This window comes from Grampus griseus (genome assembly GCF_964374135.1).
Source record: "Grampus griseus genome assembly, chromosome: 9".
Classification (NCBI taxonomy): domain Eukaryota; kingdom Metazoa; phylum Chordata; class Mammalia; order Artiodactyla; family Delphinidae; genus Grampus; species Grampus griseus.
The window spans coordinates 36,635,864-36,776,466 of NC_139003.1; the positions used below are offsets into that span (position 1 = coordinate 36,635,864).

Genomic DNA, 140,603 nt, shown 5'->3' on the forward strand with positions numbered 1-140,603 from the left:
TCTTGAACCTTTTAAAAAAAAATAAATTTATTTATTTATGCTAGGTCTTAGTTATGGCTCCAGGGCTCCTTAGTTGCAGCATGTGAACTCTTAGTTGTGGGATCATAGTTTCCTGACCAGGGATTGAACCCGGACCCCTGCATAGGGAGCACGGAGTCTTAGCCACTGTGCCATCAGGGAAGTCCCTCTCCCAGCTTGAATATTAAATGCCTCTTAACTTCCATTTCCCCTTTGAGCCCCCTGTCTCCAACATTCCCTGATCCATGGAACCTGGGCTCTAAATAATGACACAGTGGCTCCTGCTGTTGCCTTTTGTTGTGAAATTGCTAGGGCATGTGAAGCCTGCCATGCAAGGTGAGTTTCTCCTTCATTTCCTTATTTGTTTCAGCTGGAAAACATCCTCAGCAGATTCCTGAACTAAAGCTGTTGTTGACATTTCTGCAGCTTGAATCTCTATGCGTGTTAGGATTAGTTTTGGATATGAATGACAGAAAACCCAAAATAACAGGGGGAAGGTTGAAGTTTATTCTGCTCACATAAATGTCTAGGTCAGCATTCCAGTGCTGGTGTACCCTTCCATAGTGTCACGGATCCAGATTCCGTTGACACTGTTGCCCCACCATGCGTGGCTTGGACCTCATTGTCTCATATGCAGAATATCTACATCCTAAGTGAAATAAGGTAGGAAAGGATGTAAGTAAAGCAAATGGTGCTTGTGTCGTTTCTTAAAGAAGACACACGAGTTCAGGCATACCTTGGAGATACTGCAGGCTTGGTTCCAGACTACTGCAACAAGGCAAGTATCTCAACAAAGCAAGTCACACAAACTTTTTGATTTCCCAGTGCATATAAAAGTTATGCTTACACTATACTGTAGTGTATTAAGTGTGCAATAGTGTTATATCTAAAAAAACAATGTACATACCTTAATTAAAAAACACTTTATTGCTAAAAAATGCTCACCATCATTTGAGCCTTCAGTGAACTGTAATCTTTCTGCTGGTGGAGGGTCTTGCCTTGATGTTGATGGTGCTGCCTGGTCAGGGTGGCTGCTGAAGGCTGGGGTGGCCATGGCAGTTTCTTAAAATAAGACAACAATGAAGTCTGACTCATTGATTGACTCTTCCTTTTGTGAATGATTTCTCTGCAGCACGCATGCTGTTCGACAGCATTTTATCCACAGAACTTCTTTCAAAATTGGAGTCAGGGGCTTCCCTGGTGGCGCAGTGGTTAAGAATCCGCCTGCCAAGGCAGGGGAGCTGGGTTCGAGCCCTGGTCTGGGAAGATCCCACATGTCGCGGAGCAACTAAGCCCGTGCACCACAACTACTGAGCCTGCGCTCTAGAGCCTGCAAGCCACAACTACTGAGCCCATGTGCCACAACTACTGAAGCCCACATGCCTAGAGCCTGTGCTCCGCACCAAGAGAAGCCACCGCAATGAGAAGCCCACGCACCACAACGAAGGGCAGTCCCTGCTCACAATTAGAGAAGGCCTGCGTGCAGCAACCAAGGCCCAATGCAGCCATAAATAAATAAATAAATTTATTAAAAAAAAATTGGAGTCAATCCTCTCAAACCCTGCTGCTGCTTTATGAACTAAGTTTATGTAATATTCTAAATCCTTTATCAACCTTGCTGCTTTATCAACTAAGTTTATGTAATCTAAATCCTTTGTTGTCATTTCAACCATCTTCACAGCATCTTCACCGGGAGTAGACTCCATCTCAAGAAACCACTTTCATTGCTCATCCTTAAGAAGTAACTCTGCATCCATTCAAGGTTTATAGGAGATTGTGGCAATTCAGTCACATCTTCAGGCTCCACTTCTAGTTCTAGTTGTCTTGCTATTTCCACCACATCTGCAGTTACTTCCTCCGCTGAAGTCCCGAACTCCTCAAACTCATCCTTGAGGACTGGAGTCAACTTCTTTCAGTCTCCTGTTAATGCTGATATTTTGACCTCTTCCCGTAAATCACAAATATTCTTAGTGGTGTCTAGAATGCTGAATCCTTTCCAGAAGGTTTTCAATTGGCTTTGCCCAGATACATTATTAGAATCACCATCTATGACTGCTATAGCCTTAGAAAGTGTATTTCTTAATAGTAAGACTTAAAAGTTGAAATGACTCTTTGATCCATGGGCTGCAGAATGGATGTTGTATTAGCAGGCATGAAAACATTAATCTGATTGCACATTTCCATCAGAGATATTGGGTGAACAGGTGCACTGTCAACAAACAGTAATTTTATATATATATATATATATATATATATATATATATATATATATATATATATATATTTGCGGTACACGGGCCTCTCACTGTTGTGGCCTCTCCCGTTGAGGAGCACAGGCTCCGGATGCACAGGCTCAGCGGCCATGGCTCACAGGCCTAGCCGCTCTGCGGCATGTGGGATCTTCCCGGACCGGGGCATGAACCCGTATTCCCTGCATCAGCAGGCGGACTCTCAACCACTGTGCCACCAGGGAAGCCCAACAGTAATATTTTGAAAGGAATCTTTTTTTCTGAGCAGATCTAAACAGTGGGCTTAAAATACTCAGTAAACCATGTTGTAAACAGATGTGCTGTCATCCAGGCTTTGTTGTTCCATTTACAGAGCACAGGCAGAGTAGACTTAGCATAATTTTTTTTTTTAAAATAAGTTTATTTATTTTTGGCTGCATTGGGTCTTTGTTGCTGCATGTGGGCTTTCGCTAGTTGCGGCAAGCAGGGGCTACTCTTCGTTGCGGTGTGCGGGCTTCTCATTGAGGTGGCTTCTCTTGTTGTAGAGCACAGGCCCTAGGTGCGCGGGTTTCAGTAGTTGTGGCACGTGGGCTCAGGAGTTGTGGCTCACGGGTCCAGCTGCTCCGCGGCATGTGCGATCTTCCCGGACCAGGGCTCAAACCCATGTCCCCTGCATTGGCAGGCAGATTCTTAACCACTGAGCCAGCAGAGAAGCCCAGACTTAGCATAATTCTTAAGGGCCCTAAAATTTTGGGAATGGTAAATGAGCAATGGCTTCAACTTAAAGTCACCTGCTGCATTAAGCCCTAACAGGAGAGTCGGCCTGTCCTTTGGAGCTTTGAAGCCGGGCATTAACTTCTATGAAAGTCCTAGATGGCATCTTCTTCCAATAGAAGGCTGCTTTGTCTACATTGAAAATCTGTTGTTTGGTATAGCCACCTTCATAAATTATCTTAGCTAGATCTCCTGGATAACTTGCTGCAGCTTCTCTATTACCACTTGCTGCTTCACCTTGTACTTTTATGTTATGAAGATGGCTTCTTTCCTTAAACTTCATGAACCAACTTCTGCTAGCTTCAAACTTTTCTCCTGCAGCTTCCTGAAGGAAGAGTTAGGGCCTTGCTGTGGATCAGGCTTTGGCTTAAAGGAATGTTGTGGCTTATTTGATCTTCTATCCGGACCATTAAAACTTTCTCCATATCAGCAATAAGGCTGTTTTGCTTTATTATGCATGTGTTCACTGGATTAGCACTTTTAATTTCCTTGAAGAACTATCCCTTTGCAGTCACAGCTTGACTGTTTGGTATAAGAGGTCTAGCTTTTGGTCTCTCTCACCTTCCAACATGCCTTCCTCATTAAGCTTAATCATTTCTACCTTTTGATTTAAAGCGACAAATGTGTGACCCTTCCTTTCACTTGAACACTCAGAGGCCATTGTAGGGCTCTTCACTGGCCTAAGTTCAATATTGTTGTGTTTTAGGGAATAGGGAGGGCTGAAGAGAGGGAGAGAGATGGGCTGGTTTGGGGTGCTCATGACACCCCAAAACAATGACAATAGTAACATCAAAGATCAATGATCACAGATCACCATAACATATATAGTAATAATGAAAAAGTTTGAAATACTGTGAGAATTACCAAAACGTGAGGGACACGAAGTGAGCAAATGCTGGTGGAGAAACGGCGCGGATAAACTTGCTTGACGCTGGATTGCCATGAACCTTCAGTTTGTAAAAAACACAGCATCTGAAAAATGCAATACAGTAAAGTGCCAATAAAACAAGCCTATACCCTGAACTACCAGAGAGGCTGAGAAATGCAGTCTTCATTCTAGGCAGCCATATACCCAACTAGACTTATTATTATTAAAGACATATATAAGTACTGGGGGCAACTGGACTACCAGACTAATTGCACTGGTGAGGACACATACGTCTGGAGAGCCCTCCTCAGCACACCACCTTCTCCTGCTTTGGACTGGTCCAGCCTCCAGCAGTATTTCTCTTGGCTCTGCCTTTTCCAGCAATAGTGGATATGTCCTAGGGCTCGATTTCCCTCTGCACCTTTCTGGGAGGAGCAGCTGAGTTTGTCACAGTATAATTTATTTCTTAAGTTATTCCCTTTCCTTCCCTAACACATATAGGCCTAACAGTATTTGTAGGATCTGATGCTTCCTTCCTTCTTTTTTTTTCTTAAACTTTCTCTCCTTTCTGGCCCAGATAATGCTACCTTTCTCATCTAGATTTTGTCTAACAGGGTCTTCTGTTCTGAGAGATGAGTCACTAGGTTCCGGTCTGTCAAAGGCAACTACTGTCCAAAAAAAATCTTGAGCACTCTCAGTTTTCCGAGTGAGATAATCAGCACGTATTTTCTGACTGGGCCGACAGCCAATCCAGGGCTGGATTCCATTTATCACTGCCCTGCTCACTCTCTTCTATTATGCTTCATCTTTCTTGCTGCCCTCCTTTAGAGTCTTAATGCTCAGAATTTCTCAGGTGTGCCCACTCTGGGCACAGGCAGCACTTACGTCCTTACCTACAATCACAGCAACATCTGGACACTCATTCAATACCCCCCGAACAGTCTACTTGCATTTGACTGCTATTCCCCTCTCAAATGGTCCAGACTTTCAGGTACACTTGGCACCACTGTCCCAGTCTTTAAGGTGCAATCCACCAGTGGTTCTTCCCAAGGAGTCTCTGCGTGGCTCTAAGAGAGCACTTTGCCAGTAGTGGCCTGTATCCGTGCTCCCTTTGGGACAGTCAGTACAGTTTGCTGAGACTTTGCTTATACTCTTGTTCAATTTCTTTGGAACTAAGTTATTATTTCTGTCCTTATGTTCCAGATGATCCCCCCCAAATATCTACCAACCTAAGAAAAAAACCTCTTAAATGAATGAAACTCCAAGTACAGTATCCTGTCCCTTTTATCTTGTCTTTCAATTTCATTTTTCCTTTAATATCTGTTGGATCTGTTCTCTAAAATCTCAACTTTATCTCCAAAAACGCTTTCTCCTTCTCAAGCTTAATTACTCTTCATTTATTTTGTTCTCATCCTGTCATTGCTCCTGTTCTAAGACTGAAGCACATTCTAGAAACACCCCAGATATTCCTTGATTTTCTGAACAAATCTGATTCCTAGAGACACAAGTTTCTAGGCACAGGACTAACTTCCTTCTTGATCTTTGGTTTTAAAACAACGGTAGGTTTTTCATTAAATAAAGGCTCCTATTTATTGTTTGCTGGTTTTCAATGAAAAGAATTGTATGGGTGTCTGCACAGCTCGAGGCTTGGATTCTAAAGCGTTGGCCACAGCTCATATAATTTACAAATCCAGTCAATTGTGGATCACATGGTGGGAGATTACTCTTGAGATTCTGGACAGGCTGTACCACATGACTTCAAGATTAGTCTTGGTGCACTGCCTATACAGGCTTGCATTAACAGTTGAAAACTAGAACTTCAGACTCCAGTGCTCTCTAGTACACATGCTGTGTAAAGTACCCATTGGTAAAGAAATCATAGAATTAGAAGATCACCATTTTGCAAGCCCTAAAAAAAATTCTAGATAACATAAACCAGAGGATATTAAAATGGTTTGATGGGGAACTTTATAATGATGCACCAGACTGACAGCACATGAACGCACTGATCAATTGTCACATCTCTATAAGTGGCACATCAGATATCATGTGCCTGATGTGATGTGGGAGAAAGCACACATCTCTTACGAATTATTTTTGTAAAAATTTTTTTGAACACAAATTTTTTTTTTTTTTTTTTTGTGGTATGCGGGCCTCTCACTGTTGTGGCCTCTCCCGTTGTGCAGCACAGGCTCCGGATGCGCAGGCTCAGTGGCCATGGCTCACGGGCCTAGCTGCTCTGCGGCATGTGGGATCCTCCCGGACTGGGGCACGAACCCATGTCCCCTGCATCAGCAGGTGGACTCTCAACCACTGCACCACCAGGGAAGCCCGAACACAAATTTTTAATGGAGCTTCTAGATATACCAGTTTGCAGGAAAAACTGGTGATAGAGGAACATGTTAAATGACACAAAGAGGATACGCTATCCAAATTCAGAAAGTGAGAAAGATGACCTAATCTCTTTAACAAGTAAGTGGCAGTTAAAATGAAAGAGTTTAACAGCATAAACTGTTATACATAAGACCCTTAAGGACCACACCAACCAAATGCAAAGTATGTGTCTCACTAGAATCCTGATTTAAGCAAACCAAGTAAAAAGACATCTTGAAAAGTTTTTTAAAATCTATTTTTACTTATAGAAAAGTTGCCATAGTACAAAGAATTCCCACATACCCTTCACTTAGATTTCCCCAAATGTTAACATCTTATTGCATCTACTTTATCATTCTCTCTCTATATACATACCCATATTAGGGGTGTGTGTGTGTGTGTGTGTGTGTGTGTGTGTGTGTGTGTGTGTGTGTGTGTGTGTGTGTGTGTGTGTGTGTGTGTGTGTGTGTGTGTGTGTGTGTGTGTGTGTGTGTGTGTGTGTGTGTGTGTGTGTTTTCTTTTTTTTTTTTGGGCTGCACTGCATGGCATGCAGGATCTTAGTTCCCTGACCAGGGATCAAAGCCGGGCCCCTGGGTTTCCCTGGTGGCACAGTGGTTAAGAATCTGCCTGCCAATCCAGGCGACACGGGTTTGAGCCCTGCTCCGGGAAGATCTCCCATGCTGCGGAGCAACTAAGCCCATACGCCACAACTACTGAGCCTGCACTCTAGAGTCTGTGAGCCACAACTACTGAGCCCACGTGCCACAACTACTGAAGCCTGCGTGCCTAGAGCCCGTGCTCTGCAACAAGAGTAGACACCACAATGAGAAGCCTGCACACCACAACAAAGAGTAGCCCTCCGCTCGCCACAACTAGAGAAAGCCCATGCACAGCAACAAAGATCCACTGCAGCCAAAAAAAAAACCCAGGGCCCTTGCAGTGGAAGCCTGGAATCCTAACCACTGGACGGCCAGGGAATTCCCCATATTAGTTTTTTATTGCCAACAAAGTGCTCTTTTACCCTTAACAACTTCAGTGTGTATTTTCTAAAGACAAGAACATTCTTACACATACTACAGTACAATTGCTGAAATCTGGAAATTAATATGAATACCATAACATTTACTACAGACCTTACTCAAATTTTGCTAATTGTCCCACTAATATCTTTTACAGCAGAAGAAAACCATATTTTCTTGGTCCGGGATCCAATCCAGGATTACACAATGTGATATCTCTCTAGTCTTCTTTAATTTGGTACAGTTACTTCAGTCTTTGTTTTTCATGACCTTGATTTTTTGAAGAGTAAAGGCCAATTATTTGTAGATTGTCCCTCACTTGGGTTTAGTTGATGTTTCTTCAGTATATTCACATTATACATTTTGGGGAAGAACCCTGAAAAGGGATGTTTTGTCTTCCTCATTGCATATTATCAGGAGGCATACAATATTTGTCCTGTAACTGGTAATGTTGTAAAAAGACATTTTTGGGACAACTAAGGAAAACTGAAAACATATGATATTAAGAAGTTATTGTTAATTTTGTTAGATGTCATAATGGTATTGTGGTTGTTTTTAAAAAAGTACTCATCTGTTAGCCATATATACACTGTAGGGGAAAGTGAAGTTATTTGGCTTGATGTCCATTTCTAGGGAGTTTAATAACTCCAGGTGGAAAGCAATAATAATACCATAGTCAGATTTTGATTTTTCCGAAATAGTGTTCGATTTGTGCATCATCCAGGACTTTGACCACTGTTCCTCTCTTCTGTGGCTCCTCTTTTGGTCACTACATTCAGAGCTGACCCAGTGTAGTACAGAAAGCACACGTCTGTCAAATTTTGTGACTTGCTGGATGACGAAAGCCTGTGGGGAAGAGACTGAAACTACTGGTTGAAATTAGGTTTATAAATAATTTGAACATTTCACTTCTTTGTGATTGGCACGTCTTCCTTATTATAGATAAATATGAGTCTAATGAAATGAGATCATTTACAATGATTACATAACAAAACTTCAGAGCCCATATACAAAAAGTCTTCATTTTATTTAGTTTCTACTTTATTTTTGGGAAAAAAATTAGTTTTTTAAAAGTTTATTTTGGACTTCCCTGGTGATGCAGCGGCTAAGAATCCGCCTGCCAAAGCAGGTGACACGGGTTCAATCCCTGGTCCGGGAAAATCCCACCTGCTGCAGAGCAACTAGGACTGTGTGCCACAACTACTGAGCCCACGCTCTAGAGCCCACGAGCCACAACTACTGAAGCCTGCGAGCCTAGAGCCTGTGCTCCGCAACAAGGGAAGCCACTGCAATGAGAAGCCCGCGCACCGCAATGAAGACCCAAGATAGCCAATTAAAAAAAAAAAAAAAATTTTACCAAAGACTAATCCTTTGCTGATGTTCAAATTTAAAGTATTCTTTTGCATCTGTCTCATTGGAGAAAACATGAAACATTGCTTATGTGGCAGTTTCTTCTAGTTTTTCAAGGACTCATGTAGTAGCAACTGGTTCAAAATACTGCTTTGTTTCAAAGCATGCAGTTTAGATGTATCTTCACTAATGATGGCGATATTTCCATTTTGTTCCTGAGCTGTCAGGTCACTTTCACTGTCAGACAGGGTACATAGCAGAGTGTCATTTTCATAGGTTGGAAAATAATACCTGAAAACAACCACAGATATACTGAATAACCAAAACTATATATTATCCAGAAAATTTCTAGGCAGCTGAATGTACACATCACTATAATTTTGCTAGGTTTCTTGCCAACAATTTCAACTGCATTTTGCAAAGGCTGTAAGGGAGAGAACTCCTGAATTACTTTTACTTTGACCTTTACTGGCTGACATCAGTCTTACTATATCCTTGGTAGTTGGCAATTCAGCCTTGGCTTGATATCTACCATAACAAGACACTCACTATCTTAAAAGGCAGCCTACTCCACTATCAGGCAACTCTAGCTATTAAATAATACCTCCTCGATAAAGCTAAAGATGACATCTCTCTCATTTCTACTCAAAGGGCCCGGTTCTTCCCTAAGGTTAACAAAGTTCAAATACAGTTACTCTTTCATACACTGCTCCTTTTATCAGTTGTATCTGATAAAAACAACTGCTTCTGCTTGTGAGGTTTTTTTTTTCCCACCCCCAACCTAATCATCACTATTTCCTTCATTATAAATTATCAAACATTAAAATATCTAAAGAATTTTAAGTCTATTACTCTGGTTCCTTCTCTGGACACACTTTGTAGTTAGTTCTGAAATCTAAAGGTTTCGACCTGAATGAGAATTATAGGAACAGGGTCTCAGGTCAATCCAGGGCTGACCTTGCCTCTCATAAATCTGGGATTTTCTAAAGAGGAATTAAATAAAGGGATGAAATAATGGAGAAGGAGCAAAGACATGTATGTCTCGTTGAGCAGTACTCACTGTGGTTGATCCCATGTCTGTCTTTCAGGAAGCAGTGAAGTATGTTTAGCTTCCTCCATGTGAGTCCTTAAGTCTGCTTTGGACTTGAACTTCTCATGGCAGCCATAACATCTACATTGGTGAATTTGCCTCCGAATGAAATTGACTAGTTTCACTTGCTCATAGAAGTTCAGTCCTGAAAATGACAGTACATAGAACCATCAGACAACTGGTCAGACCCATTTTTGCATTTTTATAATTTTTTAAAAGAACCGTTTCTCTTTATTAACCAACCTGAAGAGGCAGTGCAGTTTTAAAGCATATTAATAGATATCAAATAATAACAGCCAATACTTATATAGGGTTTATGTGCTAGGCACTGTTCTAATCACTTTCCATGCATTAATGCGTTTAATCCTCGCAATACCCTATCATATAGGTGGTGTTACCGTATCCACATTATACATTAGGAAACTGTCCAGAATTGCACAGCCAGTAGGTGTAGAGCCAGGATTTGACACCAGGCTTTTGGCTCCACAGCCCATGTTCTTGACTATTAATCTATTACATATATAACATATACACATGCCTATAAGAGCGGTAAAGTAAAGTAACATGTCCAAGAGTCTAGGAAAGTAGTCGGTGAGTTGAGGTGTGGGAAGTGAGCTTTTTATGGTCTTGGATACATTAGCAAGTCAGTACTTTATGTCTTCATGACCCTAATCCTTCTATCATAGTGATCCAATTGGGTACATCTATAATAAATAATCTAGCTACACTACCAAGCAGCGCAGTAGGTGTTTTACACACTCTTATCCACTCTCTGTAACATTCTGCTGACCCGAGGCCCAATGTCACACAGCCAGTAAGTGCTAGAGCTGGAATATGAACTCTAGTGTGACTTCAAAATCCACGTTTTTTCCACTAGTCCCCACCACATTATGATATTAACCATTAACCTGTATTTTATTTGAAGCAATCATATATGTAGAAAAGAAGAAAGACTATATGAAATCAAAACCATATGTGAATATTATAGTTCAAAATGGTTGTGAATCACGGTTTCAGGCAGTTCTGTTGAGACCATCTGTGGAGAGACACATTTTGGCTGTGCACTCTCCAATCACAACTGTGCAACGCAGGCATCGTTTACGGGATGGTGTATAAAAAAATGCAGCATCATGGAAAACAACTTCCGAATCAAACTTACCAAGTTCTGACTTTATTTTGAGGAGATCAAATTCATGTGCATCCTAAAAAAAGGAATGAATATATCTGTGAGCATATAAATTATTTAATCTTTCAGGCTGAAGTTATAAACAGACAGCTTATTCACAGGAGTTTGAACACTGTAGAAACTCAGTCTCGGTTCATCATCTGCTTTTGAAGTCTTCGAAATCTAACTGCTTCCCCCCACATCCAACTGCTTTATAAAGCACAGTCCAAACAAGTCATGTCAATCAGTTAAAACATTTAATTGTTCACAGCTTGTATCTCCAGTCTTTACAAATTTACTCTGTATGCATTCTGCAGTCTGACAGAAGTGTCCTCAGTCGCTAGGTAAGATGTGGCCCTACTGTACTGTGTGTCTGGACTAGAATTATGAATATAGGTCTTTTGCTCCACAAGCAGATAGGTAATTTAAAAAATTCTGCTCTTCGTTTTATGCTGTCAAATACAGTGTTTAAATCTGCAAGTTTCTCTTCACTCATACCTTCCCACAAATTACATGTCTTGATTTTCACGATGCATAGACTTATTTTTATTCTGTTCCATCCCTGCAATCGCCCATCTGGGTAAATGCTTCAACTTATAAGCTCACAGAGAATAAAGACCGTCTAACTCCCCGTGAAGGTATTCAGTGTAGTATCACAGTCAGGATAATTAAGAATTCCATGATATGTTACCACTGAAAGTAACTGAGCAGAGGTTGAGGACACTAGTCAAGGATACTGCAAAGGGAATTCTTATACAGGATAGGGGGACCAAGGCTCCTTTCAATTCAAAGATACTAGGATATTATGAGTTACATTTAAACACTGGAAACTATACACACATACTAGTGGCAACCTGTTTCAGACAAAATGACTCTGTTTTCACTTGAGTAAATACCCATAGCCTTTTGAACACCTTGTCCTTGTTTTTATGAATGAGAATGGAATGAACATGGGTGAAAAAGGAGAGTCTGCTCCACTATGACAGAGCTGAGTGGCGAGAGGGGAGGGAGGGGACATCAGAATAATACAGTAATATTTTTCTATTACACTCAACTCTCTACTCCCAATATAACATAAAGATGGCCTCCAGAAAGGAAAGCGCAAACTGGAAATGTCCTCAAATTTCTTCTCTCCAAATACTTTTAACTGAAGGAGCTGCAAGACCACACCCTGTGCCCTCTCCACCTCCATGGCTCCCCCACCCCCATTTCCCCCAAGGGCTCTGTAAACGGCATCTTTTTCTCTTTCTGCTCTCCTTGTTCACCAGCATGGGAAGCACTGGAAAAAGACTCAGAACCTGTCCGTATCCTGGGTATTGTTAATCGTGGTTGCAGATCCCACAGTCTAGGCCAGAACTATCTCATAAGCATCTCAGAGGTGGGATGGCATCAGTGGTCTGTGAAATCCCAAACTAACAGTTCACCCAGGTCCAGTCAGTTGTATTTAACCGCCCTGAGTTCTAGTTCTCCTCCATGGACCTGCCCTGTCTCTTCTGTTTTGCTTATAGCACTTTTAGGAAGGGGAAAATAATTGAGAAACTAAAGGTGTAAGATGATGAGGCTGCAGTTATCATCAGCTTCTCCCTGTTGGAACAACGAAACAAAATTCAAATGAATAAAAGCGTCTCACCTCCATGTGGACACATAATTTCTCAATTGTTTCTGCTTGCTTTTCACAAAATAGGCAGACAGCAGAGAGAGGGTGTTCTTCCCAATCAGACCAGTCACTGTGTTAGAAAGAAAACAGCAAACATGGAGATTCTCTTCATTAAGAGGGCGTCCTGCACAGTGACTTGGTATTACTTTCTGCTCCCTAGGAAACCCTGCCATTCTCTTTCAACTCTGACATTTCTGTAAAGACTGTCATATCATATTATGACTTTTTGATACAGTTTTTGAAATTCAAAGTAGCACCATGAAATTAATATAAATAGCAAACAGGTGCTGCTCTATTTTCTTACATTTGCCTCTCCGAGCAGCTATTTCACTACGAGATCAGTGCAATGTCTTTCTGAGAAAACCAGCTTTAATTTGCAGAGAAGATATATCAGGAAACGTATGCTCTCTCTCATTAACCATGACCACTAAGTGCGCATGCTGTGAGGTGCAGTGCTGGGAGTGTGTTTCTGCATGATAAATGGCGTATTTTAAAAAGGCAAACCCTTATCTATCATGTGGGAAATACTGATCATTTTAAATGGGGCAAAGTGTTAAATTTGATGGCAAATAGAGAAATCAAAAGGCATACAGGGCCCTTTTTACCATTTTCTCCCCTCATTGCATTTATTTTTTGAGATACTGTCAACTTTTTGTCATTCCTAAACCAGGAGAACCAAAATCCTGGGAGAGACAAAAGGCTGAACAGCTTTGAACGAAAAGAGAATGAATAACAGGGAATCCTTTTAGGTTGAAAAGAATACTTCTCAAGCTTATAATTTCAAACAAAGAAGCTGTGATTGTTTTACATTAGTCATCAACGGGATGAACACAGAACAAGGTTAACCTCCATTGAGTTATATTCACTACTCCAATGGCAAGCAGCATGGAGAGAGAGTTCAAAGATCATATCACTTTAAGGTCTAGGGACCAATGGACTAATAAGCAAAGCACTTTGGAATATATTTTTCTCTGAATTATATACTACCTGTGCGTTCAATGAATAGCTTTAGTAGCAAAACACCTATTTAGTTGGAATAACAGGTGCTTTAGTGATTCTTATGTCCAAGTTATTTTGGTATTATGATTATTATTTTTTATTGAAGTATAGTTGATTTAAAATGTGTTAGTTTCAGGTATACAGCAAAGTGATTCAGTTTTTTATATACATATGTATAAAATCTTTTTATATACATACATATATACATATTCTTTTATATACATATATATTTATATACATATACATTCTTCATCAGATTCTTTTCCATTATAGGTTATTACAAGATACTGAATAGAATTCCCTGTGTTATACAGTACGGCCTTGTTGTTTAGCAATTTTATATATAGGACTGTGTATCTGTTAATGCTGAACCCCTAATTTACCCCCCCTTCCCCCTTTGGTAAACATAAATTTGTTTTTTATGTCTGTGAGTCTATTTCTGTTTCCTAAGTAAGTTCATTTGTATCATTTTATTTATTTATTTATTTTTTCATTTGTATCATTTTATTAGATTCCACATACAAGTGATATCATATGATATTTGTCTTTCTCTGTCTGACTTACTTTACTTAGTACGATAATCTCTAGGTCCATCTATATGGCTGCAAATGGTATTATATCATTCTTTTTTTTGGCTGAGTAATATTCCATTGTTTGTATACCACAAACAGTTTTTCCATTCAACTGTCCATGGACATTTAGGTTGCTTCCATGTCTTGGCTACTGTGAACAGCGCTGCTGTGAACATTGGGATGCATGTATCTTTTCTTTTTCTTTCTTTTTCTGTTTTGTTTTTGGCCACACCTCACGGCACGTGGAACTTCCCCGACCAGGAATCTTAACCACTGGACCACCAGGGAAGTCCCATTTATCTTTTCAAATTAGAGTTTTCATCTTTTCCAGATATATGCCCAGGAGGGTGATCGTTGGATCATATGCTAACTCTATTTTTAGTTTTTTAAGGAACCTCTATACTGTTCTCCACAGTGGCTGCACCAAGTTACATGCCCATCAAAACTGTAGGAGGGTTCCCTTTTCTTCACACCGTCTCCAGCATTTATTATTTGCAGACTTTTTGATGATGGCCATTCTGACTGGTATGAGAAGTTATTCTGAATTCAAGTTTTTACTATATTACATGAAATGATGCATGGCTTAGAGAGAGGGTTCTCTTTCGTTTTACTCTGTCTTTTCAGAATGGTAATTTTAAATCAAACTAAGGAACTGTTTTCCTTCTCTTAAACCACTGTAATTAAGTAGCATCAATAATAAGTCTTACTCTTCCTGATGATCTAGCAACTCCCGATCATCTTCTAGTTGAACTTCTTCCCAGGATTTTCCAAGTTCCTTTGTAGGAAGAACAGAAGGATTAGAGATAAACAGGAGGGGTGAAGAAGGAAGAGGCGAAAGGAGAAAGTAGACACAGAACTCAAAAACAAAACAAGACAGAACCCAAACGCAAATGGTTTTAAAATAATACAAGCAGAATATATTAAAGCTGTTATTTCACGGATAAGAAATGATAATCGAATTTTAGGATTTAGGATATATCCTAAATGGTTAGGATTTGGGATATATCCTAAATCAAACATTTTAAAAATATGCAAAAATGTTTAATAATATTTTCATATGTTTTTCTTTTTGAAGAAGCAGTAATAAGCTTTCAGTGAAATTCTTTTCTCTTAAATGTTAATCAGCATTTCTCAACCCTAGATCCACATAAGAATCTCTTGGGGATCTTTTAAAAAAAACCACTAATGGGCTTCCCTGGTGGCGCAGTGGTTGAGAGTCCGCCTGCTGATGCAGGGGACACGGGTTCGTGCCCCGGTCCGGGAAGATCCCACATGCCACGGAGCGGCTGGGCCCGTGAGCCATGGCCGCTAAGCCTGTGCGTCCGGAGCCTGTGCTCCGCAACGGGAGAGGCCACAACAGTGAGAGGCCTGTGTACCGCAAAAAACAAACAAACAAACAAAACCCCACTAATATCTTTTGACAGAGACTCTGAAACATCCTCCTAGCTGGACTCTGTTTCTATTTGAGGTCCCCTACAGTCTATTTCCCAGACAGCAGCCACAGTGAGCTTTCTAAAGGGTACCTCCCTGTTTGTATGACCCCTCCCAGGGCTTCTCACACACTCAGAACAAAATTCAGAGGCCTTACCATGGCTTATAAGGCCTCCATGTTCTGCCCTGGCTCCCTCTCCATCACTATGTCCCACCACTTTTTCTCTTGCTCAGCTGGCTCCAGCCAGACTGCTCTTTTGCTATTGCTTGAACACAGCAAGCTGACTTCCACCCAGCTACTTCTGTACTTGTCGCATCGTCTGCCTGAAACACTGCTCCCTCACATATCCTAACATGGCTCAGTCATCCTGGTCTCTGCTTAAACGCTACTACCTCTTTTTCTGACTACTCTGTCTAAAACACCCCTCCTTCAAGTTACTTTTTATTCCTCTAGGATGTTTTATTTTTCTTCAAAGCATTGATCACACCCTGAAATCATTTTGTGTATCTATTTGTTTTCTTATTTGCTCTCTGTCTTTTCCACTAGAATGTCTGTTTGGACATGGCCTTTGTTCATTGTTACATTTCCAGAGCCGGGCACACAGTGGGTACTAGAAGTATATTTTGAATTGAATTTTAACTGAAAACATCTAAAAAATATGATGTCAATTTAGATCCTACCTCAAAAGGTTTCGTAATGTGGTTAAATAGTTAATGTATAAAAAGCACATGGTACATGGTACCAGGTAATAGTAGGTACTCAAATATCTACTCAAATCCCTTTTATCTCTTACAGTTCATGGAGGAGTTCCACCCTTTTAGGGCTATGTCTGGAAAATTTAGTCATAGTTTCAGCAAAACTTTATGTAGTGATGAGAAGGAATGATTTCTTTTGGCCCAACCATGTCTCTTTTATCCCTTGAGTCCTTTCTTTCTTTCTCTTGTCCTTTCTTTTCTCTCCACTCAATCTTCCCACCATGCCATGCAAAAGCAGACAGTGCATTAAAGAAGGATGTAGAAATACTAGTGGGCACTTTTTCAAGCAGTTAAACTATGGCAACTGTCAAGTCCAACCTCACCTGATATAATACAGATATCCTTCTTTTGGAAAAACATTACCAGAATTCACCTCATGAACATTTGTTTTTTTCTAAAAAGGTATTCATTTAACTAAAAACAAAGAACTACAAGAGTCATTATGATTTAGAGAAAAGCTATCATTCATCAACTTAATGAGAGGTTTTGAAGCTGTCATTACCTATCAGCTAAATGACGCATAAACTCAGACATGCAGAGATTTACCATAACGTCATTAGAGATAGTTAATTTGGACTCTATAATGTACTTCCCAGAGTAGTCATGAAGTGTCTAAGCATCATTATGAACATCAAGAATGGCCTCACCATTGCCAACAGGATCCTTGTTAGATGGAATTTTTGGTGATGAATTAAATCTTTTATGTCTCTCTGGACTTGGACTAATACCCTGATGGGCCATTTGGGGTACTATCATTCTCAACAATACAGGCAAATGTTACTTATCAATAAATGTTTTGAGCCCCAAATGATGAAAAATATCTTTCACTGTCAAACTTGCAGTGTCAAAGCATTACTTTGCAGTTTTCTCAGTATTAAGTACAACACGGGGATTTATCTAGGCAATACAGCACTAACCATTTACCATTTGAGAGAAAAATGGAACTCTGTGTTCATTAGAATAGGAAACAAGTGATTTGCATGCGACAGCGGCTGAGACTTTCCTAGAGTGCATATAAGATCATGCAACCCGCGCAGCGTGGGCAAAAAAGAAAAAACAAATCTTATTGTTGGCCTCAATGGGAAAGCATATAGCTAAGATGGCTAAGGTTGTGGGTTAGAGCCCTTAAGGAGCTGATTAGTTTTACCTTGACCTTGCTTCACTTTCTAGTTTGGTGTAAAAGACAATAGGCAAAAGTGTGTGTGTGTGTGTGTGTGTGTGTGTGTGTGTGTGTGTGTGTGTGTGTGTGTGTGTGTGTGTGTGTGTGTGTGTGTGTAGATCATTATGAATTTATCAACATTAATTGACCAAAAAACCCAATCCAAAGTATAAGAGGTAGGTACTACTATTATTTCAATTGTAAAAACTGAGGAAAAATTGAAGGAAACTGATGCAGAAAGCTCCAGCTATGTGACCCTGGGAAAATTACTGAACTTCTCTGTGCTGTAGTTGCCTAATCTATAAATGAGGATAATGACAAAACCTGTGTCATAAGGCTGTGGTTAAGAGTAAAAGACTTAATTTAAATACCAAAGACAGTACCTGGCACATATCAGGTACTCAAATGCTCCTAGTTAAAACCAAACCAAAAACTTCTAACGATATTACCCTAAAATGATTTAATTTTCATTTTATATGTTACTGAAGCCTTTACATTCTCTTGAAGCACTTCTCTCAAGTCATGATTCATCCCACATGAAATCTGGGCACTCTGTGGGCAGTATAATCTAGCACACTCATCTAGAGACAGCTGGTCCCAACGGATAATTTCAGTTTTCACAGTCACACTACTTGATGCCCAGGGAATGAAGTATCAAACTTTTCTAAAAGTGACAGAAGAATTTGAGTGAGCAGTTTCTTTGAAGTCTCCTCTAAAAGATAAACACCTCCGGCTATACACAATGTTCTGCTAGCCCCAAGCTCTTGACTATTAGTTTAAAAGAGCCCCAGAAGTGCTATTAAATTGCTTCCACAGCTTTCGGCAGTAGCTCAATATTTCTTAGAGTTAACACTGAAGTCCACCCCCTGTAGGATTGGGCTGGGCCCTGAAGCAGCGTTTGCTCTAGGAATTAACGACTGAGTGATTTCAAGAGAAGACTGAAAGACTCAAAGGGTGCCTTTGCCTGTAGCTAGTTGTAAAACATGTGTAGCAAACCATGGCGACCTCTCAGAGCCAATCTTCAGACACCCTTATTCCACTTGTTTCTCAAGGGGAATTTTCTTTTAATATGCTAAGGATTAGTTAGAACAGGCAAAAATTCTATCCTAAAGCAGAGATTTCCAATATAATTCAGAATATGCTTGTTTCTGTCCAATACATAAAATGGCTCATTATTATCAATTATGCTTTTCGTGGCCAATGGGTTCGGATTAAAATTCAAATTTCAGAGCAAAAAACAATTTCCATTTGCTTTAGAAAAGTGTCAGAACCAGAATTCCCCATCTTTTTTTTGAGCCTTAATTTTAAAAAAATATTTAAAATTTAATTTATTTTTTTACACTGCAGGTTCTTATTGGTTATCCATTTTATACACATCAGTGTATACATGTCAATCCCAATTGCCCAATTCATCACACCCCCACCCCCCAGCCACTTTCCCCACTTGGTGTCCATACGTTTGTTCTCTACATCTGTGTCTCTATTTCTGCCCTGCAAACTGGTTCATCTGTACCATTTTTCTAGATTCCACATATATGCATTAATATACAATATTTGTTTTTCTCTTTCTGACTTCCTTTCCTCTGTATGACACTCTCTAGGTCCATCCATGTCTCAACAAATGACCCAATTTCGTTCTGTTTTATGGCTGAGTAATATTCCATTGTATGTATGTACCACATCTTCTTTATCCATTCGTCTGTTGATGGGCATTTAGGTTGCTTCCATGACCTGGCTATTGTAAATAGTGCTGCAATGAACATTGGGATGTAGGTGTCTTTTTGAATTATGGTTTTCTCTGGGTATATGCCCAGTAGTGGGATTGCTGGTTCATATGGTAACTCCATTTTTAGTTTTTTAAGGAACCTCCATACTGTTCTCCATAGTGGCTGTATCAATTTACATTCCCACCAACAGTGCAAGAGGGTTCCCTTTTCTCCACACTCTCTCCAGCATTTGTCGTTTGAAGATTTTCTGATGATGCCCATTCTAACTGGTGGGAGGTGATACCTCATTGTGGTTTTGATTTGCATTTCTCTAATAATTAGTGATGGTGAGCAGCTTTTCATGTGCTTCTTGGCCATCTATATGTGTTCTTTGGAGAAATGTCTATTTAGGTCTTCTATCCATTTTTGGACTGGGGTGTTTGTTTTATTAATATTGAGCTGCATGAGCTGTTTATATATATTGGAGATTAATCCTTTGTCCAGTGATTCGTTTGCAAATATTTTCTCCCATTCTGAGGGTTGTCTTTACATCTTGTTTATGGTTTCCTTTGCTGTGCAAAAGCTCTGAAGTTTCATTAGGTCCGATTTGTTTATTTTTGTTTTTATTTCCATTACTCTATGAGGTGGATCAAAAAAGATCTTGCTGTGATTTATGTCAAAGAGTGTTCTTCCTATGTTTTCCTCTAAGAGTTTTATAGTGTCCGGTCTTACATTTAGGTCCCTAATCCATTTTGAGTTTATTTTTGTGTATGCTATTAGGGAGTGTCCTAATTTCATTCTTTTACATGTAGCTGTCCAGTTTTCCCAGCACCACTTATTGAAGAGACTGTCTTTTCTCCATTGGATATCCTTGCCTCCTTTGTCATAGATTAATTGACCATAGGTGTGAGGCTTTATCTCTGGGCTTTCTATCCCGTTCCATTGATCTATGTTTCTGTTTTTGTGCCAGTACCATATTGTCTTGATTACTGTAGCTTTGTAGTATAGTCTGAAGTGAGAGAGTCTGATTCCTCCAGCTCTGTTTTTTTCCCTCAAGACTGCTTTGGCTATTTGGGGTCCTTTGTGTCTCCATACAAATTTTAAGATTTTTTGTTCTAGTTCCGTAAAAAATGCCATTTGTAATTAGATAGGGATTGCATTGAATCTGTAGATTGCTTTGGGAAGTACAGTCATTTTCAGAATATTGATTCTTCCAATCCAAGAACATGGTATATCTCTCCACCTGTTGGTATCCTCTTTAATTTCTTTCACCAGTGTCTTATAAGTTTCTGCATACAGGTCTTTTGTCTCCCTAGGTAGGTTTATTCCTAGGTATTTTATTCTTTTTGTTGCAATGGTAAATGGGAGTGTTTTCTTAATTTCTCTTTCAGATTTTTCATCATTAGTGTATATGAATGCAAGAGATTTCTGTGCATTAATTTTGTATCCTGCAACTTTACCAAATTCATTGATTGGCTCTAGTAGTTTTCTGGTGGCATGTTTAGGAATCTCTATGTATAGTATCATGTCATCCGCAAACAGTGACAGTTTTACTTCTTCTTTTCCAATTTGTATTCCTTTTATTCTTTTTCCTCTTTGATTGCCATAGCTAGGACTTCCAAAACTATGTTGAATAATAGTGGCGAGAGTGGACATCCTTGTCTCGTTCCTGATCTTAGAGGAAATGCTTTCACTTTTTCACCATTGAGAATGATGTTTGCTGTGGGTTTGTCGTATATGGCCTTTATTATGTTGAGGTAGGTTCCCTCTATGCCCACTTTCTGGAGAGTTTTTATCATAAATCGGTGTTGAATTTTGTCAAAAGCTTCTTCTGCATCTATTGAGATGATCATATGATTTTTTTTTGATCATATGATTTTTATTCATCATTTTGTTAATATGGTGTATCACACTAATTGATTTGCGTATATTGAAGAATCCTTGCATCCCTGGGATAAATCCCACTTGATCATGGTGTATGATCCTTTCAATGTGTTGTTGGATTCTGTGTGCTAGTATTTTGTTGAGGATTTTTGCATCTATATTCATCAGTGATATTGGTCTGTAATTTTCTTTTTTTGTAGTATCTTTGTCGGGTTTTGGTATCAGGGTGATGGTGGCCTCACAGAATGAGTTTGGGAGTGTTCCTTCCTCTGCAATTTTTTTGGAAGAGTTTGAGAAGGATGGGTGTTAGCTCTTCTCTAAGTGTTTGATAGAATTCATCTGCAAAGCCATCTGGTCCGGACTTTTGTTTGTTGGAAGATTTTTAATCACAGTTTCAATTTCATTACTTATGACTGGTCTGTTCATATTTTCTATTTCTTCCTGGTTCAGTCTTGGAAGGTTATATCTTTCTAGGAATTTGTCCATTTCTTCCAGGTTGTCCATTTTATTGGCATAGAGTTGCTTGTAGTAGTCTCTTAGGATGCTTTGTATTTCTGAGGTGTCTGTTGTAATTTCTTTTTCATTTCTAATTTTATCGATTTGAGTCCTCTCCCTCTTTTTCTTGATCAGTGTGGCTAATGGTTGATCAATTTTGTTTATCTTCTCAAAGATCCAGCTTTCAGTTTTATTGATCTTTGCTACTGTTTTCTTTGTTTCTATTTCATTTATTTCTGCTCTGATCTTTATGATTTCTTTCCTTCTGCTAACTTTGGTTTTTGTTCTTCTTCCTCAAGTTCCTTTAGGTGTAAGGTTAGACTGTTTATTTGAGATTTTTCTTGTTTCTTGAGGTAGGCTTGTATAGCTATAAACTTCTTTCTTAGAACTGCTTTTGCTGCATCCCATAGGTTTTGGATCGTCCTGTTTTCATTGTCATTTGTCTCTAGGTATTTTTTGATTTCCTCTTTGATTTCTTCAGTGATCTCTTGGTTATTTAGTAACATATTGTTTAGCCTCCATGTGTCTGTGTTTTTTACGTTTTTTTCCCTGTTCTAATCTCATAGCATTGTGGTCCAAAACGATGCTTGATAGGATTTAATTTTCTTAAATTTACTGAGGCTTGATTTGTAACCCAAGATGTGATCTATCCTGCAGAATGTTCCGTGCGCACTTGAGAAGAAAGTGTAATCTGCTGTTTTTGGATGGAATGTCCTATAAATATCAATTAAATTTATCTGGTCTGTTGTGTCATTTAAAGCTTCTGTTTCCTTATTTATTTTCATTTTGGATGATCTGTCCATTGGTGTAAGTGACGTGTTAAAGTTCCCCACTATTATTGTGTTACTGTCGATTTCCTCTTTTATAGCTGTTAGCAGTTGCCTTATGTATTGAGGTGCTCCTATGTTGGGTGCATATATATTTATAATTGTTATGTCTTCTTCCTGGATTGATCCCTTGATCATTATGTAGTGTCCTTCCTTGTCTCTAACATTAACACTCTTTATTTTAAAGTCTATTTTATCTGATATGAGTACTGCTACTCCAGCTTTCTTCTGATTTCCATTTGCACGGAATATCTTTTTCCATCTCCTCACTTTCAGTCTGTATGTGCCCTTAGGTCTGAAGTGGGTCTCTTGTAGACAGCATATAGATGGGTCTTGTTTTTGTATCCATTCAGCAAGCTTCTGTCTTTTGGTTGGAGCATTTAATCGATTTATGTTTTTTTTTTGTTTTTTGTTTTGCGGTATGTAGGCCTCTCACTGTTATGGCCTCTCCCGTTGAGGAGCACAGGCTCTGGACGCGCAGGCTCAGCGGCCGTGGCTCACGGGCCTAGCTGCTCCATGGCATGTGGGATCTTCCCGGACCAGGGCACGAACCCGTGTCCCCTGCATTGGCAGGCGGACTCTCAACCACTGCGCCACCAGGGAAGCCCTAATCCATTCATGTTTAAGCTAATTATCGATATGTATGTTCCTATGACCATTTTCTTAATTGTTTTGGGTTCGTTTTTGTAGGTCCTTTTCTTCTCTTGTGTTTCCCACTCAGAGAAGTTCCTTTAGTATTTGTGGTAGAGCTGGTTTGGTGGGGCTGAATTCTCTTAGCTTTTGCTTGTCTGTAACGCTGTTGATTTCTCCATCAAATCTGAATAAGATCCTTGCTGGGTAGAGTAATCTTGGTTGTAGGTTCTTCCCTTTCATCACTTTAAGTATATCATGCCACTCCCTTCTGGCCTGTAGAGTTTCTGCTGAGAAATCAGCTGTTAACCTTATGCTAGCTCCCTTGTATGTTATCTGTCATTTTTACCTTGCTGCTTTCAATAATTTTTCTTTGTGTTTAATTTTTGCCAATTTGATTACTATGTGTCTCGGTGTGTTTCTCCTTGGGTTTATCCTGTATGGGACTTGCTGCACTTCCTGGACTTGGCTGGCTATTTCCTTTCCCACGTTAGGGAAGTTTTCAACAATAATCTCTTCAAATTTTTTCTGTGGTCCTTTCTGTCTGTCTTCTCCTTCTGGGACCCCTATAATGCGAACGCTGTTGCGTTTAACGTTGTCTCAGAGGCCTCTTAGGCTGTCTTCATTTCTTTTCATTCTTTTTTCTGTATTCTGTTCTGCAGCAGTGAATTCCACCATTCTGTCTTCCAGGTCAGTTATCCTTTATTCTTCCTCAGTTATTCTGCTATTGATTCCTTCTAGTGTAGTTTTCATTTCAGTTATTGTATTGTTCATCTCTGTTTGTTTGTTCTTTAATTCTTCTAGGTCTTTGTTAAACATTTCTTGCATCTTCTCAATATTTGCCTCCATTCTTTTTCCAAGGTCCTGGATCATCTTCACTATCATTATTCTGAATTCTTTTTCTGGAAAGTTGCCTATCTCCACTTCATTTAGTTGTTTTTCTGGGGTTTTATCTTGTTCCTTCATCTGGTACAGAGCCCTCTGCCTTTTCATCTTGCCTATCTTTCTGTGAATGTGGTTTTTGTTCCACAGGCTGCAGGATTGTTGTTCTTCTTGCCTTTGTCGTGTGCCCTCTGGCGGATGAGGCTATCTAAGAGGCTTGTACAAGTTTCCTGATGCGAGGGACTGGTGATGGGTAGAGCTGACTGTTGCTCTGGTCAGCAGAGCTGAGTAAAACTTTAATCCGCTTGACTGGTGATGGCTGGGGCCGGGTTCCCTCCCTGTTGGTTGTTTGGCTTGAGGCAACCCAACACTGGAGCCTACCTAGGCTCTTTGGTGGGGCTAATGGCAGACTCTGGGAGGGCTCACACTCAGAACTTCTGCTGCTAGTGTCCTTGTTCCCACAGTGAGCTACAGCCACCCCCCGCCTCTGCTGGAGACGCTCCAACCCTAGCAGGTTGGTCTGGTTCAGTCTCCTATGGGGTCACTGCTGCTTCCCCTGGGTCCCGATGTGCACACTACTTTGTGTGTGCCCTCCAAGAGTGGAGTCTCTGTTTCCCCCAGTCCTGTCGAAGTCCTGCAATCAAATCTCACTGGACTTCAAAGTCTGATTCTCTAGGAATTCCTCCTTCCGTTGCCGGACTCCCAGTTGGGAAGCCTGACATGGGGCTCAGAACCTTCACTCCAGTGGGTGGACTTCTGTGGTATAGTGTTCTCCAGTCTGTGAGTCACCCACCCAGCAGTTATGGGATTTGATTTTATTGTGATTGTGCCCCTCGTACCATCTCATTGTGGCTTCTCTTTTGTCTTTGGATGTAGGGTATCTTTTTTGGTGAGTTCCAGTGTCTTCCCATCAATGACTGTCCATCAGCTAGTTTTGATTCTGGTGTTCTCACGAGAGGGAGTGAGAGCACATCCCTCTACTCCGCCATCTTGGTTCAGGGCCGATCTTTATTTCAATTCTACTGGAGAACTACTTAACTCCCTCTGTTTTCATGAGTAGTTTTGTTAGGGAACCACTGACTGAAACTGCCCACACTGGATAGGCACGATAACCACTTGCATGACTTATTGTACAATAGGAGATCCTGGTAAGGAACATGGAACTAACAAAGTACCACCAATTGGAAGAATCTGAGAAAGGTCAAAAGGAGAGAGGAGATGCCAGTCCATATGTCCTACCAACCTCCCAGAATCATTCTTGCTGGAATCCATCTTGGCTGAGAGATGTGCACGCCACCAGGAAGAACCATGAGTCAGAATGATTGGCTAGAGACAACCTGGAAACTACCACATCACCATAAAACCTGAGACTGTGAGCCACGTGGCAGAGTACTCCTCCTGGGTTCCCTCTGCTGCTCTCCACCCAGGTGCCTCTTCCCACTAAAGTCTCTTGCTTTGTCAGCACGTGTGTCTCCTTGGACAATACATTTCTGAGTGTTAGATAAGAGCCCACTCTCGGCCCTGGAAGGGGTGTCCCTTCCTGCAACAGTTGCCGTCCTTTGTTATGTATACCTAAAAAAATCAGCAGACTGGGGGCACTCTCCAGTCATTGTGTTAATCAAAATTCCCTTCTCAAATTTCCAAATGCCCCTGTAGAGATGGACATTTGTCTCCAACTGAATACGTCTTCTTAAATAAAAGTGACTGTAATCTATAGAGGCCAGCAAATGGTACTGAGGTTTCTGGGCTAGGAGAGCTTTGAAAGTATTTAAAATCTTTGACATGGTATCCCCATTAGTCCATCCTACTAGTCCAAAAAATGAAAGTCCTCTTGCTGAGTGAAATCACTTGGTTTCTCTAAAATTTCCATTAGAAATAAGCTGGCCCAAGAGAATGACAAAGACAAATTTTTATTATTTATTTATTTATTTGATGGGAAACGGGAAGATATTTTAATGCGGGAAAAAGGAATAAGTGAAGAGACTGCCTGTAAACATTTATCTAGCATAGCATCTAGCACATCCAGAAGTCAACAACGTTTTCTGAGTAGAGTACAGAAGTCCCTGTACTCATGGTAATGGACAATCAATGGGGGGCAATGCATGGCTATCCAGATATGTATGGTTATTTATTTATTTATTTTATCACGATCACTATGAGTTGTAGAGACATGACCTTTTTACTATATAAACATCTGGCAAATCAAAGACAAATCAAATCAACTTACGCTTTGTAAACTAACCATTTTAAAGATAATCATTGCTTGAAAGAATCCCTCAATTACATTTTGATGTTTGTAGATATGCAATCAAATTGTAACTTATGAAGAGAAAAGAAAGCCTTACCAAATAATTGATGACATAAAATCGGTCATATTCTCTGTTCTTAGGATTGATCCTACGATGCTGTTTTTTCCTCATGTGATCTTTAAGTGTATTTTTGTCCCTGAAGGTCTTTTCACAGTACAAGCACTGCAAGCTACAAGAAAGACACAAATGCTGAGATTAAATAAGTCTCTGAAATAGTTGTTGCATAGCCCTTTATTATTATTATTATTGGGTCTTATAATTTATTCATTTTAGGACTCACAGAATCTTCAAATGGCATATGATACCCTTCTGGAATCCCTTTCATTTTATTCATTTGGCTTTAGACGATGCATGCTGTGGTTTATTTTGTAGTCGGCTAACTTGGCCAACTTGGCTATTTAGTTAAAACTGTGATATAGATAGCAATTATCCAAAAATGATTTTGGTGCTTTACTAATCGAATTACCTATTCTAAAAATGAAAATGTAGGTATGTTCTTCAAATAAATATATGATAACTAGCTTTGGTTGCCTCCATTGAGTATAACAATTAGTCCATGGTTTGATATATCCTGTGACCTAATTTGCAGGTCTGATTCCTAGCGCCAGCTGTGGGACGTGGTCAAGTTACTTGACGCCTCTGATATCGCTCATTTTCTGCTAACCTGATGATAAAACATACATTTTAGAGAATTTTTACGATAATGTATACATATATGTGCACATAAATTCATAATCATGATAACAATTCACACAAAATATAAATGTATGTATACATGTTTAATTTATTGATATATATACGAATAAAATACCTAGCACATTCATAGCATACAGTAAGTGCTATTTTTACTATCTTATCATTCGCATGTATCTTCTGCTAGAATATTTCCACTGACTGGGAATTCATTACCTAATGAGGCAGTAATGACCAGTTTTGAACAGATTACTAACAAAATGTCTTTCTCATACTAAGCTTGACAGTTGATACTGCCTGGATTACCCAACAGCCATTAGAGTTCTACTTTCTGGAGTAACACAGAATAAGTATACATGAAAACTTATTCAAAAACCAAAACTCTGATGTTTTGGTTTGTTTGGCCTCACTGTGTGTTGGGCACTGAACTTGGGTTCGACAACAAAATGACTGAAATCAGTTGTTGTTTCTATTCTGAATTCTTTTTCATCTTTACTAAACACCCTTTCAATTATTTCTTATGCCACAGAAGTAACTATATTCTTTTATAGTAAACAATTTATGGGCAATAAGTTGATTAGGGATATCATTACTGCTAATCTTGCTAGAAAGCACACCTGGTATTATTTTATAAATGAATGGTCATTCAATAAAAGAGTAAAGAGACTTGTTTTAATGTACTGTTGATACCAGAATTTGAATTCAGAACTTTTTATAATGGGTATTTCTTTCTCAATGTTATTGCTCCAAATGTTGTGGTCTGAGATACCACATTCATTAGTATTATATTAAATGAATAAAACTAGGTTTTGAGAGTAAAATCTTGGGCCCTTTCCTAGAAAGAAAAGAGGATAGATTTTTGAAAGCCATTTTGGTGATGTAGAGAATTTCCTTCCCTATTTCTACAAGCTAAACTCTAGATACTCACGGTTGCCAGAATATGACCTTGAGAAAAGTGGAGTGTTATGATATATAAATGTGAATAAATACTAAAAGGTAAAAGAATGCAATTAGTATGTTATGTTTCACATAAAACTGAATAACATCTAGCAATGTGACAATATATTTACTTTACTAAATGTGTAGAAAAATTATAGAGAAAAGTAAAGAAATTATGAATCTGAAATGAAGAATAGTGGTTTCTGGGGGAGATACTAATGAGGAAGGGCACACAGCGAGATTCAAAGGAAATAATAACATTCTCTTTCTTAGGCTGGTTAAGTGTATTTTTCATATCCTATATAATAACATACCTTATAATGGCATATACATTGTTTGGTATATATGACATTTATATTTTAAAACTACTAAAAGGCAATATGATCTACAAAAAATAAGGATTGTCATACAAAATGTGAACTCCTCCAACACGAGAAATGAGAAAATTCCATTTCTTGAGTTACTTCTGACTATTAAATTAATTTTTAAAAATTCAAAACAGAATCCAAGATTGAGACAGCTTCAGGTCGTGTTTCATAAAAAAGTACTTACTTGTCAAGCTTTTTCTGTAATGTACACAGAAATTCATTGCAGTTTACAATGTTGTCTGGCAACCCAATGTTGAAAGTGTGTTCTCTGGCCATATGGTTCAAAAGGACAGATCTAGGAAGAAATTTGAGCAATTTGCATTATTTACAACTTATCTAGGAACAAATCAGGTCATGAGTAGTGTTTGTATAATGATAACAACACTAATTAGAAGTACAAGCAAAGGTTAATAAACACTGAAACACACATTTGGGCTATGAAAGAGTGACATGTTATAAAAAAAAGTATGCACATAAGCACTATCATATGAAAAGAAAGTCAACAGAAACTGTTGCTGAGGAAGCCCAAATATTGGACTTGTCAGACAAAGACTTTAAATCAGACAATAAGAATATGTGTAAAGAATTAAGGAAAACCATGTCTAAAGAATCAAAAAAAGGTATGAGAATAATATCTTATAAAAAAGAGGATACTAATAAAAAAACAGAAATTAAAAAAAAACATACAAATCTGGAGATGAAATGTACAGTAACTGAAATGAAAAATTCACTAGAAGGTCTCAAAAGAAAAACTGAACTGGCAGAACAAAGAACCAATGAACTTGAGGATAAATTTAGATTTTCTAGTCTGTGGAACAGAAGAAAAAAGAATGAAGAAAAATAAATTGAGCCTCAGACACCATCCCATCTACCAACATCTGTATAATAGGATTCCCAAAAGGCAAAGAAAGATAGGGGAAGAAAGAATATTTGAAGAAATAATGGCCAAAAACTTCCCAAATTTGATGGAAAACATTAATCCAAACAGAAGAAGCCCAATAAACTTCAAGTATAATAAATCAGAGAGACCCATACCAAGAAAAAATATGAAGATGAAATCAAGACAGGTCCCAGATAACAAAACCTGAGAAAATTCACTGCTAACAGACCTGCCCAACAAGAAACTAAAAGAAGTCCTTTGGGCTAAAATGAAAGGATGCTAGATAGTAACTCAAACATACATAAAGAAGTAAAAAGCTCCAGTAAATGTAATTACACAGTCAAATATAAAAGGCAGTATTAAATGAATTATTGTTTACAAATCTTTTCTTCCCATATCTGATGTAAAAATAACTGCATGAAGTAACGATTTTAAAGACATGTTAATGAGCTTATAATGTATAAAGATGTAGTTTGTATGAATAGCACAAAGGAGTGGGGAAAGAGCTAGCTACGTTGGAGCAAAGTTTTTGTATACTGTTGAAATTACGTTGGTATTAATCTGAACTCAATTGTTTTAAGTTAAAATGTTAGGGGCTTCCCTGGTGGCACAGTGGTTGGGAGTCCGCCTGCCAATGCAGGGGACATGGGTTTGGGCCCTGGTCTGGGAGAATCCCACATGCCATGGAGCAGCTAGGTCCGTGAGCCACAACTGCTGAGCCTGCGTTCTAGAGCTTGCGAGCCACAACTACTGAGCCCTTGTGCCACAGCTACTGAGGCTGCATGCCTAGAGCCCGTGCTCCACAACAAGAGGCCACCGCAATAAGAGGCCTGCATACCACAATGAAGAGTAGCCCCTGCTCGCTGCAACTAGAGAAAGCCCATGCGCAGCAACGAAGGCCCAGTGCAGCCAAAAATAAATAAATTTATAAAAAAATAAATAAAATGTTAATTGTAATCTCCAGTGAATTGTAGTGGATAGTGAATGGGCCACTAACAAAATAACTCAAAAAATATAGTAAAAGAAACAAAGGAATAAAAATGGTACACTAGAAAATATCTATTTAACAAAAAAGAAGGCAGTAATGGAGGGAGAAATAAAAAAAAGAAACTTAAAACATAAAACAAACAGCAAACTGGTCTAAGTAATCCCATCTCATCAGTAATTACATTAAACATAAATTAGACACTCCAACCAAAAAGCAGAGATTAGCAGAATGGATTAAAAAACATGATCCAACTATATGCTGTTTACAGGAGACACATTTTAGATTAAGATTGAAAGAAATAGCTTCATATATTCCAGAGTCAAAAGTGTATAGGAGAGGGGAGATAGATGTAGGATAGCAAGAAAGTACTTATTCTTCTATCCTTATCATTAACCCATGTCCTTTGTCTTTCTATTCTTTTTATGTCCCTAGGCTGGGAGGACACAAATATAATCCCTAAGTATTGCTAATAACGTACATAGCTGGAATCAGGTTATATCTTTAATCTTTTATTATAAACTGACCTTTTCATAAACAAGAACTGCAGAAGGGGACATTTTATAAAAATGAGATGCTGCTTATCTTTGTCATTGGTTAATTTCTTAAAAATTTCGTTTATTAGAGAACAATGACATAGTCAATCAAAACTACTGAGGAGTTCACTTAATTCCCATGTCACCCCAGTCAACAGAGAATACAGATACAGGTAGAAAATAACAGGAAGATTATATTAGGAATTATAGGAGCACCAATATTCAGTAAGTTGAAATACCAATATTATCATAATTTCATATCATATGGACATATACTTCAAATCACATCAGTCCCTACATTTATCATAAAAACTTAAGCTTTATATAAATATAAAATATTTTTATAAAATAAACTTTATATAAATATAAAAATATTTATAGCTTTTTAATACTAGAGATTCCTAATAATAATCACACGTCTCCTCACTAGGTTAATAATAGTTTTAACATAAAATCAGAAACAATATGCTAAAAAGAAGTAGCAATGCTTGGTAAACTTTTTGATAGTGAGGTGGTCCTCACTGCCATCCTCATAAAGCCCTTTGAAACTGACAGGGTTAGAGGATAATTAGTGACCTTGGCACAGATTTTTCTCCATGCTAACTGATTCTATATGAGAATCAAATCTTCATCACTGGTGTTTTCAACATTGATGCTTCATCCAAACCCTTTCCTAAATTCAAACAAATAGCTACCCTCTCCTCTTCAATGTTTTTCAGACAACGATGTCAGTTTGTGCTAGGCTTTTCTTTTTTTTTAGAAACTAAAGACTGCTTTCATTCAAGTGGGTGGGAGAATGATATTTTTCTGATTGTCCATTGTATGCTGTCACTGAAACTATTCCCATTTCCTAGAGGTTACAACTTCATGACTTATATTTAAGTGAATGTACATTTGTAAATATTACTGTTGCATAAAAAGAAATTTGTCTGATCTTTGTCCCTGGTTCCAGGCACTGAGCTTCAAAAATCCTTGGAATTTCTCTATGATCAGATTACCTTTGCTAATAAAGTGACTTGTGGTAGGCCCCTAGAAAGCTTCAGGATGGGGATTGGTTACCAGAAAGACTAACAATGTGATCAAAGGGTTGGGACTTAGAGCCACCCTGACCTCCAGAAAGGAGAGAGGGGCCGGAGATTAAGTTCAATAATTAAATCAATCATGCTTACATAATGAAGCATGTAAAAATTCTGGATACCAAAACTCAGTGAAGATTCTTGGTTGGTAAATACACTGATGTGCCAGGAAGATGATATATCCTGATTCTTTAAGGAGAAGGCATAGAAGCTCTGTGTTCAAGACCCATCCAGACCCTGCTCTGTGTCTCTTCATTTAACTGTTCCTCATCTGTATCCTTTATGATAAACACTTTCCTGAGTTTTGTGAGCCATTCTAGTGAATTAATGAACCTATGCAAATTATTGGTGGGTAGCCATGAATTCGTAGCCAGTTGGTCAAAAGTGCAGGTGTCCTGGGGAACCCCTAAACTTGTGGCTGGTGTCTGAAGTGTGGGCAGGCTTGTTGGGGATGATGCCCTTAAACCTGTAGAGTCTGATGCGAACTCTGGGTGGTTAGCATTAGAACTGAATTACAGTACACCAGTTGGTTTTGGGCCAGTTGGGGTTGGTGACAGAATTACCAATTCCCCATTTTTTCCCCCTTAGATCTTTATCATTTTTAATGTTCAAAAGTGAAACACCAAAAACTGCTAAAGGATTTTTTTTTGTCCACTTGGCTCAGCATTTGGGATCTTAGATCCCCAGCCAGGGATCACACCTGTGGCCCCTGCAGCAGAAGCACAGAGCCTTAACCACTGGACTGCCAGGGAAGTCCCAGCCAAAGGTTTAGCGTTAACAGGTTTATACAGAAGGGCATGTCTGTTGTAGTTTGCTGCACGTGGTCTTGCCTGTCGGACAATTTAAAAAGCCCTACAACATTAAACACAATTCTATTTCTGGCATCTAAAAAATTTATCCCCCTACTCTGCTTAGAGCAACTACATTCCATCTTTGATGTCTGGTGGATTAAAAAAAAATTACTGTGGATATATGAAAGGGTTCTGAGCCAATCCATAGAACTTAGTCTATATAGCCATTGTGGATGTTTTGGTAAGTCTTCAGATGAAAAACAGTAAAATTTAAAGACATACATAATTGCTACCTGTTTCCGAGGAATTCCTCATTGCAAAACATACAACTGCCTTGAAAACTGTTATCATTTCGCTCTTGTTGCTGTTGTTCCAGAATTTCTTTCTGTAAAATAGAAACACAGATATATGATATTATCTTTAATAAATCCATAGTTAGCTAATGAAAAATGTCATAGTCTGGATGGGAGGAAATTGGGGTAGAAGCATAAAAGGAAGTATGTGAACACTGATGATATTTTGAATTTCTCCATTCCTGTCCTTGTACCTAAACTCCAAGTCTATACTGTTAACTGCCAGACAACATACCATTAGGATAGCTATGTAGGAAACTTGAAGTCAATAGGGTCTCACCATCCTTCACTACTCTGTCCTTCCTCTGTCTTTATTAATCATCTCCCAACCTCACTCTCTTCCAAAAGCAAAAATGTGCTCCTTTCTGTAAGTCTCAGTTTAGTTTGTAATCAAGTTCTGATCAGTTTTTCACTTGGACTTTCATATTACTTCTCTCCACCATTCCCAATGCCATCACCCTGAATCCAGTCTTTAATCAGTCATTATGAGATTACTATAAGTAAGTCTCTTAGAGGGTCTGCCTTATTTCAATCCTTTTTTTCTATCATATCCATCCTCTCTTTCGTTGCTAGAAAAACTTCTTAAAATTATTTTCATGTACAATTATCCTGTTACTCTCCAACTCTAATAATTTAAAATTTACATTGGTAACACCCTATTCTAATCATGGTGGTTCTTCTACACATTGTTTTTCCATGAGGTAATTTTATTTCTCTTTGCTTTTTCACTCTTATAAATATTAACTGTTCTTTAAGGTCCAACTTGATCCCCATTTCTGCCATGTAGTCATTTCTGGACTACAATAGTTAAGAGCTCAGACTCTGAAACATCAAATAGAACTAGATTTGAATCTGGCTCTCACCTGTACTCAATATTTTATTTAACATCTTTAATACTCAATTTTCTCAATTTTAAGATGAAAATGAAAATATTACCTCATAGCATTGTTTATAGGATTAAATCAGAAATTTATGTACAGAATTCAAATTGTGCATGTGTATGGTCAAGCCACTCAAGATGGCTGTTCTCTTGCTCTCTGTACATCCCCTGACCAACCAGTGCCTGCTTCACCTATACCCTATGCACATGACTGACCTTCTTGTGTACTTGCCCCAGGCCCCAGCTAGTGATTGTTCTCATCAAAGGGGCGCTGAGGTGTGTGCCTCTCTACTGGTTTCCCTGGTAACTAATGAGCTCACCTGATGTCAATTCCCCAATAACTGGTAACTTGCTTTACCGTCATCTCTTTTGCTTGCTTTTATCTTCTAAATGGATATGAAAACTCTTTGAAATTAAAAGAAAGTCTTTATGCTGTTCTTATTTTACACCTGCATATGACTCTCCAGCTATTCTTATAACATGAAGCTCAAAACACGAACTTCATAAACTTTATTGCTGATTCTGTAAATATCTGTAGGACAGCATAAAAAATGAGCTTGTATCTAGAAGCTTAACAAATTCCATGTGGCATTTCTGGAAATGTATCACCAAACATTTAGAATTATTAATCCACTGAAGAAAAAAATTAAGAAGCTGCCAGGATAAAAATCAATTCAATCAACTTCTGGTTTCAGCCATAATGAAATAATGGATATAACACTTCTCCTCCCCTTGTAAACTACTGTAAAACAAATTGCTTCATATATCTTACCTTTTTTCAGAAAATGTATAATAGGGACTTCGCTGGTGGCTCAGTGGTTAAGAATCCGCCTGTCAGTGCAGGGGACAAAGGTTCGAGCCCTGGTCCAGGAAGATCCCACATGCCGTGGATCAGCTAAGCCCGTGCGCCACAACTACTGAGCCTGCGCTCTAGAACCCGCGAGTGACAACTACTGAGCCTACCTGCCACAACTACTGAAGCCTGTGTGCCTGAAGTCTGTGCTCCGCAACAAGAGAATGCACCACAGTGAGAAGCCCACACACGACGAAGAGTAGACCCCGCTCACCGCAACTAGAGAAAGCCCACGCGTAGCAACGAAGACCCAACACAGCCTCCCCCCTCCACCACACAAAAAGAAAATGGACAATAGCACATGGCTGTGATTGATGAGTAAAAAAAAATAATACACTGCCAGTTTTCTGTTGGGTAGTGTTTTCCAAATTGCAACATAGGGAAGTTAAACCCAAATGAAGGTTATGTATCTACCTCACTTGGTGTAGAAGGAAAAAAGGACTGGCATTCAGGATACAAAAGCAAGGGGAATTTGTGGGACAAGGTACTAGAAAGAAGAGAGCTGCAGAGGAGGAGCTCAAGAAACCTGGACTGGGATTCTTTTTACCTTGGTCCAAATACTGAGCTGTACATGTATAGGGCAGAATCTGTGAGACTTTACAAAGGAGTTGCCAGGGTCTGTGAAGATTCTGGAAATTACAGCACTGGAATATGTTGGAGCTTTGACATACAGAATGGAGACACCTTGCTCAACACTTCAGGCACACAGCAAATATAAAAGAACACTGTTTACTTCATGAAGTTTAGGGCTTTATGCTGGCAGCAAGTGGATAGATAAAAGCAAAAGAAATAAAGGGAGTAAGGTTGATGTATCAGACAATTTTAATTATTGCTTTTTTTTTTTTTGCAGTACGTGGGCCTCTCACTGTTGTGGCCTCTCCCGTTGTGGAGCACAGGCTCCGGATGCGCAGGCTCAGCGGCCATGGCTCACGGGCCTAGCCGCTCCGCGGCATGCGGGATCTTCCCGGACCGGGGCATGAACCTGTGTCCCCTGCATCGGCGGGCGGACTCTCAACCACTGCGCCACCAGGGAATTATTGCTTTTTAAGTGAATCTTACATAAAAACTGAAAGTGACAGTAAAAGTCAAATTAAAGGAAAACCGAACTTTTACAAACGTATAGTTCGACTAAAAAAGAAAACACGCTTCAGAGCCCTATATTTACAACTTTGGTAGCAGCAAAACCAAAAACCCAATAAAGCTCTTGATAAAGATCACTATAAACATCCCACAGTAAGGCTGAGCAATACTTTCTCTGTCTGCTCCTGTTTTCAGCCTACAAGACCTGTTAATGCTTATTAAAAATCATCATCTCATATTTCTCAGGCTGGTGATGATATAACCCAAAGTTGGCTAAAGAAAAATCTTATTCAACTTAATATTTCCTTGGTTTTGACTCAGCACAAATATAACAGATTTGTGAGTCTAAACCAGAGTGATACTGAGCCATCTACAGTTTTCTTTGGCCAAATTTAAGTTTTATCAGTTGACCCTGAATTGCACAACCTGAGTGTAGACACCTGAAGTTGTGTACAAATTGATTCTTCTTAGGAGAGTCTAATTTACATTTTGGTGAATTAGAAGGAGCATGGAGTAGACAGGGCACTAAAGCAAGAAGACACTTTTTTTAAAAAAAAATTAATTTATTTTTGGCTGTGTGCGGGCTTTCTCTAGTTGCAGCGAGCAGGGGCTACTCTTCGTTGTGGTGCGTGGGCTTCTCATTGCGGTGGCTTCTCTTGTTACGGAGCACAGGCTCTAGGCGTGAAGCCTTCAGTAGCTGTGGCACGTGGGCTCATAGAGCGCAGGTTCACTAGTTGTGGCTCATGGGCTTAGTTGCTCCGTGGCATGTGGGATCTTCCTGGACCAGGGCTCGAACCTGTGTCCCCTGCATTGGCAGGCGGATTTCTAACCACCGCGCCACCAGGGAAGTCCCCAAGAAGCCACTTTTTAATGGCAAGTAACTAAAACCACGCTGTTCTTTTGTTCGCATTCTGGAGGTTGTCTCATATGGTGATGAGGTGGCACTGTGAATTCTCTGCTAGTTTATCTGCACTACCTAGAGACAAGGGCTCTAGAGTACCTGTGTCGTCCCTAATCTGGCAGGTTCCATACAACTCCTTTCATTTTTATCTAAGTTCATTCTTTCACGATCTGCCTTCTGTTCACTGCACAAACTCTTTTTAAACTCTTTCCCAGACCTTCTGCCAAGGGGAGCTACTTAAACCATTTGTTGTTTCACCTCTGCTTTCTGTTTATTTCATTTGCATAAGACTTTTCTCATTTTAATAACATCAATGTAAGAAAGAGTTCTATAATTGGGAAAAATGGACATGGCCACCAGGCAGTTCAGCTTTGGATTCTCTGCTGCAACTGTTCAGCTCCAACTTGTATTCTTGCCATATTTGACTCTTGTCGTTGCAATAACATGAATACTCTACCTATTCCTTCTTGGCTATTTTCCTGTCTCCCCATTAACATATTCTATTTCTACTAACCACATCTAACCTCTCCAGTAAGATTTCCTTCTGACCAATGCTGCTCAGTACTGGCATTTTAGAATTTGAGAACTGAAAGGGACCTCATGAAACTACGGACTAACTCCCTACAAAGAGATGTTAGGGTGACCTGTTTAAAGCTACAAAGCTACTTGGTGCCATATCCGGATACCACATTTGCTTTTTTTTCCTCAGAACGTACCCACTGTAGCATATCTAGACACATAGCATATAACAATAACCTTTCTATTTAGTGAACAAACAAGTTCAGAATCCAGGGGATAGATATCTGGAAAGGTAGGGCAACATAAAAATTTTTCTTACAAAATATCCACGCAAAAACTTCATTTAGATGTCTTAGATGGATTACTTCTCAGCATTTGAGGCTTTAGAACACAGTAAAATAACAGGAGAGATAATATATACAAATGTGATCATGCCTTATTTTTGACAATTATAAAAAGAGGTATACTGGCTAAGTTGATTTTCTTGATCGTAGAAATTTTAATTTGGTATTTAAAGGGTTAATAGTTTTACACAAAATGGTTTCCAAGACACCTCTCATGTTTTCCCTACTTTCAAAACTTGAGATATGATTTAACCTTTTCTGTATGATGTAGGGTCCTTGCTATGAACAATTACTACTATATTGTGCTATAACGTATCAATTTACTTTCAGGATCTCTTTGTCCCTACAAATGACTCTAAACTGTTGTGCTCTTCTGGTTGGCCTTCCTTCTCACTCTTTTATGGTCATCGCTGTCAGTGAGTCTACTTCTGCACCCACCAACTGGCTCTGCCATCTACACCTCCTTTTCATTTGCTATCCTCTGCATAGACCTCCTGTTTTTCTCCTTAAACTAGAACAAGATTATAGGAATTCCTAAAATCCAGCTAAAGAAAAATAGATAATCAAATTCTACGGATAAAATTAAGTCAAATTTGTTTGGTATCTGAGAAAGAGGAGCTCCCAGTATTTGGATGGGCTTTGTGGAAGTTATTTTTACCTCATAGGGATGCTTTTTCTCTGATTTCTGTCCTCTGTGCTATTTGGATCTACTGAGGTTACCAGATACCAGATGGACAGATTTATAGGAAAGACTTTCCCTGTACACACACATTTAAAAAGTATGTTTATCCAAAGCATGTCCAGAGAGATGGAAGTCAAAATCTGATTGTAAATGGACCTTAAAAAAAAAACCCTAGTATATAAATATGTAATGACTATATCTGAAAGTGAAACAATTAGAACTGGTACTTAAAGTAACATGAAATAGCTCCCTGTTTTCTACTGAATAAAATCCACAATCTTTAGAATGGCATTCACATTGCTTTGTACCTGATTCTATTCTAGGTTTCTAAAAGCCTTCTCTTGCATTGCTTCTCCATATAAACTCTGTTACAGGGAAAAACAAGAACATCTGCTATAATCTGTGTATTACTCTTCTCAATAGCAGTTCTCAATTACTTATTGTGATTCCTCAGGCCACTCAATGGTCTGGAGTAACTGTTCTCTCTTTTTTTCACCCACCTTTGCCAACTGGAGTTCTCTTCCCTAATCCTTCAGAGCTCAGTTCAAACACTACATCTCTGTGGTGAGTGGGAACAACAACTGATGGGGACTCAGGAGATGTGTATTCTTGTCCTGGTTTTGTGACTAACTAGCTCTAAATGTGGCCTTAAGCATGCCACTTCTCTAGGACTTAGGTTCTGGTGATCTCTAAATTGCTTCTGAAACATTCTACAAATCATAAAGTGGACTGACCCTGACCACTTCTGTGCTAGAAGTATCTTCTTTTGCCACCACAGTATGTAGTGTTCCATAGACATCTACATTGCTTGGTCTTCAAGAAAACTATGTCCCAACCATCTCTACTAAGAGAACATGGAGCTTCTTTATGTCACATGTACACAATTTATTAGAGTAGACTCTTAATAATACATGATAACTACATTTACACCCCCAGTGCAACAACATACACACTACAAATGTGAATGCTCTCCTGAAAATCAGAATGAAATTCTCAAAGGAGACGAGTTTATAAAACAATTGATTATCTCTTACTCATATAGGACTGGCACTTCATATAGACTATAAAATGGAGAGCTTTCCACAGCAATAGTAAGTTGGTATTTATTTAAACAAAGATAATAGCCTACTGTATATGTAAACTATCCTAAAAAATGGTATTTATTACGGTTATTAATTTAAAAGTTCTAAAGTAGCTGTTTTTTTAAAAAAACTCACAACTGGTAATTTTTAGAAATATAAAGAGTTACATACAGAATTTTAGATTGCTATGGGATAGGAATTTGGAGAACAAGTTTTTACTTTTTTTCACTTAAATGCTTTCATTTTAATACAGTATATATACTTTTAATAAGTATATATCTTAAAAGCATAATTATCAATTCATGTTTCTAAGATGACTTTTTGAGAGAAACAGGAGATGCAAGTCAAGATAAGGAAATGAACTAGAATGATAATTATTAAATCCAACAATTAAGGAAACTAAGTATATTGAAGTAGAATGTTATTGTTTTATTCTTTAAACATATTAAGAAATAAAATAATGGCAACACACTCTCCCTCTTATCTACTCTAATAAAGCCTACTCTATGAAATGTCTGTCTGTACATTATAAAATAGGAAATTATTATTTCTTAATATAGGAACATGAAATATATAGATATACTTTTAGTGAAATTTTACTTATACATAAAATAAATCATGTGAAGATGAAAAAGAAATTATTTTAATTCTGCAACTATTATATCCTATAATAGCTTTCATCATCCTGTTGTAATCAATTCAGTAAATTAAGAAGATAGTTCTCATTTATTTGTTGAAATTGGCTTTGCTGACAGTTATGTCAGGATATGCCAAACGAGTTAGTAAACCTGGAAGCTATTCAAGTCATGTAACTCTGTCAGTGTCTCTTATTTTCTTACCATTTTTTATTATGAAAAATTTCACAAACAGGAAAGTTGAAAGACTAGTACAATGAACATTCCTATACTCAATATATATATTCAATAATTGTTCACATTTCACCACAGCTTCCCTCTCTTTTCACACAAACACAGACACACACACACACACTATACACATATATATTTACCACTAAACATCTTCTGTTTTGTTGAATCATTTGAAAGTAAGAGAGTGAGCTGCAGACCTCATGACACTTCACTCAAATACTTCAGCATCCCTCTTCTAATATATACAACCATGGTGCCACTATCATTATACCTAAGAAAATCAATAATAATTCCAAAATAGTATGTAACATCCAGGCAATATTTAAATTTCTTCAACTGTCCCAAGAATGTCTTTTAATGTTCTTCTCTTCCCCAACTCCCACCAAGACCATCATCGGTTCACACATTTCATTTGGTTGCTGGGTGCCCTGCTGCCAAATCTTTGTCCCCCTCCCCTTCCTCTTAAAAAAAATCTTTTTTTCATCCATCCGATTCCCCCACTCTCTAAATCATAAGCCACAAAATAACTAACCAGCCTGGGACTTAGGCTCTGAAGTCTGGTAAAGGGAAACTTTTCCCAACTCAATAATGGTCTTCTAAAGTATATGGATGACTGCTAGGAAAACCTTGTTAATTTTACTAATTTTATGTAATGTACCCCACCAGATAAAAAGCTTGCCAAGGGGCAGAACTGCTTGGTTCATCTTTGTAGTCCCTACTGTGCCTCACCGACAGGAGTAAGAAATAACTGTTGAATGGAAGTGCTCTGTTTCCTATGGTCTCTACTTCCTCAGACCCCTTGAACAGTCAGGAGGGATCTAGGTAAAAGAGAGCCACATCACCACTATGTCCCTCCACCCTTATTCCCACTGCTGCTAACTTGGTATGATGTGACAAAACAACACTGAGCTTTAATGATTCTGTATTTCCTCCTTCTGTGGCACACATGTTGATTGCTGCTGATCACGCGTTAGTGAGGAAGAAACTGGGTGGAAGACACTTGGGCAGTCAAGAACAAATTTTTTTTCTTTCCTCCTGCCCTTCCTTCCTTTCTTCCTTTAAGCTTGGTATCTGATAGGATTAGTCATAGCATATGTTTGAAGTCACTTATGAACAGAAAAATATAATATTAGGAGAACAATCCATAGAAAGCATCACAAAGATGTGCAAATCCAAGCCACCATTTTTGTGCTTTTATTTTTCTAAAAAATCCCATGCTAGGTAGATAGACTAGATTTTATTCATGGATTTACAGAATAGAGGGATGAAGAGAACGTCACAGATGTTATACGTTGGAACTTCTCAAAGCAGCTGACGAAATCAGATAAAATTTTCATTACAAAATAGGCTTGGATAAAAACCATAGCTGTAAGAATACAGCTGAGGTATTAGGCAAAGAGTCATAATAACAAGCTGTATGTTTATGTAATTGGTTTAAAATGTCAAGAATGGTAGCAAAGGGGTCAGTGCATAGTCTTTTATCTTTATTCATAAGCCGAAGCAGAGGAAACATTAATGAAACAGCAGACATAGCAGATGGCATGCAACACCGTCACAGGGGACTGACATATAGGTAGAAAATGAAATTTGTGAGTTAGGTTGGAAATTATAAAAATCATCCATTTTGGGAAAAAGTAATTTAGAAAATGTCAATTTATAAGTATTTGTACACAGGAAAGAAAAAACTGATGCTTAAATGACAAATCCAATGGAAACAGCTTGCATTAACATAAGGAAGTAAAACTAAGGCTGATGTTATTAATTACAGATATCAAAAACATTTTATTGATACTGACATATTAGATTCACAATAGTTTCCTGGCTAAATGGCTGTATGAGTGACTATGAGAGAAAATCGCACACTCTGAAGGTTCCCTCCCAACCTAGCTCAAAGGCAGCAGCATGGCAGAACCTTCCAGGAATTCTCAGTCCAGGAGCCCAGTTGCCCTCCTCCAATAAAGAACACAACACATCTCCCTAATAAAGGTAGAGCAGTGGACCAAAGGCTCCACAGAAGGGCAGTAGAACTCCTTATTCCTCCTGCTTTCTATTTCTAGAACCATGTATTATCTCTGAGGTATCTGGAATGATTTCATTTAAGTATTTCAGGTGATTACAAAACAATGTAGCATAAAAATGAGTAAAGGAAGAAAGAAAAATTCATGTGGGATGGGCACATAAATTAAAGATAAAAAATAAAAAGAAGTATACGTGTACACGTATATACACACCCAAACCCACACATTCACACTTATAGGTGGGCCTCAAATTTGGCTATCAGCTTCCTTAGATGAGGGAAACAGATGGACAGGAGTTTGTGTAACAAAGAATTTGGCTGGCTTTGTCCCCTGTTCCTAGGAGATAACCTCTAAAGCCTTGGAATTTCTTGAGTGGCTGGAGTGTCTCTGTTATTCCTGGTGGGCCCTTTGACTCCACCTGATAGTTTATGCTAATGAGATAACTCAGAATGGGGACTGCCATGCCACAAAGACCAACCATATGATTAGTGGGTTAGGGCTTTGAGCCACAGGATATCAGTCTGACTTCAGGAAGGGGAGGGGAACTTGAATTTGAGTTTAACCATGTGGTCAATTAGTCAATCAATCAAGCTTAATGAAGTTTCATTAAAAACTCTGGACACCAAAGCTCAGGTTGCCTGGTTGCCAATACTGTGTGTATGACACACACGGATGTGCCAGAAGGGCAATACATCCCTGGGGACAATGGAAGCTTTGTATTTGGGGCTCTCCCAGACCTCACCCTATGTATGTCTCTGGCTAGTTCTGATTTGGACCTATTTCTACAATAAAACTGTAATCATAAATGTACTCCTTTCCTGAGTTTTGTGAGTCATTACTGCAAATTAATGAAACTGAGGGTGTTAGTGGGAACCCCTTGAATTTGTAGCCAGCTGGTCAGAAGTGAAGGCGGCCTGGGGATCCCCCAACTTGTGGCTGATGTTTGAAGTGAGGATAGTCTTGTGAAGTCTGGCCTAACACTGGGAAGCTAGAAGTCATTGAAAATAAGTATACTATGTGATATAATGGGCAATATACCAAGAATAAATAGACCAAACAAGATGGACTGTTTCTCATATTGATTCTCCAAAGCTGTCTCTCGTGCCAAAGCATATCCCAAAACTTAGTGAAAGCAACACAGAGGGGTGGGATAAGAACTGTCATGATGCAATACAGATACCTGCTTCCTCTTGATTAGAGGTTGAGAGTTTAAGATTTCCTAGAAAAATTATGAACTTCCCAAAACAATTTCCCCTGAACATCGTTTTTATAAATATCGGTTGATAATATTCTTGACTTTGTCCTTCCAGTCAAGTAGCTGGAATGTTACTTTTCTAAGCTCTCACTTGGATGCAGAGCCACTGGACTTAGAAGGTAACCAGGAGACATCTGAGTTGACACTCTCTTATAAAAACTGCATAGTCCTAAACGTGGACTGGAGTTGACATGGAAAGTCATTTAATTCTTTGTCAAAAATGACTCAAGGGGATAGCCACACACCAGACAAAAGAGTCCCCTAGAAAAATCATTTTAAATCCCTACCTCACCCTCCCAACACCAATTACTAGTCTCCAAAGTTGTACTTAATTTATCATAGTCACAATTTTTAACATGGATTAAATTTTAAGGAAGGTGTCACCAGTTGCCTAGCCCTGACTGGGTGGGTGAGTGGGGGGTTGTCAGGAATGTACTCAAAGAACACCTGACAGTGACTGACATAATTTGCTGGCATATACTCCAAAGACAAACTTCTAGCAAAATGTATACCAAGGTAACTAAATGTGGTAATTTACTGATACAATATTCACTGATACCTTGGTCAAAAGTCCAAGATTAGATACTAAACAATAACAGGTTTTGGAATTTATTTACGACAACTAGTTAGTAGAGCCAATTGTCTCTTTTAGTAGACAGATACATATGTATGTATATGTGTTTCTGAATTGTATGAAAAGAGGAAAAGCATCTACTTTAACCAAAAGTGGCACTTAATCACTAAGATATTAATTAAAATAAAGCAGAAGGAGGAAGAATTTCACTCTGCTTAGGATGAGGAAAGCCAAAAGAGAATATCCTTACAATGAGAAAAAGGTGGATAATAAAAAACCCTAGAAAAACAAACAGAAAAACCCACACACAACTTTTTTTTTATTTTTGGCTGCATTGGGTCTTTGTTGCTGCGTGCGGGCTTTCTCTAGTTGCGACGAGCAGGGGTCACTGTCATTATACTCCAATATATGGATAAACTGTAATTTATTAAAGCATTGCCCTATTGTTGACCATTTGAGTTTCATGCAACTGTTTTTTTTTTTTTTTGCAGTACACGGGCCTCTCACTGTTGTGGCCTCTCCCGTTGCGGAGCACAGGCTCCGGACGCGCAGGCTCAGCAGCCATGGCTCATGGGCCCAGCCACTCCGCGGCTCATGGGATCCTCCTGGACTGGGGCATGAACCCGTGTCCCCTGCATCGGCAGGCGGACTCTCAACCACTGCGCCACCAGGGAAGCCCTCATGCAACTTTTGATTGTTGTAGCTATAAGCTAAGCTGGGATAAATTTGTGCCAATCATGTTTGTCTTTTTTTTTTTTAATAAATTTATTTTATTTTTATTTTTGGCTGCGTTGGGTCTTCATTGCTGCGTGCAGGCTTCCTCCAGTTGTGGTGAGTGGGGGCCACTCTTTGTTGTGGAACGCGGGCTTCTCATTGTGGTGGCTTCTCTTGTTGCGGAACATGGGCTCAAGGTGTGTGGGCTTCAGTAGTTGTGGCACATGGGCTCAGTATTTGTGGCTCGTGGGCTCTAGAACGCAGGCTCAGCAGTTGTGGTGCATGGGCTTAGTTGCTCTGCGGCATGTGGGATCTTCCCGGACCAGGGCTTGAACCCATGTCCCCTGCACTGGCAGGTGGATTCTCAACCACTGTGCCACCAGGGAAGCCCCACACAACTTATTTTGACTCCAAAAAGCTGAACTCAAAAGGTAACCAGACAAGGGACTTTCCTGGTGGTCCAGTGGGTAAGACTCTGTGCTCCCAATGCAGGGGGCCCAGGTTCGATCCCTGGTCAGGGAACTAGAGTCCTGCATGCATGATGTAACTAAAAGATCCTGCATGCTGCAAAGAAGATCCTGCGTGTCACAACTAAGACCTGGTGCAGCCTAAATAAAAATAAATAAATCTTAAAAAAAAAAAAGGCAAAAAGACAAATTGAATTCCAGAAGGTGACAAGCTCTCTGAAGAGAGGCAGGGACTCAAGAACTATTTCACCTTTGGCAGAGCATGAGACGAAAAGGGCAAGTAGGAAGAAAATAGCTAAAATTTTAAAGAAGTTTTTAAAGGCTAAGTCCCTGGGAGCCTTGGACACAAAAGGATCCAGCTCTTTTCCACAGGTTTCCTCCAAGTTCTCGGGAGAAAGACTGGGAGTAGGGCAAAGAAACATGAGGATGAGTTGCATGTAGAGGCAGGAATAACTGTATTAAAACAAGGATTATCATGACACAATACAGTTTCTTAAAATACAATAAAACCCAGTGTTCTCAGCATTTTGAGATGAGGGAAACTTAAGTTTATGGCAATATCAAGACATCTTAAATGAGTAAGAAAACACATGTCAATGACTAAAGAAAAACAGTAAAACAAAAAAGCCAGAGAGAAATTTCTTAACTGGATGATGATATACTCCCCCAAATCCATGAGATTTGATCTAATATCTCATCTTTTTGAAAGATATCAGTACATCCTACCCTTTTTTTTTGGGGGGGGGGAGGCAGGCCTCTCACTCTTGTGGCCTCTCCCGTTGCGGAGCACAGGCTCTGGACGCGCAGGCTCAGTGGCCATGGCTCACAGGCCCAGCCGCTCCACGTTATGTGGGATCTTCCCAGACTGGGGCACAAACCCGTGTCCCCTGCATCGGCAGGCGGACTCTCAACCACTGCGCCACCAGGGAAGCCCCATTCTACCCTTTTTGAAACTACAATGATAAAGGCAATTACCATCTGCTTGCTACATAGGATACACAGTCAGTATATTTCTCCTACTTTGAATCTCCATGAGGTGGCTTTTGAAGAGTAAGGAAGAAACAGAATAGACCGAACATCTTTAGCAAATTAACTAGTGGAGAAAAAAATTATAATAAAAAAAAGAGAAGTTGAAATACAGAACAAAAAAAGCAAGAGTTAAACACGTGAGAGCTAGAAAAGCCTTATTTCTATTTGTATTCAAGATAAAAGGGAATCCAGCCCAGGCAAGACGACGAGGACTTTTAAAAATGGAAAGGTGGCTATGGGAGACTGCAAAATAATTTACACTGAAGAAAAGAGAAGCTATCAGCATGGCATGGATCAGTATAGTATTATCTGTCCGAGGAAGTATTTTACTGGCTAAACTCAAGCTCAGGTATAGCCCTATGTTTCTCTAAAGATAGAGGCAACTCCAAAAACACACTATCTTCAAGTGTTAAAAGAAAATATAAGCAGCTTAGGCCCAAAGGAATAAGAAATTCCTATCTATGACTGACCTAAGATAATAAGTAGATGAAAAAAATTCTTAGCAATGGAAACAGAACACTATTATTTGTTTACATATGTATTTATGTCCTGTTCATCCATTTTTATTAATTCTAAAAACTGACTATTTTGAAAATGTCACATTTGCTTATAGAAGGAAGATCCAGTTTGATAAAGAATCCCGATAGAGAAATGGTGCTTAGAGTTGGAAAACAGGAGTTTGAGATCCTCCCTTCCTATTTAATACATTATATAACTGTGGCCTTGAGCATATCTCCTAATATCTTCAAACTTGTTTTTCCATCTAAACAGAGATAATGATATTGCCTTAGTGATCTCACAGAGCCAATGTATATAAAAAATGCCATGCAAAATTTAAGTTCTTGTTGAAGAAGTTCAAAGTGGTAAACTTTAGGATTCAGTTTAGTATTGTTTCAGACTGGGTTTACATTTGTTTCCTAAATGAAAACATTAATTAATCTGAAGGTTAATATTACTCAGTGGACACTCTAGCTAACTTGATCTTTGTTGCACTGTTAATAATAATGTTACATTCAATGGGAAACATCATCTTATATTTGGGAAAGTTACTGTAGGTGCGATTAGAAAATTTGTGCTACAAAGCTAGGAATTATGCAGGAAAGGTATAACATTATACTTTATAAGTCACTGATATAATTTGATCTTTTATTAAAAATCTCTGAAATCTATACAGAAAAGTGGCACAAGGGAGAATAATCTTCTTAGTGGGAGATAGGTAATTTCATTTTGTTGTTTTATTGTTGGGGGAGGTGGGATATATGAAGTAGCAGTAAAAAAAAGAACAAAAAAACTGTTTCTCTCTAGAGGATCAAATTGTTATATAGGTTAAAATTTTCATAAAATATTTATAGCTGTCATGAATGATCTCTCAAGCTGACATTTATAATAGTGATTAAAAAACCCCACTTTGATGCAGCTAAATAGATGTTTCCCCTCGTCCCAGTTTAATTAAAAGTTATATCTTGCTCTGGGAGCTTATGACTGCCATTTATCTTCTACTGTAGGCAAATGTAAAAACCAGTATTTTTTTATGCTTATGTGAAAAGTGTGAAAAGTGTAACCCATGATTAAAGATGTCTGCCTCGGTTATTTCACCTCTCTTCCTTAAATCAGGGAGATCTGACTATACGGCTCTATAGAAATGCCACACAAATACTCCAGGATCAAATTTAAGTTAATACTTTATGAACAAGGCTCAGAGAAGATACAAAACTGAACATGACAGTCCCAACCATTAAGAGGCATCTAATCCAGTAAGAAAGAAAGATTTTTAAACAACTAACTATAATTGAAAAGCCAAGTAAAATACTGTATTAATAGAGCTTAGAAGAGGTTATTAATTCTGACTGGTGGCATCAGGAAGCTTTTGTGGAAAGTATGGTATTTGAACAATGTCTTGAGGCGTCTGTTATTTACACAGGTGGGGCTGGCATTCCTGATTGATGACGCAGATTCCTGAAACCACCTAACAAACGAGTAACTGTGAGACAAGTAGTGTTTTCACGAGAGTACAATCTCTAGATGGGCAGGGGCTGTGGCTTATTTCATCCACTGCTATATCAACAGAATTTAGAACAGTGTCTGGGGAAAGATAAATATTTATTAAATAAATGAATAAACTGGACCCTGGGTAATTGAAAGAAAAAATGGGAAAAGATACTGGAAATGCAGTTTGAGCCCAGAAAAGCTTAAGAATATGTAGATGAAAAAGACCACTGCAGATTTTAGGAGAGTAAAATGATCTGCTATGTATTTTAATATTAAAATTCTGGAGGCAATGCCAATTGATTAGAGAAGTGATTCCACCTACAAGGTAAAAGGCACTAGGAGTGCAAAGAAAAGGATGTATATGGGACTTAAAGGTGGAACTGATAGGACTTGACAAATGACTTAGGTATGGGGATGAGTTAAAGATGATTCCAGAAATTTCCAAACTGAGTGACCAGGGGAATGGTGGTACTATTATATAAGAAAAGGGACACAAGCAAACTACAAATTTTGGTAGAGAAAAAAATAAGTTCAGTTTTAGGCACATTAAAATTAAGGTGTTGATTGAAAATTCATATGGAAAAGTTCAACATAATGCAAGTTAGAACTGGAGTTTAGAGGTAAGCCAGGAAGAAAGCTGGAGATGAACCAATCAATGGATATTTACTCTGACTGCCTGTTGTGTGCCAGGACCAAAATTTAAGCCATGAGCATAGCAGTGGTATTGATGAGAGTGCATCCCCTGGATGGGGGACCTTGGAAAACTTACCCATTTAAAAGAAAAGAGGGAAAAGAACCACTGGAGGAGATTAAGGTAGAATGACGGGATCAAGGGAATATTTTTAAAGAAGGAAGCTAAAAGGGAGGAAGGTATACAAGCTATTCAAACACTCAAGAATCTTTCCTAATTCTGTAGTTCCACCTTCAGAGTACAGATGAAAAATTTCAAAAAGTGTCAAGTAGGAATCAAGCTCTTCAAAAAGAAAACTGGGAACTCAGACACATCTCATAAATGTCACAAGGAACCAGTGAGGTCTAAAAAAGAATGGAAAAAGTGGATCATTTAGATTCTATATGCCTCCAGCCACTCACACAGAAACAGATTTTTTTACCCCCCAAAAAATGGGGCTTGGAAAAAACACCAATGTGAACTTAGCAATATAGTGAGTGCTAATGAAGGATATTTAAATATAAGACATAATTCCTACCTCAAAGAAATTACAAAGTCATTTTGAATTAACAGCAAATCATACACAGGTATTTACACTAAATCCTTTATTTAGAGTTCCAAATGACTTTTTATTTAAAATTTGTTTTTGGCCATGCCACGTGGCTTGCGGGATCTCAGTTCCTCGACCAGGGATCGAACCTGTGCCCCCTGCAGTGGAAGCACAGAGTCCTAACCACTGGACCGCTAGGGAATTCCCTAGAGTTCCAAATGAGAGAGTACATATGAACGATACCTATGCAAGTCATCACTAATGCAAATCAGGAGAGCAAATGCCACTCTAGTTTGAGGGTCCTCTCTCATGGACTTGAGATCCTACTGACACTGAGCTGAGTTCATTGAAAAACACAGACTGGATTATATACCCATTACCATGAAGCAATTTAAATGGTTTAAACTACATTTAAGTGCCTTTCAGGAATGGTACACCAACTCACACTCTTTTAAGTGGCTGAAAAAGTGCTTGTCCTTTAATACTCTTGCCACCATTTAGTGTTATTGTTCTCAAATCTTGTTAACTTGATACTTTTGTTGAAGACTGGTTCATTTGATCATTTGGACTTCTTTCTGGAAATGTCTGTTACTGACTTGTAGAGCTCGTTGTACAAAAAAGAGAGACATCCTGTCATTATTGCCAACTCCCAAAGAAAGATCACCCACACCAACCTCCTGCTTCCACACTACAGAGCATAAAATTACAATGAAATGTCTGACTGCAAATTCAGCCTGTCTTCCTGTTACTTGGCAAATCTTTTCTTTTTGTTGATCTTCTAGCCACCATTCCCAGTGGTAGCCTATTGTAAGCCTCCTCTGCTTTCCTGAAAGTCCAATCCTAGCCTGAATCCCCTCCCTACACAGACCTATAAGATAATGAGCATCCAGGACAGAGCAACTATCAGCCTAGAATAAAAAAGAGTACAAGAGTTGTGGGAAGCAGAGTAAATAACTACTAGACTCGCACGGCGTGGCATGGCTTAAAAAGGCAGGTATTAGGCACACCACTTAGCTTAAAGCCTCAGCTTTGCTTCTCATTCACTAAGTGCTCCTGGACAAAATCATCTTTCTATGCCACAGTTTCCTCATCAGTAGAACAGCGTTTAACAGCTATCTCACAGGGTTGCTATGAAGCAAGGATCTAATGCAAAGGCATGGCGTATGGCTGGCACTCAGTAATTGTTAGTTTCTTTCCACATCTCCAAGTTGGTCTGTAGTGAGAACTTGCCAGCTTTAAATGGATTTTTATACAGCTACATTTATCATCTTTTCTTCATTTCACTCTCATGGGCAATGAAGAGACATCAATGGGTCTTTCTCATTAGAAAGTCAATCCTGGCACCAAAGGATTTCCATGATTTAGCTTCATCTTACCTCTTCAAACCTATCTCACACTCCTCCCAAAATCTTTCAGATCAGACTTAACTTTCCTGAATATACCTTGAACATACAGATCCATATGTATTTTCCTCCCTTTTCTACAACTCTCCAAATACCCAAATCCATCTCACTGTTAAGACACACTATATTGTTATTTGTATTACTGGCAACATTTATTGAGTGCTTTCTACATAGCAGATACTATCGTAAGTATATCACAAGCATTATCTCACTTAATCTTCACAAGCCCTACATTCTATCATTATCTCCATTCCCAAGAACACGTTTGCGGTTTTTCTCTAGATTGTACACTCTTTTATGACATGACCATGCCTTGTGCTTCTTTGTATGATCATCTAGTTAAGCAGGAATTCAATGAACATGAATGTATGTATACACTGACTGCAATTTCATCATATTTTGTTTCTTTTAAGCTGCCATAACACTCACTTTCATCAAATCTACTACTCTGACAAAGTATAAAGTTGGTAAAAAGATGGGATGTTGTGATTTGTCATGAGAAATGTATATCTGGCCTTAGCCCCCATTCCTGGCACTTGGCTCCTAAAATCCAGGGAATTACTCAGTGTTGAGAGCTCTAAATGTGGTTCTTGTTATGCTAACGAGCTGACTTTCAGAGAGTACTAGGTAACCTAAGGACGAGAGCCAGCTATGTCCTTCTGAGGGCTGGAACTTTCATCCCCCTCAATGGTCAAAGATTTAATCAATCATGCCTACGTAATGAGGTTTCCTAAAAACCCAAAAGGACATGGTGCAGAGTTTCCAGGTGGATGAAGCTCTCTGAACTTCATCTACATGCTGCCTTGGTGGGCCTCAAATTCCATGGGGACAGAGCTTCTTTGTTCAGGATCTCACACTATGTATTTTTTCATCTGGCTGTTGATTCACATTCATTAATATCCTTTGTAATAAACCAGTAATCTATTGAGTAAACTGGTTTCCTGAGTTCTGTGAACCACTCTAGCAAATTAATCAAACCCAAGGAAGGAGGGTCATGAGAACCTTTATAGGGGTTCACAGCCAGTTGGTCAGAAGTACAGGTGACAACCTGGATTTGCGATTGGTATATGAAGTGGATAGCAGTCTTGTGGGACTGAGCCCTTAACCTGTGGGATCTGATGCTATCTTTGAGTAGACAGTGTCAGGACTGCGTTGAATTGTAGAACATGCAGCTGGTGTCAGAGAATTGCGTGGTGGTGTGGGGAAAGAACCCACATGTTGGAGGTGGTTTCACAATCTTAAAAGGTTACCTAAGTTTTATAGATGTAGATATTTCTAGGGACTTGAGTCTGTCTACAGACATACAACAAAGATTCTGTGTATCGAGTAACAGTAATGGCTGCTGTGTTAGTTTGAGTTCTTATAAAGAAATACATAGGGGTACTAGGATTATGTCAGTTTGATCATTTTTGATTAAGACCACTGTGAGTAAGAGTGAAAAAACTCATGGAAATAAAAAATAATGAATAAGTACTACCAAACAAAATCCATAAAATTTTACAGTCAATTTATCCTTATTCTGCAGATTTCTTAGATATTACAATAGGGAAAGAAGAGAAACTCAGGAAGTCCTGTTTCTTCATTGGGTTTGCATACTTTTTCTTACATAAATCAGTATCCAACAACATCATCTCATGTTTACATAATATAATGTGCTTCAGGGGACTTTCTCAAATCTTACGACTTTGTTAGACAGGATTTATTTTCCTCCTAGATCTCTTGAGGATTTAGCAGAAACACTGAAATCATAGTTTTCTTTCACAACGTATCTAGCCAAGTCCAAAGATACAGGGAACACTTATAAGTAACCACTAAAGGAAGAGCAAGTCATTTTCAAGTAATAGTTGAGATTTAGTGACAAATAATGGAAAACTGGATACTTTTAAATAAAATTACTAACTTCAAAAAATTAACCAATTTCTGTTCAACTTCTGAAAATGAAAATTTTCACACCTGTATATGCTGTTATCTTTTTAAAAGACTAAAGATGCTGAGATTTTCAAATCAGCTTCCTTATCGTTAAGGCTGAAAATGAGAAAGACTATTATGATCAAACTATTTGCTTAATTCATAAAGGGGAACAAAAGAAGTGCTAGTGCATAGCACATTCCAGGGGGAGAAAAAAGGTTAATCAATTCAACTCAATTTTAGCTGAGGGCATTCTTCCACGATTGCTGAACCCTAGCATGTGTCAGGCAGCTAAAATTACACTAAAATGTGTAAGCTCTGTTGTTATTTTAGAGATAATCCAGGAAGCAAAACAAAGCCAAAAATTCTCTCTGCATTTTTAACATGAAATGCTTTACTCTTCAATCAAGTGTCTACCTTTCCTGTTTTAAGATCTTTATGTATTATCTCCTCTTTGTGTATGTTTGAAAGTTTCCAGAATAAAAACAAACAAAAAAGGGCAATAACAAAAATGATTTTGTATGTGTTTCCAACACACTGCTCATTCTTTAAAATAACTCTTACCAGTCTCTGCTTCTGAAGTTCTTCTCTAAGTATTCTATCTTCTGGTAAAACATCACACAGCAAAAAATAATTGTCTTGTTCTTCTGTTGAGAGATCAGGAAAATAAATAAGAAATGATATTTATCACTTTTTCAAAAAAAATTTATCTTTCTTAAGAGAAATATATCTATCTATGTCTATGATGATCTCTCTTCTGGTATATAGTTCTGTTTTAGCTTTACTGAAGTTATACAACATGAACAGAGCAATTTAATTTTAGCTACTATTTAAGAGAATTATAAGAAAGATTATTCCTTTGAATTTTTGGATTGCAGGGAAAAGATGGTAGTCAAGATGTACACTTACCAAATGGAGCTGTGGAATTGATTCTTATCACACTACAAAAATCTGTAATGGGCTGTTCAGTGAACCTTTTCCTCCAATATGAAATGTACCTTAGAACAATCAAAAACAAAGAATGGTGAGAAGACTCAATACACTACTTACTTTAGAATATAGGATTTTATAAGAACATTTAATTACCCTAAAGCAATAAATCAAATGTTGACTGAAAACTTCTAGCTAGAAAATTTGTAACTAGAAAGGCAGCAGAGCATTGTAGAAATATGAAATAAATATTTAATGAATGACATTACCCTGTAAAGGCATGAAAATGATTAAATTTTACCATCCCCAAATTCAATAAAGAGACATAAGGAAAAATTAAAATGAATTATTTTTATGTGATAATTAAGTTTTTTTGAAATCACATCTAAGTTTATATGAATTTAAAATGCAACAATGATTAAATAGGCTTTATCACACATTTTCCAATAAATTGAAAGTTAGGTGGTTATCTTATACATCAAAAGAACAGATCATGATAATGCAATGAGAAGTCAGTCTAAATTCAATATCTATATAACAAGATAGAACAATTCCATACGTCCACACTGTGTCTGAAATTTAGCTTTTAGAATAACAGCCAAGCTTGCAATTTCTGTATCTAATGAGTTGAGTTAGAAGAAGGACACTGGCTATACGTAAAAGCAAAGCATAACACCCAGACCTGCACTATTTGATGAAAGAGGCAGTAAGATGACAGGATTCAACAAGCTGTTCATCTTTCCATTTATCTAACAAGATTTATATTGACAATTACAATTTCATTTATCAAAGAAGAAGAAGAAGAGAATGTGATCTGCTTCAAGGGGGAAAAAGGAAATGGAAAGGTTGACTCTGCAGTTGACAATTTATCAGGCTACATGTTGATGGATAAAAAAGGAAACTTACAACAAAGGATCAAAACCTGCACAAGAGATGGAACTTAGTTAAACAGACAAAGCACACAGAAAGAGTATATTTAAATGGCTTGATATAGCACCTGTGTCCTGCACATAGTAGGTCCACACTAAATGTTTTAAAGAGGTAGAAGAGCATTTGAAGATTCCTGTAAGGTTCTCTAAGTAGTTCTCCAGCTCCCAATATTTTGACTCCTTTTTAATCTCTTTTTCTTATTTTCCCAACCCATGGTGCTCTATAGAAAGGGCATTCATTATACATTAGGAAAAAAAAAATGTGCCAGGAGAGAGGTCTGAGAGAAAGAGAGAAACGTGACATGAGCTAATATAAAATATAAATGGATGACAACACTGAATATAGAATATATAAGTAAAAGAAGTAAAAGATGGGCTTCCCTGGTGGTGCAGTGGTAAAGAATTCGTCTGCCAATGCAGGGCACACGGGTTCGAGCCCTGGTCTGGGAAGATCCCACATGCTGCGGAGCAACTAAGCCCGCGCGCCATAACTACTGAGCCCGCATGCGACAACTACTGAAGCCCGCACGCCTAGAGCCCGTGCTCCGCAAAAAGAGAAGCCACCGCAATGAGAAGCCCGCACACCGCAGCCAAGAGTAGCCCCCACTCGCCGCAACTAGAGAAAGCCCGCGCACAGCAGCAAAGACCCAATGCAACCAAAAATAAATAAAAATAAGTAAATTTACAAAAAAAAAAAAAAGAAGTAAAAGAATAATGTATAACAATAGAACCACATGCTTTAGCTCTTCCTTCTCATGTATAACCATGCTGGCAACCTGGATGGGTAAGAAGGGGTAGAACTCTTTCCTTATAAAACAGTGCTAGACCTTATTTTAAGAGATCTGAAAATGATGTATCTGAGGCTCCAGCTCAGTCTCAAACCATAAATACTATAAATGATGAACCATGACCCTATGTCTAGCTCCCTGGCTCCCACATTAGAAGTATCAGAGCCGAAGGCATTTCAGGTCCATCAGAGTACACAAAAAGAGGAAAAGCACCTACAAAAGGCTGACACGTTATTCCCTTTGCCATCCTGGCCAGCTTTAGCACCCTCCACTCCCCAGTTATCTTACATAGTTACTCTTATTCTCCTCTTTTCCATTCCCCACTAGTTGCTTTTCCTTCCCCTCCAGGGGAAACTGAAAGAAAAGGGAGTCAAGTTTTATCTGGAGTTTCCTCATGGCTACCACCAGAATACACCAAGGAGAGGTTCATCACTCTTGATTACTACTCCACTGAAGGCTCTGTGGGTGCCACCCTCTGGAGAAAACAGAACAGTTGTTGTCAGCCCTTTATATTATTTCCACTATGAGCCTACAGTTCGTTAAAAGGCAGTGATAATTACATGTAAAAAATTACATGAAGCAGATGACCAGGTAAGAGCAGATACTAGTGACCAGACTGTCCTTTGAATTGTCACTGACTAATTCTTTAACAGAGTCAACACAATAAGAGTCTCTTATCTGCACAGATCTTGAGCTAGAGGTAGTTGTGCTTTTTAAATTAAGACGATGGTCCAACCCTTGTGGCTGACGTTTTATTAACTGACTCCACCAGCCCTGCAGGCAACAGGGAAGAGAGAAGCAGGGACTTTGCATTCAGAGATATGAACCTGAATTAAAAGATTTTTTAACCTTTCTGACACTCAGCTTACTTATTTGCAAAATGGACTGTTGATAATTAAACAGGATAACACATGTAAAGCAGTGTCCACCATGCTGGGTGTTTAATAAATGAAAGTTATTATTATAAGAAAAAGTAACATATTTAGATAAGATTAAAGTAGTAAAGAATTTATTCCAGAGAAATATTGGTATCTAAAACAACAACAAAAACAACAATGATAACGTTTCATCAAACATTTAATGAGCAAATTAAAATAGTTATATGAGTAGTGTCAGAGGGCACACACATGTGGCTGAGGCGGGGAAGAGTAGAGTGATGATGATGATGGTGATCAGAAGGATATCAATTATTAGCAGCTACCATTACTGAGACCCTACCTGCCCAAGGTCACACAATTAGAATGTTAGAATTGGGATCTGTTGTCTCCAAATCCAAACTCAAGTCTCCTACAACACAATGCCTCTCATGTCACGTGAGGACCAATCTACACACGAATTTCAGAAAAATTTCAGAAAAATTTCAGAAAAACAGGAGAAAGCCTCCAGAATTACAGTTGCGATACTTGAAGAATTTTCTTCCTTAGAGACCAAGGAGAATGCTTTTTGACATGGCAAAACTGAAGTACAGACATGAAGTCTGAAGGGAGAGGGAAGGTCTTCCCTTTCTGAAAAGCATATTACCTAAAAGCAGCTCTTGGTCTGAACTGCTCCTAACTTCCTGCCCAAGTGTTGAAAGTTGACACCAGCTGTTTGGGGCTGTTGAATTGGAACTGCTTGACTAAGCAAAAGGTACAGTACCTACAGAGGCACTGATCCCTCTGATGTCCTGATTCCAAAAGTCAATGGCTCTTAGTCTCTAAGGACTTCCATGTTGAGTCCTTTTCTCCTTGATCTTTGAAGAGAAGGCTCACATCATGTATTTGTTTTGTATCACAGTTTACCTCAGTGTGGTAGGCACAAGGGAAGTGATTACTAACATCGGCTGACTTAAAATCATGGGGAGATTCTGTCTGACAGAACTTCAGTTACCCTCTTCAAATAGTTAAGGCGTCCAATGGGATGAAGAGAGAGAAGATACTGTTATATGCTCATGTCTGGCAGTCTTTACATTGGTTAAAAGCTATTTTATTGCTTCATGAACAAGTGGTCATGAATTCTGGAAAGGATGTTTTTCAGACACCATCTCTAAGAGCATCTCTGAGATGTTGTTAGGTAGCTTCTGGGGAAAGAAGGATAAAGCAGGTAGTAGGCCAGTCCAATAGGCACAAAGGTGTCATCTGAGTGGTCTCCTCCTGACCAAAGGCTGGGTGACAATAACATCAAAGGGAAAAAGAATCATGTTACAAAAGCAAAATATAACCATAAACTACCATATAACTTAAACATATACAATTATGTATCATATCTTATTGTGGTATACTATATAAATAGATCTGAATTGCAACAAACTTTTGACCTAAGTCTAAATTTAAGATGTATCCTAGTTATCATATAATAGTACTTTTTTAGTTTATAATTAAAATTAAGAGGTATCAATATGTCCATTTCCCTGTGGTTGGTAAAAGCATTCAGATAAATTGTATTCAATTGAGAGATGTTTTAAAGATAGCAGATGTTCAATACAGATGTGGGTGGCATTTTTTCCCACCCACTAAAATTTATTGTTCCATGTTAAGGTATCACTTAGTACTTCTTCATTTTTTCCTACTTCTTTAGTTTGTTTAAAGAAACCACTCAATATATAAAGGAAGCCAAGAAATAATATGTGGTATGAACCCTTTATTTGGAGGACAGTTATCACAGCATTTCATATTTTATTAAAAAGCCATAAAAGTAATTATTAGGTCACCAGCAAATACTTTCTTTTAAAAGAACTTTAATCACATCTCACAAGAAATCCTTGTAGTAATATCATCTTGCCTGCCCAGCTCCCCATTGTAACTGGCGTGCTTATTGACAGAAGCATAAAGAGTTGAGATACAGTCATTAATTAAGTAGCACTGAATGAGTGGACTCTAATATAGAAAGGGGCAAGAATTAAGGAGTTAACATTTTTCTTCTGGAAAAATTTTATCTACTGACTAAAGCTAGCAAGTAGCTCAGTATAAATAACTATGTTAATAAACGGCTCAAAGGAGAGACTTTTTACTTTTGTTTTTGTTTTATTTGCTCTGAGAAAATTTTACTGTTACTTTGTTCCAATAAAGAAAATGTTAAATATATTTAAACTGAAACTTTAGAGCTTATTTCTTACAAAGGACAAGGTAAGTCCATCTCTTATCTATTATTTATCGTCTTTATTACTTATTGTACTCAGAAGCAACAACTCCTCTCTGAGAAGTTTTATATATATATAAGAATTATTCAACCTATAAAGAAGTTCTGAGTGAATTAACTCATGCCAATTGAACCTCTCACTATCCCTCCCTCCCCTCAATAACTGCTAAGAAAAAGTCACATAGGTTGTTACATAATATTGAGCAGAGTTCCCTGTGCTATATACAGTAGGTCCTTGTGGAACCTAAATGGGAAAAGAATTTGAAAAAGAATAGATACTTGTATATGTATAACTGAATCTCTCTGCTGTACACCTGAAACTAACACAACATTGTTAATCACAACACTATTAATATATTAAATGGTATTTAAAAATAACAAAGTTTAGCCATATCCATTCCTGGTCAGTGTGAATTAATCACATTTTTACTTCCTGAGGGTGAAACTTTTATTTAATTAGGAGGAGAGTTGACAAGGAAAATCTAGGTTTCCAAATTTAAAGTACATGTTAACTACACACTTTATTTAGAAAGCACTTATATCAGACATGCATCTTTTTCTTTTTAATTAAAGCATCCATTTTATTACATAACTGCATTTATAGTGTGATTGATCTCAATATTTAATTATTAATTCCTAAGCCCTGAGACCTAGTAAATAATTTGATTTTCCTGCCCACATACAGATGAGATTGACAACAATGATAAAAGAGAGATTGATTAGTACAAATATAGCCACTTAGCCATCATATATAAGTACAAAGGATAAAATACGAACTGATTCAGACATTTCTCACAGATTTTAGAAGAAGACAAAGAAAATCTTAACATTACTCAATTATCACTGGTTGATCATCATATTTTTCTGCAATTCCTTAGGGAGAATTTGCATTTATGTGGTAAAAAAGAGTAAAAAAAAAAAAAATTTTACATCAAAGAAAGGCCAAGTGATAGGAAATTTATAAAAGAATAACTCTTTTGATAGTCCTGTCAATGGTTATTTGAATAAGAGAAGAATTCAAAGCTCTCTAGCCTAAGAAATGTCTAAAACAAAATCGACAGATCTGACCACCTATAACTAGGTATCATATAAGAGAAAACTCCCAGAATACTCCCAACACACACACGTGTATATACATATATACACACATACAAATTTTAATTGAAAACAAAGAATAATGAATGAGAATGAGAAGCACAGAGTGTTTCCTCTGAAGGCATGTAAGAATTAGTTTATTCCAGTAGTTGGTGGCATATATTGTTCATATAACTCTCCTTCCCTATTCTGTCTCTGCCCCCTAACCATACAGCCCCAAAGTCTACTCACAAGTAACAATGCTGAGTGGATGGATATAAGGGGCCATAACAGAGACAGCACACAGCAGACATTCATTATTGGTGCTATGCATCTGAGAAGGCCAAGAAGGGCTAGAGAATAGCTAATATTACCCCTTTGAGCACTGTGGCTATTTGTCCTTAAAAACAAACTGCCATTCTAGAAGTTTAGAGTACTTAGAAACTTAAATGAAAATTTCTCAAAACAAATTTTACAAATGATAATTAGGTCTTCAGACCAGCATAAATGCCTATTGAAATCTTAAGCTACCGTTGCAGGAAGCTAAGACTTCAAATATATCTTTTGTAATCAAAATATAATTAAAAATCTGGCTACCATTTATTGTGTATAAAAGATATCTCAGACACTGGTGCTATACATGCCCTGTTTTATATAATGCTCAATAATATTATGAGGGCTGGTGTTACCCCCATTCTATAGATGAGAAAACTGATGCTTAGAGTGGTAAGTAGCTTGCTGGAAGCCATGTGGTAAAGAAAGTCACCGAGTCTGCATTCAATCCTAGGCCTTCCAGGTTTCACAGTCTACTCTTAATAATACAGCTTGTTGCTTGCAAAACCCATTCTAAGAAACAAGTTGCTTGCTAAGATAATGTGGTCTGGGAGATACAGAGTTTAGATGCAGGGATTTTATAATATCTGGGCTACTCTAACGTTTTGTAGGGAAATCAATGCAGAACATCTCAAAATGGGACCCTACCAGATATACCAAAATATGTGCTTTCAGTAACTATACAAAGCCAGTTAACTACACTGATATTGTTTATATGGAAAATTATTCCAAATTTCAACTAATAATGACCTGTACATAACTACTCCACTATATCTGCTTAAGAGAAGGCATTTCTCTTAGACAATCACTACCAAGGATTAGTCTAGAATTAGTGACTATAATTAGCTCACTTTGGGGGCCTGGTTGTATAGGTCAGGTTCCTACATTTCACACATGCCCAATGTTGGCAGTTCCTCAACTACTCACATCTACTCTTCATCCTCTTCCTCTAAGTACCTCAGTCACTGACCTTAATTGCTGTCTACTCTTATAGCCCTCTGGCTTGTTGAAAGACTCAATATTTTCCTGGTTTTCAACCATATAACAGCATTTAAGCTGACAGGTGTTTGGATGATAAGCTTTTGGCTTAAAAGGCTCCAAGTATCTCTTTCCCCCAAAACTGCCCTTTGGGTGGCCTTTTACCAAGTCTATTCTCACCTTTCTGGAAGAACTCACTTAGCTGCAGAATGCATATGTCCTGAAACATGAAAAGAACATCAATCTGATAGAGATCAACAATGTCCAAAATTTCATGGAATGTGGTAAAGGGAATATTATTGACTCTTCGGAAAGTTGGTCTGCTTGCAGAATTTGTAGGACATGCAAAGGTATGTGACATTTTCAAACATAACTTACACACTCATGAAGGCAAATAAGTACAAAGTTTAAAAAAGACTAAGGTGAAACCTGATAATATGAATTTTCATATTTCTATAGGAATAATTTTATATATGCTATGCCTTTCCTTTAAGAAATAATAAACAATTCTTTTATGGATAAAAACAAAATTTACCTTTGGAAATCAGCAACCAACTTAACATCAGCTATGACAGTCTTATGTTCAATGATCATGTGCTTCAGAAGTTTGTCTTGTTCATCTATAAGAAAATGTTCTTCACAGAAAATACAAGGCACAGATGGAGAACCTTCTAAACTGGTGGTGCCACCTGGATTTTCTGGCAGGGAAAGCGGCTCCAGGATACAATCCTTACTGTCTGGGAGAGACAAAAAGAAAAAGAAAAAAAAAGCTGAAATCAACTCTCTTTAGAAGGATGATTTCTCACCTCCTGCATTAAAAGGATCCTAAAGATATTTACATAATTCCAAAAAAGAAAATACACAGTACCAGAGAGCACGATACTTTATTACCATTTTAAATAGCTTCTGTAACCCAGAGGCAGGGAGTATAACAAAGCAGCTCAAACTCCCCATTTGCCAGCTTGAATTGGGAAAACCCACTTGTCAGGACAGCTGTTCAAGCCTTCTTCTTGGATACCGGCCAATGGCAGCAAATCTAGGGGTACCTGGAGGGGGAAGGCTGCAACACACTGGGTTAAGGTTCTAAGGCCCATTTGTGACCTATGGCTGAAAGTCATCACGCTGGGAGGCAAATGGTATATATTGAGGCTACAGGTGATGCCAGGACAATCTTTTAAGCTGCTTCCTGTTACACCTGCAAACTCTTTCCTGTTTCTGATTGTCATGTGCAAAGAAGACAGGTCTCATATTGGGTTAACACAGCATGTGCTGTGTGGCCCAGGTGGCAATTTTTGATGTTGATTTATATCTATCATTTGATTATATAATTATGTATCATAATTCAAGTTCTTGCAAACAAAGAGATGAATGCTCAATTACTAGACATACATGCTAAACATTTTTCTTGTCTACACTATTCCTTTTCCTAACGTCACCTATAGTATCCTTAAGAGTTGAAGTATGTAAGGTCTACAGCTCTGAATTCAGGGCCTCAAACTATAGCCAGTTGTGTCAGGAGTCCTCTTCAGTCTTCTAGGGTGGAAGGCTGGACCTGTCACCTTACGCAGACTACTGAGTAGTCAGCAACAAGGTAACTAGTGTAAGGCATTTGGCATCTGAGGAAGGGCAGGAGACCTTCTTTGGAAAGAAAGACAGCTATTTCACAAACAGCAATCTTTGGAATTAGGTTACTATTAATTCTACTGTTAAATTTTATTCCTTATTTTTATTTTACTTTACCTATTTTTAAAGGCCTTCTTAATTGAATAATTAATTGAATCAGTTACTGGTACACTGCTGACCATGGCCTAAGAACTGGATAAATGATGTAAGAGGGCAGCATTCATTCACTCACTTAACAAAAATTAGCTGAGTATCTACTGAGTTTTTTCCTGCTTGACTTTGCATGACACTATTCTTACCATCAAGGCCTAACTGCTTGAAATTTGTTTGAAGGTAAAGATAAGTTAAAAGGATAAAGAGAGAGCGAGAATGTATAGGATTTATGGGAGCATGGGGATACAGCAGTCACCTAAGTGAGCTGGAGAGGGAACGTGTCCCATAAGCGATGTCCTCTAATACATCACTCATAATAAAGTAGGCTAAATCAAACTGTTTATCTTAGTTACCTAAAATTATTAAATACCTGGAAAGAAGAAAACAGGGTACACATGACAATAGGGAGAATATTAAAAATATTTAAGCACTTTAGAAGCACTATTAGTAAGACTGGTGTGTTACCCATTATTATATTCATTAAATTAGGTAATGAAATCAAGTTCTGGAATGCTATAGCTCTTTAGTTGCAGGATATATTTTTCAGTTATAGGTTAAGTTCTGCAGGAACTTAAACCTGCATGTGAAAAACAGGATGGGGAAAAAGGTAAGTGATATACTCATGAAACTCTGTAATAATATTTTACGTTCCCTAGAATAGGAAAACAAAAGGCAGCATATTCTAAATAAACGTTAGTAACATTACCTGCCATCTAGGAAATAACAAGTACTGTACTATATTCTTCTTCCCAAATTTGATTGAGGTATCTGTAAATTAATTTTTCTTAACTGAAGAAAGCAAACACTATATTAATAATCACCACCAACAGCAAGAACTAACCTTACTAGGTGTTTGCTATTTGTAAATTACCAGCAAAGTGTTTTAGGGCACTTTCTCAATTAACCCTAACTACCTTATTCGATTAGTACTATTACAACCTCCATCTTCCAGATGAGAATTGAGACTTAGAAAAGTTAAATAATTTCCCCAAGTCACAGTGTTAGTAAATAGCCTAAACTTACTAATTTGAGCCTAAATTCAAACACTACATTTTTCTGCCTCCAACCCCAAAAGGCAATTCCTCAACTGTGTTTCTTGTTAAACTATGTTCAGTGCTGTTTTGAATTCATATGTACTTGTAAGTCATACTAAATTTATATGCATTCTGCCGTGTCCTGCAGCCTCCCCCATACCACCTCCACCAGCAACTCTTAAACCTCAGTAGCCCACATCCTTCAAAACCACTGGGTACTCTACCATTGTCTTCTTTCCTGAGACTTTACTGCAAACTCTCTACTATTCTTCTGTGGCTCATGTCTCTTCCCTTTTGTTTGTTCAATGCCAGTTTCTCTTTTTTCAAATTATTCCTCAGAGAAGGGACCTAAATGTTCACACATACTAGAACCAAATTGCTTACTGTCACTGTAAGGGTGTACAGGAGCAAAATCATGAATCTACAGATTTCATGTGTGAGGAACTTGTGGTTTGAGAGGTACTAAGTTGTATTTGGGAACTTGAGTTGCTATACATCCATAAAATAAAAAAAATTAATAGAAAAAAACATTTTTAGATCTCAAGGTTCTACAATTTTCTCCTGATTCCATAATCATTTAGCACTGTGTTCAAATTTATAACAGCATTGATCATAAGAAGTAATCTGTTTACCTTCAGACTGTTAGTCTCTGGAAGACAAGGTGAGTCCTGGTCATCTTTATTTACTTGGCACAAATACTGTGCATTATTATCCTACCATGAGTACCCACCATCACTGTGTTTACTTTGTGCCAGGCATTGTTAAGCACTTTACAGGTACAGTATTAATTCAATTAACCCTTACGGTAATCCTATGACAGAGAGTCAATTTCTACTCTTATTTTACAGTTGAGGAAACTTAGTCACTGAAAGGCTAAGTGACTTGCCCTTCAGATAGCTAGTAAGTGGTCGAGTCAGGATTTGAATCCAAGCAGTTCGGCTCAAGCATTTGCACTCTCAACCTATACCTAACTCTAAGGAGTTTAGACCTTTCCTTATAGGAGGGGTCTCTCCTGTTTTAAACTGATATGGGGAGAATGGATTGGAAAGAGGACAAGTCTAAAGATGGGGACACCGACCAGTTAGGAGACTACTGCAGATGTCCAAGTTTGAGAGCTTGTCTGAAGCAGCAACGTTAGCAGTGCTTAGAAGAGAGGAATAGAGAAGAGGCTACAAAGATGAAACTGACAGTTCCTGATTAATGGCTGGCCACAGGGAGTAAAGGAGAAGGAGATGAGGAAGACTCCCAGGTTTCTGGCTGGAAAGACTGTATGAATGGGGGTACCAGTCACAAATCTAGAAATACATGTAGAGAAGCAGAATTTTTGTTTTCTGAGAGGGATGGATAATGAGTTAAGTTTTAGATAGCTCAGGTGATCTGCTCAGAATTTAGATATTCCTGACAGGGCTTGTGGACAAAGGCAGCAGTAACTGGTGTCTCATGTGATGCACCTGTGCTATTCTTTGTGTTTGCCAGCTGTCCCTCACTCTGTCCCCCCACCTTCGCCCCACGGCTGCTTGTGGGCTTGACCTACTCCATCTCTCCATGCTCAACAATACAAATATCTCTGTTGTAATTAATTGTTTTCATGTATATCTCTGCCACTAGGGTAGTCTAGTGAATTCCTCACGGTCAAGCACTAAGTCTTACTTATTTTCAGGTCTCTGGTATCGATTATACAGTGCCTGAAACATAGATTGTATTTCACAAGTGTTTGCTGAACAAAGAAATAAAAGAATGAATAATGGACCAGAGGTACTTACAACTAGAGTTACACCTTTAACTCAGTTTCTAGGTAAATTCTATTTTAGGGAACACCTCTGGCTGTCTGTCTTTAGGAGAACTTTCTCTGCCCAGGATTGAGAGTAGTCCAACTATAATTATAGCCAGATATTCAGTCCTGTGAGCCTTGGTGTTAACAGGCCCACTGCTAATTAATAAATAATGATGTAAAAATTACATTGAATTCTGAGATAACAATAAATACTATTGAGTGTAATAAATGTATTTCATCTTTAATTAGGGATTTCAAAATTATTTTTAATTTTTCATGTAAAGATACTCTCTAGTAAACAAGGAACAAGCATCATTTGGAATGCTGAGTCAGTTATAACCACTCCATCTGAGGATGTTTCTGTGGGATAGACCCCAATCCTCTGTATATATTTTACTTTAGAGCAGTGACTTCCAAATTAAGTTTCATCACCTGGGAGGCTTTTTAAAAGTACTGATTTCAAGACCTTACTGTAGACAGAGGAACTGTAATTTTTACCAAGCAGTAGTCTCTACACTGAAGCCTGGGAATCAGTGGTTCAGAGGATGATCACATGGGGACTGTGGGTCTCCTGATCATATATATACCAGAGTGTGGATACCTTGGACTCATGGAAAAATCCATAAGTTAGGTGACAATGCCTTGTGGCAAAGCTAACTTTATAGTGTAGTCTGTCCTAGAGAGAGCCCCTCAAATGCTAAGCACTGTGTCAGCAGAGGAAACTCAGTAAGATCTAACAGTTTATTTCCAGCTGTCACCACAAGAATCATATCTACATCTTACCACATGGTAAAAAGACAACACGCAGAAATACGTAATTCTTTGCTACAAGAACTTTGAACTCTAAAAGGCCAAAGGAAGTAAATTATATCTAGCTCCTTTCAGCAAAGAGGCAAAGTATCATTGGAAATTCTGCTTTGGCTCAAAATCTGCTTCCCACATTTGTTACAAATTAACAACAAATTATCTGCTCTAGTTCTCACTTTGAACAGCAACTCTGTTCAAATGAACTGTAAAAAATACCACTCCGAAAGAGCTGAGTTTTTGAGGAGATCCTATGCTGATTATAAACAATTTTACTGACTCTGGGTAAGATCGTCAAAGTGTCAAATTATTATTCTAGGGTAGTGCTTTTCAAAGCTTAATATGCATATAATCACCTGGAGATTTTGTTGAAATGCACCTGATTCAGTAGGTGTGGCGGCCAGGGAACTGTGCCAATCAAATCTCTTGCTGTTGTGACCATAATGAAAAGAAGGCCTTGGGTGCTGTGCTCTGAAATCCCACTTGCACTGAAGCCAAGCTTTCCATACATTGCTTTCATTAAATGATTGGAGGCAGCAGAAATAGCAAGGCAGACTCATTCCTGTGAGAGATGGAACTTCACTGACATGGGACACTGCCTGGAGGACTCCCCACTGGCTTGCCAGAAACTTGCTTAGAACTGTGCTGTACTCCGAGCTCCTACACAACCCTCCTTAACCTCTTTCCTTCACACAGGTCAGACCTACCTCTCCTTCTTCCCTCTGGCGTCTTCCCTAACAAATCTCTTCAACGTCAAATTCCATCTTAGTGTGTGCTTCTTGGAGTACATGAACTAACAAAGTTGGCCTAAGAGGTAGACAGGATTGAAATTCTACATGTCTCAGTTCCCAGATGTTGTCAGCCCACTCATTCACAAACCACACTTTGAGTAGCAAAGTTCTATCTAGGGAACAAACCAGTCATGAATTCATAATATACCTATATGCTAAAATAGGCAGCTCTAGACTTTGCAATATATCATTACTGCCAAACAAATAGCTGGCTGCTGGTGCTTTGAAGAAAAAATAAGAAGACTGAGGTTTCTGTCTCCCTTAAGTTGAATGAGAGGAGAAAAGCCCAGATCAACAAATAATTGATAAGAACTTTTACAGCATTCCATCGTAAAGAACTGTAGAACACCTCACACATCATTTCCCCTTTAAAGAAGTCCCTGCAAACATTATCATCACACCACCACTGAAACTGTGAAAATGAAGCAGTAATTTGGTGATACACTCAACCCAGATAAAATTGATTTAGTTGCTACTCTCATCACACTCTGATCATCTAATTGAAATCTATCATAAAAACTGGAATATCGAGATAGGTGGAGTGTTTTTGTTTGTTTTTACTGTTTTTATTCTGAAAACACTGTAAACATACTCTAGTTTCCAAAGTAAACATTTCCTTTACATTTGTTCTTTATATATATTAGTGTAATTTATTTGATTATAGCTCACTTCCGTATTTTAACAAGTCTGGATAATATTTTCAGGCCTGTTCTCTAAGCTTTTGATCTGACAGATATCATATATTTCCATAGGATTTCAATGCCTAATCAATCTCACTGATTATATGTTGATTTTATTCTAAAAATTAAACTCCAAGAAGGTAACTTTATTTCTAAATTCTTGAGAGTATTTTGCTCTTACACCAAAAAATGGCCTTCTACTTCCTAAACAAGTCAGTTCTTTGATTTCTAAGAGTGGCTCCCCAGCAGATGCATTTGGAAAATTGCAAAGACCAGGTCTAGTCTTTTTAACCATTATCAATCTCTTAAATTCAGAGTAAGAATACAACACCCTTATTTAATTACCCCTGGGCTAATAATTCATCTTGTAAATTAATGAGGCCCCAAATATAAAAGATTAATTTACTATACTCCTACTAAAAGTGGGAAGGCTGGGGGATGGACTTAGAACTCATCTATACAGCTGGAAAGTTTGCCACTTCCTCTGGTATGAAAACAGTTACAAACATAGTCAACCCTTAAACCTAATAAACCCATGCTTGAAAATTAAAGGAGCTAATTTAACAGGCAAAAAGCTATGAAAACTTTATTACAGCATCACCTATAAAGTAAAGTAATGGAAACAACCTAAATGTCACACAAATGAAAACTGTTCTATAATATCTGGCATATCTGTGCTATATAACATTATGCATTTGCTAACTGGCAATTATAAACATACATGTACATACACTCAAATGCAAGTACAAGGTTTGAAAGAGAATATACAAAACAATGAGATTATGAATGCATTTATTTGCCCCCAATTTTTTTAACACTGAAAAATTCTTAAATAAAAAGCATGCCAACTGATGAGTTCCTAAATGTGACTGTGACAGATAAGAGAAAGCAGTAGAGCAAGCACCGTTTTATTCAGTCACTTTCTAAGTCTTAAGATCTAAGATGAAAAATTTTGATTATATTTACCATTTAAAAATTGAATGCCTATTATGCATCACGTTAATTCTAGATACTAAAAGAAATACAAAGATTATTAATAAAAATACCTATCCTGAAGAAATTGTTAGTCTAGAAGAAAATATGAGACAACTGTACAAACAATTATAATACAGGTTAACATATGTGAAGTTGACCATATAAATCAAGGGCTTAGAATAGGGAGGAAAAAAAACCCTTAAAACTGGAGAAATAAAGGGTAGTCATCACAGAGGATTCCTGAAATGGTAAAGAATTCCAGCAAGTACATATGGGTAGTTAAAAAATCAAAATAGTCCAAATAGTGCTAGCGTCTAAGTAAGAAAAAGCTGTAAAGGTAGATGGATCACATGTTGGTGAGCCTTAATGCCAGGCCAAAGATTTATATTTAATTTGAAAGTTGTGAGTAGATCCTGATGGTCTTTAATCAAGGAAGTAACACAACATATTAAGTCACAAAACAAGTCTCAACAAAAGGAAAACACAAGATACCAAAACCTGTGGGATGCAGGAAAACCAGGAAAGTTTATAGTGGTAAATGAGTATGTTAAAAGGAAAAACGATCTCCCATAAACAAACTTTGTAACTCAAGGAACTAGTCAAAGAAGAGCAAACCAAGCTCCAATTTAGCAGAAGGAAACAAGATTGGGACAGAAATAAATGAAATAGAGAATAGAAAAAATATAGAAAAAAATCAACAAAAATAAGAGTTGGCGTTTTTTTTTTTTTTTTTTTTTTTGCAGTACGCGGGCCTCTCACTGTTGTGGCCTCTCCCGCTGTGGAGCACAGGCTCCGGACGCGCAGGCTCAGCGGCCATGGCTCACGGGCCCAGCCGCTCTGCGGCATGTGGGATCTTCCCAAACCGGGGCACGAACCCGTGTCCCCTGCATCGGCAGGCAGACTCTCAACCACTGCGCCACCAGGGAAGCCCAGAGTGGGTGTTTTTTTAAAAGGTAAACTCAAAATCAGGAATGAAAGAGGGAGATATTATAACTGATAACACAGAAATACAAAGGATCATGAGGGGCTGCTATAAATAATTATACTCCAACAAACTGGATAACCTAGAAGAAATGGATACATTCTTAGAAACATACAATATTCCAAACCTGAATCACTGAAGAAATAGAAAATCTGTAACTATAAGGAGACTGAGTCAGTAATGAAAAAACTCCCAACAAAGAAAAGCCCAGGAACAAATGGCTTCACAGGAGAATTCTATCAAACACTTAAAGAATTAGTGCCAATTCTTCTCAAACTCCTCCAAAATACTGAAGAGGAAGGAACACTTCCAAACTCATTTTATGAGGCCAGCATTACCATGATACCAAAGCGAGACAGACACTACAAGAAAATTACAGACTAATATCCCTAATGTATAAAGATGCAAAAGTCTTCAACAAAATACCAGCAAACCAAATTCAACAGCACATTACAAGGATCATACACCATAATCAAGTGGAATTTATCCTTGGGATGCAAGAATGGTTAAGCATATGAAAATCAATCAATATGATACACCACATTAACAGAATGAAAGACATAAATCACAGGATCACCTCAATAGATGGAAAAAAAGCATTTGACAGAATTCAACATCCTTTCATGATAAAAACACTCAACAAACTAGAAAAAGAAGGAAACTGTCTCAACATAATGAAGGCAATATATATAAAAAGCTCATAATATTTACAACTGTTAAAAACTGAAAACTTTCCCTCTAAGATGAGGAACAAGGTAAGGATGCCCACTCTTGCCATTTATATTCAACATAATACTGGAAGTCCTAACTAGAGAAATTAGGCAAGAAACAAACAAGAAACAAACAAACAAAAAAGGCATCCAAATCAGAAAAGAAGTAAAGTTATGTTTGCAGATTACATGATCTTATATTACTATAGAGAGTATACACACACAGAAAAAAATGCTTAGAACTAATAAACAAATTCAATAAAGTTGCAGGACAAATAACATACAAAAATCAGTTGTGTTTCTATACACCAACAATGAACTTTCTGAAAAGGAAATTAAAACAATTCTATTTACAAGAGTATCAAAAAGAATAAAATATGTAGGAATAAACTTAACCAAAGAGGCAAAAAGACTTGTACACCGAAAACTACAAAACACTGATGAAAGATACAAATATAATTGGAAAGACAGCGTATGTTCATGGATAGGAAGATGTAAAATGTTATATTGTCCAAACTACCCAAAGCAATCTACAGATTCAATGCAATTTCTATCAAATTCCTTTGGCTTTTTTTTTTTTGTTGCAGAAATAGAAAAAAAAAACCATTAAAATTCATATGGAAACACAAAGGACCGTGAATAGCCAAAACAACCTTGAGAAAGAAGAACAAAGCTAGAGGTCTTCCACTTCCTGACTTCAAAACATCCTACAAAGCTACAGTACTCAAAACAGTATGTACTCGCTTAATGAGAGATGTATATAGATCAAGGAACAGAATAGAGAGCCCAGAAATAAACCCAAACACATAGTGTCAAATGACCTTTGACAAAGATGCCAAGACTACAGTGCAATAAAGGATAGTTTTTTCAACAACCATTCATTAAAAAATACTATTATTGGGTAAACTGGATATTCACGTGTAAAAGATGAAACTGGACGCTTACCTTATTCCACACACAAAAAATCAACTCAAAATAAAATAAAGACTTAAATATAAAACCTGAACTTACAAAACTCCTAGAAGAAAATATAGGAAAAAAACTTCCTAATATTGGCCTTGGCAATGATTTTTTTTTAATTTTTATTTTATTTATTTATTTTAACATCTTTATTGGAGTATAATTGCTTTATAATGGTGTGTTAGTTTCTGCTTTATAACAAAGTGAATCAGCTATACATATACTTATAACCCCATATCTCCTCCCTCTTGTGTCTCCCTCCCATCCTCTCTATCCCACCCCTCTAGGTGGCCACAAAGCACCGAGCTGATCTCCCTGTGCTATGCAACTGCTTCCCACTAGCTAACCATTTTACATTTGGTAGTGTATATATGTCCATGTCACTCTCTCACTTTGTCCCAGCTTACCCTTCCCCCTCCCCGTGTCCTCAAGTCCATTCTCTATGTCTGCATCTTTTTTTTTTTTAATATGTCTGCATCTTTATACCTGTCCTGCCCCTAAGTTCTTCAGAACCATTTTTTTTTAGATTCTATATACATGTTAGCATATGGTATTTGTTTTTCTCTTTCTGACTTACTTCACTCTGTATGACAGTCTCTAGGTCCATCCACCTCACTGCAAATAACTCAATTTCATTTTTTTATGCTTGAGTAATATTCCATTGTATATATGTGCCACATCTTCTTTATCCATTCATCTGTCCATGGGCACTTAGGTTGCTTCCATGTCCTGGATATTGTAAATAGGGCTGCAATGAACATTGTGGTACATGACTCTTTTTGAATTATGGTTTTCTCAGGGTATATGCCCAGTAGTGGGATTGCTGGGTCGTATGGTAGTTCTATTTTTAGTTTTTTAAGGAACCTCCATACTGTTCTCCATAGTGGCTGTATCAATTTACATTTCTACCAACAGTGTAAGAGGGTTCCCTTTTCTCCACACCCTCTCCAGCATTTATTGTTTGTAGATTTTTTGATGATGGCCATTCTGACTGGTGTGAGGTGATACCTCATTGTAGTTTTGATTTGCACTTCTCTAATGATTAGTGATGTTGAGCATCCTTTCACGTGTTTGTTGGCAATCTGTATATCTTCTTTGGAGAAGTGTCTATTTAGATCTTCTGCGCATTTTTGGATTGGTTTTTGTTTTGTTTTGTTTTGTTTTGGCGGTACGCGGGCCTCTCACTGTTGTTGCCTCTCCCGTTGCAGAGCACAGGCTCCAGACGCGCAGGCTCAGCGGCCATGGCTCACGGGCCTAGCCGCTCCGCAGCATGTGGGATCTTCCCGTATCGGGGCACGAACCCATGTCCCCTGCATTGGCAGGCGGACTCTCAACCACTGCACCACCAGGGAAGCCCTAGGAAGGTCTTTTGATTTAATTCTTAAAGGGTTCTGGTGACTCCAAAAAGTTTTAAAACCATGCATCCTGTCACTTACACTATATTTTTTATCAGTTAGTCTAACATTTTTATTTACAACGTGTATGTGAATAGTGTCCTTATTTTGGGATTTCAAGCAATTACATAACTAAATGAACCACCATTTTGCAACAGGATTTAGATGACCTCACTTTGCAGGCAGAGCAGAAGGAGACACCCTGAAGACAGAACAGGCAATACTTATATAGGGTATAATATAGGGTATAATATACAAACAAATCCCCTGGCAAAAGTAATTTTTTAAATTGGTTATCACAGTGCCTGAAATCTCCACCATTAACATTAACCGCTGGACTACTGTTTTTGAAAGTAAAATATATGATATCTTTTATATAAATATAGGAATTTACTGAGAACAGATGTAATAGGAGGGATTCTTTACCTGTGGGGATATATATTCCAGAGAGTTTCTAATAGGACCAGATTACTGCATCCTGTCTACAGTGAAGATTTATTTGAGAAAAGGCAAAATGTTTTTCACATAGAATTAGGATTAACAATTAACTCTCTTGTTCCTCAAAGATTTTCCTTTTTACATTCCCATTCTATAAAGAAAAACTGTAAGTGTTGTAAGTGTTAAGTTCTATAGCATATGCTATCACCTGATTATTTCTAGTGAGACAGGTTTGTTCAATTTGTATGCAAGCAAAATCAATAGCAAAGAGAAGTCAGGAAAAGACTGAGAACGTGTGGCAACCATCCTACTGTTATATTAAAGCTATTAACAGGTCCAATCTTTCTAGAAATACTCAGAAATTGCTTTCTCATACATCCTCAAACCACTGTCCATCCTACTAAATTCCCTGAGGGTGGGTTGGGAAGTTGGTTACTTGTAGATCTACTCTTTTAAAAAAATATATTAATTTTTTTTATTTGGCTGTGTCGGGTCTTAGTTGCGGCACGCAGGCTCTCTAGCTGTGGCGTGTGGGCTTAGCTGCTCCGCAGCATGTGGGATCTTAGTTCCCCGACCAGAGATCAAACCCACGTCCCCTGCATTGGAAGGTGGATTCTTAACCACTGGACCACCAGGGAAGTCCCCTGTAGATCTACTCTTTTTGTCTAGAAAACTCTCAATTAGTTTAGGAGTTACTAAAAATAAAATGAAACTCAGGAACAAATGATGTAGTAGACTAGAGGATGCAGAAATGACTTGATTTCCTGCTCAGATTATGACTGAGATGATATTAATTAAGCTCCTTTTCCTTACTGTAATATGAAAGCACTGCAGAATCTAAAATATTGGCTGGGGCCTCCCTTTCCACGCTACAATTCCTACTTTCAAAACTACTTAACAGTGAAATGTGATTAAGTTTCCTTTCTCAGGCAGCTTTTTTGGCTATCGATTACTTGTTTCTGGTTTACACATGATACCTTCTTATCTTAATCCATTCCACAAAGAGGAATTAGTAGTGTCTACTTTAATAATGCAGTAGTAACAATAATGTGAAAGCAATAGCTGTTTGAAACATAAGTTCATGACATTTCAGAGGGAAATAAATCCTAGGAAGAGAAAGTAAATGGATAAAAACAAATCCTTCCTTATTAATATGATAAACGATTATTTGTAAATTTAAATCAGATTAAGATTTCTACTGTTAAAAATGTACTTTAAGAAGACCTAGGGGCTTCCCTGGTGGCGCAGTGGTTGAGAATCTGCCTGCTAATGCAGGGGACATGGGTTCGAGCCCTGGTCTGGGAGGATCCCACATGCCGCGGAGCAACTAGGCCCGTGAGCCACAACTACTGGGCCTGCGCATCTGGAGCCTATGCTCCGCAACAAGAGAGGCCGCGATAGTGAGAGGTCCGCGCACCGCGATGAAGAGTGGCCCCCGCTTGCCACAACTAGAGAAAGCCCTTGCACAGAAATGAAGACCCAACACAGCAAAAATAAATAAATAAATAAATAAACTTCTACTATCCCTAACATCTTAAAAAAAAAAAAAAAAAAAGACCTAAAGAGACATTTCTCCAAGAAGACATACAGATGGCCAACAGGCACATGAAAAAATGCTCAACATTGCTAATTACTAGAGAAATGCAAATCAAAACTACAATGAGATATAACCTCACTCTGGTCAGAATGGCCATCATTAAAAAGTCTACAAATAATAAATGCTGGAGAGGGTGTGGAGAAAAAGGAACACTCCTACACTGTTGGTGGGAACGTAACCTGGTGCAGTCACTATGGAGAACAGTATGGAGGTTCCTTAAAAAAATAAAAAGAGTTACCATATTAAAAAAAAAAAAGCACTTTAAAACATACATGGTTAAGTATATTCATTTCTTCAGAAATATTTTCTCTAACTCTAAAGTTTATTGGCAATGAGAGATTTAGAATCCAAAAGGAGTTGGAATGAAAGATAAAAAAACATACTGTCTTATTACTTTATTCTCTCTCTCACATCACTGATATTTCACATCTTCTACTGCTCCTACTCTACACTATCAAAGATACTTCACAGTACTTAAATGTAAAACTACTACAAGTTTTTATTTGATAGGAATGCTGGGACTCCAACTGGAATTCAAGGCTGGGTATATATATATATTTCATTCTAAGTAACAACAAATTGGAACTAAGTCCTCAACATTATCTCCCATCTACCAGTAGAAGGCAGTAGTAGGCAGGAGGCAGACATCAGGAATCTGGGAATATAAATCTGGAAATAAACAAAAAAGGTAATAAAATTTTCACCTCAGTTAATGGAAAATTTAATTAACCAGGATAACCTATTTGAAACATAGGATCATCTCCTGGTGATCCTGACAGGAGACCAATGTAACAAAAGATACTGACAAATAATAAGAGTTTTTGGCAGGAAGGGAGAAACAAAGCAAACTGATGAATACTCTTATTTACTGATATCTATGGGGGAAAAGATGGAAAGGAAGGAAGGGTAAATTCTGACTCATAAACACCTGATTGGTTATTGGCCTACCTTATGCTTTCTAAGTAAGTAGTGCCCAGTGGAGATTTCACAGTGCATCCACAGAGGCTGGGTTTAACCTAATTTAATTGATTTGATTTGACAGGCAATTACTTTGGAATTAGTATTCTAGTCAATATTTTAATGAAATGGGCTGGCAACTAGAAAATTTTAAATTACCTATCTGATATTTCCCTATTAAGTATAATTAGTGTTTTTGATAGAATCATAAATTTTGAGTTGTGGGACTAGCATATCTCTATTTAAAAAATTAAATAGCTATGTCATCTTTTAATTTTAATGTTTGATATCTTAATTCATCAGTATGAATAATTTGTTAGTACAATAGTTTTGTTAAGAATAATTATTTTTAGGCACAGAAAAGCACATTAATTAATAGGAACTTTTCAAAAGTACCACATAATCACTGATTTAAATTCTTGTTTTAGAACAGTTTAATTCTTCACACTTATATACATATATATGTATGTATATATCAGATATCAATTAGCTCCTTGAAAAAAATTAGTTTTTGTCTTTTACTGAATGAAAGTGCTGTCTTGTTAACAACTCTACAAACGCATTTCTCTCTTTGGCTTATGTCCCAAACATAATAATTTAGAATAAAATCAAGCAGTAGTTTCAAATCAGTATCTATGCTGAACGGATTTTTCACATGGAGAAAAGTCACTGAATACGTTCTCTGCTCTTCTGACAGGCAATTTTGCTATCTGAAGCACTAAATATCATGGCAAATTATAAAACTAAGAAAATTTGCTAATTCTTTGGGTGATATGTTAACGTTAATAATTACTAAGTTATTCTAACTTCTTTAGAAGAAAATCTATTATTAATACAGTGAATCTTGGCTATTACAGTATTTACGAGATTATCCAGCACTGGTTAAGTCAGCTGAGATTCCATCTGACGGATTTTAATTGTTGAAATAGTAAAAGACCTCTTTATAACAGCCTTCTCAGCAATAAAGCAGCTCTGTAATAGCAAGGCTCTAAAGGATTTGAGGATGAAAATAATAACAGATTACTTCTCAGCCCTGATATTGAAATAGAAACTTTCTGAAAGTTAGGCGAAGTCTTGGCTGATATTCATTGTATCACTCTGTTTTATAAAAATATTTCCCTAGAAAGTAATTTTTCCTTCCAGCCCACTTGCAAGCAAAAGAGCTGTGCTAGATACTGGAGAGCAAATAAAGAAGAATAAGAACGACCCTGCTCTCAAGGAATCCACATCTTTTCCACCAGGGAGGCTGGTCAAGTTCACAGATACATCTCACACGACCTAGAATGTAAGAAGCACCAGAGGAGAGAAAAGAACAAAGCACAATGGTAAGGTAGCCTATATCCAGCAAGCGAAATACTGAAGCACTGGATGCACTTCCTTAGTTCCAGTTACATGCCAGACTGCTTGGGTAGTTGTTTGGTCTTACTTTGAGGTATTTAACAAATCCTTTTTCTTCAAGTTATCTGGAGCTGCTGCTTTTATAAAGACAGTTGTGAGTAGTCTTTTAAAGCTTCTGCACAACACTTGTGATCCAATCATTTTTCAGGACATTTAAAAAAATATAATTCTCAATTTACTTGTCTACTGACAACCTCTCCCGTATCTTCAGTGAGTTTAGTATAAATCCCATCTCCATGATGTAAAATAACCTTCTCTAAATGTGACTACATCACAAAAATCACTTGCCTTCCAATACAAAGGAAGAGGAAATAAAAAGTTGCTGGACAATAAAACATACAACAGATTTTAATCCTAGAATTTCAGATGTAGTACTAATTTCCCATGGTTTACCTCATAATTACAAAAATTAATCCAAAAAGTGATATATATCTTGTATCCTTAAAAGAATGAGTGGAAGTTAGTTAACATAAAATAGTACATGTTGCAAATTACTCATGCAACAGCAAACACAGAATTTTGTCAGCAGTTCATCTGACTAGCACTGGCTTCACTGGATGTCCAAATGCAACTTTACTAAAAATGATACTTGATGAATATCTTTTGTTATTTTTATTTTCAAGCAGTGATTCTCAAACCTGATAGTACATATAAATCAACTAGGGAGCTTTGGAAACATGATGTTTTCCACACAGTGATTCTAATGTAATCATTCTGTGGTGACTGGTACATGTTTTATGTGAATCCACAAACTACTGTTCTAAGGAAAACCTGTTATGATCAATTCTATGACTTCATAATTTAATGTAAGAGTAAAAAAGATAGACATTTTATGGGGGAAGGTTAAAAAATGGTTTCTGGTTTTGGGAAAAACAACATCTTTGCACTTTATTTATGAAAGGTAATCAAATTAAAGTCATTGATGCAATATGTTTCTTTACTGTGAATCTGCTCATACACATTTGATAAACTGAAGAATAACGCCAGCATAACACAGAAGTTGTATTAGTTCATGTGCATTTTTTTCCAGCAAAATAGTGATTTGAAGCAATCACGGCATGCTTTCTCATTATTTCAAGAAAGCCTAAGCAATATACAACAATCTTTAACAAAACTCCTGAAAATCTAGTTAAGTTCTTCCTTACAGCAAGTAGGGACTTCAAGAACTGCTATTCTTTCCATTATGTTAAGCTATTCAAGGAAGCTGATGATACAGATGAACAAGGTGCAATGGCATTTCTTCCCGTGTTTAAATAACACCTGACTGACAGAGTGTCTTTTCAACAAATGGTTGGAACAAATGGACATTCACAGGCCCCTCCCCACAAAAAAAAAAAAAAAAATCAATCTAGGCACAGACCTTACACTCTTCACAAAAATTAACTCAAAATGGATCACAGACCTAATCGTAAAACACAAAACTGTAAAACTCTTAGACAATAATGCCAACTAAAAAATGCCACTGGCCACCCAGCTCCACAAGGATTGAGTCATTAGCCACCGCAGTTGCTGATCTTCAACACGTCCTGAAAGGAGTTCAGGGTGGAGATCAGGAATGAGGCTCTCTGAGCTCTGGGAAAACTGGCAGAACAGGCCTTCAGATAGTGAGATATTTTCAGAAGAAACTTTTTTATGAACCTGGATTCTTGCATCTTCCCATACTTAGAAAAGCACTAAAACAATGAACTAAGATATCTGCTCCTCGTGACTACCAGCAACCTTCTACCAAGAGGTGTGCTTGGTTGCACAGACCACCTTTGCCAAAATCACAAATATACTGACCTCCCTGCTTACCTCTTTGGAACAGTTTCTCAGAGCTATCTGAGAGGCAGTCTCCAGGGCTACAGTCCTTAGTAAGAAAATGAATAAACCAGACTCACAGCTTTTATGTTGTGCATTTTTAAGTCAATAATAACATAGGAGAAAACCTTGATGACCTTGAGCATAATGATGCCTTTTTAGATACAACACCAAAGACAGGATCCCTGAAAGAAATAACTGATAAGGTGAACTTCATTAAAATTAAAAACTTCCACTCTGAAAAAGACAGTATCAAGAAAATGAGAAGCCAAGCCACAGACTGGAAGAAAAGATTTGCAAAAGACACACCTGATAGGGCTTCCCTGGTGGCGCAGTGGTTGAGAGTCCGCCTGCCGATGCAGGGGACACGGGTTCGTGTCCGGGAGGATCCCCCATGCCGCGGAGCGGCTGGGCCCGTGAGCCATGGCTGCTGAGCCTGCGCGTCCGGAGCCTGTGCTCCCCAATGGGAAAGGCCACAACGGTGAGGGGCCCGCGTAACGCAAAAAAAAAAAAAAAAAAAAAAGACACACCTGATAAAGGACTGTTATCCACAATATACCAAAAAACTCTTAAAATTCAACAATAAGATAACAAACAACCGGATTAAAAAATGGGCTGAAGATCTTTATTATTTTTTAATTGAAGTATAGTTGATTTACAATATTATATGGGGCTGAAGATATTAACATCATCAAAGAAGATATACAGAAGGCAAATAAGCATATGAAAAGATGCTCCACAACATATGGTATCAGGGAAATGCAAATTAAAACAAGATCCTACTATACAGCTATTAGAATGGCCAAAATCCAGAACACTGAACACACCAAATGCTGGTGAGGATGTGGAGCAACAGGAACTCTCATTCATTTCTGGTGGGAACACAAAATGGTATAGTCACTTTGGAAGACTGTGTGGCAGCTTCTTACAAAACTAAACATACTCTTACCATACAATCCAGCAATCGTACTCCTTGGTATTTACCCAAAGGAGCTGAAAACTGATGTCCACACAAAAACCTGCACACAGATGTTTACAGCAGCTTTAATCATAATTGTCAAAACTTGGAAGCAACCAAGATGTCCTGCAGTAGGCAAATGGATAAATTAATTTTGGTACATCCAGACAATGGAATATTATTCAGCACTAAAAAGAAATGAGCTATCAAGACATAAAAACACATGGAACAATCTTAAATGCATATTACTAAGTACAAGAAGCCAATCTAAAAAGGCTGCATACTGTGATTCTAACTATATACCGTTCTGGAAAAGGCAAACCTATGGAGACCATAAAAAGATCAGTGGTAGCTGGGATGGGGGTGATGATTATGCAGATGATTATGCAGATTATGCAGATGATTATGCAGAGCACAGAGGATTTTTAGAGCAGTGAAAATACTCTGTAGGATATTATAAAAATGGATATATGCCATTATACATTTGTCCAAACCCTTAGAATGTACAACACCAAGGGGGAACCCTAAAGTAAACAATGGACTTTGGGTGATTATGATAGGTCAATGTACGCTCATCCTTGGTAAAAAATGTACCATTCTGGTGAATAACGCTGATAATCGGAAAGGCTATTCATGTATGGGGGTAAGGAGTATATGGGAAACCTCTGTACCTCTGTGATTTTGTGGTAAATCTAAAACTGCTCTAAAAAAATAAAGTCTTAAAAACAAAACAAAACACCTGATTGACAGAAGTCTACACAGTGAGTTGGGTATTTAATTTTGATAAAACTGGTCTTCATTAGGAGTAAATGTCTCCAAGGAACTATAGTTTGAAGGAGGCAGCATGAATTCCAGAGTTCAATGATGCAAAGAATTAACTGGACTGTGGAGACTTAACCATGCTGCTCTTTTTATTAGGATTGCTATGGTTTACAAAGTTCTATTGGTTTTGAGTGATCTATCCCTAACCCAATCCCCCACCCCCTGCCACGCTTAAGACCTGTTATTTGTGTCGCGTACTTCTGTAGAATGCAGTTTTTCAGGAATGCATAAGGTTACTAGAGTAGAAGCACCTCTGTTATTTGTATATAACAAAGTATTTTTAGGGCTGAATACACCGGGACAGATGAGGGCATCTACTGATAACATAGCTCAGCTTTTAGACTTAAAAACCCTTAATAAAAGAACGTGGGACTAGGGAATCACAGTACTCCACATATTGAAAAAGTGCTTCTGGTATAGTATATCACAGCTTACAGCGAGTGAGGACCTAGAATCAAAACTCCACTTCAGGGATGAGAAAACTATAACCTAGAAGTTATTTTCTACTTCGCATCTTGCCTCCCTAGTAAAGTGTTACAACAAGCCTTCTTGTATAGGCCAATGTTCATTATGCCAAATAACTGGCCATCTTAACAGTTTCTGCATCACGTTACAGCCAAGTCAACAAGGAAGCTTTGTCCTTCCCCAATGCAGTTCCAGTTTTATTCTGCAAAACAATGAGAAAATAGCACTTGTTTTATCAAAACATGCTTTATAACCAATTTTACTGGAATGGATTTATCCCCCAAAATCCAGATATAAAATTGCCATTCTGAGAGAGAAAAATACTAAATAGAGGAAGATAATAAGTATCACTCAGGAGTGCCAGTCTGTAAGATTCAGTGTATTGACTCACGGAATAAAAAAACACTGATATCAAAGAGGTGCAGAGTCTTAACAGTGAAGAAACCTCTCAAGAAATCTAGATTAAAACAAAATGCTTAAATGACTGTGTATTTGAAGTTATTAAGTGGCAATTAATGAAACCTCACCAAATGTTTACATAAACCACCTAAAATAGGTACACAAAATTATCTTCAAAAAACTGACAGCAATTCAAAATAAGCAAGCCAAGGAAAGAGTGTATGTACTGACAAAACAGCAGCAACCCATCCATAGTTTCGGTATGTTTTACTTTGATCTGAAGATAAATAATTCCACAAAATCCACTTTGGATTTTAATTTTGGACGTGCCAAAAAAAAAAAAGTTCAGAAGCAATGATCTATAAATTATTTTTGTACTTCTTGTGTTATAAATTCATTCCAAATTTCGAGTGTTCACCAAATGATTCTATGTGGGATAAAGTTCTGTACAAAAAGAACAGAAAAGACAGAAAAGCAACACATTGTAAACCCTTAAGGAACATATAGATAAATTCACCTTCAAGTCAAATTGTCATAAGGTACTTTTGACTTTCCAGAAATGACACTCAAAACCATTCAGAATCATTTGGATGGTTCTTACACTGGGCTAGTTAACAAAACTATAGCTTTCCCCATGAAAGGAGAGGGTGAGTTCCAGTTGCTTGAGAATTTCAATCATCTGAGGGAGCATCCAGGGAAATGTTGGGGAAGGTCTGTGATAGGGCAAGCTGCCACCACTGTTATTTTGAAAGTGCAGTGGGCTCAGATCCCCTTTGTGGAATCAGGAGATGTCAGCAGTAGAGAACACCCTGCCTTCCTCTATGCTTCCTAGGTCTGATGACTCAAACCTCCTAGTCCTCTTCCAGTCAGCAGATATGCCCTAGCAATTAGAAGTGCACTAACAAAAAAGAACGGAAAAACAGGAAAGGGAAAAAAAAATGAAGGGGACTTTTGGAATCAGACAAGAGATTAAAAAAACAAAAACAAAAAAACCCCCAAACAGCCAACAAAGCTAGTCAAATGTTAGCAATTCTTAAAAGGGCTGTTCATCACCCTTGCTCTCTTCTGCCCATTCCCCAACCTCTTCTCATTCTCAGCTCTGACTCTATAAAGCTGTAAAGCACTTAAGAAATAAGATTTTTTGAACAGAATGCATTTAAAGTTAAAACATGATAGGGAAATATTTGACTGATAAAATCAATAAAGATAAGATCAGCATCAAAAGACATTAGGTTTCCCAAATCCTAGCACTCCACTCAACGTTGGTTATTGATCATGCATGATAGCTACTAAATAAAATATAAAACACAAAATAAGGGCTTCCCTGGTGGCGCAGTGGTTGAGGGTCCGCCTGCCGATGCAGGGAACACGGGTTCATGCCCCGGTCCGGGAAGATCCCACATGCCGCGGAGCGGCTGGGCCCGTGAGCCATGGCCGCTGAGCCTGCGCGTGCGGAGCCTGTGCTCCGCAACGGGAGAGGCCACAGAGTGAGAGGCCCGCGTACTGCAAAAAAAAAACCCGCCAAAAACCCCACAAAATAAGTTATTTGGGCTGTATAAAATAAGCTAATGGGACAGTAATTCTATTCAACATACCCAATATACTTAAATATAAGAGGATATAGCAGTGGTCAAAGGAATCTATTACAGAGCAGAAAGGTGCTTCACTCTGAATCTCACTGCCAGCTATCATTTCTGCTGTGCTCCAAACATGTAATTTACAGTGGGGGAAAGGGATATTGTTATAATAATTTGGGAAGCTTCATAAACCACTCATCCAGATGAAAGCCACTGGGTTGAACAAATTCTTACTTAAAAAAGAATAAAGAGTAGAAAGTTTATTAATATTAAAGAGATGAGTCCTACATTCATTAAAAGATAAATATAGTTTTTTTGTTGCATTAAGGATTAAGAAACTTTAAGGATGAGCTCTTTAAATCTAACATATATGTGTGACACCAAGAGCTCCATAAGAGAAGACCTCCAACTACAAATAGCCAAGGGATATTTTACAAAACAAATTATTGGCACTGCTAGTTTCTGGTAAGCAATTGTTTTAGGAGTACAGTAAAACTTTAGAGATTTCAGTGAGGTTTTCAGTATTCAACAAACCTAAATTTTATAATTATTTTCAAAGGTTTGTTATGATACGCTGGTGAGGTCTTCAAATATCTTACTGGAAATTGCCGAAGTTATTACAACTCTTACCCAATGTCCAAAAAAAGTCTTCATTTCTTGGTCTGTGATTTTATATCCAGTGATAACCCTGGACCATTGTTAGTGATCCACTGGCCAGAGAGTAACTATACAGTCATCTTAAGGATTAAACTAGGGCTTCTCTGGTGGCGCAGTGGTTGAGAGTCCGCCTGCCATGCAGGGGATGTGGGGCGTGCCCCGGTCCGGGAAGATCCCACGTGCCGCGGAGCGGCTGGGCCCGTGAGCCATGGCCGCTGAGCCTGTGCTCTGCAAAGGGAGAGGCCACAACAATGAGAGGCCCGCGTACCGCAAAAAAAAAAAAAAAAAGAATTAAACTAATAAGTGTAGAAATGTTGTTAACAGGCAGAGTGCTCTCTGTAGTTTGATGGCAATACTACACTTAGCTCTGTCTGCCTTTACCATTTAAAGGCTAATAGGGCAGTCTTCAACAGCTTCCTTCTGCACCCTTTCCTCTCCCAGCACTGACCTTTCTTAAATACGGAGAAGCATCCAGTACTGTTCTGAGACTTTCACTTTTTCTTCTTATTCAAAATATAAGAAAGTGCTCTCAGGTATTTTCTGTACTTCTTGGTTGACTGGTGTAATACTTGATTAAAACTCTCACTAAAATAGTTTAAATCGTACAGATTTCTAAAGCAAAATTTTCAGACAACAAAAATGAGTACATTGTAGGACTTTTAAGCAAAACAAAGGGGAAATGCACCCATGATCCCACGATTCAGAAATAAGCACAATTAAGATTATGATGATTTTTCTTCATATATATCGCCACACATTTTTAATTAAAAATCCCAAAAATACTTTCCTGATACATGTTTTTTTCCCCTTCACTTAATATGCCATAAGGAACTTTCCACACCACCAAATATCCTTCTATAAAATTACTTAAAATAACCAGAGTATTCTAACAATGGAATATAACAATTTATTTAACCAATTGTACACACTTATTGCTATTATAAACAAAATTGCAGTGAATATACCTTTAGCTAAATCTCTGCTCTTTTTAAAATAGTAATTTTCTTAGGATTAATTAGAAGTAGAATTTCTAGGTCAAAGGGTACCAATATTTTAATGTGGATCATTTATATCTTTAGTTATGGAAGTGGTTAAAGAAAGTCTGGTCACGGGACTTCCCTGGTGGCGCAGTGGTTAAGAATCCGCCTGCCAATGCAGGGGACAAGGGTTCGATCCCTGGTCCAGAAGGATCCCACAATGCCGCAGAGCAACTAAGCCCATGAGCCCCAACTACTGAGGTTGTGTGCCACAACTACTGAAGCCTGTGCGCCTGGAGCCCGCGCTCCGCAACAAGAGAGGCCACAGCAATGAGAAGCTCGCACACCACAACGAAGAGTAGCCCCCGCTCACCACAACTAGAGAAAGCCTGTGTGCAGCAACGAAGACCCAATGCAGCCAAAAATAAATAAATAAATAAAATTGATTCTTTAAAAAAAGAAAAGTCTGGTCATTAGCAATTCAGAGGTGAGATTAGCAGGGGTAACCAGATATCATAATTTTTGACTTTGAACATGAACTTGATTTCTTTCTTTTATTCTGATATGAAGAGAGTCAGAAAAGATGGTCAACAATCTCTCTAGCTATAGAAGCTCCTTATTTCCTTTCTAGGGAAGCATAACCTAGGTAGGGCCATATTATAAGTGTGACCTATTCCCGGTTACGGATGCAGCCTTTGCTCAAAAGTTTCTCTCAACTAGAGTCAGGCTAGGGTCCAGAGGAAGCACTCTGCATTTTAAAGTCAGGGTTGCTGTGGTTCCTTTTTTTTTTTTTAATCTTACTAAATAATTTACTTAGAAGTTTCTTTCTGCCCTTGTCCCATTCTCTCAAGCCTGAAGACATTTCTGCAACACTTTTATTGACTGTTAGGCACTAACCAAGAGCAATTATCCCTATCAACTGACCTAGAGTTATTACAAATAATTACTCAACACAAATTAAATTATTGAGTTTGAGTAGCTGGTATAAACAATCTCGTGTTTGTGACTAGTGGTAAGTGGGCCTAGAGGACCAATGATACATCAATGCCTTGAGCAGTAGTCCTTGAAGTGTGGCCCCTGGACCAGCAGCATCAGCATCACCTGAAAAGCTGTTAGAAATGCAAATCACTGGGCCCCAGACCAGGACCTACTAAATCAGAAACTCTGGGGGTGGGGCCCAGAAATTTGCTCTTTAGCAAGCAACCTGTTTTAACAGGTGATGCAATTTAAGAACCAAAGGCCTAGTGACCTGACACCGCAAAATCTTCTAGTGAAACACTTCTGTTTCAGAGGATTCCTTACAGTGCAAGAGCGACAGATATTACAAAAAAAAATTGGACTGGAGAGGAAAGTGGGGAGAACTTGCTACATCATAACAATGTTTGGATTTGATAACTTCAGTTTTCCTTTAACAGTAGTTAGGACCAGAATCATCCAGTGCCAGATCTAATTAATCAAATTTGGGGCTTTGGGCCCAGAGCAGGATCCCAGGTGTGCTTCTGTATACTAATGTTCAAAAGCTACTGCCCAGCCTGCACTGTTGCCTAGAAAGGGCCACTGTGGCCTCCAGGAACTGGCACCTTTTTGTCTAATCCATTTCAACCTTCACCCTCAATCTCCAAGATACATTTTATGTTTTCTATCATAAAGGGCTATTTTTATTGGTATTACCCAGTGTCCTACAACTGAAACCTATGCTTCTAGATGTAAAGATTCTCACAGAAAACTATATCTTTTGGAACAGAGGTAGTTTTGAAGAGCAGGGCCTGAGCTTTCACGGAATCTGAGAATTTAAGAAATTGTATATAAACATATGTATATGCACAGAAACATCACTCAGGGGAAAAGTTCACAGCTTTTACCAGGTTCTCAAAGAGATCTGTGATTCTCACAAAAGCTTAAAAACCAAACCAAACCCACAAAAAGCCCACTGGTCTAGAAAGCAAGTGATATCTATTTAAAAGTGAAATAAACACTGCATAAAATGTTGACACTGTAGAGCCGTGTATTAAGCACACATAAAAGTGAAAATGGGGACTTCCCTGGTGGCGCAGTGGTTATGACCCCACGCTCCCAATACAGGGGGCCTGGGTTCGATCCCTGGTCAGGGTATGAGATCCCACATGCATGCCGTAACCAAAAGTTTGCATGCCACAACTAAGGAGCTCATGTGCTGCAACTAAGGAGTTGGCAAGCCACAACTAAGGAGCCCGCCTGCTGCAACTAAGACCCAGCACAACCAAATAAATAAATATTTAAAAAAAAAAGTGAAAATGAACAGTATGTATTATATAACACTGGGGAATGAGGCCAATGTGAGGTGCTATACTGACCCAATATGATGATCGAATGCTCTAAAGGCTTTACAGTCTACCCTCTTAAAGGCCAGACTGATGAAGATGATGGCTTGTTTTTTGTTTTTTTTTTAATTTATTTATTTATTTTATTTATTTATTTTGGCTGTGTTGGGTCTTCGTTGCTACGTGCGGGCTTTCTCTAGTTGCAGCGAGCGGGGGCTACTCTTCATCGCAGTGAGCGGGCTTCTCATTGCGGTGGCTTCTCTTGCTGCAGAGCACGGGTTCTAGGTGCGCAGGCTTCAGTAGTTGCAGCATGCGGGCTCAGTAGTTGTGGCTCACGGGCTCTAGAGCACAGGCTCAGTAGTTGTGGTGCACGGGCTCAGTTGCTCTGTGGCATGTGGGATCTTCCCGGACCAGGGATCGAACCCGTGTTCCCTGCACTGGCAGGTGGATTCTCAACCACCGTGCCACCAGGGAAGCCCCGATGATGGCTTGTTTTTGTTAGGCATTATGCTAGTATGTTTATACACAATCTCTGATTTGATTATCAAAAAAAGTTCTATGAGGAAGGTAGTTTTGTTATTGTTAGGTAGTAAGAGAATCACAGTTTTAAACTTATACCAGTGGGTTAGTGACAACTCAATCCATTAGGATACTTCTGAAAGTCAGTTAACTGGCAAAGGCTTCATTCAGCAACTATATTGCTATAGCTAAAGGTCTACCAGTCCCCACACAATACTGCTTCTGAGAGTCTAACGGTCTCTGAGCTCTATGATTCCCAAAACCCAAAACAAGATCAGCAGTCTGCTTTGTCAGAAAGACTATGCCTTTTAAGTACAGGTCTCCACTGTCCAGCAACAGTAAATCCAGCTTTTTGATTCAGAGATTGAGCAATGACCTCCTCGACCAAAGGGTTTCACAGAGGACTGGAATGCAGGCAGTCTGATTCCAGAGCCTAACCTTGGAGTCATTACACTCTCCCTGAGCAAATATCCTGGATTATGAGGGAGAGACCTTGATGCCCCCACCCTTTCATGACCATATATATGTTGTTATTTAAATACGGTGTATAGTAACTTATTATTGCTCCTTTCTAATCTTATTACTACTTAATGGACACTGTGAATGGCAGAGTCCCCACGAAGTTAGGCAGTATTATTCATCAACATTTACAACCAAAAGTATCCATATTTTTAATTGAAACAAATCTAAAGCAAAATAGCCTCTTAAATACTAAGCTTTGAAGAGTATCTAAATATGATTAACAGCATACTTTTGTACTAATAAGACAAAATGTATTTAAAAAAATATATAATCCTCTATATCATTTATAAAACATTGTGAGAGATAATCCCATGGAACAAATGTTTTATGTCATTAAATTACCTTTATTAATATAATTCACTTATTAGGCTTTTAACATATTAATTGAGAAAATAAATCACATGCAGTAGTTTTTTCGTAAATAAAAAGTATTTAAGGCAAATAGACCAAAAAAAAAAACTCTTAAAAAAACTGAAACTAAAAATATTATTTACAATGGGAACTTTAAGTCCAAAGTTCTCTTTGTAAGACAATACTCCCTGCATTGTTCTCCCCTTGGCTTTCTTTCTGAGCTTTAATAAAAGGCTGAAAATTCCTGGCCAGCAGCTTGACAATTTTAAGATCCATAAATTTGGGCAAGCAGTCTATACGCATGGCTCAATAATAATCTTTTTAAATTTAATTGCTTTTAAAAATGTCAGTAATTTGGAAGACAGAACATGAAGGGAGATGAAATCTATTGAGGCCACAAAACTAGAAGGGCAGATTGTAGGAAGGAGGAGAGCTATGCAGGCAGGCTGAGAGCAGTGTACAGAACTCACTGTAGAGAAATATAAAGTAATGAGTTAGGGAACACCAAATTCTACAGAAAATGAATACACCCTTGGTACTCCCATGCTACAAGACACTGAACAGAAGAATAAATGTTTAGTAGAGGATAAAACTTTAAACTTGTAGCACTGCACTTAAAAAACTAAGTAGACTTTTAAAATGTTTATTGTCTTGGTATAAGTCAAAGGATGTTACTTAAAAATGAAGCAACTTTATTTGGAACAAAGGGTAGTTCAGGTCACCTTGCTTTAAAAAAGTCTTCTATTACAGAATATTCAAGTAAAAGCAAGCAGAATGACACAATAGCTTTGACTAGAGGCTTTGATATTCAAGAGGATTAAACAAATGAGCACTGGTGTCTTTTGATGGAGAGCAGATTATGAAGAAACTCCTAAAAACACAATTCTAAAGGGACCATGAAGGTTAAAGAATATAAGGATTTGGGGCAAAATGTTACATGTGGTAAAATTCAGACAAGAAGCACAAAAATAAATTAGGGGAGGCCTTCCCTGGTGGCGCAGCGGTTGAGAGTCCGCAGCGGTTGAGAGTCCGCCTGCCGATTCAGGGAACATGGGTTCGTGCCCCGGTCCCGGAAGATTCCAAATGCCGCGGAGCGCACTGAGCCTGCGCGTCCTGAGCCTGTGCTGCGCAACGGGAGAGGCCACAACAGTGAGAGGCCCGCGTACCGCAAAAAAAAAAAAAAAAAAAAAAAAAAAAAAAAAAATTAGGGGAGAGGTTAAAAATCTCTAAAAAATGAGATTTTGTTTCCACCTTCGATACAAGTTATTCTTTTTTGCCAGAAAAAGCACGAAATAAGGACCCAAATGAAGTAGAGTTGACCCTTGAACAAGGCGGAAATTGGGGCGGCATCCTCGCAGCTGAAAATCAGCCTAGAACTTTACAGCAGGCCCTCCTTACCTGTGGTTCCACAGCAACCTCAGCAACTGCACACCATGTAGTACTGCAGTATTTACAGAAAAAAAAATCCAGGTAAAGGTAGACTCTCACTGCTCAGACAGCTGTTGTTCAAGGGTTAACTACAATCACCTTTCTCAATCTGAAAAATCAAAAACACAGCCAGAAAGTAGACATAGCTAGGCATATAAAATGTCATTCATTAGCTCTTTATGGGATTTAGCAAATGTATTTTGTATCCTCTCATTTTTTTTTTATAGGCAGAAAACCTAATTGTTAGCTGTTAGGTAAAACTGACTTTACAAATTGTGAAATGAGACACAGTTGGTCTCCAGGTACATTATTACTAGTTTTGAAGGCAAATAGATGTCAAAGCTGAACCTTCATTCCAATCACCCAAGCACCTGGTTGAAGCTAACAACACCAGACAGCCTACAGTATTGAATATAGGGGAAACCCAGAAGGGAATTCAAAGATGCTAGTGTAGCGCCCAGAAAGACACTCGAAATTCACGAAGCTACTTAATGCCTCAAGTTTTTATGGTGGTTGGAATCTTCTCCAAGCTGCCTGAGCAAACTTATAAGTAGGAGAACCACTGAGACAAGTTCTACTTAGAGACTATTAAATATTAGGGATTATGGTAGCCTATCATTACAAGGTCTAATCTCTATGTCTCACACACATTTCTGTGGTTGTATATGAATGGTATTAACAATCCTACCAAATTCTTGAAAGAACTGTTAAAACTAAAAGAAAAATATTGCAAAGTTGTAAGAAGTGAACCTCAGATGAAAAAAAAGCAATCACTCTATGCTGTAACTTCATTGCAGAAGTTGGGATGGTACATAAACCAGAGTAGGTACAACTTTCTGTTCCATCACCTTTGCTCTCTGCCTGGCCTACCTGCCTGATTTCATTCTCTTCTTGCCCTAGTTTTAGAAAACTGTTGCATTCCTTACACTCTGAAATGTAATGTGAAAATCAAAATTTAACTGGTACCTAAGGCTGATCACTTCCCAGAAATAACTACCCTATAAAAGCAAGATTGGGGGGTTTACTAAAGAATACCTATTGATGTTAATTTAATGATAGAAAAAAATAAAATGACCTAATATCCAACAATAAGAGAATGATTAAATGAATTATAGACATTAAACAAGTCATTAAAAATGTGTTTTGAGAGATTTAGTGGCATGGGGAAATACTCAGGAAAAAAACTGTATAAATCCGTATTTATACTATGATCCCTATTTTTTTTTTTTTTTTGCGGTACGCGGGCCTCTCACTGTTGTGGCCTCTCCCGTTGCGGAGCACAGGCTCCGGACGCGCAGGCTCAGCGGCCATGGCTCACGGGCCCAGCCGCTCCGCGGCACGTGGGATCCTCCCGGACCGGGGCGCGAACCCGCGTCCCCTGCATTGGCAGGCGGACTCCTAACCACTGCGCCACCAGGGAAGCCCGATCCCTATTTTTTAAAAAATACATATTTTTAAACAAAAGGAACTACCAAAGAAAAAAACAAAAAAGCTGACCTGGAAGGGTGAAAGGAATTCTATTGTCTTCTTCCTCCTCTTTAGCTACTCTGCAAGTCTTTATAACCCTACCTCAGGAAGTGTGCCCAGGATGGATGAATTTACCCATTTGGTAATTTTTTTAAGACAGTTTTTTCCTAATGTATCTGTAATTTCCTTTGTATCTGAGTATTGCTTAATTCATGTCATCTACTGACTTGGTATCTGGGATACTGCATAGAATCCTTTCATTTCTTTTCTAGGAAGGGCAGGCTAGAGGCTGAAGGTCCAAAGTGAGGACTGCTCAGTTTGTCTGAGCTGTTACTTTTGTGCATGCACTAACACATTTAAAAGCTTCCCTGCCAATATCTCTAATAAAAGCCCTGAACATTAAAATCTCTCCTAAAACTCTGACTTTTTCTTTTTTAAAGTAAAAGTCCCTCTGAATACTGCAAGCAAAACCATGAAAAGCAAACAATTAAAAGAACTCACTAGATAGTGTCTCTGGAATTACAGTTCTTAAGTAACTTTTTTATTGGTTAATTAATTTAGAAGATGCATCCCCTATCAAAGTACTGACAGAAAAAAAAAAAAAACCCAACACTTTGGGATGCATCTATGGCTTAGTTTCCTTTATATAGATTTGAGGGTCAGGATACTCTTCACTCCTAGACCCTACTCTTGTGCCAGTTAAGAGTTAGGTGAGTGCTTTTAGAAGGAAACTGATTTTCCTTCTGATACTTGGAATACAATGGTAACAAAAGTGCATCAGTTAGCCTTTTATAATACATGATAGAGTAACAAATCTTGATTTAGTTTAATTTATGCAAAAATATAAAAATTCATTGTATTTTATTATATTTGGGGACAATTAAACAAAACCAGAACATCTGCTGGCATGTTAAATGTCTTTCTAATTAAATCTAGAGTTGAATGAATCGATTCATTAGCAACAAGCCTGGTTTATTAACTCATTAATATAGATGGTTAGTATCACGAAGGGAAGAATAGGAGAATCTCAAAAAGTACAAAAAAAATTGCACAGTGACGTGGGCATCAGGGAGAATACTAGTTGAAGCAAAGTGCTCAGAACTTAGCTTTTCAAAGATTAAAATAAAAATCAATGTGCTAACGTGGAAAGGACATTTACAAAGATAAGTTTTTTTTTTTTTAAAGGTTATAAAGGCAAGTTGGTAGTGTGGGGATAAATACGTAGATAAAAATGTTCATTTGGACTATAGAAAGAATTATTATTTTTGTGCCAAAACAATAATACACTGTAAAAACATTTTGAGAAGTTTATATATAAAGGCTAAATAAGAAGGCTTCCCCATAGACAGCCAGATTTAAAAAACAAAAAAAACAAACAAAAAAACCCTATTCCTATTTGAAGGTATGCCCAGCTTGGCATACAGCCATCACTTAATAAAAATTAAAATTTTAATTATTTACGTTAATTGTTAATAAATTGGGAACATAAGTAAATATTTCACCCATAGGCCACTTATTTGGCAAACTTAAATTCAAAACAGTAGACAGTACTAGGAACAGGATTGCCAGATAAAATATAGGATGCCCAGTTAAATTTGAATTTCAGATATACAACGAATACTGTTTTAGTATAAGTATGTCCCAAATACTGTATGGTATTGCATAGTATAAGCACATCCTGTGCAATATTTGGGGTATATACTAAAAACGTTATTAGCTGCTTATCTGAAATGCAAATATAATTGGTCCTCAATCTTTATTTTCATTTGCTTAATCTGGTAATTCTAACAAGGAAGGAAGAAAACAAGGCTTCTGTGTATTCAAATTAGATGCTAAAACTCATGCAGTTTACTCACAGGGAGCTCAGACTCTGAGTCTATACACTGGCAACCCTCATGCCAAATCTACCCCTCTGATATATTTTATTTGATATGTACAGTATTTTAATTTCAATTAGCTACCATCATTAAAACTGAAAGAGTACACATTAAAAAAATTTCCAGACTCTGATAACACTGGGAGTCCATTTCCACATGTCAATAATCCAGATCTGGATGGCTGCTTCCTCAGGCAGGGTAGGTATGTTCCCATTTGCCATGATCCTCACCACCCCCTATTATTCCAAAATCAAGCTGAAAGTAGCAGCAATTCAAAGTGATCGTTTTCCACCCCACTTCCAGCACTTCTGTTACCTGGCAGTCCCTTGAATTTCACTGAGTTTGTGGCCTGGGTTCTGCTATATATATTCATTTTATACCCAGTTCTCTCCACCAAAGATCTGAAGCCACAAATTATGATATGGAGAGAAGATGAAATTCTGCTAAAGTCTATTTCTCCCACTAGTTTTTTTAAAAATAAATTTATTTATTTATTAATTTATTTAATTTTTGGCTGCGCGCGTGGGCTTTCTCTAGTTGCGGCAAGCGGGGGCTACTCTTCGTTGCGGTGTGTGGGCTTCTCATTGCGGTGGCTTCTCTTGTTGCAGAGGATGGGCTCTAGGCCCGCGGGCTTCAGTAGCTGCAGCACGCGGGCTGAGTAGTTGTGGCTCGCAGGCTCTAGAGTGCAGGCTCAGTAGTTGTGGCACACGGGCTTAGTTGCTCCGCAGCATGTGGGATCTTCCCGGACCAGGGCTCGAACCTGTGTCTCCTGCATTGGCAGGCGGATTCTTAACTACTGCGCCACCAGGGAAGCCCCTCTCCCACTAGTTTTAAAATTTGAAGAAGGAAGGAAGTTTGTCCGCTTTATACATTCTTCTGGTTCTAGCCCCCCAGCCCAGTGTGCAGCATACAGTAGATGCTAAGTGAATATTTGTTTGATTAATAAATGAATGATCATCAAAGAGGGAGAATAACTATGGCAACAAAAAGCAAAACAAGTAAAGCTATTTAGGAATATTTGAGTGGAATCAGTAAGTAAAAATATGTTTATTCTGCTGATAGTCATCAAGACATGATGTTTGCAGTCAGTTATGTATAGCCCTTTGAAAAACTACTCAATGTAATAATCTTCAGAAACCTGGTAAGCTACTTAAACAAAACATATTGTTTTCTGAGATGCTGCCAGATAAATTAAAGGGCATTATAAACCATTACCCATGGAAAGAATCTAGAATTTCTCTTTATCTCTCAATTCCAACCACATTCCCCTAGTACTCTGAATTTTGGAATAGCATGGAAATGCAAAGAGAGGAAAGAACAGAAGAGGTTTTCTATAAGGTTTGAACAATTCGGTCCAAGAATTATATTAATTAAATGCCTCTAACAAGCACAGAAACACGCTATTCCAACATCCCACCTTCAGATTTTTTTTTTCTTTTCTTTTTTCTTTTGCGGTACGCGGGCCTCTCACTGTTGTGGCCTCTCCCGTTGTGGAGCACAGGCTCAGCAGCCATGGCTCACAGGCCCAGCCGCTCCGTGGCATGTGGGATCTTCCCAGACCGGGGCACGAACCCGTGTCCCCTGCATCGGCAGGTGGACTCTCAACCACTGCGCCACCAGGGAAGCCCCCACCTTCAGATTTTACTAACAGACGTCCCTGGAGATTTTCTTAAATGGCTAACATACCCTTCCCCCAAGGGCAGAGATACACTTTTCCATCTTTCCAGATCCCTGGTATATAATAACTTCAAAGGATTTTTGTTATATCTGCATATAAGACACTTAGGAGATAAATTTTGGGGCAGTGAAACAGCTGAAGTTACAGTAGCTGAGAGAAAAGGAAAAAAAAATTTCAAATCAGACTTCAGAAAATCCATAATTTGTTTGCCATGCCTATAATACATAAAAATCTCTTAAACATTCATTTAAAAAATATTTATTGAAAATCTACAGTGTGCTAGGCACCAAGAGAAGAGAAAGGATTAGAGATGAAGATATGGATCCAGCTACCAAAGCACAGGTAGAGACACAAACAATTACAATACATGGCATTTGTTATAATGGTAAGTACAAGGTATAAGGGAAATCCAGGGTATACAGAGGACCTAAGTCTGCCAGTCAAAGGTGAAGAAGTTCATTATCTGAACTAAGACCTTAAGGGCAAATAATGAGTAAATGAGAGGAGCTAACCTAGTTGGAGAGAGCAGGGTGCCCCCAGGCACTTCAAGGAGTAATATGGCAGAAAGGCAGAGACAGTATATTCAGGGAACTATGAATATTCAGGGATCTGACCACAATATGGAAGCAATAAGAACAGTCTTGGTGAGATACAGAGAGGATCTGAAATAGGGCAGTGGTGATCAAGAGGTAGGAGCAAATGTCAGGTGCTGATAAGAATCACTCTGCTTGTATTGTTTGCTTGGACTCTCTGGATTCCTGACCAGGGGTATCTTACTTATATTGGTTTCTGAACCCCATCTGGTTCTTTTTTTGTAATGCCTGACAGCCTGGCTTTCAGATCGGACCTGACCACCAACAAGTACAACTTCCTTAGGTTCTGTTCCAACATCCTTGTATACAGATGGTTCACCTTTGTGATAACCAGCAGTTTAAAATAACTTTCAGAGTGCCTCTCTCCAGCTCAAATTTCTGCCTTGATATCCATGTTTTGGGGCCTACCTGCCACTTAAAACTTTAGATAACAAAATAAACTTGTCCTTTTTTTGTAATTTTCTACTACATCTGATTCCTATTTTTTGTTTTCTAAATCATGACATCAAAAAGATTCTTGCTTTTACTGCCTGCTTTTGGTGTGTTTCTGCACGTAAAGGATGAACTACTTACTACAAGCAGAAGAGGCACTATTTAAAATACAGTTGACCCTGGAACAACATGGGTTTGACTTGTGCAGGTCCACTTACACTTGGATTTTTTTCAATAGTAAATACTATAGTACTACACGATCTGAGGTTGGCTGAATCTGCGGATGTGGAACTGTGAATATGGTTATACTTGAATTTCCAGCGTGTGGAGGGTCAGAGCCCCAACCATGGTGTTGTTCAAGGGTCAACTGTACTCCTTTCTAAAAGGCGAATACTTGTCAGCATCCATACATTAAACATAAGAAACAGAAAAAAACACATGCTTTTATAGTCTGAGCCATTACCTATTACCATAGACTTACTGGCAATTACTTGGCCTTTCTAATACTTGTTAATAATGGATAAATAATTCAGTAGCTCAAATCAATTACACTCTCCACTGCCATATTTTATCTTAACACAAATTGACATTTAGCTAATGTTTCATAGTATAAATAAATCTAGGTGATATAAAAAACAAACAGTAAAATAATTTCTAATCGTATTAGCAAAATCCATCAAACTGGATGTGATGTTGTTGCCTACTACAGTTCTATCGTCTACACCAGTGGTACTCAAACTTCAGTGTGCATCCAAATCACCTGGAGGACTTGTTAAAACAGAGCACTGGGCTCCATCCTGAGTAGCTGATTCAAAAGGGCTGGGGTGTGGCACATGAATCTGCATTTCTAACGAATGCCCAGATGCTGCTGCTGCTGCTGCGGAATCACATTTTGAGAACCACTTTCATACTGTACACCAACATGGGGCATGAATGAAGGGGAGGAAGTGGTATTCTAATCGTGGTTTATCATCTTCGAAAAATCTTCTCTAAATTAGAGGCTCCAATTCTAGCCAGAGAGTTTGGGAAGTTAAGCCTCCATCATGGGAAAGATCCCAAAATATCGATTTCTTTTAAGCAAAGAAAATAAAGCAACTGTGTTTCATGGCAGTTTTAACAGAGATGCTCTGTGGGAGAGCTTAAGATGTTGCAGTTTCATTAGCATTATCCAGTGTTGCTATGGGGACCAACTGGAGAGGAATCATCAGTACACAAGAAAATGAAAAGAGGGAATTGATGAATTAAAAAAAAAAGAACTTAACATTTCTGAGAAAATAAAAGTCAAGTCATATCGCTAATTTTCTGGCATTTATGTAACTTAAGGTATAAATTCTCCTTTAATAAGTAGATCTATAAAGATTCACATATAAATCTTTCCAAATTCAGAAGATGCATAATCCCTTTGCAATTCAGGGAGGGAAATAAAAACAAAATCTTTTAAAAAAAAGGAAAAGGAAAGTGGCATCATGGGGTTTATTAGGCATCAGTTAGTCATGATGACCCTGAAGCCAGGGGCTATGTGGAAAGGATGCGCATTTTGCTCAACTGGGTTCAGCTTTGCACAGAATGAGAGATAGAAGGCTCAGGCAGGTACAACACACAGCTCTGGGGACTGAGAAAGCGGGAAGGATAGGTGGATGGCCTCCTCTCAGTGTCTCAGATAATGAAACTGAGAAAAGCCAGAGAGGAAGGAATAACTTGAGAATAAGAATAAATTCTCTTTCTAAACCATCTTGCACCTGCTACCAGTCTTCCTTCTTCAAGTCTGCTTTCACCACATCAGTTCCCAGTGTCTCTCTATTTTGTGTCTCAACAAATCTCAACTTTTCTGCCTGCTTTTCCGGCTTGAGCTAATGTCTACCTACCTTCTTTACCCAACTTTTTTCTCACTATCCCTATGACTTTTTTTATACCAACTCGAGGACGAATTCCTACTTGGGGTTTTCCTCTCTTGTTCAGACCCAGAGTGGATTTTCCCTTCTGTCAACTTACCCCATGTTTATGTGCTAAATTTAATGATTCTTAACTGTGATCCCAGATGCCTTAGATCCCAAGGAGTCTCATCAGGGATGAAGGGACAACTGGAGCAGACGGCTCCCTTGGCTTCCCCTCACCCTCTCGAACTAAAGAAGCCCAATTTTCATAGGTTTTATATAATGGGATTTTGTGTAAGATAATTTGGAAAACAGGTCCATTGCTCAAAGAAAAAGTTTGAGAAATACTGCTCTCTAATGCACCAAACCATTTGGCACTCAAGAAAATATTGTTACTGGCATTTTTGTTTTATGTGTATATGTTTTGTCTCATAAATTATACTGGAAGCTCCTTAAAATAAGCTGATCTTTCTTTTCCCCATTGTGCTCAGCTCAGCAATGAGTAAAATGCTGTTTTGTTGACCGACTCATTTAAAAATTCATCTTGTAAATGATCTGGTAAAATTCATACTGAGGTAACCTCTACTGAGGTGAGTGACACAATGTATTGCCTCCCTGCGATGAATATTTCACATTTTTAAAAACAGTGCTTCTTCACAGGGGGTGGTGTGTAACGCAAAGCAATGGATTGATAAAGATACGATTTTTTAATAGCAGCAAACAAAAAAGATTTTTGAGGAATGGAAGTTTTTCAATGTCTCTCAAATCAGACCACCTAAATTAGCAGTCTGTGGTACTGGGTCAGTTTCGGGACATATAGTTAACTTACCAATCCTATTCATGCCTTTTGGGTTTACATAACTTTTTGTACATTGATGCACAAATATATGAACTGCTACATTTTGCTAAACTACATGCATTGCCAAGACCCGTTATTTATGTTTTTCTTAGCTCATTAAGAAATATACAACTAATAAAACATTCACTTTGGTTATTTCCTTTGGATTACAACTATATTTGAGATGCAAGAGGTTAGCTTATTGCAATTAAGGAAAAGAAAGACAAGGCTGCCAAGTGGAATACTGAACAGAGAATAAAGTGCCTTTGTCACCATAAGGTCCTGCTGTTCTTTAAGCATTTCCTTAAAAGGGTGAGTGAACAGAGCAGGATAGCATGGTAATATTGTTCCTGCATCCAGTACAGGAGTAGAGCTGTGGTTTTCTTGAGTCACTGAGAGAAAACAAAACAAAACAAAACAAACAAAACAAAACCAAAACTCTTTTCTGGCAAAAGGGTACGTTATACATATATGCCCATACTGTCTCCAGGAGAAAACCAATTTTGCCTGATTCCTGAAGTCTGTCAAGGTAGAATAGCAAACCTAGAATCTGGGGACCTTCAATGTTCTCTGCCAGTGATAGCCTTGGACCTCAGACAAAACATTTGATCCTTCCCTGCTTCTGTTTCCTTACCTGAAAAGTAGTGACGAAGCACACTCCTCAAATGTGTTTAGGCCATTGTATTCAAGTGCAGTGACAATATGAATAAGATCCTGACCATGAGATCCAGTAAGACACTAAAGATATTCAGCATTTCAGGCTTTGTAAAGTCGGAGAGTGAGTGCACAGAGAAACAAATGAACTAAAGAGTATTTCCAAAGCACCTAGAGTGTCTCAGGAACTGGGCTAGTTACTGGGGATAGAACAATGAAAGAAACATTGATTTTGTCCTTGACAAAGTTCCAGAGCAGAAAGCAGGCCTGTAACCAGGCAAAGCCCAAGATGGTCTAATGAGTGGTGTCTTGTGAAGGGAGGTGACAGGCAGGTATCTTTGACAAGGAATACTCAGGGAGGAGGTGAATATGATTTTGAAGTCTTCACAGAGGAGAAGCCTCCAAGAGGAGGTTTATTTGAAGTCTACGTTGCTAGGCATTCAACATCAAATTTGAGGTACGATAAATCTTGGTTCTTTGTTGTATAAATATAATTAAGAATTTAGCGGTTTGATTTTCTTCTAAAATCAAAGAACTAAAATTTGAAACAGAAAATGTGGAGAAACTTCCATGGAGACTGGCATTTTTGTTTGCTAAAATTGGGTGAAGTCTAAAATTCTACTATAGACATCCTTCTAAACCATAGGCGAACTATGATGCATAAACAATCAAGGTCCACTAATTTTCTTTTCTTTTCTTTCTTTTTTTTTTTGCGGTACGCGGGCCTCTCACTACTGTGGCCTCTCCGGTTGTGGAGCACAGGCTCCGGACGCGCAGGCTCAGCGGCCATGGCTCACGGGTCCAGCCGCTCCGCGGCATGTGGGATCTTCCCAGACCGGGGCATGAACCCGCGTCCCCTGCATCGGTAGGCAGACTCTCAACCACTGCGCCACCTGGGAAGCTCAGAGCCACTAATTTTCTAATGCCACTTGCCCTCAATCTCCTTCCATGGTGGTAACTGCTTATCAAAGAAATAAGGTGAGTGTCTCAGTTTTGGATGCTATGGGCACTGACTATTATAAGATGTCCAAAGTTATGGGTTGAATCGTGTCCTCCCAAAAAGATACATTTAAGTCCTAATCCCTACTGTACCTCAGAATATGACCTTATTTGGAAACAGCATCTTTATAGAATTAAGTTAAAATGAGTTCATTTGAAGTCATAATCCAACATCATTGGTATCCTTATAAAAAGGGGAAATCTGGATACAGAGAAAGCCACACACACACAGGGAGGATACAATCTGAGGTTGATGGCATAGATCAGGATGATGCACTTATAAGCCAAGAAATGCCAAAGACTGCCAGCAAACCACCAGAACCTAGGAGAGGTAGGAAACAGATTCTCCCTCATAACCTTCAGAAGGAACCAACTCTGCTGACACCTTGATTTCACACTATCAGCCTCCAGAACTTCTGAGACAATAAATTTCTCTTGTTTAAGCTACCCAGTCTGTGGTACTGTGTTATGGCAGCCATAGCAAACTAATAAACCCACAATCGCGGACCTGAGCTTCTCCCTTGTAATGGCGTGCAAAGGACATCAGAACAGGATCTAAGAGGTTGCAACCACATAGAGCCCAAGTTCTTCGTCACTTCCTTCCCTCTGCCTGCTCTTCCTTCTTCCGCTTTCAACCTGTGTGAGAACCCCAGGAAGAGAGAAGGGTGGTTGGAGCTTCAGCTAGCATTCTCTCTCATCTTCACCCAGCTGTACTGGCCCTCAGAGCCCAGGGATCCCAAAGCAACGTATGGGTTAACTGCTGTCAGTGGCTTGGGGTGGAGGTGAAGGAACAACTGAAAACAGGAAATGAGGACTTGAAGAACCATGAGCCAAAATAACTGAGAGAAGAGTAGTTACTAAGTCATCAGACAGCCAGGAAGAGGAGTAAGTTTCTGAACAGAAAGTTAGTTAAGAAGAGCATGTATGAGAAAAAAAAAATTATTTTGGACATTATAAACAGAAATAATTGTTCAAAAGACATATAATTTGACCTCTTCCTTGCCAGTAACCAGGTATTCAAAGTGAAATAAAATAACAGGATTTGTGCTTCTTTTCCTAGGTTAGCAATGTGTACAACACATTACATTTTTGAAAATTGTTCATAACTGCCTTTTGAAATTTTTTCTAATCACACAAATAACTGCATATTATTAGGCTTTAAACTACTAAATTATAAAAATTATGTTTAATGCATATATCAAGATTATAATAGAAAATGTAGATTAATGTTTTAAGAAGCTTATTAACTAATCACATGACCATAAATTCTAATCTAGATACATTAATACAATTAGGCAACTAAGTGACTTCATAAAGATAGATATCATCAAGTATCTTATCAGAAAGATATAATAAAGAAAATTATATACATATATATATATTTAAAAACCATCTGGTTAAAGAAAATGTATCTACTCTTTTTTTTAACTCTGTGTATCTTTTCTGTATATAAAAATTCACGCTAGTAATTTTTCTGTTTTAATTCTAAGGAAGTTGAAGTCACTGGTACCCAGAATGTCAAAGGGTCCAACTTGATGAAGAGAAGTATATAATGATCTAAAATTACAACAGAAAACACTACTTCAAACCTCAATAGGTTACATAAATAGAGAACCTAGAAGAATGCCTGTTAGGAGAAATATGGGTGACAAAGAAATATAAATATCATACATAATCAGGTTTAATACTGCATTCATTGTCATAGGAACTATATCTTACTTGCACAGAGAGACCCCCTTTTACAGTGTAAATGTTTCTAAGTGTCATTTGGGTTCTAGTTTAAAATATTAGATTGTGCTTAACTACAAACATGGAAGGTGAACGATTGTTAGTGAAAGGATTTGTAGAATTTTTAGGGTCAACAAAACTTAAGCTATTTACCATAGCACTCATAACCATTTAAGCTTTTCATTCTAATACTGCGAATTGTACAACATGGGTGCTCCATTAATACTGACTCACCAGGAAATCCTCTTTCTTGCCTATACTTTACTTACCTGTTCACTAGAGAAGAAAGGAAATAGAAATTAGCTCCAGATTTTTAAAGGCTACCAGGGGCCTGGAAGGGTATCTGACTCAATGTCTAACCACCAGAAAAAACTAAAGCCCAGAAAGGTTCAGATACCACCTGCCCCAGATTACTACCTGGGTCTAGTGTAATCAAAGCATAGTACCTGCAAATAGCCAATTAAGGGAAGATTTCAAGAGATAATTTTTATGGTAAAACAAAGGGTTACTGCTGGTATTTGTCTTTCTTTTGATGTTCTTGAATGCTAAAAAATCAGCAGGTAAGTAAAAAAAAAAAAAAGAAGAACAAAGTTGAGGATCTCACACTTAATTGACTTCAAAACTTTCTAAAAAGCTACAGTAATTAAGACAGGGTGGTACTGGCATAAGAAAAGATCAATATAGATCAATGGAAGAGAACCGAGAGTTCAGAAATTTATCCTCACAATTTATGATCAATTGATATTTGACAAGGATGCCAAGACAATTCAGTTGGGGAAACAATAGTCTTTTCAACAAATGGTGCTGGAACACCTAGATGTCCATATGCAAAAGGATAGCGCTGGACCATTTCCTTATACCATACACAAATATTACCTAAAAATTCATTCAAAGCAGAGATGTTTAAAACGATAGCATGAGAGAATTTGTGGTTTGGTATAATGATAATGCACTAAGAGTAAATAGATATAGGGGTTCCAATGATAGCACTGCTTGCTAAAAACTAGTTGTGTAACTTGTGCTTTTTGCTCAGTAACTTGCTTATTTTCTAAATGTAGTTGAAGTGATAGAATGAGATCAAGCATGGAATCATGCTCCAGAAAATATGACTTGAAGGACTGTGACTTTCCATATGACTCGGAAAATATGGGGAGGATTGTGGAGGACAGTCAGTGTAGTATTGGCTCTGCAAGGACAGTAGCTTCGAACAGATGAAAGGCAGGAGAAAGAAGATGAATCCAGGGGTGCCTCAGCCCTGGATATACAGCAGACGTATGTCTAATCCCATCCAAGTGTCAAGTGTCAACTGAGGAGTAATGCTGGCATCACTGACTGAGCATCTGAACATAAAATACAGGAGCACCCTGGTGGCGCAGTGGTTGAGAATCTGCCTGCCAATGCAGGGGACACGGGTTCGAGCCCTGGTCTGGGAAGATCCCACATGCCGTGGAGCAACTAGGCCCGTGAGCCACAACTACTGAGCCTGCGCGTCTGGAGCCTATGCTCCGCAACAAGAGAGGCTGCGATAGTGAGAGGCCTGCACAACGCGATGAAGAGTGGCCCCCTCTTGCCGCAACTAGAGAAAGCCCTCGCACAGAAACGAAGACCCAACACAGCCAAAAAAAAAAAAAAAAATACAGGAGCAAAGTGTATTGAGGTCACAATCCCCAAATGGCAGCTGAAACGAGAAACTGATGATGGAAACAAAACGTTAAGAAGAGAAAATGTGGGACTTCCCTGGTGGTCCAGGGGTAAAGAATCTGCCTTCCAATGCAGGGGATGTGGGTTTGATCCCTGGTCAGGGAACTAAGATCCCACATGCTGCAGGGCAACTAAGCCTGTGCTCCACAACTACTGAGCTCATGCACATCAACGAGAGAGTCCGAGGGCCACAAACTACAGAGCCTATGCGCCCTGAAGCCCATGCGCCACAACTAGAGAGAGAAAACCTGCATGCCACAACTAGAGAGAAGCCTGAGCACTGCAATGAAGAGACTGCGTGGTGCAATGAAAGATCCTGCATACCTCAACGAAGATCCTGTGCGCCGCAACTAAGACCTGACGTGGCCAAAAAAATAAATAAAATAAATAAATATTTTTTAAAAAAACAGAAAATGCTGGGTTAACTTTCAGGTGGAGACAAGGAGTCAACAAGAACATTTCACAGAAAAGGTGAAGGTGTCATCTAAACTGACTCTTGAGGAATGAGTAGGGGTTGTAAAGTAGAAAGGCAGGCAAAAGATACTCTAGCCAGGGAGAATACGAGTTAGGGTTAGACTGGTCAGAAGATGACAAAATTTCTCAAACTATGCAGGGATAATGGAAGTGGACTATTCAAGTAACTGTAGGCTTTTGGAACCACCAGCCATCACTCTCAAGATTATAAGGTACTCCAGTGACAGACAAAAGTGCAGTGTAGTGAGGTTGACAGGGTAAGAACTGCATCCCTAGATTCTTGCTTTGGACACTGTATACAACAGTTGATTCAGAACCGCTCTAACGACAAAACTGCTATTAAATTATTACTCAGATTCAGGACTTAAGGGGATCTTGAGGAGAGGACATCCCAGACAGCATGCAGTTTCAACTCTTGCCCATTGCTTGCAGCACTTACATTATCATCAACTAGTAGTTGTGCTATTGTTTGTTCACATACACATGTCTACACTTCTAGTAACTTCAGAGAAGTGGCCTCAATTCTCAGTATTTCATTTGTAATCTGGTTTTCAAATTAATTCAAAGAAGGCAAATCAACTCAAAACAGGTACTACAGAGGAACACTTGAAAATTCAGAGCATTATCCTACATGAATTTAAGTGTTAATCTACAAACTATTCCAGACTAGTTGTTCTAATTCTCCAAATGAACACATCTTGATTTCACAAGGTTTCTTCTATTGTCTCGTTGATACCTTGTTCCTTTTTCCTGCAATTCACGTTGTCTTCCCCTGAGACTTTAATTCCAATTATATTGACTCCCAATCTCAATTCCCCAGATCTCATTATTCACTTTTAAACTCATCTGTCCAGTCTTTAATATATGACACTTATGGGACAAAGGCTTTGAAATCACTGTAGTTAAGGGGGAAAAAAACCTTTTTTTCGGTGGAAGGGGGTGGCAGTCCCTGGATACTGCTCCGTTTTTACCAAGGGAACTAGCTGGAGAAAACAGCAGACTATTTTAAATTGATACCAATCTTTCCTAATGAAGTGGAAACTACTATCTTGTCTGTGTTTCTGAAATAGTAGATTAGACTCCCCTCCCCCAAATTACTGATTTCCAGCAAATACACTTGATATTAGGAAGGAATATATAAGATAAGCTGTATAATGATCAACTGAAAGATTCCTTTAATTAGTGAGTCCTATGGGTGACTTGATTCTAATACATGATATAAAACAGTACCATGCTGATGTTTGATTACTTTCAGAAATGAAAGGAGATGTCATTCATGTTAAAGAAAATTTAAAGAAAAACAGTAAAGAACACTTATTGGCGATGAAGTAATCTGTTACAACAATAAATTATCAAAATGGAAAAAATAGGGGAACATGGAGATGGAAGCACACAAAAAAAGCAATCTGAGAAGTTGCAATCCATCATTAGGACCAGATGGCATTCATCAGAGTCTTCAGAAGTAACTGGGCTACTCATAAAAATGCAGTTTATCATTAAAAAGAGGTACTACAGTGGAGGATTAAATGCCTCTGAAAGGATGACCTTGGATTTATCAGTTGTGCTAAATCAGAATTAAGGATTTGCAGTAGATATGTATGTAAAAAGTTTTCAATAAGAGAAAAATTACAGCAATAAAGCAGCGTTTCCCCTTTCTGGTTAATCAGACTAAACTTCACTCCAATTAACACATCAACATTTTAAAATGTTTACAACAAATCAACTTTTTTTTTTACATATACACATGTGCATGCACACAATTTTAAAGAAACACAATCACCCCCTCTCCCAAATGATGTAAGATCTTGTTTGAAAATTCTTAGAAGTTTATATAAAATCTGGAGCTTAATTAGGAGTATCTGGTAAAACTTGCCATGGATCAAAACAAAATACAGAATTGCAGGGGTATATAGCCGTTTTTAATTATGGAAAAAATACCAACTTTTCTTGGAAAAAAAAAATTTCTTGGAAATAAGAAAAACATAACTAAAAATTCACTGTCATCTAGAAAATAAAATTTAAAAGTGCAGATTTCCACATGACAAAGTCAAGTGAGCACGCAATGAACAGGCTTTACTCTCCCATCTGTGCCCCTTAGATTATTCTTCTACTGTGGGACTCACACCTGAGGTGTGGTTACAAACAAGGCAGTAAAAGAAAACTCACAGCCATCTCTGTGGCTGAGAAGCAGCAGATTAAATTAGTGGGGTCAGGCAATGAGGAGTCCTGAATAAAGATATCCTTTCATTTTGGGATTTTTCCTATAGGCACAGAGAAATTATATCTGGTTTCTGAGCTGGAAGGTTACATCATGGTTTACACACTTTAGAGAGACTTATTTAGCTTGGCACCCAGTTTGGACTACATAAGGAATGTGCTCTTCTCACAAGAGCCTCTGAAGTCTGTATTCATCTTCACATTATAACTGCCACAAGGCTGTTCCTACCCAGCAAATCTGATTCATGTTTCTCACCCGCCTAAAACACTCCCCGTTATGTAGGCCATAACCCAAGTTCTTCTGCATGGCCCACAAGCTCCTTTTTAATACAGCCTGTGTGCCCTCTTTAGCCTTGTCTCCTACTCTACCACATCATTTCAGGCTTTGATAGTATGCAGGTGTAGAGGTTCTCCAAGCCCTTCCTCATGCAGCATCCTCTATCAAGAAGACCTACCCCACCTGGCAAAGACCACTGCTTAGGTCTCACTTCCCTCGTGAAGCCTATCTAACCTCTCAGACAGGTTGAAGACGGAGGTAGAGTTATGCTGCCACAAGTCAAGGAATGCCTGGTGCCACCAGAAGCTGGAAGAGGCAAGGAAAGGGATTCTACTCTAGAGAAGAGGGAGTGTGGCCCTGCTGACACCTTGATTTCCGTCTTCTGGCCTTAAGAACTGTGAGAGAACAAACTTCTGCTGCTTTAAGCCACCCCGTTTGTGTAATTTGTTACAGGCAGCCCTTGAAAAGTAACATAGTATATATCAATGGAACTATTAGAATTAAAATTTTTCTCTCTACAAAGCAGGTAATGGGATTCTCCTAGATAATTATATAGTATAATATGATTAAGCTACAAAGAAGTGTGTAGCTAATTCACACTATGTTTCAAGAATAGCTTCACATAAAAAGTGACATTTAAGCTAAGATTTGAAATACGAATATGACTAACCCAGAAAGAGAAAGGGAGGAGGTTATATATTTATGAGGATTATAATATTTATGAAGTATAACTTATGAAGGATATAACATTAAAAAATGTTGCCCATAAGTATATGAAAATGTGTATGAGTTTCCACAAGTATGTGTGCACTTCACAGCAGGGTCCAACGGTCAGCTAATATTAATAACATAATTTTTGATAACGATCTATAAGATGAATTCAGAATCGGATTCATTAATGTATTGTCACAAAGGATATCAGCAAACGTAATTTTTAGAAAACGTGAGAAGATGAAGAGAGCAATCCAGTTATTTCACTTATACGCTGCTTGCCTAAATCAGTCTACTTTGAAACCACATTTAATGTAACAGTGAGAATCCTGAAGAAATGGAGACTTGCCAGTTGGCTCTGAATACTGCTAACTAGACGTGAATAACAATGGTCCCATGAATCATTTCTAAGCTGTTTAAAAAACCTTTCACTAAAAAATTCCTCTATATCACACTAGTTGTGGATTTTACATCAAAGAGATGCCTGGATTCATCATTTCATTAATAAACAGTAATTCAGAAACTGACATTTCTGACAATGATGCCAAACACAGGCAATTAGAAAAAAATTGCAACTAACCTACATTCTTGAAGTCAAAGAAAGCTGATAGAAGAATGTGAATTAAAATTTTATAACCTTAAATAATGCATTAAATAGCTATGGTTACCTGGCTTTAAAAAGAAGCACAGGCTTGAGTGCTCTGGAACAGCAGATCAGAAATTGGTTACTTGGGAACAATTTCCTTTTTTTATCGTTCAATATTCAAATCTTAATTCTAATGTACTAAGGAAGAGACACTAAAATAAACAAAAGACAATTTGAAGAGTCCTCATACTGTGCTAAAGTGGTAGGTTTTATTTATACAAATATTTATTTCAAGGCTATCCTGAACATTTTCAAAAAAATTCTAGCTTTTGAAAGGGGGAAAAATGCTACTTAGAGGATGGATGTCACATCTCTCTGAGACAGAACAAATAGTTATATTTGTTGTGTTTACCTTGGGCTTAATACTCCTACATTCTTTCCCCACTAAGGGCTGGAAGTAAAACAGGAAAGCTATAAAATGAATGACAATGGTTATTATTATATATACAGGGTGAATGATCTCTTCTTGAAGATGTTTACAGATGGAACTGTTGGGTGTGTCTAAGTTCTTAATAAATATGATCTGTTTAAGGGAAGATGACCCTGATTAGCATTTGCCAAATCAAATTCCACAGAACACTAGCATCCCATTAAATGTTAATAGGTGTTATTTGAGAAAAAGGTAGTGTAGTTAAATATTTGGGAAACTGCAATGTAATATTTATCTCTTGGATGGTCACAAAAATTTGCATACTAAAAAGTCCTGAAGTAAGAATGCTACGTAGCTTTATTTACCTCAGTATTTGCACATGAAAATTTCTTTGTGTAAAACGGTATTAATACTTTCTCTGTCGTAGAATTCTATGGAGTCCTGAAATATTGTCCCTAAAAACATAAATAGATATTAAATTTACATTAGCCCTACCTACTTCCATCACATAGATGAACAAAAACAAGAACACAATTTTCTGTGAATGTATCTCAAAAGTATGATATCAAAGAAATGAATTTCTTTTCAGTTCATTACTTAAAGGTTTTATTCATTTTAAATTCATTTAGACTCTAAGAACATGTAAATCTATATGGTTGGATGTACTCTGGGACTCATGTAATGAAAGGAAAACAGAATTGTGCTCTATTTATGGAAACAACTATAACAACTGATACTTAAACATACCTTACAAATGGGGGAAATAGTTAACATACTTTAATCTCTTTTGTCAATAAGCTCTAAGATGTTTCAAAAGGAAAAAGATCAAGAACAGGAATCTTTCTCTGTGGTATCAAATACCCATGTAGTCTAGGGGTCATGAAAAAGAAAGGGTGTTATCACCCTATACTTGAGAATTATATTACAACTGGCTGATTATTCAGGATTAATGAGCACAGGGTTAGGAGTTCAGTGGCCATATGGGCAACTGTAATGAGTTGCCTGCAGCTAGGCCCCTGCTAACACTGCCAATCAGCATCCGCAGGGATCTCTAAGCTCACCAGCAGTTTGGCTCTGCTCCAGCAGGGGACCACCTCAAGCCAGTGGCTCTATACCAACCCAGTCTTCTTGGCTTCATCTCCATCTGGGTCTGGGATGCTAGTCACGGGGCATGTGACTAATTTATTGGAATCAAGCCTCAACTTGTATACCTTTTCTAGTAAATGAGTCTTCAACCTGCTGCCCTGATACCATAAACCAGAATCCATGCCTCACCCAGAATCCATGTTCCTCTAAACTTGTTTCTCTAAGGCTTTTGAACTGACTTGAATCCTGTCTCTTAAGTCCAGTTTACTGTGGTTGTGTTCCTGCTAATGACAAAGGCGCTCTCCTTGACCAAACTTTAGTCGGGATCCTCTGAACCCTTTTCTGGATCAGGCCATGCTAGACCTGCATAGCCAGGTTTTAGCAAGAATCCTGCTAAATCAGTTTGGAGAGAATCCCCCACTCTCCATCTCTGATGGGGCTCTTCTGCCTCTACTATCCTCCAGGTGATATTACTTGGGCCGGCCTGCAGCAAGAACCTTGTTGAGTCTATTTAGACAGTGAAACCGTGTCCCCCTAAAATGGAGTTGCCCTGCTGAGCTTATAATTAACCTCTCTATCTGAAACTTTATTCCCTTTCTTGTCCCCCTCTGACCTCAATCCTGTGCTAACTGAACACTAATCAACCAGAATCAGATGACTAAAACTGCTGTCGCTGATATCATCATTAATGTACAAACTCAGGTCATTTCTCCAGGGCATGAGCTAACAGACCCCCAAGCCATGGACCACATGGCCAGAGAATTGTAAACCAGACATCCTAACTCCCAAAATGACGATTAAGAAATGTCACAGAGGGCTTCCCTGGTGGCACAGTGGTTGAGAGTCTGCCTGCCGATGCAGGGGACATGGGTTCGTGCCCCGGTCCGGGAAGATCCCACATGCCGCGGAGCGGCTGGGCCCGTGAGCCATGGCCGCTGAGCCTGCGCGTTCGGAGCCTGTGCTCCCCAACAGGAGAGGCCACAACAGTGAGAGGCCCGCGTACCGCAAAAAAAAAAAAAAAAAAAAAGGAATGTCACAGAAATGTCACAAGATGATGATTACCCCCAGCTTCTTTGTTCTTTCCCTTTAAATAAAACCCCCTAACTCAAAGACCAAATTGGAGTGGATTGAGGCTTGTCTCCCACTCCCTTGCTTGGCGTCCTGCAATAAATCCTGACTTTGCTGCAAACTCCCACTGTCAGAGTTTGGCTTTCTGCACCACAGGCACATGAACCCTTTGCTCCGTTACACCAGGATCCCCCTGATGTTTCCTATTAGTAATTTTCCATCACCCAACCTCCCCAACCTTCTCCTTGTCTAAAAATCTCCACCTTTCCTTGAATCTGGAATTGAGCCCAATTCTATACAGAGGTCTCTTCCCTTCTATTGCAATTGTGGATGAATAAACTCTGTTCTTTACCACTTTAACTACTGTCCAGCTCTGGTTTTCTTTAATACTATCTGCTCCCAGATCTCTCCACCTGTCTGTACCCTGCTGCCTGTTTTGTCATCTATATGGTGTTCTCTGCCTGTACTCCCTGGGCCTTCCTTATGACAGAGCCCAAGCAGACCCCAACCTATCAAAGAAAGAATCTTTATATATAACCTGTTCTGTCCTGGCATATTTCTCTAATCTCAGGAATTTCCTTACAGGACTGATTAATCACCTGACTTCATTAACAAGGGCATATTATTAAAGCCTAGTATGAGTCTTCATTATCTTTTTCTTTGGCAAATACCCCTGCCTCCTGACTCAACTTTCCCTCTTCAGGACATTGTTATCTGATTAAACATTGATCTTGTCATTCCCTTTCCTCAAGTCTGCAGAGTCAGGGTCTAACGTCTGAGGCTACATGATCTAGCTTCAAACCGTCCAAACTTTTCATTGCTTCCATTTACCTAACATTTTCTCCAGGCAAAATGAATTTGACTTGTTACCTGCTGTAGATGCCCTTAGTTTTTCTATTGTCCCCTCCCTTTGCCTAGGTCTATAATGCTTTTCCTTATTTCAGCATGTCCAAATACTATTCAACTTCAAGACCTAGTACCACCTGTTGCGCACAATCTCTTTCTTGCTCAACTCCATCTTGATCACTCTGATGATCCTTACACTTTCTACTTTGTAATACTGTTATTTATGTACTTACTATCTTCCTATTAGGCCATAAGATCCTGGATGGCAAGACCTATCTTATTTTCATCTTTGTATTCTATAGCATCTAAAATATAGAAGCTTGCACACAGCAGATGCTTAATAAAATTTTCTGAATGAACTAATTCTCAGTTCTATCAAAGCTCTTTCAGATTTGCATCGTTTATTAAAACATGGAAAGGAGAGGAGATGGGGAAGATGGGATGCATCATAATGATCTATCCATAATCTTTTGGATTAAGAGACCCTAGAAGTTATCTATTGCCAGTGGTTCTCCACCAATTTTCTAACTTGATACACCTGATTAGTGACATTCACATGTGCAAATAATGTGTAACTAATTCTTAAGGGAAAAATCCAGATATATATTCTTTCCTTCTACACAGACTCTAGGATATGTATAATTGGGCTCCCTAGCTGTAAGTCTACCTTCTCTCTCTTTTATTGATGTTTGGAATATCAGTTGAAAGGATGCTAATATAAAGAATTCTCTCATTTACAAACCAGGAAATTTTAAATACAAGTGCAAATAACTTCTCTAAAATCACACAGCCAGTCAGAAGCAGAAGTGGGATTAAAATCCAGGTCTTTTAACTCCTTGTCCAGTGGGTTTTCCACTAAACAATATAGTCTATGATCACTGATGTTGGAAAAATAACTCAAAGTCCCTGTAGATTATCAGCATTACTTTCCTTCATGTGGGTGCATATTTATAAAGCTTTCAAAAGCCATCCATCAACTAGTTTGTAAGCAAGTCCAATAAGCTTTCAGACTCCTTTTCACTGAACTTCCTCTCCCCTCCTCCATTTGTGGAAATTAGTTGTATGGTGCTTTAGCAAAGACAGCCTGATTGATGTTATGTTACTGTTCAGCAACAGTTCCTGCTATTAATTGCTTTAAAATGGTAATTACGATTTGTGGTACAAGATATTTTCCTTTCTAATTGGCTATTACTGGTGAATAGCAGCCTGTTACATAACAGAAAGATTGTGTTAAATCAATAACCACAATGACAATTCCGAAGTCTTTCTCTTAAGAAACAAATCTTAAGTTTTTGAATAAAAACACTAAAAAAAAATTGTTAAAGGCAGGGCCTCTGTAATTACTTGTAATTACTCTGTAATCATCTTTCAGTTTAGAAAAAACACAAAATAAGGACAGTGTTAGGGAAACCAGGAGATGAGCATGCATTTCCTTTCCTTTAAAAATAACCACATTTAAAAGCTTTACTCTGCTTGGCTCCTCAGTCAATGAATACAAATTGCAGGTTCAAATGTATCCAGTTCTTCCCAGAGTGTAGTATGGAAACAGAAAGGACTCTCCAATTAGCTCTGGTAAAATATGAATGTGGAGCCCCACCAATTACACTGAAAAGTCCCCAAGGATAAGGCCAGGGGTTCTTCTTCATTTGTGCCCCATACAGCACCCAACACAGAGCCCATCCACAGTCACCACTCAACCAACACCAAATGCCAACACAGCATGGCACTGTCCCAGAAGATGAGGTGATCCAAAGCTATATGTGACAGTCCCTGTCCTCAAAGGGTATATTATAAAATCAGGGATATGTCTTGATTCAAACTCTAATGTTAATTAGTTTGCAATCATTTTAAAGTCATATCTCCAGATTATTGTAGTAGTAGCAGCAGTTGTGATGATAATAATAGTGAGGTCACCTGACTTGCTCAAGGTTACACAGGTTTTAACCGACAGCTACTTTGGAATCCAGTTTGTCCAATTCCAAAGACTCACCACTGCCTCTTGTGACAGACCTTCATCAGCATCATTCATCCCTACATTTTCATAGTGTATCAAAGTTTACAGAGTGCTTTCATATACAGTGTCTCACTCAACCTCCCAGTAATATCAGCAAGGTACTTACCTGCAGCATTTTTATGAGACTGAGGCTCAGAGGGGTTAAAGGATTTTCCCGAAATTCACACTGCCACAAAGCAGCAGCCTAAGAACCCAGATTTCTGACTCTTAATCCAGGTTTTCCTTCCATACATTTTAACTCAATGTATTGATGAATTTAAATATATTACACATAAAGAAAGCCCCAAAGTATCCCACATCAGCTTATGTCACTTAAAATATTCTACCACTTTTTGTTGAACACCCCTCCCAACCTCCCTCCACCCCCACAATCGAGCAAAGGTTTAAGTCCTGTTTAATTCCAGAAACTACTTGAGGCCTAGAGCTAAAGACAACACCCAGTCCCAGCTGGCTACCTTACAAATAACGACACTGGTCACAAAGACCATTGGTTGAGATGTAAAGAAAGGCAGAAGACTGATCAGTCAAATCCATCACCACTCACTGTCCTGCTCACCTTTGGGTCAATGAAGTCAGTAGAACACACTTATTTCAGCAAGAGATGGCAGTTCTTCAAGGAACTGTCAGTGAAATGCCAATCCATTCAGTCTCATAAGTTTATTAAATAAATCACAGCAAAACGGAATCCTAACTCTATGGTAAAGTTTTCCATGAACAACTAATAGAAGTATTTAAAAATTCCATCACTGGAAGGGCAGTTTAGGTGTACTTCTTATTTCTATATACTCATGGATTTACATTTAGAAGAAAGTATGATTTTTATTACATCAATCTGGTCAATATCATCTTCAGTTTTTCAAGATGGGACGTGTATGAGAACGTGCTGTGGAGGACAGTGCTATTCTTCTGCATGAACGCAAGATCTATGTCAATACAATTAGAAGTGTATGTAAACTCAGTGTCTGATACTACAAGTACCTACCAAATCCTGTAACAGAAACCTGGCCTTAAAATGGAAAAGACACGTTAAGATTGTAGCACTCAAAACCATCACCTGTATCACCTCTGGCACACATGCCAAAGATGTCCCTAAACCTATGACTGAAGTAAAAGTCACCATTTATTGAAGACTAGGTACTATAATTATGATCCCACTACTCAATTCAACATTCCAGCAAGACAGATATGATTATTACCCATTTCACAGATGTGAAACTAAGGTTCAGAGGTTGCTTAACTTGCCTGTGGCTGGTGAGTAACCAGGATGTGATCCTAAGTTGTCCTGACCTCTTTTTTCATACCATATTATCTTTCTATAGTAACATCAACTTTAGAACAAAGTTATGTTTAAGGAAAGTATGTTTCAGACCTCATTCAATGGAATTTAGTTACTATGTGACATCTTTATAGTCGTAATTGGGTTAAAAGTTCTCTTTCAGTTACTGTGTGGCCTTGTGCAAGTTGCTCTTTGCACCAGTTTTCTCATTTGTATTAAATAAAAAGGGGATAATATGAGTATCTATCTCAGGGATGTTAAGACAGAATGATCTCTAAAAGCATTTGAAACAGTACTTGGCACAGTTACTGCTCTACAAATGTTAGCTACCATCAGTATCATCATTGTTATAATACCTCTTTTATAATATCTTCTCTTAATATCCTGCAAGCTGGGTCCCATGTATGTTTTAAAGGAAAACAGAAGGGTGTTCTGAAGTAGGCCCCTTCAGAACCTTACACCAAACCTAGTATCTATAATTCTTTTTCTTCCTTGACACCCTCTGGCCTGTACCTTGCAAGGCCATCTGAGTATGTAAGATTATCTAAGCTTCTTGCTGACTCTGAATGTGGGTGTATGTGTGAAGAGCTGGGAGCTGGGTATGAGAGGGCAGTTCTTGGCAGGGGTGAGAAAGGGTATAGAAGATAATATAAAAGGCCTTCAGAGCACATAGTTGCAATACCAGTACAGAGCACCAACAGACACCCTGACAACCCCTAGGAATGCAAGGGCAGCCTAAGCAGTTATCACCACCACATTCTTAAGCTTCCCCTTGGTTACACCACAATTTAGATAGCTTCTAAGTTAATCAGAGCAGGCAGTTTTACAGTTCAATTAGGCATATCTTTATATTGAATGCAACTGATATTTACTGAGTTCCAACTTTATAAAAGGAAATATGTTGGGCTTTCCTAAATGTATAATTCAATGCAATAATCATAGTAACTCTGCAAGGTAGATATTATAGCTATATTTTCATAAATGTAGCAGATATGTAATAAATCTACATTATACAGCTACTAAAAATCAGAATTGAAATTTAAATACAGTTTTTCCAAGATAGGGTCTAGTCCTCTTTCCACTGTCATGCCAAATATACAAGGCTGGACTTAAGCCTTAATGCTGGAAGTAAGATGACAACCTGTGGAAAACTAGATAAGAGCCACACAGATGATGGAAGACAGATTTCAAGGTCTCTATAGCAGTTTACTCAGTTATGGGTTCAAGGTTATAAAGGACAGATTTGAAGTATTCTCTTAAATATTTAATCATTATGTAAACACTAACACTTCACTTAAAAAAAGACTGAAAAACTATGCTTAAATGCTAACTATGATTATCTCTGACAAAGTTGATACTTCATGATGACATTCTGAATTTTCCAGTTGGTATGCATAACTTTCACAAGTACACGTTGGTATGCATAACTTTCACAAGCACACAACATCTACTCAGTTTTTTATTCTACTTCAATTCCTCTGTTTAAAAATAGCAGTCATTCAAGTACTTTGGATAAATTTCAAAGATTCTAACCATTAAATTGTTATAGAGTGTTTACTACACACAGTTCTGATAGGCACTGGATGTACAAAACTAAAATAAGACAACTCTCGCCCTCAAGAAGTTCAGTCTACTGGTGCAGACAAAACTGCCAACAAATAACTACAGTGTGATATGGTGTAAGTGTGATAATGGAGATTTGGGAGTAAAGCAGGGTGACTGAACATGAGGCTGGAAAAGTAGATTGGAACCTAAATGTAACACGTTAGAGTTACACCGAAGATTTGAAGTGAAGATCCATGAATACATTTGAGTTTGGGAAGGTGGATTAAGAAAGGGAAAATCAAGAGTCAGTGAAATCAGGGTTTCCCTGATGGTGCAGAGGTTAAGAGTTCGCCTGCCAATGCACGGGACACGGGTTGGAGCCCTGGTCTGGGAGGATCCCACATGCGGCAGAGCAACTAAGCCCCTGTGCCACGGCTGCTGAGCCTGCGCTCTAGAGCCCGTGAGCCACAATTACTGAGGCCTGCGTGCCTAGAGACACTGCTCCGCAGTGAGAAGCCACGGCAATGAGAGGCCCATGCACCACAACGAAGAGTGGCTCCCTGTCGCCGCAACTAGAGAAAAGCCCACGCGCAGCAAAAAAGACCCAGTGCAGCCAAAAAAAAAAAAAAAAGTCAGTGAGATCAATAGGAAGGTTTTGCAATCATCCAGGCTAGAATTCAGTTCTGGTCAAACATTTATTAAACACTGACGAGGTGCCAAGAACAGGGTCAAGCAGACAAAAACAAACGACACGGTTTTGGTCCCCAAGAGTACAGTCTGGAGCGTGGGGACACAGGTAATTCAGCAGCAACAGTGAGGGTTAGAAACAGAATAGTGGCTACTTGAAGAGATGGAGAGAAAGAACAGATTCAAAAGATTCTTTCAGGCACAGGAAAATAAGGTGTGGTAACTGATCAAATTCAGGACCTGAGGGCAAGATAGGAATCAAGGGTGCTTCCTCGGTTTCTATAAAAGGCTTGACGCCATTTATTAAAATAGGAAATACAAGAATGAGGAGTTGACGCCACCTGCTATCCCCATTTCTTCTAGAGACATCACAAATGAATTAATAAGGTCTCCAGACGAAAAGCTTTATAAATCCAAAGAGGCATTACCATGATCATCATCTAGTGGACATGCATTTGTAGGGAAAAAAGCAGACTGTCAGAATACTACAATATGGAAGCACAGGTTAACACTGTCAGACGAAATCACTGCCATCAGAAAAATTTCCCCAGTAACATCCCCAAATGTGAGAAATATTGAGTCTATTACATGTTCTTAATTTTAGGGGACAATATGAAATCCTAGTTACCGTTCAAATGTTTGGAAAGCAAGGGCTTCCCTGAGAGATGGAGCCTCAGGATGTCTGGCACACAGACCTCAGGGAAGGTGTACCTGCCTGCATACTGCCCAGTGACTCATTCTAGCAGAAATCTTGTAGAATTGCACAGATTTCTATAAAAAGACTCCCTAGTCCCTTCTGTCCCAGAATATTGAACACACAGATTCACATTTTAATTAGAATTAGAGGGAAACCTCTTAAAAGAGGCAGTTTTCAAGAAATTAATGATTTTACAGGGAAAGACATACTCGATAGCTGAAGTGGCTGCTTAACAAAAAATATGAATATGCATACTTTTAACATCATTATTTCCACCCAAAATTTGTATCACACTTTGCAGGCTTTGAAAAGAATGTGGATAAAGTCACAGAATGATACATAGGTTATTAAGGGAATTTTTTTTTAATTTTAAAATTTAATTTATTTTTTTATATAGCAGGTTCCTATTAGTTATCCATTTTATACTTATTAGTGTATACATGTATTAAGGGAATTTTTAATGACAACTTTACCTTGTAAGAATGACATAAAAATCAGCCATTAAGCTCTCCCATTGATTGCTACCAATTACTGAGAATACTGATTCTCACTAATCACTGATGGGCAGTTCTGAACCAGAGTGAGGAAATTTTTGTTACAGATACAGCAAATTCACTGCTCAATACTTCTGTTGACAGCAAACTGCAACCTAAAATTATGCTTTCTATCAGTTAATTCCATCTAATAGTCATCTAAACACTGATCCTGAATTAATACTGGTCATCACAGTTTGGTAATGATATGGAGAGAAGGACACTCATATTATTACTGGTAGGAATCTCTACACACACGCGTTCAGAGGAAAATCTGACATCACAATTTTAAACATGTGTCACCTTTGACCAAATTCCTCAAGAAATACACACCCGGTGGACAAGGATATGTATATAAAGCTGTTCACTACATCACTGAAAAACTAAAGCTACCCTACATGTTCATTAACAGAGGAATGGTTAAAGTATGGGACGTCCATATTATGGAACACTATGGGCACAGTCCTTAAAAAGAATTAACAAATATACTGATAGGGAAGGCTGTCTATAGTAGAACACTGGGAGAAAGACGGTGGCAGATCTTTAAGCTTACATAGAATGATCACTTTTTATTAAAAAAAAAATCAAAACCATACAGATGTGTGTCATATATAAAATTTATTAGAAAAAGCACACACCAAACCCCCAAAAGTTGTTACTTTGGGAGTGGGACTGAGTGTGGTGCAGGAACTTTCAGTTTTTTACCTTACACATCTCTGAATGGTTTGAACTGATTATGATGAAAAGTTTTATAATTTTAAAGTAACTAATGACATTTAAAAGTTATACAATGTTTTTGAAAGGCATACCCAATTTTCTTTTTTATGAGTTAATCTGTGAGATAAATTCACCAAAGATTTCACCTTCAAATGTTAAACTGGTAGCCCTCTGGTACTTTGAGAATATGGAAAACCTTTAGCATGTTACTACAAGATAAGAGTTGACTATATGGCCAACCCCAAAATGAACTGTTTAAGGTGTGAATATAACACAATATTTAAGTATGGAGCTTAGCCAAAGATTTCTTTGGTAGAGGTACTGAAATAATTTCAAAGCTAAGGGTTCCATTGATAAGAAGTGGGAAGAAATCTCTGTGCTAAGACAAAAACTTAAGACTAAATGTCAATTTAACCATGAAAGCAAAAACAAAGAAAGAAATTTTCATAAAACCCAACAAGGACGGAGAACCAAATTTAAGCCCCAAACCATGTCCATTAGAAAAAGACAAGTAGCTGTGTTACATGAACAAATCAAAAAAGAAGAGAGTGGGATGGGGATAGACAGACTAAAGGTAAAAGAATGGGACTAGGAATTCTAAAGAAAATCCCCCTGCAGCTTTCAAAGTGTGATTTTTGCTCTCCATATTGGATCAGAAGACAACTTGAAAGTCAAGTGAAGCCGAAGTAGCTGTGATGATTTTCTCTGGAACCATGACTGCAAATTGCCACTTCCCTTCCTCTCGTTCTGAGGACCCAGTCTGGAAGATCTCCCAGGCTCCACATTCAATCCTGGAGAACGCCCGGGGCAGTCAAAGAGCGAGGGGGTAAACTGTGAGAGCCACACACACTTTCCCTTCAGAGGCTACTCCAGCCAGCAGTTGAGAAAATCTGTAGAGTGGATAGCAGCGACCAACCAGTCTGCAACTGGAAATCCACCCGAATCAAAATAAAACCTATCTCCCGAGGCCAAACCAAGCAAACCAAGGCAGGGGTAGGGTACTGGCGAGAAAAGAGAGTGGCTAATCCCAGAGTTACAATAACCCACGCACGAACGTGACATGACCCACGCCCACTCAGCAGCGAGCGCAAAGGTGGGAGCTCCAAATGTGGGACAGACACCCAGGGAACTTCCCCGGCTGCGGAGGCTATGGCATCTCATATTCTCTTCCCTCCCAGACAGCCCCCAACAACTAGCCTCCTCCGACCCCACGCCATCCCGCTGGGCCCTGCCCGAGGTTCCCTCGTGCTCAGGTGGCCTTAGAGCTAGGGTCCGCCCAGCAGTCAGCAGCACTCCGGGTCGGAGCGAAAGGAAGACACCTCAGAGGCACCGTACTCACCCTCATAACTGACACCCCCAGTTCCGCCACGGTTGCCATCACCGTCCTCCTCTCCTTGGGTAGCAGCCCCCTGTGTCTTGGGAGCAGCCATTACACGGCTGAAGAAAAAAAAGGGAGGGCTGCGGACAGGCGCGGAACCAATGGAAACGCGATTGGAAATGAACTCCCCATCGACGCGGCGTCTCCTCCACTCCCACGCTGCGCCGTCACTATCTGGGCCAATAGGACGTGGCGAGCGGAGCGTATCCCCGCCCCCAGCCGCTAATTCCCCTCCTCCTTCCGGGACGGAGTGGCCCAGAACTACAATTCCCAGGGTGCTGCGGGGGCGCTAGGCAGGGAGGGCTGGAAGAGGCGCTGGCGGGAGGGGGTGCGCCCGAGAGTGCCCCGGCGTGTTCGCTTAGTTCAGTGAATCAGAACAATGACTGCGCCTCCGGGTTCCCGGGAGCGCGTCGGAGGAGTGTGAATAGCTACCGCCGGGAGAGCGGCGGGTGGCGCAGCCTCGGCCGCGCGGTGTCAACGCCGGGCTCGGGAGCCTCCAGCGCAGACCTTGCCCAGCGCCTGCAGCCCGCGCGGAGCCGCCGGGCTCCAGCGCTGCAGCCGCTACTCGGGAGCTGTGCATTGTTGTGAGTCGGAAGCAGGGGCGCGGGGATTCCAAAGCGCGAAGACCCCGGACCCCTCTCTAGCCATGTGGATACCTACGGAGCACGAGAAATACGGCGTGGGTGAGTCCCAGCTGGGCGAACTTTTATTCCGCTCTGGCCGGAGCGTGTGCGTATTTCGCGTCCTTGCCCCCGCGCCCCTCTCTCTCCACCCGGCTGGAAATGCCTAATCCTAGCATCGCGCTGCGGGTTCGGGGCTTTGCCTAGCCAGCTCCGGGCAGAGGGGTGCGCGTCGGGGTCTCGCGCTTTAACGCCGGATGGGCGCTCCAGGCACCGGCTCCCGGAGGGAGCGCTCGGACGGCTGAGGGGAGCGCGCCGCCAGTCCGCCTGCTGCGGGCTCTGCCTGCGGAGTTCGGAGTGGCGACGGGGCGTGTGTATGTCAAGTTGGAAGAGGAGGGCGAACGGCATTCCGCTCCCTCCTTCTCCTTTTTCCCCAAAGACTGCAAGGGCTGTGACGATTTCCCAGGGTGGAAAGGGAGGCAACAACAGTCGCGTAGAGAGAACATCCCCAAAACAGAAGGGAGGCGCAAAACCTTCCCTCTGCCTCCCTTCAACATTCCCGGAGAGCGGAATGTGGCACCGTCCTCAAAAGAGCCGCTCTGACAGAGTCCGGCCCGAGCCTCCCTCCTCCCTTCCATCCCGGGTTACCGAGTGTGTTGAGGGGCGGGGGGAAATTGGTAAATTTCAACATCTGCGCAGCTCTGCTCTTTGGTCTTTGGAGGGGAACGGGTATTTCAGCAATGTTTTTACTTCTGACCACCCTCTCTGCCCGGGGTGAGCCCGGTTGGGGGGTGGGGTGGTGGAGGACAGCTGTGGAGTGTTAATGGGGAGAGGGAATCGGAAAGCTTGGGTCTTCGAGGCAAGGAGACAGCTCTTAGGAAAGGACTACCCAGACACTGGTGTTCGGAGGAAAAGGAGCAGGGTAGCGCTCGCTCTTCTGTGCAAAGGTGAACAACAAAGGACATTAATGTTGACTGATGAATACAGGAGTCTCCCTTCCTTTCCCTCCTTCCATTTCAGGCCGATTACAGTTCCCGTTTTTGTTGTTTGATTTCAGCTGAGTCGCCCCTTGGCAGTTACTCCTTTTAGGTTGCGACTATTAAGCCAGGCTCTCTGACAAGCCTGCAGCAGCCAAGTGCAATTATAACCTCTCAGAAGGTTTAACAGAGAGAAAGCATTATGGATTTTACTAACAATCTCTATTTCCTATAATGCCCCGTCCTGCTGATTGGTGTACTTTTTTTTTTTTAAATTGGGTATAGATCTAGTGATTTAGATGATGTGTAGGTATCTGCTTATGTTCTAAATTCATTTTCCTGTAATTATTTTTTTCATTTTCCTGTAATTTAAAAAATCTGGAAAGCCTTTCCAGGGAGTCATAGTTACAGGGAATTTTTTTTTTTTTCCCAACTTCGCCTGGGGATAGGACTTTGGAGTCCCCTGAAAGGTTTAAACAAAGTCATTCCTGTATATTACATTAGCTTTCATTCTGGATTTTGACTGGCTAGCAAGACAATAGTTTGTCGAGGACCCACCTTTGGGGAGGGGTTCCACCTTTCCCTCTCTTTGAAGTGTAAGGGGAGCCTTTGCCAGGCACTCTACTGGCAAGGAGTAGATGTTTCCTTCCCTTCACTCACCCCTTTTTTGGAGTAGATTACCCCTGGCTAGGAAAATACATTGCCTTTGCTGAACTGGTGAGGACCTGGAGTGTTCCCTTGTCACCGGGTTATCACTCAGTGCAGGAAGCACAGACACGTCCAGCAACACAGTCCCGCTTGGAGTTGATCCCAGATGTTGCTTTCTTCCAAGTGTTAAATTATACAGATTATGGATGGGATTTACTTTCTTGATTTCTTTATGCGCCAGGTCACAGCTGGGGTGTTGGTATCGATTAGTTCTTCTCTCACCTTTCTTTGCAAGCTGTGGGCAGAGGATTAAAACATACTCTGGGATTTCCTGGAATGGCAAACTGGATGTTATCACTCAAGTGTTTTGGGCTGCAGCAGACACCTCGCCTTTGGGTGGCTGTGATTTGGTTGCAGAGTAGAGGAGGCGGAAGGATGAGCACACATTTGGAAAAAGGTTGAGTGAGATGAGCGGCGAAAGCGGTGGGGCGGGGGTTGTCTGTTGTGCTCATTTATACAACATCACACATAACATGGAATGTTAACCATCTTTTATTATTAATTTTTGAGCATTTGGCTTATGAAATGCTTAGCTGTTTTTTAGAATCCATCTGTTAGGTGTGTGTGTTTGTGTGTGTGTGTGTGTGTGGTGAAAATTTTGCTAGGATTCTTATGTGTGTACTTTATTTCTCACCACGGAGAGCACTATTTGTAGCTGCCTATGCTGCACGTTGTTATTGATTTATTTATTTTTATAAACTTGGTTAGTGTATGTGCTTTTCTTGTCTAGTTTTTTATAAATACTAAGGAAAAGATGTTTTATGGGCACAAATGTTTGGTTGATATCAGGTGTAGTAGTAATTCACTTTCCTCATTCTTTGAAATAAATTGGTCTTTGTGACTTTGAGTGCCTGAAGTTTCCATGCAAATTGTATATTTCTAATATACTTCTTATCTACCATCAATTATGTATGAGATAATTATGTGTCTTTATATATTAGTGTTTCAGTTTCAAGCAACACATTGTAAACATGGATAAAATGACTTAAATTTCATACCTGTAGTAAGGTGTACCAGAGATAGAAATTCCTTTTCAAACCTGATGTGTGGGCACTATCTCCTCCATTTAACTGATGAATAGTCTTAAAACAATGTGTACATAGTCATATACCTAAGTGTTCTAAGGAATTAGACAGGTATAGTGATAAAGCTAGAGTCCTGAGTGATAGGGAACCTTGTCTCTTTAAAAACATGTTAGTAGGCACAATGATAGGCATATTTTAACTTGGGAGATTCTGTTTAGCTTTTGGTCTTAGTCTAGACAATGCTGCCAGCTGTGTGACCTTAGGTAAGTCGCTTAACTTTTTAGGGTCTCAACATCATGGTCAAATGATATCCAAGATCCTTCCCAGTACTGATTCTGTAGAGCTCTTCCAAACAAGTGTGTCCTTTGGTAAGAAAGACATTTCTATTGTGTCAAGATTGTTATGAGAAAGACACTTTTGCTGTGACACATCCCACATGGTTTTCAACTAAGATCACAGGTAAGCAAACTACCTGGCAAGCTGCCAGAACCAAGGTGATGGTTGCTTGCTTTTTCAGTCTGTTTGATTGTCCAGCAGGAACTCCGTGGGCAATGACTAAAGCATTCTTGATCACCTCTTCACAACTTACCTCACGCCCACTGTCTGCCTTCTGCCTGTCCTCATCTGTCATACCCCCTGTCCCCTCCCTTAAAGTGGTGGGAATTAGTCACAGAGAAAGTTAGGACCATTGCAGATCTGTTTCTACATTCATTTGCTCAGCAGGCATTCATGCAGCATTCCCAGGTGAGCCAGTAGCCTTACTGAGCTGCAAACTGCTCCTCTACATCCAGCCAGTTGTTTTACATGTGTGAATCCAGTTAAGCTTAGAGGGGGAATATGGGCTGGATTGATCACTGCAAAAAATCCATGAGGCTTACAAGAAACAAAACTCAGAACAAGCTGATCTGAAGGTCATGGATGTCATTTAAAAAATGAATTATTATAGTACCAGTATCACTGAGTACCCACAAACATTCCTGTCCTCCATTTATCCTGAAGTGCTTTTTGAACTCATCCAAGTAGGAATTCTGTTCCTTTTTAAAGCCCCTTCTATTTTTAGGGGGAGAGGTACCGTCTCTTATTTACACAGGATCTTTAGAATGTCTTTTCCTTCAGAAGCGTGCTTTAATGGTAGCCTGTGTGGGAGAGTTATGAGGGAGTGTACCTTTCCTCTTAGCTGTTTTCAGTTTGTTAGCTAGCAGCCTTAAAATGTTTCCTATTTGTGGTACTGTGATGTGTGCAGATAACATGTGTAGCTAGATAAAGATGTGCTGCCTGGAATTGTTTGTGGCATTTAGAGCCTGGCACAGGATTCTAAACTTTCAGTGAGAAGCAAAGAGGAGTGATTTATACCTACAAGTAAAGTACCATTGAAGGGCTGTGCAGACAGTGGGATGGCAGCTGACGTTCTTGATCTGGCCTCCTGTGGGAATAGCCTATAAACGTTTCCCCCTTTTGGTCATTCTCCTAAGTGATGATTCTTTCATGAGGCCCCACAGTAACACAAAGATGCTGCCTTTCTTCTTTAGTCTTGTTTTTTTCCCCAGAGGCTGTATGGTAAGTACTACAAAGGAGTTAATAAAAATTTCAAGAAACTTAAGGCTTTCCTGTCTCTAGCTCCATTTCTTAGGAGACTACATTTTCAGAATTTCTTACAGTATGTCCAAATTTCTAGCATAGTGACTTTATGCTGTTAGCATATATAACAGAGAAACGTTAAACTCTAAGGAAACCCAACCAAGATGCTATAACCTTACCATATTAATACAATGTTTTACAGGTAAAAAAATGTTGTGAAATTATTTCATTTGGGTCTGCTCTCTGAAGTAGAATGATAACTTCCATTTAAGACATGAGGAAACAACTTCACAGAAGTTAAGTGACTTACAGGCATACCTTGGAGATGTTGTGCGTTCGGTTCCAGACCATTACAATAAAGCGAATTATCACATAAAGCAAGTCACACAAATTTTTTGGTTTCCTAGTGCATATAAAAGTTATGTTTACACTATACTGTAGTCTATTGAGAATGCAATAGCGTTATGTTTAAAAAACAATGTACATACCTTAATTCAAAAATACCTTATTGCTAAAAAAAAAAAATGCAAACCATCATTGCAGGGTGGCTACAAGCCTTCAATTTGTAAAATAAATAAATAAATAAATAAATTTTAAAAAATGCAGTAAGTGGGAAGCACAATAAAATGAGATATGCCTGTACTCTAGATCAGTGGCTTTTAATCTTGTTTAACTGTCATCCATAATAGGAAATACATTTTATTTCCTGACACCACCAACACCACCCCACACACATATAAGTGAAACAATATTTGCTCATACTTTCTTTGATGTTCTATTCTTTTCCATTTAAAAATATATATACAAATATCAAATCATTATGTTGTAATACCTGAAGCTAATATAATGTATGTCAATTATACCTCAATAAAATAAATTTATTTATAAACTTAAAAAAAAAAGTTGTCATTAACGTAATGACTCATTAATGGGTCCTGACCCATAGTTTGAAAAGCACTGCTCTAGATACCACATTTGTGAAACAGGAAGGACTGGAACTTAGACCTTGTTGGGTTTCTAGTTAAGTTCATTCATGATGTTGTTGCTTTTTGACAAATATATATTTGTGTTTATTTTAGCTTAAACTTTAATCATACTTTTTTCTTTCAATATAAGTCAAAATCTGTCTTTTTATATAATGTTTCTCATTTACAGTGGAAGAAGTATACAAAGCCATCAGATACATTGTATAAATTGTCTCTTTAACATTACATGTGTCTTTCTACTAGGATCTTTTTGACAAGGGCTGGGATCAACTGCCTAAAGACCAATTTTGGATTTTTCTATATAATTTCCTTTGACAGTGATCTCTGGCCACTATAGCAGAAGAATAAATATAACAGATCTAATGAGTTTGCCAATTGTAGGGTTACCAGCACCATTCTTTTCTACCCTTTTACATATTGTTGACTACTAGTAGAAGAAACAAGGCAGCTCATGTAACTTGTTTTCTTAAAAATCTAAACTGGTAAGCTTATTTGGTCAGAGTATATATAATATTAAAGAATAAAGTAAAGTTCCTCAAGCCTATTTTTATTTAAGTAATTTAAATGTACTTAAGGAACAACTGTTTTACTTTCTGGCATTTAAAAAAAATGTGTGCTAAGATACACTGGATATCTACTAAGTAAATAAGAATCACCAAAAATAGTGTTAATGCCTTTTGGTGACAAAGTTGCAGTAAAACTGATATGCGTTACCCTGCTGGTTGTATTGAATATTAATGTGATACTTTTGGAAATGAATGTATGTATTTAATAGCCTTTGTGGAGCACTGTCTATTTGCCAAGCATAGTTCTGAGAGCTTGTCATGTGTTCTCTGTCTAATCCTCATGACAGCTCCATGAGGAAAGGTTCAGTTATCACTCATATTTTACAGGAAACTGAGTCATAGACTCAGTAACTTGTCTGAGGTCACACAGAAATGGTGGAACTAGGATTGGAACCCAAAAAGTTTTAGACTGAGCCTGCTCCCTTAGCCACTATTCTGTATTGCCTAACATGACAGTCATTAGGAGGCGTTTGAGTCAGTAATCCCACCCCTCAAAGTTTACATGAAAAAAAAATCAATAGGGACACAACACTTCATGCACAGAGTTATTCCTTGCCATGTTGTCTGTGAAACAACATCAATTCTAATACAGGAATACTTTAATCACTTCTGATTATCAGCACAGCAGGGTATTTATAGTCAAGAAAGGGAATAATTCCATAAATAATGCTATTTCTGAAATACATTCCAGGTATGTAGTGTCAAGTGACAAAATAAATCAAAGGAAATACTGACAGTGATTGAAACTACATAAAAAGTGTAGCATTATAGAGAAGATGTGGTTAATGTGTAGCATACGGAGAAGATGGAATTAATGCACAGATAAGAATTGTTAGACTATAATGATTACCAGCAAATTCTTTTTTTAAGAATTCCTTTTGGTTGGAGATATGAGCAATATTCACACATATTGTTGCTTTTGGATGACAGGGGTGGCATAAAAATGGTCTAAGAGAGATTATTGCGGTAGATGAGGTGAGAGATAAGTACCTGAACCCGGTGAGCCATCCTGCATGGTGTAATGTGGATAATCTAAGATGTTTAGGAGATGGAAACAACAGTAACTGGATGTGAGGAGTTAGGGAAAGGAAGCAATTTAGTGTCTTCCTGGTTTCCAGCTTGAACAACTGGGTAAACATAAGTGCTGTTCAACGACAGAGACGTTTTTGTAGGTGGGGAAGGTTTATGGTGTAAGATTAAGAGTTTGTGATGGCCTAGAGTTGTCCATACTCATCAAACATTCAGGCGGCGATATCTGCATAGACAGGAATAGGATATCACTCTGGAGCAAAGGAGAGAAGTTCTAGACTAAAGAGCATGATTAGAGAGTCATTTGGTTTGTGTGTGATGACTGAAGTGATCCACTTTATTAATTGTATTGACTGATAATGTAGTCAGCTTGTCTAAGTTTTAAAGTGACAGGTCCTAAATTTTCAAAGCTCAGTCATCTTGAAGCACTTTATTAATATGGGTATGGGGACTGTAAAATAAGAAATATTAGCTGTCCATGTGGAGTTGGTAGGAAACTAGATTTTATGGTCTTTTCTTGCTTCCTATTAGTGCATTGCCTGGTTAAGGCATAAGTTATTTCTATTTCCGTGACAGTTCTCTCCCAAGCAAATGTCTCATGCCAGATTATGCATGTTTGTGAGATTTCCTCAACAGAACGTTGAAAAACAGAAACCACAAATAATATTTCAATAAGCAAAATTTATACATCCCTCAAACAGCATATAGGTGTATATACACATCCACAAATGGGAAAATGCTCAGATATCCAGAGCAATATATTTGTGCATACAAACTGCGTGTGTGTGTGTGTGTGTGTGTGTGTGTGTGTAGTAAATGTGTAACAACTCTTAGGAACCCCAAGGTCAAATTTAGAATTCTTAAAGTTATACCACTGTACTCCTGAAAACTATGTGATTTTAAGTAAGGGATTCCAGCTTAAGATAACATTAGGCTCCCTTCCCCTAATATAGCCTGCATTACTTCCCGCGGAAAGATCAATAAACGTACGCAAAGAGGCAAACATTGATAATATTAGAAATGAAGTCTGACAGAAAACCTGTTGCCGAAATTCAGGAGGAATTTCTCCAAGGCAGGAGGAACTGCATTATGAAAACCACTTGGTGGCTTCCCTCTGCTTTCCCTCATTAATCAGAGCAGCCTCAGTGACCTCAGTGACCTGGGCAGGAAGACCCGTTGCCCCTCCCCACTGTCACCACCTTCGAGGCCAGGTCAATACATTCAACTTGGTATGTGTCCTTTACCGCCTGAGGCCTCTATGGTCCTTCTCGTTCCATCTCATCTTTGTATTTCTTGAGAGATGACCAGTTGGAGAAACAACTGGGACAGGAAGGTGGGTGGTTGGTTGGGTGGAAAGGAGTCTACGGAGAATACCATCTTGTCTTTTTTTTTTTTTTTTTTTTTTTTTGCGGTACGCGGGCCTCTCACTGTTGTGGCCTCTCCCGCTGCGGAGCACAGGCTCCGGACGCGCAGGCTCCAGACGCGCAGGTTCAGCGGCCATGGCTCACGGGCCCAGCCGCTCCGCGGCATGTGGAATCTTCCTGGACTGGGGCACGAGCCCGTGTCCCCTGCATCGGTAGGCGGACTCTCAACCACTGCGCCACCAGGGAGGCCCACCATCTTGTCTTTGACAGGTGTACTGCGGTCTTCATAAAAAATCTGATTTTGTAGGCACCTTTGAAGTATGGCAGTAACAAAGCATGCTGGATTTTATAGTTTTGCTTGCAATCTATTGGTGACAGAGAAAGACATGGTAGGATAAGAGATAATCTTGTCTGAATTGCCAAAAACCATGGTCCGTGGCACCTGATGACTTATCACTGGGAACTTGGCTTAGAGCTGTTCACTTCAACCAGGAAGGAAGACTTGTAAGTGGGACCAAACCCACACCTTTATTTTTAGCCCCATCCTTGGTACTGCAGAGAGGTTCAAGACTCAGGTTGCATCAGTCAGTGATCACATTTGTATCCCTATCGAAGAAGGAAAGCCGCTAAATCCAGAAACAGGCATCTGTCACTCTGTAATGAACTAAACATGGCTGCTTCTCAGCTGGGGAGGAAGAGGGAAAGCATGACATTCGCATGGGAGGCTTTGGGAAGCTGCCAGTTACACATGTGTATTTCTTTTCCACCCCCATTCGTGTCCCCTGTGTGTGTGCCAGAAAGAGAAGGTTGGTGGATGGAGGCTGGTGAGAACCCTTCTGGTTATGAAAGTCGCACGTCTTCCTGGGTGAATTTGATGACCATTACTCCCCCAAGTTGTGAACCGTTTTGTTTTTTTTGGCTGATCTGCACGGCATGTGGAATCTTAGTTCTCCGACCAGGGATCGAACGCACGCCCCTTGCATTAGAAGCTCGGAGTCTTAACCGCTGTACTGCCAGGGAAGTTCTAGTGAACTGTTTTCTTAACCAAACAATTTATTGTTCGATTTTCTGAGAGTGTTTAATTGGGCATTAATCTAAACATAAAGATCTCCTTGAAATCTTTAAGCAGAAATGTAGAGGTTTGGTTTTTTTTTTTTATCCAAAATGAAAGAATCCTGTCTGCCTTGGTGACTGGAGGTGAACATGTTTGGGAACATGGGCATGCATGTTTGTGAGGCAACTAAAAATAGCCTTAACCCAGGCTCTGGAGAAAACAGTACTCACTATCCTGGGGAGAGGAAAGAACCTGTTGGCCTTTCTCCGAGGGTGTCCAGAGTTGATTGAAGAGTCTGTAGGGCTTCCTTGTTAACAGGCTTAGGGTTTAGCCAGGCTCTCGAAGATCGGAAAATCCAAACATGCATAGGCAGTTCTGTAAAGACCCAAGAGAGGAGAAATATCTGAGATTTTTCTCCAGAAATCTGGATGATAAACACTAACGACAAGATAGGAGGATTCTTATAAAACTCCACACACAGGTAAAAGTTGTTTTTTTCAGGAAAATTATATTTGTATTAATTGCATCCTACATTTCATTTAATAGTCCCATCCATAGTTTATGTAAGTTGATTCAGAAAACCAACCATTTATGTTCTTGGCCCCAAGTTGGAAGAGGAAATATTATGTATAAATTATGTAAAAATTATGGTAATGAGTTTTAAAATGAGAAAATACTTATGAGAAGTGAAGAACTGGGATACAAAATTACATGTTGCAGTGTTGTTAAAACCAGTTGTTACAGTTGAGAGGTGGCATTATTTTTTTATACTTTCTACTTTTTAATAATTTCCAAAAAGTAACATGAATTGCTTTTGTAATCAGAAATAATTATATAAACTCTTTTATAAACCGAGCTTTATTTCCTATATAGAGTTTTCCTCTCAGGATTAGAGGTTAGACTGGTTGAAGTTGAATCTGGAAGGCCTGAATTTCTTTTGTCATTTATTCCCAGGAAGTACTGTGTTCCAAAGTTTCAAAGTGGCTTTCCTTGCTATATGCCTGCTTGATTACTTGTGATGTTGCGGCTTTATTTCCCAGTAGTCACAAAGCTTTGTTTTCAGATGGCTGTGGGGTACAAATCTTTGGAAAAGAGCCCTAATCCCTCTTTGAGAAAGAGCTTCAAACAAATCATCTAAGATAAAAATACTGTTCTCTCCAAGAAGTGTTTGTTTAGAAGATGAATGTTGGTGTCACTGCTCACTTTCCATTGTCTGTAAACTCTGTCCAGTGAGACTGTGGGTCCTGGGATAATTTATGCAGGAGAAATTGATCAATGTAGAGAGTCAAGAACTTGAAGAGGTTTTATTTAGCAATTATGGGGAATAACTGCTTATTTATGGGTGTCATGGATGGAATGTTTGTGTCCCTCCAGAATTCTTATGTTGAAGCTCTGACCCCCAGACTGGCTGTATTTGAAGTAAGGAGGTAATTAAGGTTGAATGAGGTCATAAGGGTGGAGCCCTGTTCCAATTAGATTACTGTCCTTATAGGAAGAGACCCTAGAGAGCTTACTAGCTCTCTTCAGGAACTCAAGCATGCACGTACCTAAGAAAGGGCATGTGAGGACAAAGTGAGAAGGCAGCTGTCTATAAGCCAGGGAAAGAGCCCTCACCAGAAACTGACCCTACTGGACCTTAATCTGGGACTTCCAGCCTCAAAAACTGTGAGAAAATAAATTTCTGCTGTTAAGTCACCCAGGCTATGGTATTTTATTATGGCAGCCTGAGCTGACTAATACAATGGATTAGAGCAGTTTTAGGCACTGTAGGAAGAGGAACAAAGAAAATAGAAGCAGAATCTTGAGCCTCTGTTTAATAGATGTAATCACTGTAGCCCCTGTCTATGGTCTGAGATCTAACTAACTCCCTTGGTCCACCCTCGGAAGCACAGACTTAATTGAGTCCGAGTGTTTGATGTTGGTCATCTGCTGATAACTCCAGGAATATGTTTATTTGAATAATGGCATTTGTGCAAAGTTGCTCATATTGTCTTAAGTCGTTAAATCAATTTGGGTGCCTTCAAAGCAACTAATAGAAGTAGGGTCTTGAAATGAGTCATTTCTCCCTGCTACAATTATTTATGAGAAACTAGGGGTAATAGTTTTGACCATGTGGGTTAGCATTTAGAATAGGTAGTTGAAGTTTTATTATATGGAAATTTGGTTGGAGACATCACTTTAGGTGTACTTCGTTTTTGAAAGGCCTGCCTGGGGAGTAAATGCCAAGTCCCTGAGGAGAATAAAGCAATATTGGGGGAATTTTTTGTCCATTTTCTGGCCTTAAATATGCATATCCTGATAGGTAGTACATCCCTCTAAGAGTTTACTTGCATATTGTTTTCCTTAGTGATAAGTATAAAGGCATATCTAATGACACATTGATGGAAAAACGTATGTTGGGTGATTATTTATTGGGTATGCCTGCTGTCTATAATCATGCTAGCTTTTTGGGGGCACACGAAGAGGTTTAGAACTGAGTCCCTGGACAGGTGAAGAAGGTAGAAGTGTTTCATAGTTTTCTATTTAATTTACACAACATTGTTTTCAAAGTAGGTGTTATCCCTGTTTTTTTTTTTTTTAAATTTCACTTAGTAAGGCAGTATATAAACGTATCATAGAGAAATCAGTGTGAAGGTTAAGACATATTTTCCCTCAAGCTTTAAAAGGAAGATAAGGACTTGGAATGGTGATGCTATTTACTTGTGAGCCTGAGGAAATAGCCCCGAGGAGGGAGTGTCTCATATCCTGGAAAACTCAGAACTTGTCCAGAAGAATAGAGGTTTCATTTTTAAGATACTTCCCATAGAGTGAGTCACCAGCTACTGAGATTGTCCAGTATAAACACCTGAGTAGAGTTGTACTTTAAATAGCTGGAAAACCTTCTTCCTCTTCCTACTGGGTAATTTCCGCCCCATTCCCCCACCCCCACCCCCCACCAACCCTGGATTCATTCCTGTCACCTGACCAATGTTAAGCATCTTGGACAATGGATTGTCTTTTTTTGTGATTTCCTCCTAAGACTGGGCAGAGGAAGAAAGATGGATTCAATATTAACTAAGAGTGGCTAGGCAGAGGAAAAAACAGGCTTAAGATGAATGTTTACCAGGGGCTAGGCCTGTGTGATTGACCCCAGATATACGCACTGAAGCCTTAGCAAACCTAGAGAGAGTGAGTGATTTGTTCAAGGTGAGATTTGGACACATTATCTAGGTCTGAAGCCTGTGGCCCTGTCATGGTACCACACTCTTCTGCACACACAGGCCTATGGCTGAAATCTGGAGGCCCAGCTTTGGGGCCTGTGGACAGTGGTGAAGAAATTGCTCACCATACTTTACTTTTTGAATAAGATGCTTGTATTAATTCCAGTATTATATGAAATAAGTATCTTCATTGTCTTTTATTTTTTATTTATTTTTTATTTTTTTGCGGTACGTGGGCCTCTCACTGCTGTGGCCTCTCCCGTTGCGGAGCACAGGCTCCGGACGCGCAGGCTCAGCGGCCATGGCTCACGGACCCAGCCGCTCCGCGGCATGTGGGAGCCTCCCGGACTGGGTCACGAACCCGCGTCCCCTGCATCGGCAGGCGGACTCTCAACCACTGCGCCACCAGGGAAGCCCCTTCATTGTCTTTTTACTTCAGCCTTAGCCTCTGGTGGTCATGGTCAGGCCCCTCATGTGCTGCCTGCATGTGGGTGAGGGATGTGGAGCACAGTGGTGCTGGAGGGGTCATGAGGTGGGTCAGGAGATGGATGGGTACCAGAAGGGGTGGGGGGAATGGGGGAATGAGAGCCAAGGACCGAACAGGGCTGCATGACAGGAAGGGAGTAAAAATGTGCATCTGTGAATGAGGATGGACCTTGGCCAAGTGTGACCGGGGCCAAGGAGGAACGCTGGAGCAAAATACAAGTTCTCAGTGATGGAGGGACTAGAAGAAAGAGCTAGAAGGGAGCGCTGACCAGCATTGATTGGAGCAGCCATGGAAACCCTAAACTCTGAGGCTGGTGGTTCTGATGTTGGAAGTCCTTGCTCTGCATGGACCTGGGCCCCATCCGTGCTCAGGGAAGCCTCGACCTGCAGGGCCAAGGATCCAATGCCATGGCAACCTGGGTGGGCTGGGTTGGTACTTCTTGTCTGATTACTGTGGTAGCCTCCTCATTTGTCTCCTACCTAGAGTCTCTTCTTTCTCTAGCACATGCCTTGCATTTTAACCACAAGTGATCTTTTTTATAGAGCAACTTTGTTGCTGTGCTTCATCTGAAAACACAAAAATACCTGTAATGTTTCCTTTGCAGTCAGGATAGAGTCCAAAGTCATTTCAAAGCACACCAGGCCCTTCCTAAATTGGCCCCTGACTGCAATCCAGTCCCGTATCAGACAGTTCTTCCTCCTGCACCCTGTGCTCTATCCTAGGGAACCAGGTAGAGCTTTTCAGAGGTGCCATGCTGCTTCTGAACTCTCGGTCTCTGCACTTGCCGGAACTCTGCCTGGCCGATCCATCCTCCTTTGCCATCTTTACCTGGAAAACCTAACTGTGGTGTCTCTTCTCTAAGAGTTTCCATATCTGACTCCTCCTGGCAGAAATGAAAACTGCTCTTTATTCCACATCTGTGCCCGCAGCTGCCTCTCTCAGGGCTCTTGTTACTACCATTTGAAACTGTCTACCTCTGCTACAGGCTTGTGAAGCCCTAGATGCTGTGCTGTCCAGCTTTGACTTCCTGCGGGGGTAATACAGAGCTAGCTTTTAGTAGGCTCAGTAAATCAATGAATCAATGAATAAATGGTATTCTAGTCCATTCAGGCTGCTATAACAACATACCACAGACTGGGTAGCTTATAAACAGAAATTTATTTTTCACAGTTCTGAAGGCTGGGGATCCAGCCTGGCCAGCTTCTGGTGAAGGCCCTCTTCCAGGTTGCAGACTTCTTGCTGTATCCTGACATGGTGGAAGGGATTAGGGAACTCTCTGGGGTCTCTTTTATAAGAGCATTAATCCCATTCATGAGGGCAGTGCCCTCATGACCTAAGCACCTCCCAAAGGCCTCACCTCCTAATACCATCGCATTGGGCATTAGGATTTCAATATATAAATGTAGGGGGAAACGATCATTGAGACCATAGTCAGTGGGTTCCTTGGATGAGGGAGAAAGCTCTAAGCTCAGTGTGTTGTAGTTTTTTGTTAAGTTTATCTACCAGGTTGTCCAGACTGTATAAACCAGGCTCTGAGGACATGAGGTCAACCGGACTAGCCAGGGCCTGCCCCCCACATCCTACAGGGCTGATCTAGATGAAGACAGATATTTGTCAGAGTGACAGAACTTGTCAAAAGTATATGGAATTACCTACAGAAATCCCGAAGCATATGGCATGGTTCTATTTGTTCTGTGACTGTATAAAGTTGGCATCCAAAAATCCAGATGGAGAATAAAACCCAGAAAGTTGTGAGTGCTATTTCATGAAGAAACCTACTGCTAACCACTAAACTCCATGAAGACAGGACTGGATTTTTTTTTTCTTTTGTACTTTCTGTTCTTTGGGTAATATTTGCTACGTAAGAAATTGTAATTTATAATATAAAAATAAAATAAATTTATTTGAGTCAGCATGGGCAGGTCTAAATTTTTAAGAGTGTTTATAAGTGAAGTCTTCACAATAGCATATGGCTCTTGGACTCCACTTAAAACACCAGATGTTCAGGCACATCTGTTTTTCACATGCTCTGGTCACCATGTACTGGTCAATTGTAGAAAATCTTCTGGCGAACAATGTATCTTAGACATTTTTAGCAAACTTCCTGCAAGTTTGGGGTGCATTTCCAACTTTTTAGTGATTCAACTTTGCAACAAAAGTTTCCTACCCCTGCTTTTTCAGAATAAGAGTATCCTGAGATTGCAAGGCAAGCTACTATCAAAAGACAGAAACAAAACTGCAACCAAATACGCAATTAGCTGTTGGCGAGAAACAGCAGTTTTCACTCTACTGTGCAACCAAAACAAAATATAGAGATGTATGGCCTGCTGAAGAGATAGACTACAGTTGTCATTTATAGCTTCCCATTTAAAATTTTTGTGTTCATGGGAACAGCCTTATTCATTAGAACTTTTTATTAGAAGCCATCTGTCATACCGCACGTATGGTATTGCAGGATGTGCTCTGCACAAGGTGGCTGGATTTGGTCAAGTCTCTGCTGGGAAGGAGAGATGTCCTCTTTCTGATTTGCACAGTGGTGTGATATGGGCTCACAGGAACCCTGCTCAGTGTTCTCGCTGACTGATTTGATGCTGAGCAGATAAAAATTTGAAAATATAAATCGATTAGGATAAAATGATGATTTTATTGATGTTAGATGTTGAGGTTCTATCTAAGAGTTCATTAAAAGACAAAAAACAGGAAAACTTTACTGTGAAAACCAAAATTTGAAAACCATTGACATGGCAGAATGCCTTGAAATAAGACTGGAGGATCACAGGTAAATTTCTGTTACAGCGAGCTTTGAAATTCCTGTCGGAATTCTCCTGATCAGCTGATTTATATTGATGTAATAAAGCTATTCATGTCTGAAAAAACCATTTGATACCATCATGCTATAAATTACTTATTTGAAAGGATTAACATAAGTTTATCTTATGAAAGTAAGAGGCTAGGGTTCTAATTTTGGTTCCTTCATAATAACTGTCTGAACTGTATGGAAGCGTTTCTCTCTTAGGGCCTTCTTAGGGCCTCTGTAAAATGAGAGTTGGATGAGGTGATTTCCAAGTTTCCTTGAAATTCTAAAATTCACTGAAAGTTAGAGATTTCCTTGGGCACTCCTCTGACTAGATATCAGTGGAACTGTCTTATTCTGTATCTGAAATGTTTTGGTTTGTGTTTAGGTAACCGAAGGTGAAGTGTATGAGATATTTACCCTTTGTAGTGTTCTCTTCTGCCAGTTTGCAGCCTTGTGTGTTTCTTGATGCTCTTGGGCAATTCCCTATAGAATTTGGTTCTGTGAATTTTGGTAAGTGTTTATAAATATCATATAAAACCCTCTATTCCCCTAAGTCTTTCTATCCCTATTAAGGGATTGCCAAGGCTATTAACATATTCAAATGGATAAACTAAGCCCCATACTCCCTTTCTGAGTCACATTGTACCAATTCAAAGAAAGCCAATTTGTGAAAAGGGTCAGATTTGGAAATAATTTATTTCTGAAAAGCTTCTTTCTTTTTTCAGATGTGAAAAAAAGAACTCAAGGATGGAAATACAATATAACACTTAGCTGTCAAAGGAAAAGAATCATCTTAGATCTTATTCCACACTGAAATTATAGCACTCACAGACCACACTGTACAAGATTGGTCAGATTCTATCGACTGGTTGCGATTACTTCCCTAATTGGAAAAAATTAGGACTATTAATCATTGTGACACAAGGCAAAATGTCATCATGGCATGACAATCTTATTTTCCACCTGAGAAATGGTGGCTTCTAAGGGCAAAACCAAGCCCTCCTTTCTCCACTTTCTCTTCCCATTTTCTTTCTGGCTGTAGCTCTGTGGAGTAGATCAGACAAAGACTTAAAAAAGCAGAGGGCACAGAAACAGAAGAAGAAAGCTTTCCTTCGTTTTGTATTCCACAGAAACATCTGTGAAAATGAAAATGGGGGAAGGGAAAGAAGATCTCACAAACCAAGGAAATGTGGCTATTGCATAGACATTTAAAATTATTGCAGGTAGCTAATTGACGGAGATAAAGTCTTCTTAGGCATGGGGACATCAAAATGACTGAACTCTGAATTTTCATTTTGTTCCTCCTAGATCCACTCAGAAGGGAAATGTTTTAAGCAATTTGCCAGGATTTTCTTATGAGGATAATAATTTCCTAACTATAGAAGTAATTATGGTTGTAACACATGAATTATTTTGGTGTTGAGTTTTGTAATTTCTTAGTGTTTTGGCATACTTAAAATTTACTTGGGCAATTGCACATTTTAAGCAGGATTTAAAAGAAAAAGGTAACTGACAAGTGCTAGTCTATCTTGTGGTTAGCTTTTAAAAAAATATATTTTTCTCTGGGCATCAATATTAACTTGTATTAGCTTTTTTAAAAAAGAGAAACAAATATAAGCATGTGTACAAAAATGTGTGATTAGAGACCACCTCTTCATCCCCTTACCATTTTTTTTTTTAATAGTAATGGCATTTTTGCTGGAAGATTTTTGCTTCTCTAATGTAATCAACTTCTTTAATGTGTCCCTGAAGTTCTGTCCCCCTTCACACAGAGCTCTTGCTGCACTTTAAAGAGAGTACTGACCTCTTTGGAGTTATTTTTTTTTTTTTGCGGTACGCGGGCCTCTCACTGCTGTGGCCTCTCCCGTTGCGGAGCACAGGCTCCGGACGCGCAGGCTCAGCGGCCATGGCGCTCCACGGCGCGCGGGATCCTCCTGGACCGGAGCATGAACCCGTGTCCCCTGCATCGGCAGGCGGACCCTCAACCACTGCGCCACCAGGGAAGCCCTCTTTGGAGTTTTTACTATCTCAAAGAAGGAAAACTATTATGACATATTTGTCATGATACTGCTGTTTTTGTTTTTCTTTTTTTTGAGTGTCTCATTAAGCACAATGGGAAGTTTCTTGCATTTATATTTTTACCTTAGTGCTCATGTTAATTTGATGTCAAATTGTTGATGCAACCATATTTTGTGATGATATAGTTGATTACAGGCAGTACCTTGCTTTTATAATAATAGTATTTACTGAGCTCTTAGTGTGTGTCAGGCATCATGCTAAGGTTGTGTACATGTTATTTCATTTCATGCTCATGACAACTGCATGATGTGGGTGCTGTTCTTATTATTGCCCGTAATTTTACAAATGAGAAACTGAGGCAAAGAAATGTTACAGCACCTGCCCGAGATCTCAAGGCTAATGAGGTGTGGAACTATGATTTGCTGTCATGCCTTCACCACTGTGTCACAGTGTCTCCCTGGTCAGGTCTTTGTTGCTGATTTGTTTTGGTTTTGCTGGTGGCAGTGTAGGACTGGAGCATGTAAATTACCCTCAAGGCAATCTGTCAACATAAGGCATAGTTATTACTGCAGCACTTAATTTTTTTTTTTTTGGAAACAGGCAGGTCCACTGGTATAAAGAGATGTAAGGTGGCTCCTGACACAGAGCCAAGGCTAGTGGTTGGACAGCCTGTGACTTTGAAACCTTTGCATTGGGTTGGGCCCTTGACCATCTGTTCCCTTTGAGAACCCCCATGATGTCCCAGAGAGGTTCTCCAGCCCAGCCCAGCCCAGCCCATCACTGCTACAGGCCTCATCAGAAGTGTGGGCTGAGACTCAGCCCATCAGGGAGTGCTTGCATGAGCCTGGGGTTGGAGCATCCCTAAGTGTGCAGCTGAGATGGCCCCTCCATCGAAGTGACCCTTTCCCTCAGCTGCAGCCAGCAGTGGCCGGTGCCCTTGTGGGTAGTCATACTACCTGGTGGTAGTCGTCATGTGTCAGGTGCTGTATAAAAGATTAGGTGCCGCTTAGGAAAGGCAGTTTAGGACTATGTTGTCATGATGTGGGAAAGACAGGTTAGGAAAACAGAATGCATGACAGTAGAGACCTGCTGGGCCCTTGGGTGGGGTTGGGGGGATCTGGGCAGTACCAGGGAAAACTAGCCATAAACCATCAAGCAAGGATTGTGGTCAGACTGAGTGTCTCTTTCATTTCAAGTGACTTTTGCCCCAGATAGCCCTCTGAGGGTGTGACCCACGTTCCAACTCTCTTGTGAAGTCACTGGGCCTGATAGAAAATGACTTGACTGCTGAAATCATAACTTTCCTGTGTGTAGAATAATAATACCCCGTTGCATTGATGTGGGACTTTTAACTATTTGTGGTGCTTTCTCACTTGTCCTTTTAGATCCTTTCAGCCTCCTAGAACATGGCTAGGAGGGAGTTGTTCCTTTTTTAAGGATGAGATGGTGAAGGCACAGCAAATGAAGTGACTAGTGGAGTGTAAATCAAATGTCACCAGTCAAGACAGAACAGCTCTGCCGTTCATTTGAAGAACTATCTCAGTTTGTTTCTCTGTACACTCATTTTCCATGTCTGCAGAACTTGCTTTGTGCACGTGTGTCTAGGTAGTTGATCCAATAAGATCCTGATGGGTAGTCACCATCTTTAGATGTAAACACCAGTGTGTAGCCCGTACTTTGCTGCTGCGTTCCCCAGACCAACCTCAGCACTACGCTGCCAGTGCTGTGTATACTGGCTGCTCTGAAGTTCAGTATAACTGGTGTCCTATGGATTCTTTATCGTTTTTATAGCCCATGTCAGGTTTTTATTACTTTTTATGTTTTATTTTTGGCTGGGTTGGGTCTTAGCTGCAGCACGCGGGATCTTCGTTGTGGCATGCGGGACCTTTCATTGCAGTGCACGGGCTCTTTGTTGTGGTGCACGGGCTTCTCTCTAGTTGTGATATGCAGGTTTTCTCTCTAGTTGTGGCATGTGGGCTCCAGAGTGCGTGGGCTCTGTAGTTTGTAGCAGGCGGG

General features: G+C 39.0%; 1 protein-coding gene across 2 annotated transcripts; it reads right to left on the minus strand.

Moving 5' to 3' along the window:
- Window positions 1-8,299: 8,299 nt before the first annotated feature.
- On the minus strand, window positions 8,300-120,255 carry ZNF277 (zinc finger protein 277). Of its 2 annotated transcripts, none has more exons than XM_082662196.1 (12): window positions 120,139-120,255; window positions 61,285-61,482; window positions 53,510-53,598; window positions 53,165-53,247; window positions 32,754-32,845; window positions 28,377-28,487; window positions 26,229-26,361; window positions 14,821-14,888; window positions 12,516-12,612; window positions 10,880-10,922; window positions 9,691-9,865; window positions 8,300-8,921 (listed from the first exon to the last, which is right to left on the minus strand). In XM_082662196.1, exons 2-12 carry the CDS (start codon window positions 61,341-61,343, stop codon window positions 8,735-8,737), a joined length of 1,137 nt encoding a protein of 378 aa, XP_082518322.1. In that variant the 5' UTR covers window positions 61,344-61,482; window positions 120,139-120,255; the 3' UTR covers window positions 8,300-8,734. The 2 variants fall into 2 exon arrangements, with proteins under 2 accessions (XP_082518322.1, XP_082518321.1); XM_082662195.1 differs by having other exon boundaries at window positions 61,285-61,486; window positions 120,139-120,234.
- Between the last annotated feature and the right edge of the window lie 20,348 nt (window positions 120,256-140,603).

Coding starts and splice junctions, on each gene's coding strand:
- ZNF277 (XM_082662195.1), bottom strand. CDS start 120,229: ATGGCTGCTCCCAAGACACAGGGGGCTGCTACCCAAGGAGAGGAGGAC. Junction 26,362..28,376: donor TTACAGAAAAAGCTTGACAA/GTAAGTACTTTT, acceptor TCTTTCTTGTAG/CTTGCAGTGCTTGTACTGTG. Junction 14,889..26,228: donor TTTATGTCATCAATTATTTG/GTAAGGCTTTCT, acceptor CTTCCTACAAAG/GAACTTGGAAAATCCTGGGA.